The 130,188-nt window shown below is 35.4% G+C and overlaps 11 protein-coding genes and 2 long non-coding RNA genes across 18 annotated transcripts; 5 read left to right on the forward strand and 8 right to left on the reverse strand.

The window, feature by feature from the left end:
* Positions 1–7,968: 7,968 nt before the first annotated feature.
* LOC122274320 (putative inactive cadmium/zinc-transporting ATPase HMA3) lies at positions 7,969–17,692 on the reverse strand. Of its 2 annotated transcripts, XM_043083358.1 has the most exons (10): positions 17,297–17,692; positions 16,829–17,051; positions 15,280–15,537; positions 12,525–12,622; positions 12,137–12,392; positions 11,873–12,010; positions 11,431–11,758; positions 10,831–11,036; positions 10,461–10,657; positions 7,969–9,658 (listed from the first exon to the last, which is right to left on the reverse strand). In XM_043083358.1, exons 2-10 carry the CDS (start codon positions 17,031–17,033, stop codon positions 8,255–8,257), a joined length of 3,090 nt encoding a protein of 1,029 aa, XP_042939292.1. In that variant the 5' UTR covers positions 17,034–17,051; positions 17,297–17,692; the 3' UTR covers positions 7,969–8,254. The 2 variants fall into 2 exon arrangements, with proteins under 2 accessions (XP_042939292.1, XP_042939293.1); XM_043083359.1 differs by lacking the exon at positions 15,280–15,537.
* Positions 17,693–22,022: 4,330 nt separating this feature from the next.
* Positions 22,023–27,059, forward strand: LOC122319328 (protein ALTERED PHOSPHATE STARVATION RESPONSE 1-like). 3 transcript variants are annotated; one of them, XM_043137352.1, is made up of 5 exons: positions 22,023–22,179; positions 23,516–24,753; positions 25,213–25,424; positions 25,536–25,759; positions 26,159–27,059. In XM_043137352.1, exons 2-5 carry the CDS (start codon positions 23,628–23,630, stop codon positions 26,889–26,891), a joined length of 2,295 nt encoding a protein of 764 aa, XP_042993286.1. In that variant the 5' UTR covers positions 22,023–22,179; positions 23,516–23,627; the 3' UTR covers positions 26,892–27,059. The 3 variants fall into 3 exon arrangements, with proteins under 3 accessions (XP_042993286.1, XP_042993288.1, XP_042993287.1); XM_043137354.1 differs by having other exon boundaries at positions 22,061–22,179; positions 23,479–24,753; XM_043137353.1 differs by having other exon boundaries at positions 22,104–22,179; positions 23,356–24,753.
* Positions 27,060–27,601: 542 nt separating this feature from the next.
* LOC122274741 (mitochondrial outer membrane import complex protein METAXIN-like) lies at positions 27,602–36,627 on the reverse strand. Of its 2 annotated transcripts, none has more exons than XM_043083758.1 (6): positions 36,340–36,627; positions 35,318–35,646; positions 35,022–35,098; positions 34,836–34,896; positions 34,376–34,541; positions 27,602–28,110 (listed from the first exon to the last, which is right to left on the reverse strand). In XM_043083758.1, exons 1-6 carry the CDS (start codon positions 36,503–36,505, stop codon positions 27,929–27,931), a joined length of 981 nt encoding a protein of 326 aa, XP_042939692.1. In that variant the 5' UTR covers positions 36,506–36,627; the 3' UTR covers positions 27,602–27,928. The 2 variants fall into 2 exon arrangements, with proteins under 2 accessions (XP_042939692.1, XP_042939693.1); XM_043083759.1 differs by having other exon boundaries at positions 27,922–28,110; positions 34,354–34,541.
* Positions 36,628–37,663: 1,036 nt separating this feature from the next.
* LOC122274740 (pumilio homolog 6, chloroplastic-like) lies at positions 37,664–46,437 on the forward strand. Its single transcript, XM_043083757.1, has 10 exons — positions 37,664–37,964; positions 38,816–39,508; positions 39,773–41,160; positions 41,251–41,392; positions 41,550–41,657; positions 42,324–42,536; positions 42,633–42,743; positions 43,407–43,601; positions 44,262–44,433; positions 46,011–46,437. The coding sequence occupies exons 2-10, from the start codon at positions 38,879–38,881 to the stop codon at positions 46,031–46,033; spliced, it is 2,982 nt and encodes a 993-aa protein (XP_042939691.1). The 5' UTR covers positions 37,664–37,964; positions 38,816–38,878; the 3' UTR covers positions 46,034–46,437.
* A 478-nt stretch (positions 46,438–46,915) lies between these two features.
* LOC122274742 (18S rRNA (guanine-N(7))-methyltransferase RID2) lies at positions 46,916–50,682 on the reverse strand. The gene is made up of 9 exons (XM_043083760.1): positions 50,450–50,682; positions 50,119–50,194; positions 49,564–49,647; positions 49,395–49,450; positions 49,100–49,156; positions 48,951–49,000; positions 48,617–48,769; positions 47,495–47,630; positions 46,916–47,361 (listed from the first exon to the last, which is right to left on the reverse strand). The coding sequence occupies exons 1-9, from the start codon at positions 50,546–50,548 to the stop codon at positions 47,197–47,199; spliced, it is 876 nt and encodes a 291-aa protein (XP_042939694.1). The 5' UTR covers positions 50,549–50,682; the 3' UTR covers positions 46,916–47,196.
* Positions 50,683–57,568: 6,886 nt separating this feature from the next.
* Positions 57,569–58,819, reverse strand: LOC122274228 (60S acidic ribosomal protein P3). Its single transcript, XM_043083246.1, has 2 exons — positions 58,472–58,819; positions 57,569–57,929 (listed from the first exon to the last, which is right to left on the reverse strand). The coding sequence occupies exons 1-2, from the start codon at positions 58,667–58,669 to the stop codon at positions 57,765–57,767; spliced, it is 363 nt and encodes a 120-aa protein (XP_042939180.1). The 5' UTR covers positions 58,670–58,819; the 3' UTR covers positions 57,569–57,764.
* Positions 58,820–60,320: 1,501 nt separating this feature from the next.
* Positions 60,321–66,138, reverse strand: LOC122317873 (2-methoxy-6-polyprenyl-1,4-benzoquinol methylase, mitochondrial). 2 transcript variants are annotated; one of them, XM_043134921.1, is made up of 9 exons: positions 65,969–66,137; positions 65,044–65,136; positions 64,689–64,815; positions 64,531–64,592; positions 64,032–64,190; positions 63,778–63,922; positions 62,449–62,520; positions 61,575–61,683; positions 60,321–60,582 (listed from the first exon to the last, which is right to left on the reverse strand). In XM_043134921.1, exons 2-9 carry the CDS (start codon positions 65,132–65,134, stop codon positions 60,481–60,483), a joined length of 867 nt encoding a protein of 288 aa, XP_042990855.1. In that variant the 5' UTR covers positions 65,135–65,136; positions 65,969–66,137; the 3' UTR covers positions 60,321–60,480. The 2 variants fall into 2 exon arrangements, with proteins under 2 accessions (XP_042990855.1, XP_042990856.1); XM_043134922.1 differs by lacking the exon at positions 65,044–65,136 and having other exon boundaries at positions 65,969–66,138.
* Positions 66,139–67,854: 1,716 nt separating this feature from the next.
* Positions 67,855–69,521, forward strand: LOC122318348 (spermidine hydroxycinnamoyl transferase). The gene has a single exon (XM_043135623.1). The coding sequence runs from the start codon at positions 67,961–67,963 to the stop codon at positions 69,329–69,331; it is 1,371 nt and encodes a 456-aa protein (XP_042991557.1). The 5' UTR covers positions 67,855–67,960; the 3' UTR covers positions 69,332–69,521.
* An 11,825-nt stretch (positions 69,522–81,346) lies between these two features.
* LOC122319312 lies at positions 81,347–84,408 on the reverse strand. The gene is made up of 5 exons (XR_006245055.1): positions 84,248–84,408; positions 84,031–84,151; positions 82,872–83,882; positions 81,999–82,077; positions 81,347–81,614 (listed from the first exon to the last, which is right to left on the reverse strand). It is a non-coding gene; the product is annotated as an uncharacterized LOC122319312 (long non-coding RNA).
* Positions 84,409–86,406: 1,998 nt separating this feature from the next.
* On the forward strand, positions 86,407–89,756 carry LOC122318712 (protein FAR1-RELATED SEQUENCE 5-like). The gene is made up of 7 exons (XM_043136286.1): positions 86,407–86,493; positions 86,558–86,632; positions 86,740–86,868; positions 86,955–89,201; positions 89,318–89,407; positions 89,495–89,572; positions 89,694–89,756. Exons 1-7 carry the CDS (start codon positions 86,407–86,409, stop codon positions 89,754–89,756), a joined length of 2,769 nt encoding a protein of 922 aa, XP_042992220.1.
* A 4,884-nt stretch (positions 89,757–94,640) lies between these two features.
* On the forward strand, positions 94,641–97,746 carry LOC122319340. The gene is made up of 3 exons (XR_006245061.1): positions 94,641–94,839; positions 95,037–95,102; positions 97,660–97,746. It is a non-coding gene; the product is annotated as an uncharacterized LOC122319340 (long non-coding RNA).
* A 2,581-nt stretch (positions 97,747–100,327) lies between these two features.
* Positions 100,328–102,833, reverse strand: LOC122318133 (GDSL esterase/lipase At1g29670-like). The gene is made up of 5 exons (XM_043135304.1): positions 102,433–102,833; positions 101,791–101,927; positions 101,405–101,638; positions 101,003–101,243; positions 100,328–100,868 (listed from the first exon to the last, which is right to left on the reverse strand). Exons 1-5 carry the CDS (start codon positions 102,686–102,688, stop codon positions 100,642–100,644), a joined length of 1,095 nt encoding a protein of 364 aa, XP_042991238.1. The 5' UTR covers positions 102,689–102,833; the 3' UTR covers positions 100,328–100,641.
* A 12,333-nt stretch (positions 102,834–115,166) lies between these two features.
* On the reverse strand, positions 115,167–119,583 carry LOC122318132 (GDSL esterase/lipase At5g45670-like). The gene is made up of 5 exons (XM_043135303.1): positions 119,191–119,583; positions 116,878–117,014; positions 116,125–116,367; positions 115,707–115,947; positions 115,167–115,549 (listed from the first exon to the last, which is right to left on the reverse strand). The coding sequence occupies exons 1-5, from the start codon at positions 119,450–119,452 to the stop codon at positions 115,326–115,328; spliced, it is 1,107 nt and encodes a 368-aa protein (XP_042991237.1). The 5' UTR covers positions 119,453–119,583; the 3' UTR covers positions 115,167–115,325.
* Between the last annotated feature and the right edge of the window lie 10,605 nt (positions 119,584–130,188).

A 130,188-nucleotide genomic window follows, 5' to 3' on the forward strand; every position in this document is an offset into this window, starting at 1 on the left:
TATTATCTGTCTATATATATCGGTCTGAAAAGTAGGATTGGACCTTCAAATAAAACAGTCATGCACTTGGTAAACAATAATAATAATAATAATAACACCAGGAATAAGGCCATATATATCTAATTAGAGCAATATTACATACAGTCGTGAAATTGCAAACGCCGCACAATCGTTTTGAAAAAAAATGGGGTCCACGATTAAAAAGTTAGTTTTTTTTTTTCATGTGGGTCTCATATTAATTCATTTTTTTCAAAGCGACTGCACGTCGCTTGCACAACCACGACTGCAAATATCATTTCTCCTCTAGTTAATTACAAATCTAGCTGAATATGAATTAATAAGGACCCCATTTATATTTATTTTATTTACTAATTAGTGTGTCATGATCATATATATATATATATATATATATGAGTTTCGATCGAGCTAGCTAGTCATGACGTCGCAACTGAAGTACCTCATCCTATCGTAAATTAAATGCAATCGTGCATGCAATGTGGTTGACGAATTTATATATCCGAACCGAAGCTAGCTCTCAATATAATTATTCCAAAAATTAATCAGCCTCTGGCCTGCAGCCAGATAGCCTTCCACAACTTAACCCAAATTAATCTTGATCATGATCCGTTGTGCATGTTCATGCGAGAATAGATTCTAAAAACTTTAGTGGCAATTAAGCAGCAGTGCTTGGATACAAAATGTACGTCAACGGATTCGAATTTCTTTGTTCATGATAAGATTTTGACTCACGTTAAGGCATCTGCAAATACGGGCCGCGCACGCATAAAGTTTTGTTGCCTATCCGGTTCCGTGCATGGCATGCATTCTACATCATCATGTACTTGCTCCATCGTGCTAATTAAAACACTGCAAATCGATACTAATTAAAGGTCTCTTATAAAGAATTAAGCATATATATATATATCATTTTCCTTTTGTCCTGATCATGATCAGCAAATGTATGCAAGTCTAGCGCTAGATCCATATAGTTGGAATATTAAACGCGTTCACGTCGTTTTCGTTTAAATTTACGTGAGGCCAGGCCGGAATGTTGCTCATGCCTTGATGCGAATTTTATTCTTCTTTCCCAAGTTGCATTTGAAGTAGTAGTCGGTCACTCTACATCGATCATCAATATTTACAGAGGGGCTATGACTATTTCATACAAGATTGCATCGTCCGCTCTGCTCTTTTATCTCCAATACGTACAATCTAATTCTATTCATGTACTCATGAATTCGTTAACTCGATCGTCACATTAGAAATTTCTTTCTTTTAGTCTTTTTTTTTTTTTAGAGAGACCAGCACTAAGAGAAAATTCGCCTTTCCAAGCACCAAAAGTATCGCAAAAGACTCCAAAATTGTTGAAAAAATTCTTTTTCAACGATTTTTACTGTACCGCATGTTAGTCGTAATTGTCTACTCACTTATAAATAAAACCAGCGAAAGTCAAAAATCGCTGCAAATATTGAGTTATTTGTAACGATATTTCACGCTGTAAATAGCAAAAAAAATTGCTACTATTACGCTTCCATGTTAGTTGTAAATCGCTGAAAAAAGTTTTGCAGTGTCATAAAATAGTCAGAAATAACATAAATTTCATTGCAAATAGATTATGATTATTTCTAGCCTTCAAAAGTTCACTGCAAATAATATTTTTCCCAACGTTTTGAAATGCTGTTAAAAACAATAAGGAAACGTGCATTTTTTTGGCAGCGTTGAAAAAAAGCTGCAAATAACAATAGTTGCGACTAAAAGTTCCCTTTTTCGGCAACTAAAATAGTATTTTACAAAATTAAAAAAAAAATATATATTAGTGAACCTGTATGGCTGTCATAGCCTAAAACATACAACATCCATATCATACAATGCACAAAAATCTACCATAAAGAGCTAAACAACTTTGTATTAATGTTGTACACAACTTTTGTGGTTAAAAGAAAATTAAATTCACTCCTTGAACATGATGTCTCTTGTATCAAGGAAGACAGCCATTCACATCTTCAAAAAAAGTAAAAGATTTGAACTTATATTAGTCGGATTAAAATTTATGTTAGAAGACAATTTCTTTAATAAGTTGGACTAATATACATGACATAAATATGTACAGATTAGCAGATAAAACCAAACGTCTTGGAAAAAAAAGAAACATTTTCAAGCCCAAGCATAGCTTACATCAAGTACCTAGCTTAGAAAAGAAGTCTATTTCATAAAGAAATGCCATAATCCTGGGAATATAAAACATCAATAAATACAATTATCCTACAACTTGGGGTTGTATGAATCAATATCATTTTACCAATAAGCTCCATCTAGGTCTCGTATTCAAGCATGTGATTGACCATCATGATGTTATATGAATATATAATGTAAATGTTTTGGTATATCATGAACCTGTAATAAGAAAAATTCTTGTGCTTAACTTCATATTTATAAACAGCCCACTGCATTTCATTATTTATAGACAGCCAAATGCTTAAGTGGATGAATAGAGATGAATTTATTCATTCAAACAAAAATATGAAATGGTTTATAGAAAGTAAATTGTGGAGTTTTAAATCTGTATACGAGAAAATGATGTTTTCAAGTAATGTATTTTATAGTGTTACTGGACATCAAAATGGTGGAATCTATATGGGCATTCTATAGTCATTGCTTTGCTTTTAACACCAATTTTTCACAAAAATCACTACTCATTTGATCTTCTTGAGACCACAACCACTAAGTGGTACTTGGTGTGGTAGTCTTTAGCCATGTTATGATAGATTGAAACCTCAGAAAAATCTCTAGATGCACTTTAGGTGATCTCCTCAAGCAGATTGAAGGCAGCAGACAAGGCAAAGGAAAAGAAGGCCAAAAGTAAATGTTTTAATGCAAACTAAAGACTATTTGTACACTATTTTGCAATTTTATTGGGCTAACTTCAAAGGAAAATTTCCATAGGTCTTTTTAAAGGAAAAAATAAACATATCATTGAGTATGTTGAATAATATTGATGTTATACCTTCAAAGTTCTAATATCCCAAGATTTCTGCTCAAATTGGTCTTTATGTTTGCAAACATCTCCATCATAGTTGCATATAATATAAAGATACTCTTATTTGCATCCAGCCACGTTGAACATTCAAAGAAATTGTAGAAATCACACAAGGTTGCCCAATTTTAAACAATGGATGTATATAATGTCACAGGTCCAAAAATTGTTGTTTGAAAAAAGGTTTGTGAATATTGAATAACTAAATAGTATTAGCATGTGCAATAAAAGCCCAAAAAATTTGGTAATAAATAAATAAATAATAACATACCTCATGAAAGAGAACCCTATAAGCATTCAAAAAATGTTACCATGGACGTCCCTTAGTACTGCAATAATCAAAGGCTTCAGCAATATAAAGAGCTACTCTCAAACACATGACCAACTTAGTGGTTTGCTTTTCCCTTGCCAAGGACCCAAAATTTAGATAAACAGAAATTCACCAAGTTCTCAATATGATAGAGGGAAGAAATAACAATTCAAATGCATCCCGCATGCAAAATTCAAGAAAAATAGTATCAACAAAAGAATACAATAACCCATTAACATTGGTTAAGAGGAAGAGAAATGCAATTATTAACTATTCCACCTTATAAAGTAAATCAAATGTCAACTTTCAAGTCAGTGCCAGTTATTCCAAAATAACAGTCATTTGAGGCAGTAGGTGTTTCCAATGTACAAATATTATCATTGAAAGAGAAAGCTTGTGTTGTAAACATAAGAAATTGTTGAGTGCGATATTAAGTGCAATATTATTTCACTGACTTGACTTTCAACAATTTTGTACACTAAGACTTAAAAAGTGACTGTTACACTGTGTCCTTGATATTGCAAGATATATCCTATGAAATAAGTGATCAGGTAAGAATAAATTTTGGGAATTACCTTCTCATAGTAGTTTCTAAATAAATAAAAAAGCTGCTTCCATCTAATATAATCCGTCCCATTGTGATCCTTTAAACCAAGGGTGTACACAATGAGGTGCCTGGTGAGATAATAATATAGCATTACTTGGAGAGACTACTAGCATAGACATGGGGAAGTGGTAACTTAGAATGAAATTTCACTTGGCATATGATTGACCACCATGATATTCAAGAAATATATCTCAACATGTTTTGGGAAAAACCATTTACATCATTATTCCCAGCTAGAGCAACAGAGAAATCAGATTCTAATTGAACTTCGAACTACTGTAGCCTCCAACAACTCCCAAAAGCCAATCCAAGATAATGAAAATCATTTATCTTTTCTTGTAAATTAATACACACTCAAAGCATTAGCATTGAATAATGAACAAACACTATAATCACTACAATAATCACTATAATCTCAACAAGGAAACAAGCAAATCAGGCCAAGGCTAACAATATTATTTATAAGGTTATGGTAGTTTAGGGTTTCCCCCTTATGATTTATAAGGTCTGTTTTGTCTGTTTCGAACTACTTATCTATTGTAAGAAAGCTACCACTTTTGAGGTAGAACTTAAGAGGAATCAGTAGAAAGAAAATAGAGGAGTTGTGTGGTGCTGTTCCTCCCAGTTCCAACTACTTAGAGCTGGTTTTGGTCTGAAATTTTAAGATCATTTGGTATTCCTAATGTTACGTATTGAGGTTGAGTTAAAGAGATGAGATAAGGCAAACTAAGGGGCTAGAACTTAAGAGGAATCAGAGCTAAAGTCATGTCAAAGTTAGTTGTATACTTGTTTCAAAACCCCTCTCATTCAACTATATTCCCAACTACACAAACAATGAACTAGGGTTAACAAAAACTAGAAATAAGCATGATTTATGGGTAGACAGCATAAACATAGGAAGAGATAGTACTTGATAAACCAGAAAATTCTAATGAAATTCTTAGTTGTTTACTTAGTTATTAGCTTGAGTAGAAAGTTAACAAATACACACTAATCTCTACTAGTTTAACACATAAAGATGGAGGTTTAAACATAATTGAAAAGTGATTCAAATAGAGGAAGAAATATTGTTAAAACTATAACAGAACTTTTGTAGAAACTGTCGACATGGAACAAAACAAAGCGAAAAATCATCTCACCTCTTCAAGCAGTAGATAGCATGAATTCTGCATGATATTGATCTCCAAAATCATCTAATCCTTGTGTAATGAACTGGTTCTTATTCTTTCGGACAGAGGAAGAAGATGTTTAATCATTGTATCATGATAATGATCTCCAAAATATATAAGTGTGATTTCAAATGTTCTAATCCTAGATCATACCAGTTATGCTACAAAGGGAGATGCAAACCTAGTTCATAAGTAACATAAAAAAGAAGATGCAAACCCAATTCATATAAGATACTGATATATGAAGTTATGAACCCTAAAACTAAGTAAATTCATGTGCTTTAACAAGGTATTTACGATAAGATACGGGCAAGAGTTCCAATCAATCCAGAAAAAAGGCCATTCAAATATATTTTCCCACCACCATGCACAGCTTGTAACCAAAGCACAATATTAAAATTTAAAGACACCCTAGTAAATAATTTGCATCAAAGAAAAAGAACCATGCAAACCACAAATCAAATTAATTATATAAACCCACTCACTTACAAAAAAACAAATATGTAAGTGTGTCGTAGAGATAGCAATAAAAATAATGGCAAGTAGTGGTAGATATAATTACCCCTTTTTAATAATCTTAGTTTATGTATCCTAAAACTACATTGAAATCTAAAAGTAAAATTACCAAGGTAGTCATCATTGATCCCATAAATATAAGTACTACAACAAGATGCTGACCTTGAGATGCCCTCTTTCATGAAAAAACCATTTGTTAAGTTCAGTAAAAAAAACTACTCATTACTCATGTCTATTAAAACTGCAGCTATATCATTAATCTGAAAATAAATGTTAATAAAGTCCTCATTATCAACATGGCTACACATTAGCTACATAATAGCATCTCCAAAAATAATGGAACTAGAAAGATCTCCACTAATGTAATTCAGAATAGGTTAAGAACCTCATCTGCAGCTAATAAATACATATACTTTTTTTTTATAAGTAACGAAGAGAATGAAATAGGCGTTATCCAAGAACACAAGTAAAAATTTGCTTGAAGTTGACTTGGTTATGACTTATAGAAAAAAAGATCAGCGCTTCCAGTTATGAATTTACTTAGTTTTTGGGTTCATAACTTCACAACTACTATGTTAAATGAGGTATCCATTGAAGTTGACTTGGTTAGAAAAAAAAGATATTTGTGAGTTTACCATCAGCGCTTCCAGTTATGAAAAAATTTGCTGAAGAGACAGCAACATGCGTTACCACATCACGGTGCATATAACTCTGATCTCATACCTGCAAAACCAAGGTTCATGCTTGAGACATTCTCTATAGTATCCACAATTTGTTTTGCCTTTTCTAAGCAATATTGCCTCACAAAAGCATTTGTAATGAACAAAAGGTTTTCGAATTGTAAAGAAAAACAGTAGAGTTCAAATTTTAATGGCCAATTCATGGCAATGGTCCAGAAGAAACACAGATAAAAAGCAGAACCAATGCTCAAAAATGTATGGTGACCAAATCAAAATAAGTAATCCAGAAAATAAAACCTCACCCCAATCACATAGAATAAATCCTAAACCCTAAGCTTATGATTCCAAATCAACAAACCCAAAAACCCTACATGTTAGCCGAGGGGAGGGAAAAAATTTCATTTTTTGTTTAAGAAACTCCTCTATCTGGTAAACAAAAGCAGAGGGTTACTTTGTTCTGAGTTGGCTTACGGCATTGAAGGGGAGGCGGTGGAGCATGGAGGTGGCATTGCAGTCGTGTGGAAGGCTGACTTGCGGTGGTGCTTCGCCGTGGAGGAATGCAGCGCGGGGCTTGTACAAGGCGCTTGAGCGAGATCCGTGCAGGGGAGAGCAGATCAACCGTGAGAGAGAGAGGGAGAGCTCGTGGAGGGGCTGGGGACCTTTGGGGGTTGGCTACGCCAATAGCTGGAGGTGGTGCGGCAGCTGAGGACGCGGTGGCACTGGAAACCCGAGAGAGAAAGAACTTCGAGGGTAAAGAGAGAGGGAGGTCTGCGGGAAAGAGAGAGAAGCTGTGAGAAAGAGGCTTGGTTGGGTTGGTTGGCGACAGTGGAGGTGGATTGTGACGGTGGGTGGACGGCGGCATGCAATGGCAGCTACATTGAGGCGTGAAGAGTAGAAATCGAGGGAGGGAAGCAAAACGGCACTGGGGGGAAGAGAGAGAGGGGAGGGAAAAAGTGAGGTGTTTTGACACCGAGAGATTAAAATTGAGTTTTATGACTAAATTTACATCACTTAAAAAATAATCTTATCATGATTTTTTTTATTATTGTAGCAATTTTTCTGTCACAACAAATAAAATATCGTCGGAAAAAATCAATTCGAATATTGTAGCGAATTGTTATCATTGTAAAAAGTAAACAATCGATCAATTTTGAGCTTTGATACAAAAGCTTTAGTACCAAATCAAAATCGTCGGAAATAAAAGTTTTTTACAGTTATTTCTGTTAGACATAAAATTACAGAAAAAAGACATTTTTCTTGTAGGCAGGCCGATAATAATCAGGCTGGCTGGCTAGATAGCTAACTTGTCTGTGTCGCGAAGAAAATGCTTATATAAGGATAAGATTCCATTGCTTGATTGTGATGCAAGGATACTGTGGGTTTGCACTTTAATATTGCGCTATCTAGCTAGCTAGTGGCCGTGTCTCATCATCATCATGACTGTCATCAGAACTAATTAGGATAGACAAAAACCCGTCTGATATTGATGACCATCGACTTCCAATACATGAATTATTATACCTTTTTTAGCGTAAAATATGACGTAAATAAAAATTTTATATATAATTATTTTTATATATTTTTACGCACTTCATTAATCATATTAGATGTATTATTTTTTTAATATAAAATAATTATTTTAATCAATTATATTAATAAAATACATAAAAAATATATAAAAATAATTATATATAACAAAACTCATAATTAATATTCATAACCAAACTCCTTTCAGCTGCAGGCAGTTGTGCTTTAGTTCCAAGAATATAATTAACTACTACAAATCTATCTATATATATATACATACAAGTTACAACCCATTGTTATTTTTTTATGGAGGTAATTAAACCCATGCATAGTCATATTTACCAAATGCTAATGCTTTTCATCAAAACTCCCTGAAATCTAATTAGCCTAATTCAAAGCTAGCTGCAAGGTTTATTCAGTGATGATTTCTGATAATCCACCACCAAAGTCGGTCCGGCCAATATGTCCATGCCTGCCATGACAACATTCCTTCATGTGGCTCTTGCAACACCCGCCAATTTCTCTATTCTCCAAACTGATACAGGCCTGCATAGCCAATTCCATGCAATCCTTGCTATGGCACGGCTTGCAACAATGCCCACTTATTTCTCTCTTCACCAAAGCTGTATGCACATTCTTCGATTCCACGGTATTGTCATTGCATGGCACAATCTCAACGGTGGTGTGAAGTGGTGCATTGTAATCTTTACCGCTCTTATCCAAGTGATCTAGATCATGATCAACCCCTGGAATTTGGTGCCGATCATCATGGTTATAACTAGACACCACCATCTTTCCTTCTTCATTGGCAGTACTCTGGTTCTCAACATGGTTCTTTCCACAATTTTGTGAGTGGCAATGGTCAACATGATTTGTCACTTTTTGTGATCTTCCTTCTAAAGGCATGACGTGGCTGCACAGTTTAGTCTCATGGAGCCCATCACCTTTCCTTCCCATCGAATTTGAGCATTTATCTTCTGTACATGATCCCAAGTTGTGAGGGCGTGAACTACCTTCGTTGTGCATTTTCTGAGACTCCAAACAATGAATGGCCGTATTATTGCTTCCATGATCGCAGTGCTCTTCCTCGTGAATTAAGTCCTCACTGGTTTGACATCCATCAATATTCTGGCTGTTTAAATCCATGCGCTTCTTATTTCCACATGAATTTGAGTTTAAAGGGCGAGACTGACACTTCGCAGCACACATCTTGGAAGGAAGATTTTGAGGCTGAGAAACCATTTTAGCTTTGGTGTCAGTGCAGCAATGGTCGTTGGTATCTTGTTGATGATGGTCATGATGATGAGAAGAGTTGTCATTACTGGCATTGCCTCCATGTTTGTGGGTATGCTGCGCACGGTAACATTTGCTTGATGTCCCTGATCTGGGTTTCCGGGTACCTCGCAAAAGCAGCATACTATTGAGGATGACTAGCAAACATGTCCCAACGTCAGCAAGAACTGCAGCCCAAATAAGTGGATGGCCAGCGAAGGCCAAAGCAAGGATGGCGGACTTCGTAGCCATTGACAAAAAAATGTTCACAACGACTTTCCTGTGAGCTTGTCTTGCCAATTGGATGGCTTCCGGTATCTTTCTAGTGTCGTTCGACATAAGAATCACTTGCCCAGTTTCAGTTGCTAGAGCTGATCCTGAAATCCCCATTGAGATACCGATATCAGCTGTGGCCAATGCAGGGGCGTCATTAACACCATCTCCAATCATTGCTGTCGGTCCTTCTTCTTTAAGTTCTCTGATTATTCTTGCCTTATCTTCAGGAAGAAGTTCTGCATGAACTATTTCTAGAGGATGATCCAGCTGCTCAAAAAAGCACGGTGCATGCCATTATTTATAGCTCTTTTCCATCAAATTTTCAATAAAAAAAGCCTGATTAGCCTAGGCAGATGGCAAACGCATCTATAAAAGTAGATAACATAAATATTTGATGACCTCCTGAATGGAAAAACCGTACGTTCTGCTTTTCAAAGAATCTAAATTTAGTTTATTTTCATTTCTCACAGCATTTGACGGTGTTTCAATTGGATACCACTGCTAAAATTTGTAGGAAAATTTGAGAGGATCGAAGAGGTTGAAAACCCAAATCGATCGGGGTGCATGCCGTATATTGCACTACTGTAATCGAGGAGAGAATTATGGGATTGTGATTGAGAAGGAAATCTGAGGGTTGTGTTCTGTTTCCTTCAAAATTCTTGAAATCATGCCATTTTAAATCCTAATTTGTCTTAATGGTACCTCACTACGAAATGATATAAAAATTTGATCTTTGTCCCAGGAATAAACTTGCCTTTTGGGATTCCGTAAACCCAGAATGACCCTCTGATCAATTACTGTATTAAAACCTCAACAGTTAGTGCGCCTTTTTTTAACCCCAAGGTATAATTCAATGACCGATGCTCGAATCATAATTAATAGATTAATACATGCAATCAGAAAGCGTGGAGTTGTAGCTTCTCTAAAAACAGTAACCATAAAAAATTTAAAAAGAAAAGGAAAAAAAAACAGTAACAGTAGACCCTCTAAAGCTTAGGCGGATGAAGTATATATGGCAACCGGAGAAAATATATATATGCAGATTTATAATTAGAGCTAGAAAGTGCACCTGTTCTTGTACATGCATGGCTGCTGCAAGCCTGTCTCCTGTAAGCATAGCAGTTTTAATGCCCAATAAATTCAGCTCCCTTATTGTCTCCGACACCCCAGATCGACAAGCATCGGAGAGACAAAAAGTTCCAGCTAGGGTCGCTCCAGAGTATACGTACCCAATCGTCTTTCCTTCGTTCATACCACCTTCTAGGGCTGGAACCAGAAAGTTGAATATCGGAGGATCAGAAATGAAATGAATGTTTGGAGACAGATAACACTATATGTCTTTAAAAAGTGTGCAATTTTTGCTCCAAGCTACGAGACCGTCTAGCTTACACTAGTGTACATGAAACTAAGATGTCCAGGCATATAGTTTTGAAGATCACCTGCTGTTCCACACCCAGCTTTCAGAGCTATTTTTTTGTTTCCAATGTAAATATCATCCCCATCAATTTTTCCATGGATGCCTTCTCCGGGAAAATTTTGAAACTCCACCACATTTTCAGGCAGTGGCTGAATCGCAAGTGACCTTGCATGGTCAACGAGTGCAGCTGCCATTGGATGACTGGACTTGCTCTCAATACTCGAAACCCTTCAGGAAGTTGAAATGGTACCAAATTATGTTAATCTCCCACGAGGTAAACATTTCCATTATAAACTGCAGATGCTCAAAATGAAGAATTTGGGCCCAATGAAAATTGAATCAACACAGTGCATTATGTAACTAGCATTCAAAATTAGGCTTATTTAACTTGTTCAGACATGATCAGTTTGGTATTTTAAAATAGAAAGTATAATTTCCTGGGGTTTCTCTAATAGAAACTTTAGATAGTGCTCCTTATAAATCCGTCGGGCTGCTGCCGCCTTTATATTGAATGGTACAGGAAAATTACTAATTCGACTTATAAAAAATGACATCAAATAGTGCTCTTGAATGTTCTGAAAAAGATAAGAGTGGGGGAGGGAAAGAAAGCAGTCAAAATTACCAGTAAAGCAATGTGTTCAAGCTAATATCATCTCGAAGAGACTGAAAGTCAGTCACCACAAATTCACCTCTTGTTATTGTGCCAGTTTTGTCAAATGCCACTATCTTAATTTTGGCAAGAGTTTCAAGATAGTCACCCCCTTTGATTAGAAGACCAGAGGTTGCAGCCTTGGTAAGCGCGCAGAAAGTTGCAACTGGTGTAGACAGGATAAGTGCGCAAGGACAGGCACTTACGAGAACAACCAATGCTAAATGAAACCAATGGTTACGATCTTTTACTTTTAAGGCAGTCGGTACAACAGAAAAACATGTTGACATGATCAGAACCGCTGCAAAAAAGCATTACCAGTTGGTTTCTATTATAAACATGTTCTCTTCATCAAGTTGTTTCTAATTTCTATAATATGAAGTCGACATATATATGGACAGGAAATTTGCTTAACCTGGGGTATAAAACTTGGCACATCTGTCAATGATTCTCTGAGTTCTGGATTTACTATTCTGTGCCTCTTCTACAAGCTTTGCCATTTTGGCCGCCGCACATTCTTCAGCTAGAGCAGAGGTTTTGACGCTAATATAACCTGAAAAGAACCAAAAAAATTAATGATCATGATAATAATAACAGATAAATATAATCATGCAACAGAAAAAAATATAATCATGCAAGAGATCAGAAAAGGGGTTTTGGGTTGTGGGGGGGTGGGTACCATTTAGATTTATGGTACCAGCCCAAACAGTAGAGTCCTGTTGTTTGGAAACAGGGAATGACTCTCCAGTTAGAGCTTTTTCATCGACTTCGCATTGGCCTTCAACAACAATTCCGTCAATGGGAATAACTTCACCGGCCTTAACCGCGAGAACAGTGTTCAACTTCACCTCATCAGCGTCCACCTCTTCTCCTGTTTCAGCTATGACTGCCTTCTGGGGGGCTATGCTCATCAAGGACGACATTACTGCATTCGCCTGAGTACATACATTCAGGAGATTATAAAAAGAGAGAAGTTGTTTTAGTTTGCTGGAAATCTTATGCAAGTTATTAATTATGATATTAGATTCTAAATAAGGACATGGTGGACAGAGATGGAAAAGGGTGACCTTGTGGCTTGCCCTTGACTCGAGCCATTCTGCGATGGTAAAAAGAAAGACAATAGTGCCGGCTTCCAAATAATCTTCCAGAGCGAGTGTCCCTATCACTGTCCAAAAATAAAACCTTTTGAATTAGATAGCATCTTACAACAACAACAAGAAGAAGAACAGCACCAATTAGAAAAAACTGTAACAGATTATTTATCAAGATTAATCAGGCCAATGCATAATGCATGATTTCGATTTCTGTGCATGATATTCTGTTGACTATGTCTGTTAATTCGACGTTGAAGCCCACATCTTCATCCTTTCAGTTAGTTGTCTCTTCGACAATATCGGACCGGTTCCTTCAAGGCATTATGCATTTAATTAATTTCTTAGTTCTCTTTTGTTTTCTGATCTCCATTACCAAATATATCATATGTTCGGTTCTTCGATCCATCTCCTTCGAGATGTTCCCATACATGCGCCGTACGTCTGATCTGGTGACAAACAACAACCATTGTCTACATGTCTTTTTTTTTTTTTTTTAATCATCCCATGCACTCACTTTTGAAGACTAGTCCCGATGACAGCCAGCAATAACACATGATATATATATATATAGATGTGGTTGACATGGATTAATGTAACTTCTCACAACTCATGAGCTAGCATCATCCTCGCTTTATATATGCAATAATAATATCCACGGTTCGCATCGTTCTTTGTTCACATGCATCATGCATGATAATCATATGTTTGCAGTGCTCAGACTCCATAATGATAAACCCTAATTGATAATTTAGATCATTTATTTTACTGTTGAATATTGGTACTGAGATGTACTCTTGACCTGCAGGCTGTACTACTTTTCTATGTTAAGAGCAAAAAAGACTCGGGGCCCGTTTTGAATGTTTGAATACTTGGAAGAATATCATGAAAAAATTTAAATGAAAATATTAAAAAGTAAAAATAAATTTTTAATATAATTTTTATTTTAAAAATTAAAAAAATAATAGGTTTTTTTTTTTGGTATTTTAACTGTTTGAAAGTTTAAAAATTTATAATAATTAAATAAAAGAATAAAAATTTGAAATTCAGAATATTTTATATTCTGAGAATAAAATATTTAAGAATAATTATATCAATGCGAGAATAGATCTTTCTAGCTAGCTATCTGCAGGCCCTGCTGCCCTTGTCGAAAAAGATATGTTTTGTACAGGTTTCAAATAGACAAACCTTGTACAAGTTCCTTGTTAAAAAGGTAGATCTCACCTTAAAAAAATGTAAAAAGGATTATGCTTTATTAGTGGGATCTATTTTTTTACAAATGTGATGCTACACCCACAGAGTCTCCACCGACACCACTAATATTTTTTGAAAAAATCTAGTTACAAGTATAACTGTATAATAATATGTGTATCAATATAATGTGATTGATCAAAAAATAGATTTTATTAAAAATAATACTAATTTAAATTTTGAACATGAAGGAATCAGTATTAGCACACAGATTATTATGCGATTTTACTTGTATATATCAAAACTCGTATTTTTTTTTTATATTTCTCTTTCAAACATTTTTTTGAACTCTTTAAATACTTCAAAAAAATAAAATAAAAATTACGAAGTCATTGAAAAACATTTTACTTAACCACTAAACAAAAAAAAGATACGAAGAACAAAAAGGTAAAAAAATGAAAAACAAAAAAAAAAAAAAGGTTAATAGTGTGTGGTTTTTGATATTTTATCTATAAAGATATGATTTCTCTTTTTATAAAGGGTTGTATGAAACTTTTATATATGTCAGGGAACAAAAGTGCAAAAACTCTTGGTGTACGTGCAAAGCATAATTAATGCCTCCTTTTATAGATGTCAATGAATCTTTACTTACATGGGCCAAGGGAAAGTGGCGGTACTCCGTGTGGGCTCCAGGTAGAATATTGGCGTTCAAAGTCAAAAACGATAAAGTGTGGTGTAGATAATGAAAAAAAATATAGTTATAAGTATAATTGTATATTAATTTGTGTATTAATGTGATGTAATTGATTAAAAAGTAAATTTTATTAAAAATAATATTAATTTAAATTTTAAATATGAATAAATTAGTATTAGTACATAAATTAATGTACAATTACGATTATATGTAGTAAAATCCTTTAAAAATATCTTTACGACCATTACACATTCATGTATTTTATTTATTTTTAAATATTTTTATTTAATAATTAAAAAAAGTGATTATTAATATATTAATATATATTTGCTAAAAAGTCAAACAAATTAAGTTAATTTGCTAAAAAAATGCATTTAAAAAAGATACGTTAAACATGGTTTATCTACATCCCATTTTATTCTCTTTGATGCAATATTATATCATTTTACAATGAGAATTGTTATCATCATAAAGAAATTTTATAAAAATAAATTTATAAATTAATATTTTATAATTAAATTTATTTTACAATTAAAATAATTTTATAATCTAACGTAACGTGATCAGTTTGTGTATTTGTAAATTTTTGTGCGAGATCTTTGCAACTAAAACATTTTTCTTTTACAATAATATGTACATGATAATTATTAGCATATAATTGTATCAATCACTAGCACATTATTGTATTCACGACTTCTCTTTATTTTCTATTTTATAAAGAAAATAAAATTTCTGAAGATTAATTATGCATGTCCTCAGAAATACACGACAAACATATATAAAGCAGTTAATTAATTAATTATAATATTAAAAGAAAAAAAAAGTCAATAATTATTAGGTACGTACCTGCAATCAAAACAAGAATGTTTATGTCAAGCCTAAGATTGCGGATGGCCACCATCCCTTTCAACACAACTGGAAATAAACCAACAGCCACAGCTCCAACAGCCAGCCATTGGAGTGGATGATAAACATATTTCAATAATGATAACAGAAGCAATGAACCACTGGCCACTGCATATGGACTTGGCCATTTTTTCTTGTAATTCTCCTCCCCATATACCCTCACGTTTGCTTCCATCCTTGCTTGGTTTAGAGCTTTAACTGTCATATATAAATATATATATATATATATATATATATATAAATATATATATATATATATTAATTTGATCACTATTCTTAAAAGTAATGTTGTATATATATATACAGTCTTGGAGTGAGCAATTGCCGTGCAGTCGTTTTGAAAAAGAATAAAATATAAGTTATGTATTTATTCACTTTTTTTTAAAATAATTGCACGGCACTTGCACATTGATCATGAGTGTAATTATCATTTTTCTAAAATAAAATAGCTATATATACTGTAAATAAAAGGGCCTATGATTAATTAGTTCAAAAATTGAAAAGAATTATAGCTAGGGGCTGGTTGATCTAATTCTTTGTATATCGAATTATTTAACGTGGAACATAAAGCGTGCCTTTCACCATATATTTTTATTAATTAATTAATTCACTCTCCAAGGTCATATATTATTTTAAAATTTATCATGAGAACGGAAAGTCTTTGATATTATATATATATATATATATATATATATAAAACAGTACTCACGAAATAATATTGTTAAAAGAATATTATAGAGAAAGATAATTTCTAAATATCCGTCAAAAAGTCATAAAAAAGATAATGTTTATTATATATAATATAATGGCTTTTGTAAAGATTATATATCTTTGATATGGCTAATTTAATTTGTAGTTTAAAATTAAAAAGGATAAGTTAAAGCAGCCCCTTTAGCTTTTTGCATATTAACAAAATTGGAGTATCTTTTCATTCATCAAAGTAAAAAGCATATCAATTAATTCCAAGTGGAGCAAAAACTTTCTTATAATTAAGAAATTAAGTTAATTTTTTAAAATTTAAAAAAAAATCCAAACTAATTAAGAAAACCACATATAGATAGATTGAAGCAAAAGTTATATTAATTGAGCATAAAATTTTAATAAAATCATGACTAAGTCATAACTACATAGATTTGATTTATAAGAAAAATTGAAAGATGCATAAAACATTTTGATATAGAACAAGTTTTTTTATATTAATATAATTTATTAATTAAAAGACTTAATTTATTTGTAAGTCTATTTTTCAATAGAAAAATATAATTACAAGCACAATTATGTACTAATTTGTGCACTAATGTGATATGATTAGTCAAAAGGTAAATTTTATTGAAAACAGTATTAATTTAAATTTTAAGTATGAATAAATCAGTATTGGTACACAGATTAGTACACCACTATACTTATATGTAGCAAAACTCTAACTATAATATTAATAGATTTTGAAAAAATGATAGTTGATACAATAAATTAACTTCAAAACTCTTACCAATTTGAAGCTGGGAAATGAGGAGATTGTCATGAACCACGATGACTGTTCTTGATGGCACGATGACCGATACCTCCATGACACCGTCAAGAGGCTTAAGTATGTTCTCAATTAAAGGCACCTCCGACGAGCAGCACAGACCCAACACGTCAAAGTAGCTTTTCTGCAGCCTTTTCTCTGTCATGTTTTTTTCCCGGGAAGCCATAGTTTTCTCTCCGAAGCTCTGCCAACGTAAAGAAAAGTCTCTTTAAATTGATTAAACTGCTAATTCATTAACAGCATATATCACGTATTTTTTTCCTTCTTTCAGGGTTATGAAAATTCAAATTTGCCATTTCTGCGTGTGTGTGGTGTGTGAGAGAGAGATAGAGAGGTGCAAGTTAGAAAAGAAGCAAAGTACGAAAACAATTAAAGCTGGCAACCAAAATCAACAGGGAAAAGAAAAGGGGAAAACTATCTAAGAGCTACCTGTATATACAAGTTCTAGGAAATACAATCTAAAAGATGACCCAGATCGAGAAGAGCTTTTAGAGAAACAGCTACAAAATATAATGGAGATCAGATCATGCTTCTGGGACTGGGAGTAGTAGTACTAGAACTTAAGCGGGGAGCATCACGAAGAAGAGAGGCTCCAGGTTTTAATTAAGTAGAAGAGAAGGCAGGTTAAGAAAGGAATTTACATGATCATGAAAAGTGGTTGAAAATGGCTTTAAATCGGACCGGAAACCGAAATATACTTTGAAGTTTGAAGTTTGAAGTGTAAAGGTGGATTTTCATGCAGGGGATAGATAGTGGCCGTTGTGGACGAGGCCGGGGCAGAGATAATGGAGTCCATATGATCTGAGACCTTATGGAAATCAGTAAAATGCAGCTTGTTGCTTATTATAGAAAAGGCCGGCCAGCACTTTAGCAGGCATATGTTCCGTTGGTGCTAAAGCGTATGGGAATATTATATTTACATTTACTTTTATCTCCATTAGCATGCATGCATGCATGCACTTACTCTTCTTGTATATCTCTATCTGAGTTCATTATTGTCCACATTTTTTCTCTCTTTTGTACTTTTTTTTCTCAATTCATTGGCTTAATTTCACTCTTTACTTTTCTTTTTATTAATATTATTATTGAACTTTGTGTAATATCAAAATATATATACAACATTTTTTGGTTATACGTTATCCAAAAGAGTTTCAGAAAAGAAAATTAAAAACTTCTATTGATTAAGTTATTAATTAATTAAATCCCACGCATGCATGGTCATGATGATCATGATCTACTAGTTTTTTTAATTCTGAGTTGCGGCCACCACGTAATTATTATTTTACACGAAGTTGCTATTGCACTAGTATTTGATTCTCATGAAATTGGCCACTGTACCGCTCGGGACAGTTCTGGTCGGCATTTTAAAATGCTACATGCGTTTTGTGTCTTTATTGAAACAGTAATAAATATAAGATATCATATAAAATCAAGTCAGTTTGTATATTTATTTTTTTAAGGTATATTTGTGGTTGTAGCCCATCTCTTATATATGTAAATAGTTATAGAATTTTATAGAATTTCTTTCAAAGTTAATTCCTAATTAATATTTTGTATCATTTTATTTTAAATAAATGATATTTACAGTCTTATAAGAATGTTCAAACACTGCATATTCTATTTGAAAAAAGTAGATAAATTTAGGATTGACTCATGACATGAAAAATCTATTTTTTTGTTTTAAAGAGAATGCACGGAACTTGTACACCTTTTTTATTTTTTTTCAAAGAAAGTATGCGAAACTTCCACGTTTTAAAATTGTATCTAAGATTACTTTTTAATTTAAGATCAGCTTGACTCAGATCAAGTTAAAGAAAGTCTGCATATTATATATTGACATGCGTTTGTTTGTAAGTTAATTATAAATTGATCAGATGAATAAATTATAACTAGTAGATATTATCCGTACAAAAAAATATCATCCGTTCATTTAATGTGACACATAAAGTACTGATTTTTCGTTGAGCTAATTAAAGTTTTGTGAAAGTAGCCAATGAATTTACAAATATCTGATTGTATTTTCTTTTGCGAAGGTATTTACATATATATTTGCGAAAAAATATATATATTTGTGAAGGTATTTACATCAGAAATATGTCAATTTTCATAAGGATTTCAATTAAAGCCAACTTAATTTCACCATATATAAGACCCAACCTTGAAGACGACGAGACTGGCCGCCGGGGAGCGCGCAGCATATTATATATTCTGCTCATGTTAGCGGCCGGAGAATATTGACCAAAATTAAGTGTCGCGTAGGGTTTAGGGCTCATAAAATTATATATATATTTATATGTGCTCCATTAATGCCTGAATCATTGCTGCATATATATATATATATATTTTTATGGATGTGTATATATATAGACCATGCAGTAAAACATTCGCATATATATACCATTTTTGGTAATTAAGCGTAGGCTGGCCAGGTTCTCATCAGTACTCATGCATCGGATATGCATATGATCAAAAAGGGAAAATGCCTGAATGACGGTGTGAATTAATTGAGAAGATGCATGTCACCGCTCGATCGAGTGATTATTGATACAATCCAATCAATGTTTAATTGTTATTGTAAGATCATCTCAATTGCGGTCATCGTTGTAGAGCATCAAACTCATGTATTAATGCTACAAAAGAGAAGCATGATCATGAAGCCCTTAATTTGAATGGTGATCTAGTCTTGAAACTGGGCGTGCATGGGCGATGTGATGTTTATGGGTGCATGGGTGGAATTCGTATATATGGTGCTCTTTTAAAGTCACAAAAAAATTAATGTCGATATATAAAGAGCGGTACGTAGAAAAACGTTAGTGGGCTAGTGTCAGCAAGCCACATTAATCTTTGCATGCGCATCATTAATACGTGTAGGAAGGGTGCATGCGAAGATGATCATGCAGTATGCATTATTGCATGCCTTACAACAAGAACACAAATATTTATTTGTAATTGATTATTTGTTACAAAAATAATTCTCAGATACGCATATTGGTCGACTCGACGATGATTGTTGCAAACCAAATATAGATTTGATTGGGGGAGTTGGGGCATGGATTGTGATCGAGAGTAGTGGGAGATATTGGGAAGGGCACCATTTTATTTTATTTTGGTTTTTTGGGGGGAGGGGGGGGGAGGGGTGGCTTTCCTTTCGCTGGAAAGTTTCACGTGCATGTTGTCGTTTTCGTGCAAAGATTGGTAGGAAGTGCTTCTTAAAAGTAGATCGTCTGGGGATTTTTCCCTCTTTTTTTTTTTTTTTAAAGCCGGAAAGGTGCACGCATGCATTGTCGTACTTGTCGACGTGTCGTGCAAGATTGGTAGCTAGCTAGGACTAGGAGTGCTATTTTGAGAACTAATTAATTAATTCATTCTGAAGTTAATGACGTAATCTTCCTCCCTATTTTTAGTCATGAGATGTGTAATTATTGGAAGTGATGACGAGCTAGCCTCTAATTAAATCTTAGAAAAATTTCTTAAGAGGTAAAAATATTTAAAAAAAAATAAATTTATAAATTAATATAATTTAATGTGATATATTTAATTATAAAATTATTTATATTCTAAAATGATCTAATATATCATATAACATTTTTTTACTATCAAAATAAAGATATTTGGCATGCCCCAAGGCTAAAAGTCACTCGAAGCATGCGCAAAGCTGAGATAGAAAGCTAATGTCTACAAATAAATAAATATATAGAAAATGGGCCTTCTGCTTATAGTATTTTCTAATGATTTTCAACCTTCATAATAAATTAAATTATAGATTTTAATTAATATGATATTTGTAGTTATAGAAAATGTAAGTTTTGTGCACTTTATTTGAAAAAAGTAATAAATTTAGGATTCGAATGAAATAATTTTTTTTAATAATAGACCCAATTTCTTTTCAAAAAGAATATGCAGGTCTTGCAAGCTCTATAAATGTATCTAACATTACTCATAAGATAAAATCTTAAACAGAAAATTTAGAATAATACTATACAGTACTATACTTCTATCTTATTTTTATCTCACTATATAATATGTAATATATTTATTATTATTAAATGATAAATAATCATTTAATAAAAAATCATTCAATAATAATAAATACATTTAATTTTCTGGACAGACATTATAATTTCCCCATTAAAGAAATAAAAATCGTTTAATTTATAAATTATGGGGCTCGACAGTCGACCCCGAACATCCTTAGAATAGAGTGGATAAATATCAGCCCACTAAGAATGTTGCCTTTGTCCAAACTTTATGGATCCACAGATGCTCAATCTGATCCAAAGAAATTGAATCACCATCCTCCCCTCTCGGCCCGCAGTTACAGTCTAAAACCACTCGACCCAAATAACTAGCCCACAGTGCTAATAATCTGGCCCAACTTGCCTGTCAAGAAAAGAAACTTTCTTGAATAAGTAGGGTGTAATCGATATTTAAGAATAAATAATGCAGGGGGCATCGTGCCGCTTTAGTGGGGTTCCGTTTCCTTCACTCTTCCTTTACTTTCCGTCTTTCTTTTGCTTTTTAAAAATTCCTTTCTTGATTTTATACCCTTTAAGATTAGAGACCCAATTACCAATATCTCCTTTCCTTTTGAAAAATAAAAAATAAAAATAAATGTTGAATGGGCAAAAAAATCGATCTTACAAGAATTATGAATATTAAGTAAAAGTAATGGATAAGATTGAAAGAATTGATATATTTAATAAAAATAATATTTATAATCGTAGAATATAAAAATATTACATAATTTTTTTAAAAAAGTAAACAAATATACGACTTATATGATAAAAAAATAAATTTTTAAATATGCATTTCATTTTTTTTAAAAAAAATTATGATATTTATCTACTATACGGCTGTGTGTAACACTGATAATACTTAAATATAAAATATTTTATAATAATTTAGCCTAGCATTTATAACGGACTGACTAATGGGTAGTTGGGTAACTGACAAAAACAAACCAACTAAACTGAGCAGAGATTATAACGAGAATATCTGTGAACTCCCAAGGTACGAAATCATCAATCAATTATGGACATCATGGTCATTTGAGTAGAAACGGATAATTGTGTCGGGGTGGCAGTCATGAAATTATGGGGATCATGAAGGGTAAAAACTACGACCAGTCATATTTTATTATATTCTCTGTTCTCCATCCTCTGCTGCCTTTATTTAGCTCTCCAACCTTCCAACTTTAAATTTTGCTCCTAATTTTGACCGTTGCTTTTCTCAACGTCTCTCTCTGTTCTGTCTCTCCGTGTCTCTGTGATCAAAACTCCACCGTCTTATTCCCCGCCCGCAATAATTAGCAGGTATGCTTCTCCACTAAAGTCCATTCACAAGCTTTATGTTTTCCGATTTACTGTACAATTTCCTTAATCATTCCAAAACGTCCTTTTCTTTCGTTGCTTAATTTGTTTGGCTGTTGTATGAAGCTCTTCTTCCTCTTCAATTTCTTCATTTTCCAGCAAGATGATAGTATTTTCCAAATGGATTTTCGTTTTTTAAATATCTCCTCCCCCTTTCTTCTTCTTCTTCTTCTTCGTCTTCGTCTCTTAGTACCTGTTCATACGAGGCCAACTATGGGCAGAGTTGTTTGGTTTTTGACAAGGGTCCAGTTTTTTATGCTAATCGAGTCTAATTTTCATCTTCTTGGAATATTATCGTATATTAATTTCCATTTTGAAACTGGCTTTCTGCTATGGTGTCTTTTATTTTATCTTTAAAGACCATTTTCATCGACAAATTTATTTATTTTAATTACATCAATGCCAAATTTTAATTAAAATTTCCACTATTTTTCAGTTCTGGGTTAGGGCAGTTGCAGAGTTCACATGGTGAACACAGCCCATTAGTGTCCCTTTCTTTTTGTGCATCTATTTTTCTCTCCACTTTAAACCTTTATCTTCTTTTGGTGTGACCTCTTGCCGTTGGGAATTGGTTGTCATCATACTACCCAAAGAACATCTTTTACTTTCTTATACCGATATTATTTTCGCAATCATCTACTTCTTGTTAATCTCCATTAACATTCAGGTTATATATATATTTCTAGGTTTTTTGGGCCTGTTTAATGAGTAACAAAGCCTGTAATTTTGATGATTTTCCATCACCTTTTTTTGTCAATTCAACCGAAAGTCTTTCTGAAAAAAAGAACTTTAAAGAAAAATGTTAACCTAAAGTTTATTTACTTAAACCCGAACATTGCTGAACAAATTTAGTCACCGCTTTGAGCTTTAGCTGGTTGTTTTGCAAATGACTTCTTGGTCAAAAGTTCCGCCATTTCTTTCATTCCTTCGACAAATTAAATTTCTTTCTTTATTTTCTAAAAAGATCTCGTGGCTAGTATATCTGAAAAAAAAAAAAAAAAAAAACTAATTGGGTTCTTGAGTTTGTGGAGAATTCATAGAGAAGGCCCAAAAGAATCTCCTTTCTTCCTTCTATTGTCTAACTTTAGATTGCTCTCAACATATTTCTGACTTGATAAGAAAGAAAAGCATCAAGGCTTTTGAAGTTGTTGGATGTGAAAAATTCTTCAAACTAGCTGCTTTGAGCATGACTCTCATGACATCCTCTCCTCCTGCTTCTGCTTCTGTTTCTTGCCCCCTAAGGTTTTAGAGTTACTAAACTTCCCTTCCCTTCAAACAGCCTGGGAAATCCTTATGAATCCGAAGAGAACTACACAAGGATACCACTTTAATTTCCATTTCAGTTCGAGCCTAAAGAATTCCTGAGTGAAGAGGGAAATCAAAAGTGGGAGATGGGATGTTCCACGTCAAAGCTGGATGATGAAGAGGCAGTTCAGCTTTGTAAAGATCGAAAGAGATTGATCAAAGAGGCTGTTGAGCAGAGAAGTCGATTTGCCTCTGGACACATAGCCTATATTCAGTCCTTAAAAAGAGTTTCAGCTGCTCTTCATGATTATATCGAAGGGGAAGAGCCTCGTGAGTTCTTATTAGATTCATTCATAACCCCACCTGTAAAGAAATCCAGTCCTGGTTTCATCACTATATCATCCAAAACCTTATCATCAACACCAATTCAGTCTCAGCCTAATTCATGTTTGAAAATAAATTACCTAAGACCGGGTGGGGAGCCAGCTGTGTTTGTTGAGGAGAGACCTCAATCACCAGAGACTGTCCGAGTTGAAACTTACTCTCCAATGCACGCCTATGGCATTGATGGCTTTTTTGGGACACAATCCATGAGTTCTTCATTCTTCTCTTATTCCCCTAACAATGGACCCAATATTCCTCCATCTCCACCTCAAACATCCCAATGGGATTTCTTTTGGAATCCTTTTTCATCATTGGACTACTATGGCTACCAGACACGTAGTAATCTTGATCATACAGTCATGTATGATGATATTAGAGGTTTAAGGCAGGTCCGAGAAGAAGAAGGGATTCCAGAATTAGAAGAAGAAACTGAACACGAAGAATCTGATTATAAGGTAAACCTGACCGATGAAAGAACTAAACCTGATATAAATTTCCCAAGAGAAGGAATTGTTGAAGACATCGATGAGGATGAGGATGAGGATGAAGATGAAGATGAAGATGATGAGGAAGAAATAGATGGTGAAACTGAAACTGAGCATCAGGAGGCAGGCTTACAATCGCATTGTGCAAGCATGAATGTATCAAAAGCTCAAACCACGGGAAAAGTTGAAATTAACAATCAAGAAATGGCAATCGGAGATCAAGAAGCCAAGGAAGAAACTCCAGGTTTTACTGTTTATGTGAACCGCAGGCCAACAAGCATGACAGAAGTTGTCAAGGATATTGAAACTCAATTCATGATTGTTTGCAATTCAGCCAATGAGGTTTCGGCATTGTTGGAGGCTAGCAGAGCTCATTATGCATCAACCAACAATGAACTCACACGTATGAAATAGTTACACAAACTATTCTTCTTTGCTCTGCCTGTACTTTGTTGAGGCTCCTGCCTTTTATTCTGCACCTATGCACATTTTTTTTCCATTTGCAATCTGGTTTTTAGAAAGTTATATGTTATTACATTCAATTGATGTGTGCAATTGGACAACAATGAAGTATTGTGGACCTAGTTCCCCTTTGCACCAACCGACTGAAGCTATGGGTTTTGAAGATATATTATTTCTTGTATGCCAATCAACATCAAATAGGTGAATCTCCATTAGATATTAAACTTAATTACTGTTTTGCTTTACAGATATTAGTCTCAATAGCTTTCTTGTATGCCAAATTGACTTGGAGTTGCGGAATCTTCATCCAAGGATATATACTTCTGGTTTTGCTTTATATCTACTTAAATTTTCAGGAAACCAATTTAGGGTATTTACTTTTATTTTGTAATTTTTGCAGCCTTGAAAATGTTGAACCCAGTCGCTTTATTCCGCTCAGCTTCATCTCGTTCGTCCTCATCAAGATTTTTAGTTAATTCTTCGAGTTCTAGAGACGAAGGATATGAAAGCAGTAGTGACTATTCGGAGGAATCTTGCTTGTGTTCAGGTAGTCACCAATCAACATTGGACAGATTATATGCTTGGGAGAAGAAACTCTATGAGGAAGTCAAGGTAATACTTCTAAACTTCCACTCACAAATACTCTAGTTCACCAGGTTAATTATTGGGTTCTTGGAGTAGCAAGGGAATCTGACAGATGGTCTTTGCCATTTTCATGAACAGTCTAGCGAAAAGGTTCGAATTGCTTATGACAAGAAACGTATGCATCTCAGGAACCAAGACATCAGGGGAGACGACCCCACTGCAATTGATAAAACAAGGGTAGCCATCAGAGATCTACATACCCAGATAAAGGTTTCGATACACTCAGTTGAAGCTATTTCAAAGAGAATCGAAGCTCTAAGGGATGAAGAATTGCAGCCTCAACTTCTTGAATTAGCACAAGGGTAATCTCATCGTCGTTTTATTATGTAGCATATGAAATCATTCCCTGCCATGCAAAGCTGCTGTTTACCGTCTATGAGAGATTGATTCCACTAATTGCTCCCCCTGCAGTCACTTTTTAGCAAATACTTTCTTATCATGAATGGAGCGTTCATATTGACATATAATTCTTTTAACAGTTATGATAATGATAAACATTTTCACCCTAAAGAGTCTGATACTTGTGCTTTTTCTTACCCACAGTCAATTTCAATTTTTATTTCTCTTCCCTTTGGATTCATATTGACATTTTTAAAACTTTCATACTAACATTTTACTCAAATATAGATATGGGTATTAAATCTGGCAGGACTTTTTTTCTTTACACTTTTCTGATGGGTGTGTATATCGGTGAATTTCAGGTTGGCAAGGATGTGGAAAGTAATGGCAGAGTGTCATCAATCACAGAAGCGGACATTAGACGAAGCCAAGCTTTTACTAGCAGGAATGCCTTCAAAAATAGATGCGAAAAAGCACTATTACATGTCATTAACTGAGCCTCACAGGCTGGCCCGTTCAGCTGCCAATCTTGAGAAAGAACTTAGGAATTGGCATGTCTGTTTTGAGTCATGGATCACTTCTCAACGATCCTATGTGCATGCCCTAACTGGCTGGCTACTCCGGTGTGTCCGGTCTGAACCTGACAATTCAAAAGCACCTTTCTCTCCTCGCCGGTCCAGCGGAACCCTTCCAATATTTGGACTTTGCATCCAATGGTTGAAAATCTTCACTGACATCCGAGAAACACCAGTGCTTGATGGACTTGACTTTTTTGCAGCTGGGATGGGGTCTCTCTATGCTCAGCAGCAAAGGGAGGATTCTCGTCGTACACCATTTGGATCAAAGAGATATGGTGTTGGGTCATTGGATGAATCCGAAGGGAATATGAAAATGGTGGAGGTTGGTCAGGTTGAAGAAGGAATGACTGCCGAGAAAATGGCTGAAGTTGCAATTAGGGTGCTTTGTGCTGGAATGTCAGTTGCTATGACCTCACTGACAGAATTCTCAATCAATTCTGCTGAGAAATACGAAGAACTCGTTAAGCAATGGGAGAATACCAAGAGGCTACACAGTTCGAGTGGCACCGAAATGTAACATATAATTTTGTTGCGTATTTTGAATAATTGTGTATCGATGTAATATGAGAAATTTAACTTTTTAATTTTGCCGTAAGGTATCATAGAGTGACTAGCATCACATCTCTCCTATTTATTTTCTTGAGAAAATAAAGAAAAATGTTATTCTTTATCTTAAATTTTATCAGTCTGGTCACCATAACTGATGTGCCATTTTGAATGATTTAAATATCACTTACTGAGAAGCACCTAAAAAGAGAAATGTTTGTACAAAAAAGCATTGTAGGCTGTATCATTTTGAAAGTTTTTTTCAATAGATCCACTTCTGCGACATTCAGTCAAATGATCAGATAGAAGTGCAGAAAAACTTTTCATGTTGCACTCATTTTTGTTCTGATAGGTAGAAAAACAAACAAAAGGAGTGCAACATGATACATTCATTTTAAACATGACTTCAAGGGTGCCAAGTTAAACTGGAAAACGACCAATGCCGTAATGTGGGTTTGTAGACCGTGTATTCAATCCTGTATCAGCATTTCTTTCTTGTATGAACAGATGAACGTTATTTGTTTATTGCTTAGAATCTGGAGAGAATTTGAGGCAATCCACGGCAATTATTGTACAAAATTCACTTTATTCGAGCCTCTTATTCTAGTCTCTCTTGGAGAAATATGTCCCAAGTCTCCAAAGCATCCTTTTACCAAGGTTCATTCATTCCCTTCAAAAAAATTAACAAAACCAAAAAGAAAAGCATCCAGGTTCATTGCTTTTTCCGGGAAAGATACAAAAATTTTGACAAATTAGAATACAAAATGTGTGCTACAAAAATCAAATGTGAACCCAGCAACATGAAGAAATCGCACAAGATACAGCTCAATCTAATGGACGTCATATCCGTAGAAATGTATGGCTATTTATTTAAAAATTTTCCATAAAAATTTTTAACAGAAGAAAAATAAGGAAAACTCATCCTTATCCGGTTGCTAGCGTTGGATGGGGATCAAGGGGAAAATACGAAGTATTGAGAATGGAACTAGGTCTACACGGGAATGCTTTTCAGTCATCATAAACATACCCTTCATCTTCATCAATCTCCATTTCCTCATCAGATCTACTTATGAAAGAGAAGAAAAGTAGAACTGCAACGAGCTGTGTTGCCAAAAAATATTTGGCCCTTCTTCTGAAAGTCTTGTCCTCCTCAGTCTTTTGCCTTTTGGGTTTGCTCCTGGGCTTTGAACCTAAAATTAGAACATCATATGTTAAGACGGTTCCAAACCGTTTGTAAAAAGATATTATCAGCTAAGATACCCTTCACCGGAGACAAAAACTTCACAAGACAATACGTGCAAGTGGCATATAAAATTATGTGTGCACATCAGCGATGGAACTTATCAATAGAATTTATGCAAGGCAGAAATACTACTTTAACGAAATTAATCGCTCACATAAAACCAAAACTTTTGGGGGACTAATAGTATAACAATAGCTCATGCAGCTGGATGGACAATCATACTCCAAAAGCAACTACCGTGCCCATTGATATAACAAAAAGAAGAAGAATATTTTCCATAATTGACTGGTGGAACAGAGATGTTGAAGTATCCCTGCAGGTATGGGGACCACCACAACCAGGTAGACATATATCTAGTCATATATTTAGAAACAGCTTCATCCATTCACACAATTAGGTTGAACATGAGTGATGAAATTGTAAACTGAAGTTTTGGGGAGACAAAACCTGAAAAAATGAGCTTTTAATTCCAAATACAATTGTAGTAGAACCCATCCAAATTCTACTCTTATATTTGCTCAGGATGATATATATGTACACTATGTTTATAATAGTGTACAAAATGTTGGGAGCTTTTCTGACACAGAGACGATTCTAAATAAAGGAGGGACGAAATTTAACGTGGTTTGGCAATTGCCTACGTCCACAGCTGCTGTAATTTCACTATGAAAATAATTTTTACAGAAAAACTCTCTACTCACCCACTCTCTTTCTCTCTTCTTTCTCTCCCACACTCTGTCTGCACTTCTCTGCTGCACTCAGTCCGCACACACACAATTGAGCTCTCTCCTATTTATAGGAGAGAGCAGCCTATAATGTTTTTTCGGTGCAGCATTTTACGAAAAGGTTTGAGGCGTCACTTGCTGCAGACACTGTGCGTGTCTGCAAGTGGCGCCTAATATGCTAAGGAAATAAACGGTGCAAGTTTCACTGTTCACTGTTTTTGTCTCCACTCATAACAATCTCCCACTTGGAGACAAATGAGTCTACATATCTTCATAGCAACTATCACAGCAACTTCAAGTCATGCCTTTAAGTACGAAGTCCAACTGAAGCTATACACAGCTTCAGTTTGTCAGCAGTAACTACTTTTGTGAACATGTCTGCTGGGTTCTCTGTTCCTCGAATCTTCTCAAGTATCAGCTGTCCACTATCGAGAAGAGATCGGATAAAATGGTATCGCAACTATATGTGTTTTGTTTTGGAATGAAAGGCTGGATTCTTTGCAAGAAAAATAGCACTCTGACTATCACTGTGCAGAATGCCTTTTTCATTCTTCTTTCCCAATTCTTCCAAGAATGACTACAACCAAACCATTTCCTTCCCTGCTTCAGTTATAGCAACGTATTCCACTTCTGTAGTTGAGAGAACAACAATCTTCTGTAACTTAGAAGCCCACGATACAGCTGTACCACCCAGCGTATACACAAATCCAGTAGTACTTTTTCTGCTGTCAACGTCACCTGCTAAATCAGCATCTACATATCCCTGTAGTTTTAAACCTGCTTTTGTAAAGCATAGTGACGTATCTGAAGAGCCTTGTAGATATCTTAAAATCCACTTGACTGCTTCCCAATGCTGCTTTCCTGGATTACTCATGTACCTGCTCACAGCTCCCACTGCTTGTGCAATATCTGGCCTTGTACAGACCATGGCGTACATAAGACTACCAATAGCAGATGCATAGGGTATTCTGTCCATGCATTCTTGCTCTTCCTCCGTCTTTGGCGATTGATCCTTAATTAGTCGAAAGTGACTAGCTAAGGGTGTGCTCACTGGTTTCGCCTTGTCCATGTTAAACCCTCTGAGCACCTTCTTTACATACTCCTCCTAGGAGAGCTTGAGAGTATCATTAGACCTGTCTTTAATAATTCTCATACCAAGGATTTGTTTTGTAGCACCCAAATCCTTCATCTCAAACCGCTTTGACAACTGCTTCTTCAGTTCATTGATTTCCTCGATGCTTGACCCTGCAACGAGTATATCATCCACATACAACAGTAGGATAATATAAGACTTGTCAAAATTCTTCATATAGCAACAATGGTCAGCCTGCAGTCTTGTAAATCCATTACTGCACATGAAGTTGTCAAACTTTCAGTACCATTGTCGTGGAGCTTGTTTTAGGCCATACAAGCTCTTCTTCAGTTTGCAAACTAGATTCTCTTTTCCCTTCACCGAGAATCCTTGTGGCTGGTGCATATAGATGTCTTCCTCCAAATCACCATGAAGGAATGCAGTCTTCACATCTAACTGCTCAAGATGTAGATTCTCTGCAGCCACAATTGCCAACACTAGCCTGATCGTGGTCAATTTTACAACTGGGGAGAAAATGTCTGTGTAGTCGACACCTTCTTTTTGTTGAAACCCCTTCACGACCATTCTGGCTTTGTAGTGCTTGCTACCATTGTACTCTTCCTTAATTCTGTACACCCATTTATTGTGCAAAGCCTTCTTGCCTTTTGGAAGTTTAGTTAGCTCCCATGTCTGATTTGACATCAGTGACTCCATCTCATTTTGCATGGCTTTCTCCCACTTGATCGAATCTTCAATTCGTATAGTTTCATCATAACTTTCTGGTTCACCACTATCTGTTAGCAAGATGTAGTATAGAGATGGTGAGAACCGCTGTGGTGGCCTAATTGTTCTTGAAGATCTTCGAATAACAGTGAGTGGTGTACGTTGTTCGATCTGTGTATCATAATTTTCTTGATCCTCGTTCTGATCAGTGTTGACTCGAGTAACATCAAAATCAACAACCTCAAGTTTCTTTGACTGTTCCTCAGATTCAGCTTGTGACTTAGCTTTGTACAGAATCTGCTCATTAAATATCACATTTCTACTTCTGATGATTTTGCGATTTTTATCATCCCAAAATCAATAGCCAAATTCTTCATCACCATAACCGATGAAAAAATATTTTCTTGATTTGGCTTCTAACTTGTTACGATTAGTAGAATCTATGTGAACATATGATAAACAGCCAAAAACTTTCAGATGGGAAAGATTTACCTTCTTTCTGCTCCAGACTTCCTCTGGCAGATCGAACTTTAAGGGAACTGAAGGTCCCCTATTAATCAAATAGGCTGCAGTGTTAATTGCATCAGCCCAAAAACATTCAGGCAATCCTGAATTCAGCCTCATGCTTCTGGCACGTTCGTTGAGAGTTCTGTTCATGCGTTCAGCTACGCCATTCTGCTGCGGTGTCCCGGGAATAGTCTTCTGAAATCTAATCCCATTTGCAGCACAGAATTCTTTGAACCCTCCGTCGATGTACTCTCCTCCATTGTCTGACCTCATACATTTTAACTTCAAGCCTGTTTCATTTTCAACCATGGCTCTCCACTTCTTGAAAGTATCAAATGTGTCAGATTTATTTTTCAAAAAATAAACCCATACTTTCCTGCTTGGGTCATCAATAAAGGAAACATAGTACCGCGATCCTCCAAGAGAAGCGACTGGGGATGGCCCCCACAAATCTGTGTGCACCAACTCCAACTTTGTAGATTTTGGAGTTCTACCATTTTTCAGGAAACTAACCTTTTTCTGTTTCCCAAAAATGCAACCTTCACACATGTCGAAATCAGTTGATTCCAACTTTGGTAACTTCCCCTTGGATAATAGTACTTTCATTCCTTTCTCACTCATGTGACCAAGCCTTTGATGCCATAGGTTGGCATTTGCATCCGCAATTGCAATAGTATCTCTAATGCTTGAAGTCATGTATAAAGTACCTGTTTTTGTGCCTCGAGCTACTACCATAGCTCCTTTTGTTATCTTCCACATGCCACCGGTAAATAGTACTGAATGCCCATCAGCATCAAGTTGTCCTACAGAAATCAGGTTCCTCATGAGCTTGGGAACATGTCGCACCTTCTATAGCAATCATGCACTTCCATTGGGCAGATTGATTGGTACATCTCTCATACCTTCGATTTCCAACGCTTCACCATCTGCTAAGTACACATTCCCGAAATCACCAGTGACATAATTCTGCATGATTTCTCGGTGTGCTGTAGTGTGGAACGAGGCTCCTGAATCTAACACCCAAGATTCAATTTGGTTTTCGATTGAAAGGAGTAAGGCATCTCGGAACTCTTCTGTTGTGGCATTAACAGAGTCATGCTCATTCTTCTTCTTTGCTTCCTTGCAATTATTTTTGAAGTGGTCAATCTTGCCACAATTCCAGCACTGTACTTGTTTTCCGGATCTAGATTTACTTCTGCCTCTTCGGGACTTCGATCTGCCCCGATTTGAACTTCTACTAGCTCCTCTACCTCTCGTCTCGAGGTTTAAGGCAGAACTGGAAGTTGATGCTTCTCCTGTATCTCTTCTGCGAACTTCCTCGCTAAGAATATGGTCTCGGATATCTTGATACTTCATCTTTGTTTTGCCATAAGAATTGCTAACAGCTGTTCTCATGGCCTCCCAGCTTTTTGGCAATTGAGCTAGAGCAATCAGTGCACGTACTTCATCATCAAATTCAATCCCCACTGAAGCTAATTGATTGATGATGGTGTTGAACTCATTCAGATGCTGAATAACTGGAGTTCCTTCTGCCATTCTCAAGTAGAATAGCTTGTACATCAAATGCACTTTGTTATTGGCTGATGGCTGCTCGTACATGTCCGATAGAGCTTTCATCAAATCCGCCGTGGTCTTCTCCTTTCCCACATTGTGTGCAACTGATCTTGAAAGTGTTAGTCGAATGACTCCCAACACTTGTCTATCAAGGAAACTTCAATCTTCATTGCCCATGTCATCTAGCTTTCTTCCTAGGAGTGGAAGATGTAGTTTCTTTCCATAGAGATAATCCTCTATCTGCATTCTCCAGTAGGCAAAGTCTGTACCGTCAAATTTCTCGATACCAACACCTTTAGCTTCTTCTCCAACCATAACTTTACAAATGAGTTCAAATTCAAACAAACAAAGATCACCGTTGCGTCCAAAACACTCGAATTTGCTGGAAACGGGTCCGGAATGATCCAAATAGTTTGTCAGCACTATTTGATCGTCGCGATGGAACTCCAACTGGCGTGATCTAGCCCAAAATGATCTGCAACACGGACGGTTCTGATCTGCTGGTGCGTGAGATACATGCGCTGCATAGTGCGCGTGGGCGGCGCGCGGGAGCGTGTATTACACGCGCTAGCACTGTGTGCGCGTGGGAGAGAGTGAGGCGCGTGTGCAACACGCGCCGAACCTCTATAGGGCGCGTGGGCGCGTGTCCTTCACGCGTCTTCAACCTCTGGAGTGCTTGAGGGCGCGTGTCCTTCACGCGTCTTCAACCTCCGGCGCGCATGGGGGAGCGTGGGTTGCAGCAGATGCACGCGCCGATCTTCTAGGGGCGCGTGCAGGCTCGTCCAACCTCCGTTTTTGATTCCGTTTGCGGCAACGGATTCGTCTCGACGCGAGGAATACCGTGGAGTTGTCAAAAATTGATTTTGAACAACTTGAATTTTCGGACAGCACGAACCTGTCTCTGATACCAGTTGTTGGGAGCTTTTCTGACATAGAGACGATTCTAAATAAAGGAGGGACGAAATTTAACGTGGTTCGGCAATTGCCTACGTCCACAGCTGCTATAATTTCACTATGAAAATAATTTTTACAGAAAAACTCTCTGCTCACCCACTCTCTTTCTCTCTTCTTTCTCTTCCACACTCTGTCTGCACTTCTCTGCTACACTCAGTCCGCACACACACAATTGAGCTCTCTCCTATTTATAGGAGAGAGCAGCCTATAATGTTTTTTCGGTGTAGCATTTTACGGAAAGGTTTGAGGCGTCACTTGCTGCAGACACTGTGCGTGTCTACAAGTGGCGCCTAATATGCTAAGGAAATAAACGGTGCAAGTTTCACTGTTCACTATTTTTGTCTCCACTCATAACACAAAATGTACTGGTGAAATGATCATACGGAAGAGTCTTCTGTGAGAGTGAACGAACTGGCAGGATTGAATCCATTGCACTAAATAAACAAAAAATGTGCCAAAAAGAAAAAGAAGTAAAATAAAAGGTGAAAGTTGAACATTATTTATAACAGTAAACCCCAACCATTATTTTATTTGAGTCATCTGCGAACCAATATCAACATAATATACTACAAATTTAGAGAAGTCAGGATATTTTAAAGGTAATCAGCCAATCAAAGAAAAATCAATTAAAACATTTTAAATGAAAAAAACAAACCTAGAAGTGAAAAGCATCTTACTCCAGTTTGGAGGACCCCTTCTTGAAGATGATGTTGGTGGGTCTGTCTGAAAGGACGGGACTGAAGAAGATGAAGAACCAGCCTCTATCAACTCTAACTCGAGCTTTTCAGCATACTTTACAAGATTACCATGCTCTAAGAGTTTGGTCCGCAGCACTGATGTTTCCTGATAGCACATAATTGCAGGAAACAAGCTTAATTTTTTTTTTCCCTTGACAAGAAGACTGGAAAATATTTTTCTTAATAAATAAGACTGGTGGAGAGAGATTGTTCATAATTTTTAACCAATTCCTATCAGCATACTTCAGTTGTTGCCAAAAAAGATCCAATCTAGTGTTTCACATTAAACTTTGATAAATGCTTATCTTGGGAAGTTTATGAGAGTTAAAAGACCTTCATTCATGCTAAGTTCAGATCCTAGAAGTGTCACAACAACATTACAATCTGTAAGATGACTCACGGGTAATGCTTTAAGAGTCAAAAGTGCATGCGCAAGAAAAATTGCATCCACGCTAGATGGCCTGCATGAAAGGAATAACAGCAGCATATTATAGTTAATTGCACTTGATAAAGAAGAAACAATCTCAAAAGCTCTACACTTGTTAAACGAAATGAATATCAGAGACTGGTTATCAACAAGAGCCACCTGTTCTCAAAAAAAAAGTTCTGCTCGCCTAACCTAGTTGACAGAGCTCCATACACAATATTTGCTCTCTTGTAAATCTGCCCTCCAGCAGGACATAATTTCAAACAAAGAAAAATATTATTGATGAAATAAGCTAAGAGAAAGCAGAAAAAAAAAAAAAAAAAAAAAACCACCAACATTTAGTTTGGGACCTTTACAACAAGTGCAGATATAATTTCCAAAACATTTGTGCGTGTGTGAGTGAGAAAGAGAACATATCGAATCTGACACAAGGAAGAAGTATGAGAATATGGGACCTCTTCTTCCTTTTGCTCGTCATTGTCCTTAGTTATTCCAAGGCACTGCTTAACAGAGTGGACTTGCTTCAAGAACAGAACCTTTCCTATCAGCCATGGAAGATCATTATAATAGATCTTCTCAGCAGAAGTCCCATCCACCCAAAGTTCATACATAAGTGCATCTTCAAGCCAAGAACTAACCATTGCTTTTGTTGATATCCATTCTGGTAATGAGCAGAACTCGGAGTCCAAATCAACAATACCATCCTTTTTTAAACTTTCAATCACCCCACCATTCTCATTATTATAGGCCACATAATCACCAGACTCAATGTAAGGAATTTGATCTAACAAAGAAAACAACGAACAGTGTTGTGATGAGTATGCTTATTTAATTAAATATGAACACGAGGAAAAAAGTTTGACCCACATAGATTGTAACAGTTCACATATGCCTGGAAAAATACATGCACAAAACGTTTATATGCATGAACAGTAAATTTCAAGTATATCCAAGATTCCATAAAGACAGACCGAGAAGTCATGCAATATCAACCAAATGAATATATAATCGACCAATTAGCGGGCAAAAGGATAGCAATCATGAATTGCATTTCCAGCTCAAACATGGACCAAATCAATACAACTTGCAGAAGAACAGTGCTATTTTAATTACAAATCAACATCTTTTTAACAAGTAAACTTTCAAATCAACATAAAGCACCCCCCCCCCCCCAAAAAAAAAAAAAAACCAATACCCACCCCAACCTTTTAATTTCAAAATTTTTAAAAAACCATTATAAGCCAGCCAGAAAGCAACTACGGAACCCAGAAATACACACTGTGATTTAATTTATTACAAAATAATGGAGTTCTACAGGAAAGGGGAAATTAATGATACTTAATCTCCGTGGGGCTGAAACGAAGTGGCAAAAACTCTCATTTAACTCCAATTTCCAGAGAAGGAAAGAGAGAAACATATGCATACGTGCAGCGAGAGAAAGAGATTTATTTATTTTTTTTTAGGGGGGGGATTTTACCAGAGTCGGGGTAGGTACAGTTGAAATCCAAAAGGAAGGGGAGCTGAGCAAATTTGAGGTAGATGTAAACAGGTAGGCATGAAGGGCATGCGGTGGGGAGACCAAAACCGGGCTTCCTTGCAACCAGAGTGTATTCGTCTCTCTCGCTATTCACTCCCTCCTCCATAATTATTCAATTTATTCCGAAAATCAAACCAAGAACCTGCAACTGTCGGAAGGAAGGGGAGTTGCAACTGTCCAGGAGGTTTTGCAAGGGTTTTGGCATTGGGGGTGGGTCAAAGCAGCATGGGTTTGGGTCAGGGAAGGAAGGCTTTTGAGTTTTGCTCGGCCAATTTGAATCTGGGCCTCTGTCTGTCTTTGTGGGCCTCGTTTATCATCTTGGGCTGCTTTGGAATGGATTCCTCCTAACACAATCCATAAATTTAGAGATGGACACGTTGTTATTATTATTATTATTATTATTATATAATGTATTATTTTTTTATCTCGAACTTAATCATTTTTAATCATAATAGTTGATGATTTATATATTATGTAATTTTTGTAAGTAATTATTATTTTTAAATAAGAAGGGTTGCTTACTATATTCATAAAAAAATTTCATAAAAATAAACTCACAAACTGACATAATTTCATATGATACATTAGATCTATTTTACAATAAAATATTTTTATAATCTAACATATTACATCGAGTACGTGGATTTGTAAATTTATTTTTATGATATTTTTTGTGACTAAAGAATTTTTCTTTTTAACTTATTTAAAATGTGCCATTTAAGTCAAAATAATTAAAAATAATTACATTCGAATAAAAAAGTGATTTTTATCAATCTTCAAGATTAAAATAGTTGATTCTAACCTAATTTTGAAGGAATATCACATCTGAAAGAAAATTGGTGAGCTAATCAAACTTAAACGAAATTAGAGGTCAGAATGTCTAAATATTTATTGAAAAAAGCTGAAAAAATATTGAGAGGTCAGAAAATCATATAACCATGTTTTCTATTTCCCAAAATTAAAACAAAACACATTTATTTTCTTGGGACCAACAACCAAGCTTCTTGACATCAATGTTATTTTATTTTTGACAAAGGAAGAGAGAGTTGGAACGTTAAAGACTGGACCTGATGTTACCTTAGCTCAAACGACCTTTTGACTTATTGGCATTGATGTTGGATAGATGCATGAACAGCTAATTCATTTATATGCTTTTAACATGATATGAACAAAAATGAAAAAATGGTGCTTTTCACACGTGTCATTGATACCGTCTCATTATGCATCTCAATGCTAGATTCATGCGTATACCTTTTGCCACTTTCCTAGATTTTGTTTTGTCCCTCTCCTGCCTGATGCCCGTAAAAGATCAACAACAACTCCCCAACAGCCAAAAGTCGCAAAACCCAAACATAACTGGGACATAGCAAACTCATATCTGGAATTAGCCCTTCTTCTCTTTCTCCTTTTAGCAAGCTTCAACCTTCTTCCCAAATATACCCCTGTTGGGCCAAATATATATTTTCAGAGCAACCCTTATCTCTGTCTGTCTCTGTCTCTCTCTCTATAGAAAGAATCTAGGGTTTACAGTGCGAAACAGTGAATCTTGCCCCATCGGTTTCTTGGTTAGAGAATCTTCACCATTTGCTCATATCTGTTTTGTCAAATAGTGTAGTTGGGGTTTCAAAGTTGCAACCTTTCTTCTCTGTCTGTTCTGCAACTATATCTTGGAGGGTTTTTGCCATTTTTTGTGTATATGCTCGCTTGAATCTTAGTGGGTTTCCCCCAGTGTTTGCATATGCTTGAATTGGTCTGTTGAAATTTACGTTTAGGTTGGAATGCTTGTTTTGAGGGGGGCTGCTCTCGATTATGAGTGTGTGTCTGCGTGTGCGTCTGTGTGAGACTCTGGGTGTCTATGGATTTAATTAAGTCTTTTCTCTTACCCTCTGTTTGGGTTTTTGAGGAAGCTGAGATAAATAGAGGAAGTTTTGAATTTTATGTTATTCGTTGTTTGGGATTACCGGAATAATGAGGAAGTCGTATTGCCTAGACCGAGTTAAGTGTTTGTTTTGCACGAATTTTTCTTGGATTCTTCTAGCAACCAACCAGAAGGCTGAAGTTCATATATTCACCAGTAGAGAGTTATAACTTATGAATTTAGCAGTGTGCACATAAGAAAGTTCTGCGGATATTGGGATGGAGAACATGTTGTTTTATTGGTCCCGACCTTTTTCAATAAACGCCCTCCTGATATTAGATGAGTTTATTGGATGCAACTATATTATTATTTCTCAATTGAGGTCTGCCGAAGTATGCTTTGTTGTAGTTTTTTAAGCTATAAATCCACATATTGTTCCTTTGAACGCATTGCACCTATTTGCGATGTAATTGAAGCATATAATATATGTGTTTTCTCACGTAATTATGCTTGATTTGTTCTCCTCATTTGTTTTGCAATCAATGGTGGGCTTTTCAGGAGACCATGTGAGAGTTCCTGATACTAGTAGGAAAGAAAGGAGCATATCAATCTTCCTGTAGTATGGCAACGGAAAGTCCGATCAGAATTTCAGAAACTAGCGGGAAATGGCCCTCCCATCAGGAGGCTGCAACCTTTGCGGCGTCATCTGCTAGCATGGCAGCAGAGGAGTTGGGGTTGCTTCTGAAGGGCCATAGGTTTCATGGCAGGGGTAGGGATGTGGTCCCGAATCGAAGTGGAAGTGCTCCGCCAAGCATGGAAGGTTCATTTTTGTCCATTAATAACCTTTTTTCCCAGCAGACTTTTAACTCGAATGCAAGCTTGGCAAGTCTAAACAGTGCTATTCAGAACCATGACTCTAATGACTCTAAAGAAGAACTGCGTGCTGATCTAGCTTATTTGGCTAACCTAAACCCTAGGCTTCCCCCTCCACTCATCTCATCAGAGAATCACGGCACCATGCGCCACATCGGTTTTGGCAACAACTGGCCATTGACTTCTGTTGATGATAGTGGCAATGGTTCTCTGCATATGTCTCACGGAACCCTTTCTACCCAATATGAAGAGTGTGAAGATGATCAGTCACCCCAAAAGCCTTCTGATGATTGGGTAGATGAGACAAGTGAGTTTTGGTCTGTGCAGGAGTTGGGTTCATTGGCAAGTCGACACAGAAATGTAGTGGATTTAATACAGGTAAATCTTTGGTATTTAATATATCATTCCCGGAAATTGGACCAATTCTAACCGGCTGTCTCCCCCTCCCCCCACACAGACACACACGCACACACGCACACGCACTCTTCGATGAATTACACATCTACCGCACTGAAAACGTTGATTTTTCTTCTCGTGGGTGCAAGTCTCTGAGTTGTTTGGAAGTTATGAGAATCTGCTTTAAGTCTTGTCCCATCAAGATTGCATCATTTTTAATGTGTAATCATTGCCTCAAAATTGCAGGAAGATTTTCCCCGTACTCCATCTCCTGTATATAGTCAGCCTAATTTGTTAAACCATGGAGTGGTAGAGGAAGCTGTTGAGCGCAATGTTGATTCCAGTTCCCTTAATGATTCTATTATCAATACATCAAAAGGCGTCACATCTACTCTTGTTGCCGACGATAGAAGGGCACCATCAAGTTCTGATCATTTGGATGGCACTGTTCCAAGTTCAGCATCTCCTGATCATTCAGGAATTGGCGATGTAAATGATTTTGACATCACTAGTATTGAATCTGAAATAAAGGATCTTAATATATCTAACCTTCCAATTCCAGAAAGTCGAAAGAATCAACAACAATGGCAATATAGCAGCCAGAATAGTTTGTCGCAACACCAGGTACATGAACAACAAAGCAATTTATCTCAATTTCCGAAGGGTAAGTCTCAGGCGATATCTCAAGGTCAAAACTGCACATACATTGGTATGAATCAGTTTCTCCAAAATCCCAGCAAGTTTACGGCAGAGGTACAACCAGTACTACGGTCATCTGGGTTCACTCCTCCACTGTATGCAACTGCAGCAGCCTACATGACTTCAGCAAATCCTTTCTACACTAATTTGCAGGCCCCAGGCTTATATTCCCCTCAATATGTAGGTGGATATCCTTTGAGTCCCTCAGTTGTTCCTCCATATGTTGCTGGGTACCCTCCTCATGGCGCTGTTCCTCTTGTTGTTGATGGAACTGCTGGTCCAAGCTATACTGCTCAAACTTCTGGGGTTTCAGCTGGGGGAAACATGGCACATGGAGCTGACATGCAAAATTTAAGTAAGTTCTATGGACAGTTTGGTTTTCCACTACAACCTTCTTTTGGTGATCCTATGTATATGCAATACCATCAACAGCCTTATGGTGAGGCATATAGTGGTATTTCTGGGCAGTTTGATCCGTTGGTATCTAGAGGTAGTGTTGATCTTGGGAGCCGTGTTAGGGCTCTTGATTTGCAGAAGGGATCCAACATTGCTAGTTATTTAGATGATCACAAATTCCATCAGATAAATGGAGGCCTGAGTAATTTAAACCCAAGAAGAGGGGGGATGATGAGTTCTAATTATTATGGAAGCCAACCAAACATGGGTTTTCTGATGCAGTACCCGAACTCGCCCCTTGCTAGTCCAGTTTTACCCGGATCGCCAGTTGGTGGAATTGGTGTTCCTGGGGGCAGAAATGAAATGAGATTTACTCCAGGTTCCAGTAGAAATGCTGGCATATATCCCGCATGGCAAGGTCCAAGAGGCTTCGAGAGTTTTGATGACCCTAAAATATATAATTTTCTTGAAGAGTTGAAATCAGGCAAAGGTCGCAGATTTGAGCTGTCTGATATCGTAGGACATATTGTTGAATTCAGGCAAGTTTCACTTTGTTCAATTTTCTTTTCATATGTGATACTTCATTTCTTTGCACTGTAATGTAAGTCATCATGGATTTCTTACTCCAGTGCTGATCAACATGGGAGTCGATTTATTCAGCAGAAGTTGGAAAATTGTAGTGTTGAAGATAAGGCGTCTGTATTTAAAGAAGTTCTCCCACATGCTTCCAAACTAATGACTGATGTTTTTGGTAACTATGTTATTCAGAAGGTAAGTTTCTGATATGCTCCTATAAAAATAAAAATAAAATAAATAACTAAAAAATAAAGTTTCTGATATGCAAAAAAATTTCTGTAAAATTATTTCTAGTACGCCTATTCCCTTAATGTTTTTATTTCCAGTTTACTTGTTCTTTTGTGTGCTTCAGTTTTTTGAGTATGGAAGCCCTGATCAGAGGAAGGAACTTGCAAATCAACTTACAGGCAAGGTATTACCTTTAAGTCTGCAGATGTACGGCTGTCGTGTAATTCAAAAGGTATGTCTGTGCGTATATTCACTTATGTTACCCTGCAGCATCATTATGGATCCGTGCTTATTCTTTTTTGATAAGTAAATCCGTGCTTATTCATGTGCTGTTTCCATACACTTTAATACCCTTTATTGCTGTAAAAATAATCTTCGGTAAGCAGAGTCAGCTCTTACTTCATTGAGTGGTGGTGTTGTGTGTGTAAGCAAAGTTGGGAAAGCATTGGCTATCTCACGCTTCATAGTGAGGTGCCTCAGGATTTATGGGTTTTGATATTCAGCACCCTTGGGATTGTGTAGGCCATGCCCCAACAGGTGGTGGAGTCCTTCCAGAGTCGTAGAAATATGGAAGTTTGGAGGACGGTTTCTTTGTGATTAATTTGGTATTTTTGGCATGTATGTAATGCCCACACATTTGAAGACCTTGAGAGGATGGTGACAGAGTTAAAAGCCTTAATATTTAACACCCTTATATTTGGATGGCGGCACAAAACTGCTCCCAGTTTTCTAGCCTTCTAGATTCCTAGGATTTTTCCCATATTTCTTCTCATCACTAGTTGGCTGCATAGTTTTGTACCTTTCCTGTGTACTTTGGTCGTGTCCTTTTATGCTTTGAATAAGATTACATTATTTATTAAAAAAAAAAAGAAACTAATTTGATTCTATACCGCTCTAGGCACTTGAAGTTATTGAGCTTGAACAGAAAGCACAGCTTGTTCGAGAGCTGGATGGACACGTTATAAGATGTGTTCGTGACCAAAATGGGAATCACGTGATACAAAAGTGCATTGAGAGCATTCCAACAGAGAAAATCGGGTTTATCATATCTGCTTTTGGGGGCCAAGTTGCGGCACTTTCTATGCATCCTTATGGTTGCCGTGTCATACAGGTAATGTTAAACTTGAATGGTGGAAGCACTTCCTCGGTCCTTTCCTTTGGCTCTCTGCATGACACTAAGAAGCTGTTTCATGATGATTTGTTGTAGAGAGTTCTAGAGCATTGTACTGATGACCTGCAATGTCAGTTTATTGTGGATGAGATCTTGGAGTCTATTTGTACTCTTGCTCAGGACCAGTATGGAAATTATGTAACCCAGGTTAGCTTATTTTGTTAGTGCCGTGACACTTGTAAGTTTCTTCTCTGCCTTTTTATATCCCTCCTTGACACTTGTAAGCTGCCTTTTATGGCTTTATATACTTGCTGGGGATTAATCTAGTTCTTGGGGGCAATTTTGTGCTGATGTAATTAGTTGGTGTTAATCTTTCATAGAGTGACACAAAGGGGTGGTATTTTTCTATATAGTCAAAGAATGTCATTCATGGTTTTTGGGAGTTTTAAAGATTACGAGTTCTTGGTCTTTAAAAAATGACTTACTCCATTTATTGATATATTCCTTTCAGCCGGGAAGCTCTTTGCATAGAAATAGTAAGGAAAATCATGTGGTCATTAAACATTAGCCAAAAAAGAAGTAAAAGGGAAAAGAACCCATTGGTGTTTGGTCCTTGTCACTTTCAAAGAATCAATGTGATTTTAGATGTGGTAGCTTTTAGATGCTTTTTTGCTGATGTATGTGATTTTATATTTGTTTGTGTTATTTGTCTTTATGGAATGTATTTTACATTTTGAACTGTGTACCCAAAGTTCTTTTCCTCCATTTCTTCTGGTGTATTCGTGTCAATCGTTGGATGGTAATGCAATGCTTTTGTTAATTTTTTTCAGCATGTATTTACTTATCAAAAAAATATATATATATTTTCAGCATGTATTGGAGAGGGGAAAGCCTCATGAAAGAAGTCAAATTATGACCAAGCTCTCAGGGCATATTCTTCAACTGAGCCAGCATAAATTTGCTTCAAATGTCATTGAAAAATGTTTGGAGTATGGTGGCCCCACTGAACGAGAACTGTTAATTGGAGAAATCTTTGGGCATGATGAAGGAACTGATAATTTATTGGTAAGTCAAGCTAGATTTTGTATTTTTATTGGGCTTATATACGTTAATATATGGGTGTGTTTTACTATCTGGAAAATACGATATAAATTGAAATGAATTTAGTCATGGAAGTGATAATTTGTTGTATCCTTTAGCTTAAAAATTTTATGTTTGAGCTTTTTTTTTCAACTCTTGTATACATCCTGTATACTCGGGCTTTGCCTGATCTTTTATTCTCATTAATAAAATTTCTTACTTATAAAAAAAACTTTGTGCTTTTTTAATCATTTGTAGTTGTGTTCTTTGGCTTAAAATGAGAGTCCTCTAGGACCAATCATGTTTTAGGTCAGTATTTAGTTTACTGTACGTCTATTGAGGTTTATATACATGTTCATTTATAAATACTGGGCCTGTGCATGACGATAGTTCTGCCTCTCCTTCTCATTACCTTGGAAGTTTTGTTGCATAATCAGCAATAAGGCTTTCCAAGGTGTTATTAGGAGAGTTGTCGAACGGCTCTGGATGTGATGTGGTTTACATGAATTATCAAGTCAAATTTGAGTTTGAATTGCTTTGCAGTAGGACAATTTGTTTTCTTCTCTCTCTCTCTCTCTCTCTCTCTCTCTCTCTCTCTCTCTCTCTCTCTCTCTCTCCTGCTTGCTTATATTTGATTTTTTGTAGACAATGATGAAGGACCAATTTGCAAATTACGTGGTTCAGAAGATTCTTGAAATATGTTCTGATAACCAGCGGGCCATATTGCTTAGTCATGTAAGAGTTCATGCTCAGGCTTTGAAGAAATACACTTATGGGAAACACATTGTTGCTCGATTTGAACAGCAATTCGGAGAAGGTATGTACACATAGGGATAAAATAAACAAGAATGCACTTCTTTTGTCGTGGTGGGAGAGTGTTTTAATAATCCATCCCTTATGTTTTTGTTAACCCACTAGTCAAAAAACTTGTCCACCTTTCAGTTGTATTTTCTTAGTTGTCATTTACACCCTGTCAACTCTGCTCCCCCTCATAATTCTTTAGTGCCATTTTCTTGAACATGATATTCTTTTGCTAACTGCTTTCAACTTTGGATATGAAAAATTTCTGAAACATTTGAGGCACAGGAATAACTATCAGAAAAGGCTACAGAGATTATAGATGCGGTGGTAGATTAGTATGTTTATGCACTGCAATGAAATTTAATATGAGTGAAATAGGGGTTTTGAGTGCAGTGCGGAAGCTGTTTTGCTCTGAATAAATGTGTAGTTTTATGAAGATACAAGACACACTTTATAAGAACCAAAAGGATTGGAAACTTGATAGGAAACCAGGAAGGATTCACGCATTAAAAAAAGGAAATCAGGAAGGATTCTCTTTAGTCTTTTCTCGTGTCCTTGTCATGGGGAATTATGCTTCTTTGAATAGATGTGGCACTTCCCAATGAATTAATACAAAGACTTATTTAAGTAGCAAAATTGTGTTGGGAGTGTGGAAGAACTTGTATCCATATTGATTGAGTGATTCGATGGCCAAGAAGTGCCTAAAAGCACTCAGCAAGAAGTTTATCTAATATATTTTCTTTAATTAGCAAGGCTAGTAGCGCTTATAAAAAAGATTTGTAAGATGAGTTTTATTGATGATCAATAAAGGAGTAGTGAGATAACTGAAGCACGATATAGGTGTACAGCAGATATGCCGCGTGGCGGGTGAGTGGGGGTGGGGGGGTGGGTTGTTCATATGATGAACTTTGTTGATGCAATTAAGTTCAATGAGCAAAAACAAATACAAGGAATGCAAAAGAGAAATGGTCCTGACCTGAAGAGACTTATTGGAAAGAGAGAAAAATACGACTTTCATACATTTTTAGTTTTTTGTTGATTTCCTTTTAATTGATCTTAAGGTAAGATGGTAATTTGAATTGAGTCTTTAGGATTTGGCTGATTTTGTGGGCAGTTTTACCAAGACACTGTGCTTTAATGTGGTTGCGGTGTCTCGAACCCCACTAATTTAAGTATAGTAGTTGATTAACTTTGGGCCTAGAAATTATGTTCAGAAGTTTACTTGAAGATTGCTTGTATGTATGACTCTGGTTATGCAGGTTTTGGATGGAATAAAGTTTCAAAATTGACATCTTTATTTTCTTTTTCTTATTTATCCTTCTTATTCAATCTTGAGCCCCATGGCTGGCGTAATTGCCATTTCTAGACACAAATCAAATCTGCAAGGCCTTCTTAGCTTATGAGGGTACTATAACTTTCATAGGTCATGTTTGCAGGTTCTTCTGTATTCTTCTTGTATACTTGGGTTATGCCTCATGAATTTTTTAATGAAATCTTTGATTACTTATTAAGAAAACATAAGTCCTCCAAGCGCTAGATTTCTATCTCAAAGGAGCTTCATCTCAAATTGTTTTTGTTCCTTTCCTCATGCAGAAAATCCTATATCTGAATCCTGATGCCAAAACTGGGGGAATCAGCCAGGGCTCTTGCCTGTGCTGCTATGGCATGTATTTCTCGCTTCAGTGGAAAGAAAGGAAAGGGCCTTCCAATGGTCTCATTTATGCAATTCGGTAGGCTTCCACCTAAGGAAGCTTCAACCGGTTTAATTATTACTGAAACAGGTCGATGTTGTAAAGTGACTGAATATATGTACATGTTAAAAGGTGTGTTTTATATCTTTACTGTAGGGTGATTGGTTTAGATTACAATGCAAGGGTAATTATTTGGAAGGAAATCCTTCCTGGGCTGTAAAAAATATTTACCGGTTTTTCCATGTAGTGTGTGGTTTTCAAAAGAAACTTGTTTGTGTGGTCTTGAACTTTACATTTGCAGCTATAGAAAAGTGGCAACCCAGGTGTAATCTTGTAGTCTTTCATGGTTGCTGCCTCTTAAATCCTGGGTGGAATGCAATTAAGGTCATCTTTTGGGTATGAAGCGTATTTGGTTTTCTTCTCACATTAGATGAGAATTATGTTTGAGCAACTGCATCTAGCTAAATAGAGGAGATCAAGTCTTGTGTTAATCCTGCTGCAAAGTCGTCATTATCATTTCTGAATCTCAGTTTATTTTAACTTTTGCTGAGGGTCGGATTTGTTAGATCTTTGTTCATTGTTATTTCTTACGGATGTTTTAGCAATAGTGGCTTATTCAAATGGCTAATTGCTCAGCTTCTTCCCTCAACCCTGTACTCACCTCAGCATTGTTCCAAATAAACTTCGAAATCTTGTCTATACTGAATTGTTTGGATTCTACAAAATAATAACACATGCATGATGGAGGCAAATACATTTTTATTTTCTAAGTATAAACATGCTGAGGAATCAAATACTCAAAAAGGATTTTAACAAACCACAGAAAACATTTCATTTTCCCTTGGATGAACAAAAATGTCAAAACCATTTTCTCCGGATCCTCATATAGCAGGGACAGATTATAACTGTCATGTTTAACATCACATTTCATGCTAGTATATATAAGGCAACTAAAGGATTCCTTGCAATGGACCCCTAGATGCCCCTGATGAGAACAAATGCCACGGTAAACACAATATCTAAACACGACTACGAAAGCACTAAAGTGAACACCCTTTTAACACACAATATGGGCCTGGTGTAACTGATCAGAAGCGAGGCTTTCGTTTTCGGGCTGTGTATTTTGTATCCAGAGGTACCTCATCTCCTCTTCTCCTCTTTTGTTCTTTCTTCCTCAGTATCCATTCTCTCCCTTTCCCTTTCCTGGTTAATTTTTGTTTTTTCCTGGGTCTGTGTCTGTCTGAGATACAGACCTACATGACAAAAATAAATAGATTGCATGTGTATTAAAAAATTATCAGCACAAACAAAAATAAAATGAAAAAATTAGTCACGTTGGGGTATCTACAGGGAGGGAGGGTGAGAGAAATTCAGACAAAAACTCACTGTCTGTTCTGCTTCATCATCACTGCTCTCATCCTCAGAGCAACTCTCCCCATCTTCACCTTTTCCCTTCGGAACAGATGTGCTTATAGATGGTGGACCGCAAGTGAGGACAAGGTATTCTTTTCTTCTCTTAGTACTGTTATAAAGATCCATGCTCAAGTCAGGGAACCATAGAAGATTCCAGGAGGAAAATGCAATTAGGCTGAACATGAGATGTTTTATTTCAAAATTTCAAGTAAAATTTAGCACCTGAACATTCATACCCCAAATGAATGCTAGTCATAGTATAATATATTCTCAGAAAATCCACTAAAGCAAATTTCAGCTAGTCATTCAATTTTACACCCACCTCTATTAGGAAACAATATGTTACTGGTTAAGAAAAAAAGGGGTTCGTGAAAAGCTACGCACAGGGTATTATGTGAGAATATGAGTTTGTAAAATGCTATAATCTTTGCAGTCGACAATAATACATGGAGAACACATACCAAAGTTTAAAAATGTGGCAAACACCTGTCACGTGACATAACCAATAAGTTAATTTGCTATCTTTTGATATACCATACACTTGGAGTTGGTTCGATAAAATGGAACAGAACAAACTTGTTGATTATAATTTCTTTAGGCTATATACGTGTGTGTGCGCACGCGCATGTATACAGAAACCTCATTGAGCTTCATGATATTCTCTTCATTTCTTTTCTCGGCCAGGGCAGGTCATGTTTTAACAAGAAAGGTGTCCAGCGAAACATAAAATAAATTATCCAGTTCATTAGGATTTCTAGGAGAAAACAAGATTACACTGGTAAACTTGATAGAAACTTCCACAGCAAGACTGCTGAGATGTTTGCATACACATTACTTATTACTTCAAAAAAAATGAGGAATACCTAAATCTAAAGCAGAGAGTGAGAGTAGATACTTTGTGTCATGAGTCTGTTTGCATGCAACTTAGCATAATGGATAACTTTATGACAAGAATAGATGAGCATAACAAGGGAATTAAAAAATAAAACCTTGAACTTGTGTCTGCTCCAAATGCTTTTATCATGAACAGCAACCATTTTCACGTACAAGAAGACTAGTTTATTATAAGATCAACCAAACAGATCATTTGCATACCTGTGTGGAAAATCCACAACCATACCACCAGCAAATCCAGCACGCATTGCAAAACTCAAAATCAATTCACGCTGGGCTAGATTTTCAGGATATAATTGAAACACTGCTCTGGCCCCCCTGGCTAAGCATCTGTATAATGATCCAAAGAAAGCCCTAACAAAAGATTGAGCCGAACATATCAATACTGCAGTAAAAGAAGCATAACAGCATGAATCATGCTCATCTCTGAGGTAGAGCAAGAAAAGAAAAACCAAAAGATAAATACATGCATATTTCGTTGTAATTACAGCACACCATTTTACCACAACAGTGCTATATAAGAATGGGAACATACTTCAATCTTAGTCGTGGATCGTGAGAGGTCCTGTCAGCATTGCATAACCACTGCATTGCCAACTCAAAACACGGAAACAATGAGCAAAATACTTCAGGTGGATTTATAAATTACATTTTTTCTTTTCACAACCAAAACAGAAGGGAAACCTGAACAGCAGAGATACTGATGGCCCCATCAATTACCCCAGGACGAAGTCCCAGGCCCTGCAAAACCATTGAAAACACATACCATGATAAATTTCAGTTGAGTTAAACCAATTGCTCATGAAGTTCAGGCCAAAAGTTTCCTACATTTTCCTTATTACATAAAATCACTTTTTAAAATTCAGGTATTGGGAAAAAAAAATCTAAAGTTAACTGAATCAACAAATGTGCTAATTGAACCATGTCGCTACCCCAGCATTAACTGATAAGAATGGAAATCTCAAACTTCGGTGAATACCTGTCCCATGTCACCAAGTAGAAGGTCACCCTCTACCTCCCGCTCCAATGCAACATCTAAATTCAAGAAAAAAATTAAAATAAATAGAAAAGAAAATGGAATGAAGAACAGAGAGAGAGAGAGAGAGAGAGAGTGTTTCCAATTTAGATCAAAATCAAATTTTGCATACCAAGCATCGACTGTGAAATATCTAAACCAAACCATTGGTGTCCATTCTCAGAGAGAGTCTCCCCACTAAGTCCTGATCCGCAACCTACAGAAAACAACAAAAGTCAAAGCTAGCTTCCTCATGTTTAATTAGTCTCTTCTTGAATTTTAAATACAATATGGTAAGGCTCAAAAGCCATCTGCAACTTTCATGAAATCAAACAATATCATAATTTTATAATTTGAAAGCTCAACTTCCAAACTCCTAACATATAATCCAAGAAGGCCTTTTCTTTTCAATATTTATATTTAGGTGAAACAGACTAAGACAAGAGCCATTATTCTTCACTATTTGATAGGTGAGGAAAACGAAATATCCAAACATTCAAATGCCTGAACCTAATGAAACAGTCTAATCACTTGATTCGCATTCTTTTCGAAGTACCACCAAAACAAATGAACACGACTTTCAGTACCCATTTTTTCCCAATTTAAGCAGTCTATCATTAACCCTGAAAACCACTTGTATTTAAAACACATACTTGTACGGACAGAGATAGAGAAAGAGAGAGTTTACCAATGTCAAGGAGCAATCTGGGCAGTCCATCATCAGGCAAAGCAAGAAGCTCCAATGCTCTCTCTGACAACTTAGCCTTTTTATCATCACCAGCAACAACGTCATTATAGATATTCAAAAAAAAAAAATCTCCCAACTTTCCAATGCAAAAAAACACTCGCACCCTCCATTTGATTACAAAGAAAAGCATAGAATAAAGAGAAAAAAAAAATATCCCTAAGTCCCAGAAATTATCTCAAGTGATTTCGGTGCCAGGAAAACAAGAATTTCCACTCTTCATCACAATTTTTTCTAGGGAATCAAACACAGAGTGGGATGGGGAATGTGGTACCTGAATTTCCATTATGCGAGAAGAGGAGGTGTACTTCCGAGCCTCAACATCGTCATAGAATATCTCAGGGGGCGCTTGAACCTCAGGCCTCGACGACATGACCACCGAGAGAAGTTGTAAGCCGAAGATTAAACCCTAAATAGTGAGCAGAAGAGCTTGCACTTGCAGGTTAGGATTAAACTGGAACGCTAAAGAAACCCTTGCGGACTAAAACCCTACCAGGCTCCAATGAGGTCATGTCGGGTCGGGCTAAGTGAACGTCCAGTTTTTGACATGTGAGGTGCCGTACTTGGCTCCAGGAGGGGTCGGGCTTGGCCGAACCGGATCAAATCCGAAATCGATTTTTTTTGTTTTGTTTTATCTCATTCATTTATTAAAAAAGGCAGCTAATTAGGTTCATTTGGAATGAAAACAAATATTGTCATTATTTTTATATATTTTATTAATTTAATTTATTGAATTTTTATTTTATATTAAAAAAATATAAAACAGTTAATCACATTAATAAAATACATAAAAAATATATAAAAGTGATTATACATAAAATTTTTATTTATTATATTCTAAATTGTACCATGATTTAAGTTAGATATATATTACCCTTAGACGCACAATCACAATTAGATAAAATTTAAAAAAATAAAAAATAAAAAAGTAAAAAGAAAGAAAGAAGAAGTAAAAGAAGACATTTAAATTCTTGATGACGGTTAGATCAAAACATGGTTAAGTAAAAATAACCATTAGATAAAACTCCTTTTACATAAAAAAGGAACTCTTAGAAAAAAAAAATTGTTTGTTACATAAAAATATGTTAAGATAAAATACTAAATATTATTTTTGGGATTTCAAAATTATGACAGTTGGATATGTTAAATAAGAAAATAAATAAAATATTAAAAACATTATTTTAATATTTAGCCAAACTTATGGGTAACGTATAAGAAGTACGTCAACATAAAATAACTAAAATGGCTTTTGTAGCTAAGTTTTAATTAAAACCTTAAAAGAAACTAATGAGGTTTAGTTAAAGATTTTTGTGATTAAATAAAGAGATTTCTTCTTTAACTCAAGATTAACTATGTGCTAGTTTTTATTAGGGGTGTTCAACCGGGTTTCGGACCGGGTATCCGGGTATACCCAGCCCGAAACCCGGGTTCAATATCCGGACCGGGTTCCAGCCCAATTAGATCCGGGTTATGACCCGATCTGAAACCCGAATTAATCCGGGTTTTTACAAACCGGAAATCCGGGTTTCGGATCAAAACCGGATTTTTTTTTTTTTAATAACTGAAATCACTGTTATTAATTTTTTTATGTTGAAAAAATGTTTATAAAAAATCCAATATTTATTGCAATTTTTTCAAGAACTATTGTTGAAATGCAATAAGTTTTTGTTATATAAAAGGTTATATTTTTTATATCATTGTCTATGATGATAAAAATATCAACCAATTATAATTACCACATACATATCAGCTATAAAACAACTAATTAACCTAAAAAAAATTAAAAAAAAAATCCACTACAAAATACAGTGTTTGAACTGATTTGCCTAGACCATCCTGGCACAAAACATCCTCAAATCTGATACAGATGTAAGGAGCCTAAACAAATGTTCCGCTGTAAAAACTGCAAACTCCAAGAACCCTCAAACTTGTGCTGTATAAGTTGCTATATTTGGTGTTGATTTAATTTCCACACCACATAGCAACTTCAAAGTGATTGGCCTGAAAGTGATCTTGCAAAAAACAAAATAGAATGAAAAAGCAATTAACATTCTCATCAAAACATTATAGATCTAACCCATAATTTCATAGAAACATGGTTAAGCGTATAGATTTATTCTCTATTTTTTGTGTCTAGACACGTTTGAATAGAATACCTATGTGGGCTGTAGGCATCTTAGGATTTATGGTTGAGACTTGCATTTTCTAACCTCATGAGTTACACAACTTTGAGATGTCTTAATACAAGTAGATAAGTTCTTTTAATCAAATAAATCTTCAAACTTATCTTAAGAACATAAACGGAGACCACTGGGTAGCTCAAACATGAAGTACTTGGTTGATATTCCAAAGACCAACGGATATAAGTGAAGACTATTGAGCAAACAGTGAATAAACAATTTGTTATTTTCTGTACGATTTGTAAAGGCCATATTGGGGTAAAACCACCATTTTTCATTTCATATGTTCATATGCACAAAAACCTCCCATGATGCATCCAAAAAGGTATTGGGTCCAAGACCAATAAGCAAATTAGAACCCACACTGAAGATCTGTGCATCAAAAATACCATTTATTCTTTATAAAGCATATGCAACCAGAAAATACTCAATTGTAATGGCTTTAACTCGTTCTGTTGATCAATACTCAACTCTTGTTAATAATATAAATGTCTCACCAACTATGTGCTGCATGCCATACAATATGAGCAGAAAATAAAAATATATATTTTAAATTAACTGCACAAAAATTTGTTTATTCATGCTAGAGTTGGACAACACTATCTCCTTTCGATTGCCAATTGTTAACTGCATACCCTACCGTCATGCCCATTTTAAGATACATCAGGAGCAAGAGGTGGTGGAGGAAATCATAGGAAATTATATACAAGAAACATTCTCAGTCAACAGCATTCGGCCCAAAGCATCTCTTTGTTACAGGGTTCCATACCCATTGCACAAGAAACTTTCTTCCCTTCACTCCATTCACATTATAGCCAGATCCCCAAAAATCCCTATAAACTTTACCAACATATCCACCACCCCCACCAGTCCCGTAAACACCCATAATGCCACATGTCCCCTGCCTCCTTTCTTCAACAGGTCAAATATTAAAAAGCCAAGATACCAAGGATTTTTATTTTTCTTTCTTACTGTTCTTGGAAAAGACAAAATAACTGACTTTCAATTTTTGAGTTAAAGACAAACAAGATGATAAACATCTGAATAGCAATGGGTTTTGCAGTATAGACTATAGAACTCATAATTATTCAAAGGACTGAACATAAAATATACGACTTTTGATAAAGAAAAAAACTTGTCTTGAAATTTTGAAACAAACAGAAAAATAGAACGAGTCTGCACGATTTGCGCTCTAAATGGAGGTATGATGTAAATGAAAACACTTGACCTGGCTGAGAGTAAAATAAAGGCAGAGACAATAAAGAAGGGGCAAAAACAAACCCATCTTTGACCATCTATGCTTCTTTCGGGAAAAAACAAACCTAGTCTTTAGATCTAAACCCATCACCCACGGGCGCTCTAGCATTTTGCAGCTAACAGAATACACAAACATTCTCATAAAAAAAAAAAAAAAAACCCCAAAATCAACAAATAGAGAACACAACAGAGGGAAGAAAGGAAACATACCCAAACAAAAACCTTGGATCCGAAAGCACTTGTACCGTTCGGCAAGCCGCGCGATCAAATTTGGGTTCCGGACAAGACAAAAGCGCTAGCACTTGAAGAGAGAGAGAGAGAGAGAGAGAGAGAGAGAGAGAGAGAGAGAGAGAGAGAGAGAGAGAGAGAGAGGAAACTGGGGGAGGGAGAAGAAGGAGGTCGCAGACTCGCATGGCAGAGCAGAGACAGAGAGAGAGGGGGGGGGGGGAAATCTGAATTCGGGGAGGGGGGCGCGGCTAATTAGGGTTTCGTTCGTTAGTTTATAATACCCGGGTACCGGGTTTTAAACCCATATCCGGAATTAAAATCCGGTACCCGGACCGGATTAATCCGGTTTTTTAAATTCGGATGCCGGCCCGGATTTGACCCGGGCCAAAAACCGGAACCGTATACCGGATTCCGGGCCGGGCTGGATTTTATTCGGCCCGGTTGAACAGCCCTAGTTTTTATTTCAGTTGAAGAAAAAGAGCATTGAGATGAATTGCTCAACCATTCTCCAGTTATTCATTGTTCATGTGGTGTTTTGAAATCTTGGTTTAATTGGCCTGGTGGAGTTGCCAAAATCTCTCGTCTTATTTTATATAATTATTATAATTTTTTTTAAAAGTTCATTTAAGATATAATAAATAATTTAATTTTTTTAAATATTATTTTTAGTTTTAGATGAAAATTTAAAATATTATTTTTTAATATTATTATTGTTTTAAGATTTGAAAAAATTGAATTGAGGTTTGAAAAAATTAAATTGTTTATTATATTTTATATGAAATTTTGAAAAGGTTATAATGTTGGGTTGTTGTTGATAAAGTTAAATGTTGGGTTATAATGTTGGGTTGTTGTTGATAAAGTTAATGTTGGATTATTATTATCATGAACTTTACTACTCAGCATCTTCACACACTATACTTATTTTTATGATTTTATTTTTTTTAAATTAATTAAGTTATTCTACTCATCATCCATAAACTACATATTTGATAAGAGAAAAAAAATTAAAAATTAAAAAATTATATATAGTGTGTAGTGTGTGGTGATGATGAGTAAAATTTTTCTTATAAAAAATGCTAGGGACAACGGCCCCTACATTCCTGCTGTGAAATCGACTAACCTGGCAGGTTGCCACGTCAATAGTTAATATTAATAAAATTAAAAATTAAAAATAAAAAATAAAAGAAAACAATAAAGAAGAAGAAAAGAGGAAGGGGGGAAACATCCTTTAAGAGGGAAAATCAAAACAAAAACTAAAGAGCTGGGCAACTCAAACATAAGAAAAATAAAGAGCTGGGCGAATTGAGAGTTGGAATAAATTTGCTAAAAACTCTCTAAAACCAAAATGATAAAAACTCCGAATAAAATTCTCAAACTCACACCAAACTCCGAACCCTGCTGGTCCTTTTACAAAATTGAAAAGCATGAGGCTTCATTCGCGTGCAAGTAAAAATGTCTCTAAGGCAAGGTAACTTTTCTTTTCCTTGTTTTCCGGTTTTATTGCTTTCTTTTGCTTTTTTAGTACAGTAAGCAATGTTTTGAATACCGTACCAGTCATGACACTGAAATGAAATATTTCGATACCGATACCGCTTAGGGATAGTCGATATATGAATAAATTATATATATATAAATATATATACATATAAATTATATTCTAAAATAATTGTCTATATATGAATAAATTATACACGAATATATACATATAAAAATTATAAATAATTTAGTCTGAATTGGGGGTAAAAAATGAACTTATAGTTTGAAGAAATGAAAAAGAAAAAAAAAATGCCGAAATTTAGACCAATACGAAATAGGTAAAATACCTATACTGGACTAGTGGTCGGTACAGCATATACCGCCGATACAATACAGTATTTAAAACACTAACCGCAAGTCCAACACTGTAATTCCATTATTCCCTTTTTCTTTTGTTTCTTCTCCAAACTGTCTTCATTTTGTACCTTCCGCAGCTGGCATGCGTGAGTTTTTATTCATTTTCCGTGTTGCACGTCAACCTTCCAAGTCTTGCATCCAGCCGAAAGTCCCTGCATTTAATTTTCTGTATCAAGAATGAATGGTCCCCTGCGCTGTCGCTTCTTTTCATTTTTTTTTTAATGTTCAAAACTGAAATCAAGCCCCGCATCTTCTTCTTCTTCTTCTTCTTCTTTTTGTATATTTATTATTATTATTATTTTGGTTCCCTCCAGCGTGCATTTGGCTTCCATCTCTTTTATTTTCCTTCCCTTTCGCATGAGTGCGTTTCTTGCTAGGTTCTTTATTTTTCTTCTGCGTGAGTTGCCCAACTCTTTATTCATTCCTTGTCTTCCAGCCGAAAGTGCTTTGTCTTCGTGTATTCCAGCTCTCTGTTTTTTGTTTTGATTTCCCCTCTTTCTGCTAGGATGTTTCCCTTTTTTTTTTAATTAATATTAGCTGCTGACGTGTCAGTCGTTTCCGCAATGGGGACTTGCCCACATTTTTGTTTTCCAAATTATTACCCGAGCTGCTAGCTGCACTTTTTGGGTTTGCTTTTGCACCTATCTCTGCTTCTAAGGCTACTTTCCCTTGTCACCTCCATCTTCTCATATTGATTCCTTCCTTCTTTATTCCTCTAATGGATTTAGCTTTTGCAGTTCTTGTTGAGACTACTCATGTTGTTCTTCCTTGCCCATTTTCACTTTCTGTGATTGATTCTCACTCGTGGCTACTTGGGCTTCATCTATATAGGTTTTTTATTTTTATTTTTTAAATCTATCTTAGATGTCAGGTTTCTCAACAATCTTTCGAGGCCTCTTTTTCTAGGAGTTTGAGGTTGTGCTAATTGCTTGTTGGAGTCGACAATGATGATAAAAGGAAATGGAGAGGCATGGTAGCTAGGGTTTGAGATTTGGAAAGCTGTTAAAACTTAAAACGTGTTAGTCGAATCAAAACCAACATTTAGTGGGTTCAATGCAAGTTAGTTCAAATTGTTTGTCGGGTCGGGTCGAGTCGAGTAGAACTGACCAAACCGGGCCAACAACTTTTCTACATAGACCTAATGAAAATGCAGAAGAGAAGGCCACTATCTGGAATCATGGGCAAACAGTGGTCTAAACATCCCCGTCTCGACAACCCACCATCAGAAGTGGAGAACCTAGCCCTTTGCCTCCTCGTGTTGGGTCAAGGTGGATTGACTACAGCTACAACCACCATCAACCAACCACATCCCTTGCCATCATCACCAGCTTTCCCTTACAAGATCCCTAATAGCCCTTAATTTTTAATTCACACTTAAAGGCAAACACATCTATCTACATGATGCACTTCAGGTATAAACCTTCTCCTGGAAAATAAGTTTCCATTTTTAAAAATTGAAAAGGAACACAATTGCTCTTATGACTACGGATATGTTTTGGGTATGCACTAAATCAAATCGCCAACATTCTTCAAAGAAAAAGTCTAGTTGCAAGTACACTTGCGCACTAATATATGCACCAATTTATTGTGATTAATCAAAAAATAAACTTTATTAAAAACAGTACTAATTTAACTTTCAAGTATGAAAAAATCAGTATTGGTATGCAGATTAATTCGCAATTTTGCTTGTATGTAGCAAAACTCTTCCCAAAAGGCATGTGAAAACCCATCATGTCATCATCAAATCGCCAACATTCCCCAAAAGGCATGTGAAAGCCCATCATGTCATCAGCAAAAGAAAACAAGTGATTTTGAACCTTTTCAATCAGAGAAACTTAAAAGGAAACAGACAATTATATTTCCCAACAAAGAAATCTCAGCACAAAATTTTATCATGTCACTAGATAGGATACCCCCACGCTCTAACATAATCCAATTAACAAAGGTTTAAAACTATTAATAAGGAACAAGGACCCAACAAAGAAGATGGAAGTAAAACCAGGACATAGTAGATAGTTATCGTGAATTTCACTAATCAAAGAGTGATAATCCCAAGTCATCATCACTCTCTTCTTCCTTCTCTTCTTTCTTCTCTTCCTTCTCTGCTTCAGCGGCCGGAGCTGCACCTCCAGATGCTGCAGCAACTGCTCCGCCACCTCCAATGAAAGCACCACCGGAAGCACCACCAATAATCACCTGTTCCAAAAATATTTAGATCTTACCCGGAACAAAGTAATATACTTCAATGTCAAAAGGCCGTGGGGAGAAATAAAACTTCGTATTGGTTCTGTAACTACTAATGTGACCTAGAACTCCACATTTAAGAGCCAAACATGGCATTTCCAAATTCAACCAAGACAAGTGAATCCATGCTTATAGAATATTGACAATCAAAATGACAAGGGTCTTGACCAGCAACTTTGTGTTTCTCATCACAGATACATTTGCAACACAAATCCAATCTCACACTTTTTTAACCCATCATATAGTTCTAAATATAATTTAAAACTTAGTATATCGCACAATATCTCACCCCTTAAATAATATGACAATCATCTAAGAAACAGGATTTTAACGAAAGGCAATCCTAAGGAAAAATAAGGCAAACAAGATCGCACCTTTACGTAAGAAACTAGTACGCCAATGGAACCTCAAGACGTTTAGAAATACCATCCAATCTACCAATATAATAACCCACAAGCAACAACCAGAGGAGAGAGAGAGAGGGAGGGAGAGACCTGGAATACGGCGGAGGTAGGGGTAACGAGGGAGAAGGAGGACTGGACCCCACCAGAAGAGTCAGCGCAGAGAGCAGTCTGGACGAGCTTCCTCTGGAGGTCGAAGGTGGAGGGAGCCGAGGCCTCGAGCTCCCCAGAGAGAGATTTACCGGTCCACTCATCGCCGGAGCTCCTGCACACGAACGTGAAAACTCCCATTCCGAACAGAAAAATCCAACAAAATCCCAAACTGGAGAGACCGACAGATGAGGAGGAGGAGTGCGACGGCTTCTTTAGAGAGGGTTGAGTTCTGTGTATGGGGTAGCTATATATCTTGCAGAAGGATAACCCTAGTAGGATTTTGACGAAGGCCGCTGCTCAAAATGACTTTTGTGTCCCTTTTTATCTAAGGCAGCTCGACGCTTCGGTGCCCCTATGGGCCGGGCCGGGCTAGTGCTAAAACCTTTTTACATGGGCGTGGTGTCAGGAGAGAAATCGTGATTTCAATCATCTTTCTACACTCTTTATTCCATGGCAAGTAGCTAATAGATAAAGTGCTTTCTCCGTATAAGAGAAGTGTTACGAAGAGAACAACAAAAATAAATATATAAATTTACAAAACTTCTTATAATATGTTAGATGTATAATAAAATCATATTTATAATCTAACTTATCAATTACCATATGAAATCATATTAGTTTATAAATTTATTTTTATAATATTTTTTTATGACTAAAGTATTTATTTACATTTAAATTCTAGACTACATGTTTTATTACCATTCTTGCCATCTTAGTTTGTTAACTTTTTTTAGAGTTTTAATTAGAATTTTATGCTCCATTTGAATGCTAGGTGTATCTCATATGATATTAGTTTATATATGAATAGTATTGAGTTAAGATGCTTATATATGTTTCATGAGTCTCATTGAAATGTGTAAATGTGTTTGGATATATGAAGTAAGTCAGATATATTTAAATTTTTTTATAAAAATTTAAAAAAATAGTGAGTTTCATTAATAATTAGTTTGTTATTGAAGTGATGGAACACTAATAAAAGTTCATATCAATGAACAGTATTAAGTTAAGATAAAAATAGTAAGATTACTTCAGATGAAATCAATTGTACGTTTGGATAAAAAGTATATCCATCCATACGAAATTATCTCTGACAATTTGAGATCACTTTATTACCCAAACAAACTCTTAAAATTTCAAGTCAAAGAGGTAAGACACGTAAGATTAAATCTATGATATTTATTGATTATTTAATATTAATCAAAAAAATTCATTGGAGTAATTATAAATATTGTGAATCTCACTCTAAATCAGTAGAAACTCTAAAAAATTCGAATCAAGTTTCTTTTATCCCTCGTTAGTCGTATACCATTTACATCTAAATTCAAAGAGTTACAAATCAAAAAGGAAAAAGAAAAAATCTAGCTTGTATATAACCTGTTGCTCATTAACGGCAAGTTTGATATGCAAGATACAACTCTTAAATTGAAGAACAATAACTATTCCCGATAAAATTGAAATAAGTTTTCCCAAAAACAAAAAAAAAAAAAACTTCTATTATACAGTAATCCATTTTACATGAAGCTTTGCATTTTTAAGGGATTTTTTTTTCCCCTTTTCTGGTTTTATAAAATAAAATAATAATAACTAATTCTCTATTTATTATTTTTTCAAAGACTTAAAAACTGTAGACTATATTCCAATCTTACTTTCATTCTATTATATCGATGCGGCATGATCTACAACATATGAGCAATGACACATTAATACAGGAAAATAAGGTGCCGTTTGGATAGTGACTCAGTGAGTTGAGATGAGACGCGGCCGTAAAAGTTGGATGATAGTGTGACCATTTTCGATAATCCATCTGTCCCTTTTTTATTTCATAAATTAACAAACTTTATGCAAGATTTCAATTAGCATAACGCACAAAACTTTAAATGCCAAACATTTTGCAAGGCATACAGCATGTATGGGTCAATGAAATATATGAAATCAGAGGGATAATACAGTCAAAGCTTCAACCCTGAATGGATGGAAACCACTCCTCCTACAAGATTTTCGTACTCAACTTTCTGAAATCCTGCATCAGCAATCATTGAAGCAAATGTCTCCTGCATCCCTCAACAACAAAAAATCAGTTCTATTGTACAAGAATTACAGCGTCACGCATCCAACTGGAAAAATCTGTAAGTCTTCTCAGTTCTCAAGTTATAAACTTTTGCCAATTAAGCCCCGAGTATGGTGTATGGGCTCTACTAATACAAAACAATTTCGTTTAAAAGAACTTAAAATTATGTTTCTTGAGGGCCCTTGGCAACATGGGTTTTCCCTAATGACAGATACGATTCTCATAATTATACCCTGTTTTCCACGCAAGTTCAAACAAAAATTATGTAAATCCATTGCTAGTGTCATATAAAATTTGTCTGTTCACAGATAAAGCATAGATTGAATAACATTAACAAGCCGGGTTACGAAAGCATGCAATTGGTCTAAGAAAGTCCTAAAGTAATCATCAAGCTGCATACAGCTCCCCAAATGTCATCCAAATTACATTGGAGGATCAAGATTTCTTCATCTATTACATAGAGTGGAAGCTTTCTTTAATGAAAAAGGTGCGTATTTCACTTTCTAATAATGGCAAGGAGTCAAGTGGGTATAAAGGAATATGGATTTAGATGCAGCAGGAATGAATGACACGTAAAGACAGACAACATAAACTAAAACCAGAAGTTCTAAGAGACCTGCATCAATTTAAATGTAATTAACATGACTTCAAAGAATGTTCTATAATTTCCACACTTGTTGTCTTCGTGATATTGAAGTACTCTTCTTTTCTTGGAGGATATAAAAAAGTTCATACCAATGCAAGCAACCACTTTATTCATTTAGTTCTGAATCCTCTTTGATTTTTATGCGTGGTATTAGTGACATGCAAATGCACATAGATGTGACTTTGTTTAGGCTTATAGTTGCTATGTAGCACCAGGCATTGCATTAATGCAATTTTCCATCAGACAGCATATTTGTCTTGGTACCACTAAACTTCAATCAAACTCCATTGGATGCTGAAATGTACTTGAGAAGACAGAAGAAAAATAACCTGAGGGGGAAAACGGCGAATACTCTCAACTAAGTATTGATATGAATCGCGATCACCTGCAACAAGCTCTCCTATGGCTGGAATGATGGAGAATGAATAATAATCATAGCTGCAAGAGAAAACAAGCAGCACCAAATTAAGGCTAACGTATAAAATAGCAAAGGAAAATGTATGAGAGAGAGAGAGAGAGAGAGAGAGAGAGAGAGAGAGAGAGAGAGAGAGAGAGAGAGAGAGAGAGAGAGAGAGAGAGAGAGAGAGAGATTCTAGTATAGCCTGTCCAATCCATCATCTAAAAACAGTACATGCAGTAATGGCACAAATACTTTGATCTTCATATGGAATAAATATAATGTTCTCCAATGTGAACATCTACATATGAATACATTGTGCGCGATATATCTGGAAACTGCAGATGCAGGAATGAGACAAATAAATTGTTCTTCATGCGGAAGGAGCAAAATTCAAGAAAAATTCCCAAGGATCCAGGATTGTCAAATAAGTAGAGAATAATGGTGATTTAAAGCTGGTCAATATTTCGTGAGAGCATGATAATGCTCAGGGAAAATTTGTTACCGATCCACAGAATTTAAGATGGAGACTGATGTAGCAGACCACAAGACAATTACGACATAACTTTTTTTTTTGATAAGTAGACAATTACAACATAATTACGACATAACTTTGCACAATAAAGATGATTACAAATAACTTTCCTCAAAATTAAAGGGTGTGGTACTAATGATACTGATGAGAATTGAGAAAGAAGTGACGTAACGTTGTTAACAGCTACAAATTATATTTTTCTTTTTATAAGTACTGCAAATACAGTTTTTCAGACATAGCTTTTGTCCAAAGTAGACGTACAGATACTCACAATTCCTTAAAAATGGGAACTTCCACATGGCTCAGTTCAAGGCAAAGGAATCTTCCTCCTCGTTTTAGCACCCTGATAAACAAAGTCATATAAGCCAGCATGATAGATAAGTATCCAAAGAACAAAATTCCTTCAAAGCAAACGTAAGGTACTAAATACTTTCTTCTGTACTTCATGTAGTTTCTTTACAGATAAGCACTACATGAATCAAGTCTGGGATGAAAGGGGTGGCAAAACCCTCAGGAGCGGAAGAATTGTATTTTGAAAAATAAATTCTTCTCCAATATAATATTTTTTAAAGCTGCCATTTCAGCTTTGAAAACCGCACAACTTGGATTTTCATATGCTTCCACCACCTGATTCAAAATTCACTTGAATCCTTCCAACCCAGTCCATTTTTTACCCTGTTGCACTCTCCATTTCAATGCTCAATAATCTTGTATGATTGAACTTACATCCTTTAATACATGGAAAAATATTTACAGTGGTAGATAGTTACATAAAAAGTCACATTTTTCAAATGGACGACTGCATTAGATGATATCTTAACAGTGGATAATCCTATTAAATGGAAATTTATTTCTCTAAATTGGTGTTGCACGTATAAAGATACCAATGAATCTGTGGGTCACTTGTTGCTCAATGTCAGAAGAGTTATGGTCCTTTACTAATACGAATGAATCTGTGGATCACTTGTTGCTCCATGTCAGAAGAGTTATGGTCCTTTACCTTTTTTGTTTTTGTGTTCAATATGGAATACCAAAGAAGGTGGTAGATGTGCAGTCTAGCTGGCAAGGGTTGCTACTGGTTGAGTAAGCATAAAAAGAGGTTCACTTGGAAGCTACTAAATTATTTAGTCTTAAATGTGCTTACTTGCTTTCTTTGTATCTATGGCCTGTCACCATTTCTTTTGTTTATTTTGTAGATTTCATAAAATCAGAGTGGAATTCTTTAGGGGACAGTCTTGTATACACAATATGAACTCGAGTTTCTTCTCATTTAACAAAAAATATTTTTAGAGCAAAAAGACTAAGGAATTTAAAATAAAAATAAAAATAAAAATAAAAATAATAATAACAATAATAATAATAATCTAATGAAGAATCTAAAAATATTCCTTCTCATTTAACATGTTTCAAATTCAAGAATCTAATTGATCCCTTTGAGATAATTTAGGTCATGATGAAGGCAAAACATGAAAACACCATCCACCTGCAGGGGATCATAACCAATTCAACAAGACTCTTAACCTGCTTGACATGAAAGTATTTTGTGCTGCATCCACACTATGAAAGGAGAAAAGAAAACCATAACAAGGTGTGAGCTTACCTATAGGCTTCAGCAAGAACTTTCTCTATATGTGTAACATTTCTAATCCCAAATGCAATTGTGTAACCATCCATTGAATTATCTTCAAAAGTTAAGGCTTCTGCGTCGCCCTCCACCCATATCAGGGATTTTTCTTCCCCAAAACCTAAAAATGTCAGTAAAACATGTTTAAATAATAGCAAGACCCTGATATGATCCTCCAGTGAGAACATATAAGTCCTCTAATGTCAGTCTAATAACTCTTTTTATTTTACCTCTCTCCAAGGCCCGCTTTTTACCAACATTTAGCATGTTAGGGTTGATGTCACATACAAATATCCGAGTTTCTTCATGCAAATTATCTTCAAGAACATCTTGCATTGCTCTATGTTTGACACTGTTTATGATTTCCAGGATCCGGAAAGCTACATCCCCTGCAAGAATTTTAACTTGAGATGAGGATTGCAGTATGGTACACTATATCATTTTCATACTAGATAAGGATTTTCATGTGGAAGAAATTTTCATGTTAAAAATTTCCTACATGAAAATAAATAACATTTCTCTTCATTTTAATAATTTTTTTTTACCTCTCTGTCTACCTCCTTCCATCCCCGCCCCCCCTCCCCCTCTCTCTCTATCTCTCTCTCAACATTTCCCTCCTGCTCTTTACATGTTGACTAATTTAATACCACACCTAGAGTATTCTCAAGTTTTTCCAGCCAACAAACATCAATATATTTAAGACACAATCATTATCGGTGGTATGCCAACCTGTCCCACCAGCCACATCCAGATGCTTCATTCCAGGAAATGGATTCAGTTTGGAAACCAGCCTGACAAGTTGGCAAGACAGTATGCAACATTGTGAAGGCAATAGCAATACGTTTCAAATAAAAAATAAAATAACATTCCGCGAACAAGAAACTTACCTATCCTTCCATAATCTGTGTAATCCAGCACTCATCAAGTCATTCATGAGATCATAGTTTGAAGCAACATTGCTGAAGACATTACCAACCATGCGACTTTTTTCTTCTTCATGTACTTCTTTAAATCCTGAAATGAGAACGTAATAAATGATTGCTCAAAATAATTCAAAAGAGCATTATATATATGTATTAGCATTGCAAGTAGCTATTAAAGAATCACGACAAAATATTCACTTTCCTAGAGGGAAAAGTGAATAAGGGATGAATAGGTTTTCTGAGTAGAACAAATATGGAGAGAGAGAGAGAGAGAGAGAGAGAGAGAGAGAGAGAGAGAGAGAGAGAGAGTAGGACAAACCAAAACTGGTGGCATGCGAATGCAGTAGAGAAGAAGAGAACATGGGCAACAGTTTGCTTCTGAACTTTCTAGTCACCATTCTCAAGGCCATGACTAAAATAAATAATTAAAAAAGGAGGGTCAGATTGAAGTCGGGGTGTACATTCAGATGATAATTCATAACGGACCTTTTCACTCGGAGAGATGATAATGTCGGTTTGCATTATGTAAAGCAAAGAACACAATCTAGCGACAAGTTGGACAGAAGTACACATATATGTCAAAACGAAGGCAATTGTTCCCATAAAATGAATTTATTGGAAACAGATGGCGTTTCAAAATTTTGTTTGGGTACTGCCAAACACATTATGTTTAGACGTGCGTTTAACCACAAAACACTTGGCATCTGTATTCTACGAAGTCAGAATTCAAGGACTCAGAATCCACAAATTTATATATTCATTTTGGATCGCACCAGTCAAAACAAAGCACAGACTCAAGATGACAAATTTAACGAAACGCAATCTCTCACAGACAATTCATCAAACACTTCGCGGGAAATATCAAATACCATAATCCATTGATCCATTCGTAACAAGTGGGTCTTTAATTTTATAAGATATATATCCATATCTGAGGTAATTATCATGTTCTGCAACGACTCTAAAACATCTTGTGGGACAAGTGGGTATTTGCGTTTATGAGATAACATTTCCATATGGAAGCATGATATCGAAAAGACAATATCATCTCGTATACTCATATCTGAACACGATACTGAAAGACAATATTATCTTGTGTACTCATAGCTGAGCAAGATACTGAAAGAATTCGAGCGTTTGAAAGGAAAAAAAATCGACGTCCAAAGCATGAAAAAACAAAACCTAAAAAGAATAGGCAGAAAAAAGTTATGTTTTTCATTGAAATCAGACAGTATTAAGCGTACCGGAGACAGAGGCTGACAATTGTTGTTTCACGTTTCAACTTTCAAACGGTTCTGGAAGTGGAAACCAAAGAACCAACCCGGCCAACGTCAAGCGAGTTCGGAGTTCCCGTATTGGTTTTTAATTACTGCCCACAAACCTAGAAGCCTAGAGCTGTGTATAAAATGTAATTAAATTGGAAAATTTGTATTCAACTTCCTCTAAATTAAGCATTCACTTTAGAATAGTCAAATTGCATGCTCCAAGTAGTCCGTTTGTTTTTACGATTTATCTCAATTTATCTCATCTTATTTAATTATTATAATTTTTTTAAAATTTTCATATAAAATAAAATAAATAATTCAATTTTTTCAAAACTTAAAATAAAAATATATATTTTAATAATATTTTATTCAATTTTTAACTTTAATTTTAACTCATCTCATTTCATCTGTGAAAACAAACGAGGTAGGTGCATTCAAGTAGATCTTCTTCCCTTTTATAGAAATAAAATATTACTATTTACTATTTTTTAATTCATTTTTTAATTAATTAATATAATTATGCTATATCATTAAAAATAAATTTTAAATTATAAAAGTATCATTCATTTTATAAAGAATTATAAAATAATTATAAAAAATTATAAATTTGCCATTTTCCAAATATTATTTCTTCATCTTATTTTTATATATTTTTGCAATGATCATATCTTTTAAATCTTACGGTTATATTTTGTAATGATTTTTTTAATGTTATATTTTTATTTTCGTTTCTGATGGTCTTAGTTTTCATTGGTCTTTTTTTCTTTTTTCTTTTTTATTTAAACTACTAATTTTCTTATACTAACTTTTCTAGTGTTCATATTTTTCCCAAACTGGCGGTCATATATATTTTTTTAGCTATATTTTTTTTAAACTAATTTCTCTAATGGTCATATTTTTAAATGTAACGGTCATATGCCTATTTAATTTTGTAATACTAAAATATGCATTTTTACCATTTTGTAATATGTATATTTAAGTTTTTTAAAAAAAAACCCTAGAATATTGATAATTTGTCCATGAATATTGTGGGCTGGAGCTCTAATAAATTGCATACCTCGCAACTCGATTGTTTGCCAAATTAAAACAAACTTCCAATACTCACGATTTCACGTCATATAAATAAATATATATATATATATTTAATTTATTAGTAATATATTGATTCTGACAATAATACCATATGTAAGTTTATGATTTTTTTTTGGTAAAAAAGTAGATCCAATTTAAAAAGAAAATATTTTTTGCCACTTTTTTTACAGTGAAGTCCAATTTTTTTTATTATATAAAAAAAATAAATATCACATGGGGACTTATCATGATCTATTTATAATTGAGCAATTCTACGTACAGTTGTGGAATTGTAAATGCCGTGCAATCGCTTTGAAAAAGAGTAGGGTCTACGATTAAAAAGTTAATTTTTTTTTCATGTAGGTCCCATATTAATTCATTTTTTTCAAAACGACTACATGCTGCTTGCACAATTACAACTGCAAATATCATATCTTTTTATAATTTGTACAGATCATTACTCATGTATTAATATTAGAAAAATAAATGAGTTATAAAATGATTATGTAAAAATAATTTTACAAACTTATATAATTTGGCGTGGTTTGTCAGATTATAAAATTATTTTTATTATAAAATAAATCTAACAGATTAGATGAAACTGTGTCAGTTTGTGAAACTATTTTATATAATTGTTTTGTGGATTTAGCATTACTCATTGTCCTCTGTACGTTGATAGTGCTAAAATTAGGAACAACCGCACTCATGAAATACTCGTTTTCACGAACAGCATACACCATTTGCGGGAAATGAATGAAACGTTGTGTATATATATTTGGCTTTAAATTAAAAACTAACTATATATGTGTGTGTGTATCCCCAACTTTATTTCAATTTTTATCGATATCATAATTTACAATATTCCAAGTAGTACTACTGATCATCCTCAAAAAGGAAATAATGGAACTAACTGTAAACTTCAAGGATTGCCACACAGTGAAACCAGCGGAGCCAACAAGGAATGGACCCCTGCCCTTATCAGAATTGGATCAAATTGGCACCATAACTCATGTTCCCACAATCTATTTCTACCGCCCACCTCTATACTGGCTTTCACCACCCGACGCCATTGCCAATACTCTCAGAGACTCTTTGAGAAAGGCATTAGTGCCTTTCTATCCTCTCGCAGGCCGTTTGCGCTGGATAGGTTGTGGCCGTCTCGAGCTTGACTGCAATGCCAAAGGGGTTTCATTATATGTAGCCGAATCTGAAGCCAAACTAGATGATATTGGCTACTCATCTCCCTCTCCTCGATATCAGTACCTTATCCCATCTGTAGACTATGGCTCAGTTCCAATCCATGATCTGCCATTGTTGTTGGTTCAACTCACTAAATTCAAGTGTGGGGGCATTAGCCTCGGCCTAAGGATATCACATGCTGTTGTTGACGGAACAAGCGCCCTGTACTTCATTTCCGAGTGGGCTAGACTTGCCAGGGGCGAGCCATTAGGTGCAGAACCATTTCTTGATCGAAAAGTAGCGTTCCGAGCTGGGGATCCCCCGATCGCTACTCCAATATGCGTCGACCATGAATGTAGTCGTTCAGTACCGCTCTTGCTCGGGAAATCAGATGATGTAGAGGAGCGAAAGAAGAAAACCGCGTTGGCCATGCTAAAGCTTTCCAAAACGCAAGTTGAAAAGCTCAAGAACATGGGAAATCAGGATCGAGTAATAGGTAGTACTGATGCTCCCGGCCGTGCTTACACCCGATACGAGACCGTGGCAGGACACATATGGCGATGTGCATGCAAAGCACGTCGACACAAAGACGAACAGCCTACGGCATTAGGTATTTGTGTCGATTCACGGAGCCGCATGCATCCACCATTGCCACGAGAGTATTTTGGAAATGTAACGCTGGATATTCCAGCTACGAGTCATGCGGGGGAGTTGATGTCCAAACCATTAGGCTACGCTTCGAGCAGGATAAGAGCAGCGATTGAGAGAGTGACGGATACGTACGTGAAGTCGACTCTGGAATTTCTAAAGAATGAACCGGACTTGACGCGGTTCCAAGACATTCGTGCCGAAGAGGCGCCTTTCTATGGGAACCCAAATATCGGGGTCGTGAACTGGATGACGCTGCCGATCTACGGGCTTGATTTTGGGTGGGGGAAGGAAATTTACATGGGGCCGGGAACGCATGATTTAGACGGGAACTCGCTCGTCCTCCACAGCCCTGATGGAGATGGATCTTTGATTGTGGCGTTGTGCCTGCAAAAGGCTCATATGAATGCTTTTACGAAGCATTTCTACGAAGATATCGTATAAATGTTATAGAATTGAAAATAACACACACACACACATATATATATATATGCTTCTGAAATAAATTATAAGCTATGTAGGATCGATCGATCGAAGTGCTGAAATACGTACAGCTTAATTTCAGACTGAAAGTAATAATTAATTAAAGAGATCTATCAGCAAGTAGAAAAATAAAATAATTGATTAGAATATCTGACGCGCGTTGCATGCATGCATGGGATCAATTTTATATATAGGAAGAAATCAAGTTGCTTTGCCAATTATATATTATATCCATTTTCCCCGATATATTTTATATATATTATCTTCCTCTCTAATTAATTCCGATTGGAGACTGATCAGCAGTAGTAGTACTACTGCATGCTATATATACATGCTTTTATATCTATGTCGGCTGGCCTCCCAACAAAAAGTTCTAGGTTCCGCCCTTGTTTAACGCTGTGAGATTCATATAATGTATTTATTTCTTACCTAATTCATGTTGAAAGTGTACATATTCAAAAGGATAAGCTAGCATCGGTCGGGGACTGAGCTGATCTGTATGCCCGTGCTCTTGCGGCAGTAGTCTGTAGACGCATATATATGAAGATTCAGAAGGATATAATTGTATTTCATCCCAAAATGCATGCGCATAATCGCTGGCCTGTTGTCACAATAATTTCCGAAAGGTATGAATGTTAAAAAAAAAAAACTGTAATGAATAAAAAAGATCTATAGGATCTTTTACCTCCGGTCATTTGTGCTTGATAACTGGAAAATTTCAAATCTACAAAAGAGACTAGAGATTTTGTAGGAAAGAGACTTCTAGTCTTTTGCCTTAGAACTTTATGGGTGGTTCTAATGGAAAACGCAAGCCCCTTTATATAAGTAAGACTAGAGACCCTTATTTATTATTCCTACAACCTTTAGGCTACCATCATTATTTCATCCATAAAAAAATAGCGCGCAAGGGTCACCACTTTATTTATGAAGGGTAATTACTTATGCTTGATAGATGAAATGTATCATCTTAGATGAAGTGAACCACTTTAGGGAAAACAAAGGTTTTTGTTGCCCAGATGACTAACACAAGAGGGGGGGTGAATTGAGTTGTATTTAAAAAATAACAATTATAAATCAAATATATAATATAAAATATAAACAAAATATGAAATAACAATAAATATAAAGAGTAAGGGTAAGAGAGAAGCAAACTCAGTATGTTAACGAGGTTCGGCCCCACTGCCTATGTCCTCGCCTCAAACTACCCCTTGAGGATTCCCAAATTCACTATTCAACCTCCTTCAGGTGGAGATAGAAACCTATTACACCTTTGAACAACACCGCTACAAAGGATCTGTGTAGAACACCCTCTATACTTGCAATCACCTTACACGTGGTGATTCAACTATTCTCCGTGTAGAATACTTTCTACACGCACAAGGGTTATACACACCCTTTTTCTGATACAAAAGCTGATAGTGGGTAGGTTATCAGAAAACACTCCTCAATGAGTGAAATAAGAACAATACAGCGCAAACTATATCTCTCAAAATGAATAAGGATTAAGGCTCAATGTTTAGAGAAGAGAGAATGAAAGCTTTGAATGAATGTTGTATGCTCTTGGTGTTGTGAATGTGAAGCTCTCAAATAATCTATTTATAGGCATATGAGACTTCATATTCAAATTTAAAAAGATTCACATGTCAAAGACAACATCATTCATTTTTTCAAAAAATTCAAATAAAAGGTTCTTCTTTTTCAATTGTCAAAGACAACATCATTCACTTTTTCAAAAAAATCAAACCTAATCTTTTACTTTTGGCATATGACAAAATGAACACACTTTCATTTTCAAAAAATTCAAACCTAATCTTTTACTTTTTGCATATGACAAAAGGAGCACATTTTCCTTTTCAAAAAATTCAAACCTAATCTTTTACTTTTTGTATAAGTCTAAAAAAGCATCAATCACTTTTGAAAATATTCAAATAAAACATGCACATGTGAAAGATGACAATCAATCATTTTTAATATTTTCAAAGTTCAACCCTTTAATCAAGGCATGCACATGCAAAAGATGACAATCAATCATCTTTCAAAATTTTCAAATTTAATTTTCAAAAATATTCATGCACATGTGAAAAATGTATTTTAATGCTTTATGATAAAATATTAATTTTGAGCATTAATCATAATTTTGAATTTTAAGAGATTTACAACATTACTCTATAACTTTAATGTGAACTTGTTTCCTTCTTGCTCATGCTTGGTTCTTTGATGTGCTTGATTCCATTGTGTGAACAACTTGAGTTTGAAACTCCTTTATTCTTTGAATTCATTTGTTATCATCAAAATCCATATGTAGATTTATAATCACATAAAACTTGAAACCTTGAGTTCAACAGTTTTCTAGGAAAATCAAAAGTCTAACATTCTCCCACTTGGTTCACTTAATAGGTAAAACCGAAATGGCCAAAATAATGCCCTTAATTCTGTTAAGATATCCTATATACGAACCATGGTGGTATTGCTCTTTATAGTGAACATTTCCCTTTCATGTGTCACAATACATAGTATCCCTTAAAAATACTTTATGAACAACTATTAAAATTCATTCGGGTCCAACTTAATCACCCAATGGATATGACGAATTTGTTACTTTATGCGCAAAACTAAAACTGAATTCAATTTTATTCTTTGTGAAATATATAGTAACATGAGAGATTACACTTTAGTTAGGCCCATATGATCTACATGACCCTGAAACTATTTTATCGGTAAACCTTCGGTCATTGGATCAGCTAACATCAAATCTGTATTGGTGTGCTCAATATACACCACATTATATTTGATGCTCTCTCTCAAACTTAAATACTTTATGTCGATATGCTTGCTTCTGCTTCCACTCTTATTGTTCTTTGAGAAGAACACTGCAGCGGTATTATCACAAAGAATCTTTACTGGTTTTTGAATGGAATCGACAATTTTAAGACCAAAAATAAAATTCTTCAACCATATGGCTTGTGTCGTTGTTTCATAGCACGCAACAAATTCTGCCTCCATAGTAGACATAACAACTATAGATTGCTTCGTACTCTTCCAAGATATAGCTCCTTCAACAAGAAGAAACATATATCTAAAAGTAGACTTTCTGGTGTCTACACAACCGGCAAAATCTGAATCTGAATAGCTAACCACTTGCAAATTTCCTGTATGCCTGTAGGTTAGCATGTAATTATTGGTTCCTTGCAAATACCGCATCACCTTCTTTGCAGCTATCCAATGTTGAAGTCCTGGGTTACTTTGATAGCGACCCAATAATCCAACTGCTAGAAATATGTTTGGACAGGTACAAACTTAAACATACATCAAGCTACCCACTGCAGATGCATAAGGTACACTTTTCATCTGCTCTTGTTCCAATGCATTTTCAGGTAATTGTCTTTTATGAAATTTATCACCTTTGATTATGGGAGCTACAGAGGCTTTATAATCTTTCATACCAAATCTCTATAAAACTTTTTCAATGTGTGCCTTTCGAGACAGTCTTAAGACTCTTTGTTTCCTATCTCTGTGAATCTCTATGCCAATAACATAAGAGACTTCACCCATATACTTCATTTCAAAGTTTTGGGAGAGAAATTGTTTAGTCTCATGTAACAATCCCAAATCACTGCTTGTAAGAAGAATTCGTCTACATATAGGACTAAGAAAATGTATTTGCTCCCACTGACTTTAAAGTATATACATTGATCAACAAGATTCTCGATAAAACCATATGAGATAATAATCTTGTGAAACTTTAAATACCATTGACAGGAAGCTTGTTTTAGTCCATAAAGAGACTTCTTTAATTTACATACTTTCTGACTGTCGTTACTGAAACCCTCAGGTTGTTTTATGTATACCACTTCATCAAGATCCCCATTAAGAAAAGTCGTTTTCACATCCATTTGATGTAACTCTAAATTAAAATGAGCTACTAAAGCCATGATTATCCTCAACGAATCCTTCTTAGAGACCGGAGAGAAGGTTTCATGATAATCAATGCCTTCCTTCTGAGTGAATCATTTAGTGACAAGTCTAGCCTTATATCATTCGACATTACCAGAAAAATCTCGTTTGGTTTTTAAAAACCTATTTGCAGCCAACTGTTGCCGCCCCTTCTGGTAATTCGATGAGATCCCAGACTTAATTCTTATAAATGAATTCTAACTCATTTTTCATGGTATCCAACTAAATTGTAGATTTATCTCCACTCATGGCTTGTGAAAACGTAATTGGGTCTTCCGGAAGTCCAATGTCAAAATCAGACTCAGTTAGGTATACAATGTAATCATCTGAAATAGCAGGCCTATGTATTCTTGAGGATCTTCTCAAAGCCATCACTTCATCACTTGGAGATGACTCAATTGGCTCAGACTGTAAATGCGGAATAACTTCAGATTGAATCTCATTTACGGGAACATGCTGTACTTGAATTGGTGTCATTACATGATCTTGCAATCTATTTTACCTTAAGACAACCATTCTTTCTCCAAAAGAAGACAAAGTAACATGTTCAGGTGTTTCCTCAAAAGTGACCTCTTGAGGATTCACACTCCCACTAGGTTCAACATCCTCAAAAAATTTTATATTTTTAAATTCAATAATTCGAGGGCTATTATTGGGACAATAAAATCTATATCCTTTGGAGTTATTTGAATACCCAATAAAGAAACCGCTAGTTGTCCTTGGATCTAACTTCTTTATGTTAGAATTATAAATCCTAACTTCAGCAGGAAAACCCTATGTGTATATGATTTAAACTAGGTTTCCACCCTTTCCACAACTCGAAAGGTGTCTTAAAGACAGATTTGGATAGAACCCTATTCAATATATACACTGCAATTTTAAGAGCTTCACTCCACAAGAAAAGTTGCATATTAGATTTACTAATCATGATCCTTACCATATCCATTACCGTACGATTCCTTCTTTCTGCAACACCATTTTGTGATGGTGTACCAGGCATTGAATATTGGGTGACAATACATTCTTCCTAAAGGAAATTTGCAAATGGACCCTTAATTTGTCCATGTTCTGTGTACCTACCATAATATTCCCCTCCTCTATCAGATCTTATGATCTTAATTTTCTTTTCACTTTGATTCTCTACTCCTGCTTTATAAGCTTTGAAAACATCTAGTGCTTGAGCCTTCTCATTCAGAAGATAAAGATACATATACCTAGAATAGTCGTCAATAAATGAGATAAAATATCTCTGACCATTCAGTCAAGGGGTAGAAAATGGTCCACATATATTTGTGTGTATAATCTCAATAACACTTGAGCTCCTTCTTGAACCTTTAGAATTATTGATGGTCTGCTTACCCTTTATGCAGTCCACACAATTCTTGAAGTCAGTAAAATCAAGATCCTGTAGGACTCATTCTTTTACTAATCGTCTCATCCTCTCTATAGAGATGTGTCACAATCTCTTATGCCATAGTAGAGAAGATTTTTCATTCAAAAGGTTTCTCTTAATGCCAACTGAATGCAGAGAGAGATAATTCTCTTCAAAATCGGGATGAATATATAATTTAAAAAGGTTATCAACTAAAGTTCCAGAACCAACAAGAATTTTATTCTTAAAAATAGTCATAACATTTTCAAAAAGGAAATTGTATCCTTTGATAACAAGTTTGGAAATAGAAATTAAATTTCTACAAAATTCTGGAATATAAAAAACATTATTTAAATCCAAAACATGTCCCGATTTGAGAATCACTCTAAAAATTCCAACTGCAACAACTTGTGAACGCCCTTTATTTTTGGTAAAAACCCAAAGTTCACTTGTTGTTGGTTTCCTTCTGGTGAGAAAACCCTGCAATGTATTCACAATATGAATTGAAAAACCAGGGTCAATCCACCATAAATTTTTAGGAGCATCAATGAAAAAAGATTCATGACACACAAGAGATATAGAGCTACCTTTCTTTTCAAGCCACTCTTTATACTTGATGCAACTTTTCTTTACATGTCCCTCTTTCTTGCAAAAGAAGCAGGTCACCTTTTTGCCATTAGATCTATTGGATTTTGATGGCACATTATGCTTCCTTTTCTTTTGAGGTTCACTTTGGCCCTTCTCGGTCTTAACTTTATCATTCATGACCATATTTGCACTTTCAGGTCGATCATGCTTCATCCTTTCCTCTTTTTGCACATACATGGTCAAAAGATCCATAACTGACAAGTTTTCCTTATGTGTATTATAAGAGATCTTGAAAGGTCCATACTTAGATGACAGTGAGTCAAGAATAAAATGGACCAAGAATGGCTCAGATATCTCTATCTTTAAGCCTTTAAGTTGACAATGTCTCTCATTTCTGTAATGTATGCACGCATACCCTTAGAACTGTCGAAGGCTTTAGTAGTGAATTGTCTGATAAGAGTGCTAGCTAAAACCTTATCAGAGCGAACAAACTGTTCCTCAATTGCCTGCATTAATTTCTTAATTGTAGCGCAATCACCAATAGAACCTCTAATGCTCTTACTCATGCGAGACTTTATGAGCATTAGACTTAGGCGATTAGATCGCTCCCACCATTGGCGATTTTCAATAACTTCCTGTGCATCCGTATTCGTGGCAGCAGGTAGTTGCTCCACACGGAGTGCATAGTCAAGATCCATATACCCTAAGGTAAATTGAACCGAATCTTTCCAGTCAGAAAAATTAGTGCTATCAAGCATTGGAATAAAATAAACACCATCAGCTAAGGATTATGGTACAATAGCTGCAAAACCAAGAAAAACTTTAATGCTATGAATTCAAATAAATTTTAACCTTCCTGTGGGAAAAAGTTACATAACAGCATAAATTTACTCATCTTTATTTATAAGATAAATTATTCCAAATATTAACAAATAAAACTATCAACACCAGTAGGCAGAAGATAAATTTAACTGTTAATACCGAAAATCATTTTCTTATACTAATTAAATCACAAAAATTAAAGATTTTCCTATAGGGATAAATCCTTAAAACCTATGATTTAATTTCAATGAGATTCTAATTTCTTTTATATGTATTCTTTTAAATAATAAGTATGCTGTGACATTACCTTCATTATTAAAAGAAATACAACTGGACATCTCTTTAAAAAAAAACTGTAAATTAGCCCAAAGGCCCAACAATATGAATTGAACTTAAAATTGAGCCCACAAAAGTTTGAAATCATGACCTAGCTTTTCTCTCACGACATAGATTATGACAAAATTTATTGATCATGCAAAGAAAAAAAACTAGATTTCAAAAACCCATTATATGAACAAAATGAAATATTAATAATTCAAACACAAAGCTAAAAGGCAACCGCTCTAATACCAAATAGAGACTAGAGATTTTGTAGGGAATGAACTTCTAGCCTTTTGCCTTAGAACTTTATGGGTGGTTCTAATGGAAAATACAAGCCCCTTTATATAGACAAGACTAGGGACCCTCATTTATTACTCATATGACCTTTAGGCTACCCTCATTATTTCATCCATAAAAAAATAGCAAGGGTCACCACTTTATTTATGAAGGGCAATTATCTATACTTGATAGATGAAATGTATCATTTTAGATGAAATGAACCACTTTAGGGAAGACAAAGATTTTCTAGGAAAACCAAAAGTCTAACAATGAATTCTTCCAAGACCCCCGACGGCCACCACTTCACAGCAGGAAGCGTTCTTAACTGTAGAAGGATCTCAATCCAGCTAATGATCAATATTATATGTAGAATCCCAAAAAGATAAAAATCCACAGCAATCAAAGCACGTGGAGTTGACACAGAAATTATATCTAGCTGAACTTGATCAGGCCGGTCCCAAATGGGAGAAAAATAGATACATAAATTATATCGGCCGACAACGTGTATATATATATATAGTGTCTAGACTCACTTTATATATTTATGTCTTTCCGGCCTCTCGAAGAGATTATTATTTTCCGATCAAATGTAACATATATACCTAGAGAGGAGAGTTAGGTAGCGAGATTCCAGGAGTGTTTAATGTTTATGAGGATAAAAGTAGCATGATCGCATGATCGTTGATTTTGTCGGCACATCAGCCGGAGCTATTGACGATACATATACTTTCACTCCGCGCGTATGTACATGATCCTAACAGAGCCAGTCTGAAAACGGCCACTTTCCTTGCTCCATGCTTGTGCGAAGTCTAGCTTCAATAAGAATCAAAAGGGGTCTGTATTGCTAATTTTTTCCATATCACGTGTATATATGTATATATATTAAGGGTCATTAGAGACGGGGAAGCCGTGGCCTCCTCAGTCTTAAAATATGAAAAATCAAGAAATGAGATTTTCAATTTTAAGGTGTGCAAATTATATGCACACTCCCTTTAAACTATTATAAGAGGTGAATCTACGCAAATACAGTAAGAAAAACTTAATTTTCCTTAGATTGGAGGAATATTAGTTTTTTTTTTCTCCCTCAAATCATCTGTTTTATATGTTCATCTTCACATTTTAGGAAATATATCGTTTTAAGTATTATAAGTGATTCTAATTCTAATTTTAACCAAATCTTTTTATAGGAATATTTTTACTGGAATATTGTTTAGTACTTATTTAATTATCGTACAATAGTTTAGATTTTTTCCTTTTGGAAAGATTTTCATAATTTTGAATTTCGAAACAATTTAAGCTCGGCTTGTAAGCTTTGTGAAAAAATTTTGAATTTTATCATTAATCACTATTTTTCAGAAAAATTTCTCTGTTTTACGTATTTTCTCAATCACAATCTCTAATTTAGATTAAGTAGGAAAAATTCTAATTCTTCCTGGTGTCAATATTCTAGAGTCTTTTAGACAAATATTCTTAATCCAAAAAAATTGTAGAGCCATGCATGCCACACTGACTCATCATATAATTGACCAAAACAAAAAAAAGAAAAAGATAGGCCTTGTTTGGTGATTACGCCCAAAGAATAACGCGGTAGTTGTAGCACAGCTTTGGGGTGTCGATTCCACATGGAGACAAATTAAAAGAATAGTAAGAGGAACAAAGAAACTAAAGAAAAAATATTAAATAAGTAATAGAGAATAAAGATTAATTTTAAATATAAATTCAAGTGAAGCAAAGTGATTAACAGAAAAAGTACTCAAATTTGACAAACAGTAGAGCGTCGGGAATCCTTTGCAGAAATATGGTATTTTAATTATTCTTAATTCACTGAATAACTCAATTAGGAACTCAATTCCCGCAATTCCCAATCGGAAGGTATAGATTTATAAACCAGACTTAAATCAAATGTAACCCTTTGAAAAAATATTCACAACTTTTAAAAAACGTGAATTACTACCCCTATTAATAAAATCCAATGACGACAATATACTCAGGAAGTGATATTGCAGCAAAAAACTAAATCAATATAGATAAATAATTGATCCAAACATAATCAAAGAACTAATCCATTCAATAGAAAAAGCATGACTGAATCCATAAACACAATAAATTCTATGATTATTTGGAGAAGAAAACATCAACGATAAATTGAGAATGATAAAACAAAAGAGTTTTAGCAATTGAAAATCAAATACATGAATTAACAATAAATTAGAAATACCATCTAATGTGCAAGTTCATCCCTAACCCTACTTGAGAATTTAGTTACCCATAAATATAATGGACAACAAAAATCTCCAGAGAAAACTGAAGCGAACGGTGGCTATGGAAGTGATTTTCTCCTCTCTTCAGATCTGCCTCTTGTGCCTCTTCCTCCCCTCCATTTCGTGCTAATGATATGCTTATATAGGGTAAGAAAGAAACCCTAATGTCCTCTTGATTTCCGCATAAAAAAATCGCCTAAATTTTAGGACTTATCTTGGCAACCACGTACAACCTTCAGGAGTTCAAATTTGGAAATCCTTATTAGAGACAAAGTTATAGCCCTTTAAGATAGATTTCTAATGAATTAAGAATCGTATCAATCCGATATGTAACTAAAAAGATACAGTCAAAAGACTAAAGTATGTCCAGACTGTCTCCTAGCGAATTTCGGACTTGGACTTCTTGTGATTTCATTTTGTATTTTTTTCTTTTTCTTTTCTTCCAAATTGCTCTCAAACCCCATGAATGCCCTCCTCTGAATTTGACTGGGCTTGACTTGCTCTTTTATAAACTCTGAAATTAGACATAAAAAAACTGCTTAGGAGTATCCCAACGTAAATAGAAATTCAATTTAAGAATACACATTAATTCCTATGATTTCTATTTACATTTTAGCATTTTAGTCCAATAATAGGGTATATAGAATGCACTTTCGCACACTCATCATTTGGACTGATATTGAAGGTACTGTTCCCTTACATTTCTAAAATATTTGAGAACATTTATGGAGAGATAACCATAGGAATATTAATTTTTGGTGCTTTTTGTCAAGATAGGCCTGCTGTGATATTCAATTCACGCCCACTCATTTATTCAAATCATTATCGTGAAATTATCACTTATTCTAAAAGTTTGAACTCATAAAAAGAGGTAGATTTTCTTATTTATTTTATATCTTAACACTTTCCTTCACGTGTGGGTTAGAGACTCTCCCTCAATAGATGATCCAACACGTATAATATTTAATTAAATAAGGTAGAGTATAGAGTCAGGATTCAAACTTAGAACCTCTGCTTTGATACCATGTGAAATCACGATTTGTCTGCCTTGATTGGTTACCAAAACATCTCATCTCATCTCATTTCAATTCATCATTACAACTTTTTTAAATTCTCATACAAAATATAATAAACAATTTAACTTTTTCAAATCTCAATACAAAAGTAATATTAAAAAATTATATTATAACAATATTTTATTCATTACTATTTAAAACATCTAATCTCATTTCATTTTATCTGTGTAACTAAAGGGGGCATTAAACTCATAGGAAGATGTAGATTTTATTATTTATTTTATATTTTAACAATTATAAATTGTTGTTGCTCTTAGCGATTGGGTTTATATAAAGAGTTGCCTATATTATAAGCTTTATATATACAGACTTCTGTGTTCATTGCTCAATATTGGCATGCCCTTAATTATAGTCCTTGGAAACTTCAATATTATTAATGTTTTTGGGGCGGGGGCATGCATGCACAATCTCGATCTAGATCGAACTATGCAATTGATCATTATTTATGGGCATGCAGTAGTGGTATTAGTACAACTTTCTAAAAAATGATCCAGGCATGCATGCAGAAAAACAGCCTTTTTCAGCATTTGATTTTGTCGCAAAAAGTAATCAAAATCGCTGCAAATGAGTTTTTCCATCGGTTTTGACATCGACGCCCGTTGGATGCCAAATAAGTGTTGCTTTTGCTTTTTATCAATGATTTGCAAGAAACGTTGGAAATAAAACTATTTTCGGCGATAAAATATCGCCGCAAATGACCCATAAATTCGACAGAAACAGTCTTCTAAACCATGGAATTAAAACTTTTTCGGCATAATCTGTAGCAGCAAATAAGTTTTTGCAGCAATTTTGTAAGGTATTACCTACGATTGTTTCCACTGCAAATAGTGTTGCAAATTTTTTTTAAAAAAAATACCAGCAATTAAGAATCGCCGGAAATACCCCATTCAAAAAATAAATAAATAAAAGCATTAAACAGGATACATGAAACATTTATATTATAGAATTAACTCTAACATAAAATCAAATAGAAGGCAGAAGGCACATCAAAAATGACTTTTACATTTTTGAAAACCAAAATTTACTTACACAAGAAAAAAGCAAGAACCTATTTATATAAATCTCACCCCTTAGAGTCAAGAACCTATTTATATAAATCTCACCCCCTAGAGTGCATCTTTCCTTTTAAAAACAGTTATAACCATATAATGCAAGCTTTAAAGAACCAGTAATCCATTACACCCAAGCATATTATAGACTTCCTATGTTCATGAGATCATTCATAAATTTTTATTTGTGGTCCATATGCATGCATTTGACCTACAAAAAAACAAAATATTACTTGAAAACTGAAGTATATATGACTCTAGGTATCAACTCATAAGAAATAAGTAACAATCTTGTCAACCAAATACAATTGCATCATAAACACTTATATTTACTGAGAAGAAAGAAAAGAGAAGGAAATGACAATAACACAAAGGAAATGAACAACAATAACCATTTCCATATCCAGAGGAAGTTTATGAGAATGTAAATATTAGGACTTTGTAAGCCTTGGCAAAATATCACTTTACATATCCAGAGGAAGTTTATGAAATATCTCTAGAGTGGTACTCCCCCTTTGTTTTCTGCATAAACCAAGCCATTGAATCTGAGAAAAACCATTTTGTAGAAATCAATGTCAAACCCCGGAATTATTATGATATTGTAAACTTTAGAACGTAGTTTAAGATGTCATTAACTTGCAAAAACAAAAAATCTAAGTTCAAATGCATCATGCAGTTCAGTTCATGAACTTTATCCAGGACCCACCCACTTTATATATTTTCTATATACCAAATTTCTCTACATTTTCACTAACAACCCTAGGGTGGATTATGAACAAGGAAATGATTGATTATGAGATATTCTTATTCATGAGAATGTAGCCAAACTGACAGTAAAATAAAACATGCAAATAAAGGAATGTAGGCTGTTGAGAATTTGAGCTTAAGCCAAATAAAACAAAGTACCTTCTCCAATATACTCAATTATAAAATCGCCTTTATTGAATTTTTCTGCAGCCACTGCTCCCCAACCACAAAATTCTATCTGATAAGGAAGATAAACATTTATTAGTACCGCAACTTAGAAAACAAAACTTTTTCCAGTCATGAGTATCTTCAATAGGTCTTTGCCATTATTTGAGAGCTTAATATTATAAATGTATATGATGCTAATGCATGCCTAGATATGCTTAGTGTCTAAGAAAGACTGTGAAGATCTTCACTGTACATATATGTTCAGCTTTTGCACATATATAAACAATCTTCATTGTAAAACTATGAAGATCTGAAGGTAACCGTTATAAATTCTATTTTTTGTGAAAATATCCCAAAAGTAACAACTACAAATGGATTTCAAAGTTTTCTCACATAGATAAACTGTAGTACGAGGTAAATGGTATACATTTTTCTTCTCAGAGCCTTGTTTGCTAGTAGAATACCAAATTTTCATGTAAAGAAAGAAAACCAAGGAAAGTGTAGGAATAAGGTAGTGCATTCTGTATATCCATGAAAATATTCCTTGATAAGAGTAGATAGTTACCCCATAGTAATGACTAGGGGTTGCACCATTGTACTTATTAATAAAATCTTCTTACTTATAGAATAAATAAAGGGGAACTCAGTAACAGAATGTGTTTAGAGAAGTTCTTTTTAGTGACTAACAGAGTGTCTTAAGGCTATTGGAAATTGGACCAGTTTATCATGTTTTCATGAGATTCTATGTCTTCTCCCTCTAATTCTAAAATGACTGTAAAGAAGTTTTGAGAAAATATGTAAATCAATAGAGTACAAAACTAAGTTACAAACAGAACAAAGGACAAAGGTTAAACCACACTATACCTTCCACATCAGGTTCTTTGGATGAGTAACTGATGGTTAGCAAAATGAGGAGTACTTGATCTCTGATGTAGCCAAATTCATGTAAGGAGCTGATGAAGTCATGACATACTATAATAACAAACCATTACTCTGAACCATGAGAATGAAAGTTACAACTTAAAACATATAGTGTGGAATAAAAAATGGAAGAAAATGAAAAAGAGGAGAATGTAGAACTTAAGCAATTCTTAAAGTTATCAATATCTGCACCCAACAACCTTACCCAAGTCTCTAGCATATCAAGAGCCCAGCTAGTACTTTATTCGTAAGAATGTATGCTATAAGCCAGAGATGAATGTTTACTTCATGTTATAAAAAATAAAAATGACGCATTGAACTCTTTTGCATTACAAAAGCAGGATGTGCGTCTTCCACTTCAACAAAATCACAGGAAACTGATGTGAAACATGGATATAGGTGAAGCGAATGAATAATTAGATCATTAGGAACACATAGAAACTAAAAACAAAAAAAAGCTAAAAGGCTAAATATATTTGATGACAGAAGAAACTGAATTTTACTTCATAATTGGAGAAGGTGCAGGGTAGATGAAGCAGCTCATGTTGAAAACAATTCAAACCTTAAGAACTGTAGATGCCAAAAGAAATCATACAAAACAGCTTCAGGCAATGAAACCATACAAAATTGGCACAGTAACGAAATCGACAATGTTTCAATCAAAACATTGAATTTTATTTGTAAAGCATTATTCAATTGTGAAGTTGCTGTTGTAAATCAAAGAAAGAAACAAGTATACTTTGTGGGTACTTGCACTATGCCTTTTGCAATTCCTAATAAATTCTTTGATTACTTTTTTTTTTTTTAAACGAAGAAGAAGATGATAGAAAGAAAGAAACTATCTCAAATCATTAAAAAAACAAAAAAGGAGCAGATCCTAACTTAAATTACCTCAAAGATGGCACTTAGCTCTGAATCCTCAACATTACTATAATATTTTGAACAAATAATTTTCTAAAATAACACAATTAAAGAAGCCTCAAGTTGCTTTACATGGAAATAGTACCTCTGTTTCCCATTCTACCACAAAAATCTAAACCCTACCAAGAAAAGAAAAGTTCAATTTTAGAAAGAAAAAAACAAAAGAAACTCGAAAATATACCTCAATTGTGTTCAAGGTGACATTAAGAAGAGTGGGAAGCGCTCGGCTTCCAACATACACATCCCCTTCCACCGATAAATGCTTATACCAAACTTCAATTCTAGGAATCTCAATCCCAACCCTGCCAGAAGTCCAAGCCAAACCCACCAAATTAGACCTTGATTAAACATTAAACCAAACAAATGAAAAATAAAAAAAAAATAGAGAGAGTTCGAACCTGTCAGTCCTGTCCCTGAGTCCCCTAAGGTTACGCCGCCGGGGGAGGGGGGGGGAAGGTGGGGGGACTAGTTCTGGGTGAGGTCGCACCAGAGAGGGACTGGCTTTGGGTGAGCTCGCGCGGGGGGGAGTGGACTGCAGTCGCAGGAAGAGAGAGAGAGAGAGAGACCAGACAAAAATCAGGGGGGGAAAGAGTAGTTCTACGTGCAGGCCACTTGCGGACGGATTTGCGCACTAATGATGACGTGGCAGACGAAAAAAAAAAATTTTTGGACGATCGCAGGAAAGCTTCTTCCGCACGCTAGTTCAGACATTTTCCCTCCCAGGTCATCTTGAAGCTGCTCCGAGCGACCCTGAGCTGAGCTCCCCGAGCGAGCAGCCTCATCTCCTCCGCGCGACGATCTCATCCGCACCAGCGAGTCCGCGCGAGCACCACCTCCTTCGCGCGACCACCTACACTGTGGAACCACCTCCTTCGCATGACCATCTCCACTGCAGAACCACCTCCTTCGTGCGATCACCTCCACTGCACAACCAGCTCCGCGCGACCACCTCCACTGCAGAACCAGCTCTTCTGCGCGACCAACTCTGCGCGAGCACCTCCAGTGCACAACCATCTCTTTTGCGCGACGACGTAAACTACACAACGAGCTCCTCTGCGCGACCACTTCCTAGAAAGGTATAAACTCTTTTATTTAACTGCATTTAGTTCCTGGTTGTTGTAATAATGAAGGATTTGGCTTTGCCTTTTGAAAACAGAGTTACATGGAGTATCAAAACTGAGTTATATGGAGTACAAATGGACATGGTGAAACAAACTTTTATTATTATTATTTTTAAATAAGGCAAATATTGTTTAGACTTTAGCTTATGGTAAGATATTATACAAAAAAAACCATCGCTTTTTTAATTTATTATCTTCCCAAGTTCATGCATGTCAATGGTCGGTTGTAGCTGAAGCTGAAGCTGAATTCTTAACCCGAGAAAAGATCTAGCCTCACGGACCCCATAATGCTTTGGTTTATGGAATGGTTTACTATATGTTTGGTTTAATGTTATGGAAAACTCTTGCTATTGTTAAGAGAATGAGAACAAAATACTTTGAATATTATATGAATGCTTAAATGAGAACTTAAGTATATTCTCCATCAAAGGAAGGTGAGTAGGGTGTGAATAGAAAGGAATCTGACTTTGGGGGCAATGGCTAACAATGTGGGCAACTCTTATGTCTTAAATCCAAATCATGTGCTTGCACCATCCAATAGGAACAATTTAGTCATAAATGATTGCTAGTTGTTGCTAACTAAGTTAGAATCTATTTATGAGATCGATGGTGGATTAATTTTTTGTATTCTTAATTGAAATTATAACTTCTATTACTTCAATTTAGCTAATACTTTCATAATTTATATGTATTAACTATAATGCTAGCAAGCCATATATCTATGAAGCTTAGTGCTGATCATATATATGACGTGGCATCACTACGTGGGGTCGCGTGGTTTATTAATGCTTTTATAAATATAATTTGATGGGGACATCTAAATTTGAAATTTTCTCTGAATATAAATTTTTTTTTGACACATTTATGTTTTGAAGTATTTTGGTTTTTTTTATGCTCATGATTTTTTAATAATAACTCATGTAGCACTACGCGGGTGGTGGTGGCATGTCACAATGGTCATTTTAGTAGTTAGTTTAAGAAGGTCCGTTAGCATGAGTTGTATATATGTGTATATATAAACCTATAAGAGTTTGAATGGAAAAATTTAATTGGCATTTGTAATAAATTATCTATGACATTTTAATCATATCACAAATGCAAGGACGACCCGGTGTCTATCCAAAAGCATCAGAAGGCGTGTTCAAACAAGCCATTCCGTAGTAATAGAGATGCTTCAAGTCCATGTTGCTTAGTTGATGGGCATTTGGGGGAAATGTAGTTTTTCAGGTTTAATGTGTATTTGCAAATATATTTAGTTGAATGTTGGTGTAATATATTGTGTATTTGAAACTACAAATATTAATATATTTTCTGCAACTCTTAATATTATATTATTATTTTGCTACATATACGAAGTGCATGCTTGAGGTACCAGATTTATGTTTTTGGGTATATAGGCATGTCGTTTTTTTTTAATCTTCTAATGCTTTGTTTAGATGGAGAAAGGGAATGATCATGCATGTCCTATAACACGTTCTACAGCAGATTCAACAACAAATCCATCCACAAATCCTCCCTCCCAGGTACTCATTGAGCATGTTTAAAATTCATGAAAGTGACTTCATCATGACTGGTTTTGTTCCACAGATGATAGCAATACCATTATGTCCACTGGGATCGACGGCTCCAACTGGAAATCCATCAACCAATCGACCAACCCAGGTGAAATCTCCATTAAACCAAGATCAGATGAATTTATGTTATAATTCATAAATTGAGCATCAAATCTGATGAAAAATATTAATACATATTTTTTCCATAATCCCTAGGTGATACCAATACCATGTTACCCCGATTTTTCAAACTATATGCATGGTTGTCATCCACCAATGCCAAATGCGTGGTTACCCCCATTTCTCGAGCGTCCTGAAGCCAGTGCATCTTCACAAACTAGTCAGGTGATAAATTCATTCGAGCAGATTTTGCACTTATATTTAACCCTGTATGAAATTGATTTATTTCATTTAGTGGGTGTAAACTGCAGGGAATTCCGCAGCCCCCATTTATCTCGAATCTTAACCCTTCGATCGGGTTACACTCTGCAAGTTCAAGCCATGTTGATGAAACCCAAGATCCCACACCTGAGTCTACTGGAAAAAGTATGGATACTGTTGATGGGAGGAGTGATGATCAGTCTGGGGCACATGATATGCTGCCCCAGATTGAGGGGGCCGATATTGTTGAGGAGCCGAAATTGGGGATGGTGTTTAAATCTGAAGAGGACTTACTGTCTTATTATAAAAGATATGGGCAACAATGCGGTTTTGGGATAATGACTCAGAGGAGCCATAGGTTTGAGGATGGGAGCCTTAGATATGTCACATTGGGTTGTGCTCGGGGTGGGAAGGCACGTAACCGTACATCAAATGTTGCCAGGCCACGTCCGACATCAAAGACAGACTGTAAGGCAAGAATAAATGTGACGTTAGAAAGAGGTGTGTTCAAGGTGAACAGTGTAGATAATTCCCATAATCACGGATTAAGTCCAAAAAAGTCGAGATTTTTTCGCTGTAATAGAGAAGTGAGCGAGTCCGTTAAGAGAGTGTTAGACATAAATGATCAAGCTGGGATAAGAATGGACAAGAGTTTTGCCTCTCTTATGCAAGAAGCGGGTGGGTTTGAGAACTTGCCATTCAATGAAAAGGACTGTCGTAATTATATTGACAAGGCACGCCACCTTCGACTTGGGAAAGGTGGTGCTGGAGCCCTCCGTGAGTATTTTGCGCGGATGCAATACAAAAATGACGGATTCTTTTCACTAATGGATATGGATGATGACGGACGGTTGAGGAATGTATTATGGGCGGATGCACGAAGTAGGGCAGCCTACAAATATTTTGGTGATGTTGTGACCTTCGACACCACCTATTTGACAAACAGATATGGGATGCCGTTTGCACCGTTTGTTGGTGTAAACCACCATGGCCAGTCGATTTTGTTGGGCGCAGGATTAATTTCTAGTGAGGACACAGAAACTTTTACATGGTTATTTCAAACTTGGTGTAATTGTATGGACGGTGAAGCTCCCAAGGCTATTATCACGGACCAAGATAGAGCCATGAAAAATGCAATAAGCTTTGTCTTTCCGAATAGTCGACACAGATTCTACCTATGGCACATTTTGAAAAAGTTGCCTGAGAAGCTAGGTTCACATGGTGCATTCAAAACTGGATTGAAAACTGGGTTGTTAAATTGTGTGTATGACTCTCACACAGTTGAGGAGTTTGAGGGGTCTTGGGAAGTGTTAATTCAGAAGTACAACTTGCAGGATAATGCTTGGTTGAAGAGTTTATACGCTGAGCGTACATATTGGGCACCGGTATTCATGAAAGATGTTTTCTGGGCGGGAATGAGTACAACCCAACGAAGAGAGAGTATGAACGCTTTTTTCGACGGGTATGTTCATGCTAAGACAAACTTAAAAGAGTTTGTCGATCAGTTCGATAATGCATTGAGGAAGAAGATTGAGAATGAAAGTGCGGCGGACTTCCAGTCATTCAATGTTACAATTCCCGTCGTCTCTCCCTCTCCACTTGAGAAGACTTTTCAAGACATATACACTTGCAATAAATTTAGAGAAGTTCATAAAGAAGTAATAGGGATGCTTGCAACTCTTCCAACTCTACACCGGAAGGATGGTGTAATTGCAACATACAATGTAGAAGATGAAGTGAATGTTGATGATTTCATCAAGGAGGTTACCCACACGGTCTACTTTAATGAGGCTGAATGTGAGGTGAAATGTTCATGTGCCTTGTTTGAGATGAGAGGGGTATTGTGTAGGCATGTATTGGGCATTATGAGACTTAACAAAGTTCGATCGGTGCCAGAAAAGTACATACTAGATCGATGGCGGAAAGACATAAAGAGAACTTACACTCTTATACGAAGTAGTTATGATGGGGTTGATGAGAGACCTGAAGTTAGCAGATATTCACGTATCATAAAGAAATGCAACGAAGTAGCCACAAATGCATCTTCATGTGATGAGCACACGGAGGACATGCTAGCTAAGTTAGATGCAATGAACTTAGGCTACTGCACGAACAAGCCGCCATCAAAGGTGAATGTTACGGGGGCCGTGGAAACTAAAACTGCCACGTCTAAATATGTACTGAGTCCCCATGTAGTGAGAGGAAAAGGCAGACCGCCATCTCTCAGGAAAAAATCCATGATTGAACATTTGAAACCCACGACGAAGAAGGCTACTCAGAAAGGAAAACGTAAACAGGTTAACTCAATTAACCATTCTCAATTTTCACTAACAAATGTTGAACTTTATGTGGGTTTTACTTTTAAGCGTTCTTTATGACTTAAAACTTACACTCTTATTTTTCTCCTTTGTAGCCGCATGGAATAGAAGGCGAAATTGTGGGAACTAGAAGGAATTTATTTGGTTCAACAGATGTTGGGACACAACAAAGTGTCACATTTCAGGTTACACTTGGGTTTTTAATGCTAGGAAAGTACGTCAAGCATATTAAACTTTAGTTCTTACTAATATTTTGCATTTTGTATTATTAGCCTTCTCAGAACGCTACCGAAGTGTTGAACTTTAGTGCCACCGAGTTAGACTTTGCGGTGAATGAGACTCAAGAAAGTGTAAGATGATTTAGTTTAATTGTTGTCATCTCAAACTAAATGTTACATCCGGTGTAAATAGGTAAACTTTTTCTGGGGGATGTTCGTTTGAATATTAACTGTTATATTATACGTGTGACAGATGCAACTTCGATTGGATACTAGTCAGCCGGATAGCTTGCTTGGGACACAACCGTGGCAATAGGTCACTTTACGTATTATTTTGTATCTCGAATGCTTAAGCACATTATTTAAGTGGGATTGGGAAAAAATATTTAACATTGACGCATGGCAATTTTGCATTTACTTTTGCACATTGAATGTTTAATCATGATGCTCAAGATATCTACTTGTGGAAAAAATACACTTGCTGGTTTGGTGGAGTATGAATTGGTTCATATATATATGCCTTAGCATGTGAAGGAAGTGTTATGCATATGGATTTTCAGCTAGCTTGTGGGAAAAAAGAATTTGAACTTATACTGTATTATTTTGCACTGAATTTTGCACATACAAATTTTAACCGATATATATATATATATATATATGTTTTTTGGGCACATGATACTTTGATGTCATATTCAGCTAAAACTGAACCTAATTTATGATATTGATTGAGCACATTCAATGATTGGGTGCTTTGCTTTCCAGTTTGAGAATGATGATGATTTCAGTTTATTTTGTAGAAAGCCATGAAGATTAAGGGGAAGAATGATGGGGAGTCGACCAGCTCAACTTAAACCACCAATATGCACTATGGTATTCAATAGATTACCATGGAGATAGGCTGAGGCAAATCCAACTTTTGAGTAAATGATTTTGGACGATGGGTGGATATATTATTTTTGTAATCATTGACATGTCCTAAATTTTTGGACTTTAGTTTATGCAATTAGGAAATTGATGGGTGGAGAAGTTGTAATTATGTTTTGATGTGTGTATTGAAGCTGTTGTAATTATTTTTTGGTGTAAAGAACCTGTTGTAATTATTTATCATAGGGTGGACTCTTATTGTAAATTATTCGTTGATATATATCTAGCTTATTAGAGGAAGAGGTTCATGTAATTGATGGATACTGCCCATTCTATCCCATGTGAATGACAAATAGTTTCCTGCATTGTACCTGGATTTACTGCAATTTTGTTGGGGTCCTGAAGCCATTCACAGGTTATTGCTATCACTTGAGCAGTTTTGGTCACTTCAGGTGCAACAACCAATTTTTAAAAGATCACCCATATGTTATACGGCTTCAAGAGGTGACCTTAGTAAATTGAAAGATTGCTTCAAGTGGAATTCACATCACACCCAAAAGACTTGGAGCCGAGATGGACATGTTTGTGTATTGACTTATGGACTTATAACATTAATTTCTTTCTCGGGTGTAAGGAAAGTAATAGAATTTCCATTTTTCTGTCACATTCAGTATATGCTATTTCTGGACTAGGTTTTGGACGGTTTTTGCATATACAATTTCCAGATTTAGCATATCCAACAACACAGCACAATTTCCAGATTTACTCCTACCAACACAGCACATTCAGATGTTTTCAGACCTATCCATCATTATACACATACTCAAAATTTCCAGATTTGGTTTAAACTAGGCATATCTGTCCAGATTTATTCATGATCAATTTCCATATACAAATTGCAACACTTTTACAAAAGTGTTGTCCCAAAACTACTCAAAATAGTCAACATATATCTACATTTATACAACATACAGTTCAAGCACAAATAAGGCAAAGTCCCAAACTACTCTAAACCAAATCTGAACTACTGTTCAGACTTGTACAAAAAATATCCAAATTTCTACTTTCATAGCCAGACCTGTCCAGAACCCTAAACTTCAATTTCCACATACAAATTACAACACTTATTCAAAAGTGTTGTACCAAAAGTTCCAAAATACTGAACCTCTTCCACAGATTTATACAAAACACAGTTCATGCACAGATGTCACAACGTCCCAAAGTACTCTAAACCAAATATGAACAAGGAAGTCCATATTTGGTTTATTGAGTTTCCAGGTAAGTTAGGCTACTCAATGCGATCGTATCAAGTACAAATAAAGTAAAATAGAAACTGCCCAATATATACGAATATGTGTGCGTTGACGCCGGACTTCCACCTCCCTCTTGACAATTTCGCCATCTCTTAGGCGAACCTCTTCCATCCAACGTTGAACCTCTTCCATCATTTTTTGAACCTCTTCCTCTCTTATTCGAACCTCTTCCTCTCTTCTTCGAAACAGTTGCAATAATTTCCGAACCTCTTCATGTGTTTTCTGCAACTCTTCATGTGTTTTCTGGAGCTCTTCCTTCTTCATACAAATCTCAATTTCTACTTTCATAAGGTCATTCTCTATTTCCTTACCACTATCTGCCCATATGAAAAAGTTGCAATGTGGTAATCCCTGTATAAACAAACAAACAATTGAGAATGTTATCAAAACATGTAGTCAATCTGAAATTGGTAATGGAAAAGTATACAATAATCGATTTTTGTACCTTCGTATTGTACTTTGAACACCCAAAGAAGGATCGGCCCGGATTTCTTGGCGTGTTCGACCATCTAAGTGAAGCAGGTGACCCACAATTGCAAATTGGGTTGTTTCTCAAAGTATGATATGAAATAGAAGATGAAGAAACTGACAATGATACCTTATCTCCCTCAGATAACTTGTTCCCAATCAACGATGCAGTATGCTGTTGCTAAAAAAAAATAGTGTTTTTCATTCATTGTTTTCTGTTGGGGTTTAGAAAATTTTTTTCTTTTAGAAGAGAATTTACTCAAAAAAAGGTGAGATGGTTGAACACCCAAAAAAGGTTAGCTGAGTTTAATCCAGCCGAAGGGGAGCTGAGTTTAATCCTTAAAAATCAAGTGCAAAAGGAGTTAGTCTATGTGTGCCCCAAGTTGAAGTGAAGTGTAAAGGTGTGTTCAATGCTTTAGCAAAAGTTGGATACCATCTACTATGATGGTATCCACATCCAAGTGCACACATACTTTGCAAAAGTATCTTGTAAAAATGAAAACTTCACTTCACTTCACATACTGCTATATGCAGAAAGTATGGAACTCTGAACATAAATAAACTAGTTCATCTACTATGATGGTGTACACATCCCAGGGCGCACATACTTTACACAAGTAACTTGTAAAGTCGAGATTTGTTTCTATAATTCTAAACAAATCAAGAAATAATGCTATATACGTTTAGGAAGTGCAAATCTCTAACATCAAAGACATTATAAAAGTAAACTTGATTATAAAAAAGTTACAAAAAAATCACTATTGTTTTAAAGGAATGTATGAGACATACACATTCTAAAACTACACAGATTATTTCTAAAAATTCAAGAAGTGGCAGTCTAACCTACAATATTTTCAAACAGAAAATGTAATTGAAATGAAGAACGAAGATATTGGTGGGCGTATAGATTATTCATGAGGGAACATATTAAAAAGATTGAAGGGCCAAACTCATGGGACCATCTATCATTGAACTTTATAACATAACCGTATGGCCTCAAGCCTTGGATACAGATCTTTATCACGTATTCCCAATCCTACTCACCCACCTGACAATGATTTTAAAGCTTAGTTTATAGTGAATGATTCTCATCATATTGTTCTTATTACAATATGATCTATCTATATATTATATTATTTATATACACAAACACATTCATTTTACAAGATATGTATATGTATATGTATATGTATATGTATATATATTTCATAATAGTACAAGATATTTTATATGTAAAAAGATAAAACAACCACAAATGGAAAATACCCAAATGGATTCAGAAAAAACAGAGCAACTCGAACTGGATATTGGAAATCAGACTTACTTTTTCTTGCCTTCAATTCACAGGACTAAAAACAAATCCTAACAAATCCAAAAAAATCCAAATCCATGGGTATCCTTAAAACCAGGCTTCTAACAATTCCTCAAATCGAAAAAAAAAAATTAAAAATAAGTTGCCTATTACAATGCAACACCATGTACAGATCGATATTATCTACTAAAAATGATGTTAGTTTTCTCACAGCAAATCTAAAACATATATTGGAACAGATTAGGGGCTTCTAACAAGGAACACACAGCAAACCCAAAAAGAAAAAAACCGTAGGCCGAGTACAACAGCATGTACAGATAATGAAAATTTACAACTAATCATGTTAATTTTCTCACAGCAAACCTAAATAAGATCTTCCAACAGATTAGGGGCTTCTAACAAGGAAAAAACAGAAAACCCAAAAAAATAAAACCCTAGGCCAAGTCCAACAGCATGTACAGATCGATAAAATGTATACAAATCATGTTAATTTTCTCACAACATTCCTAAATAATATCTTCGAACAAATTAGGGGCTTTTAACAACGAAAACACAGAAAACCCCAAAAAAAAAAAACCCTAGGCCAAGTCCAACAGAAAACCCTAGGCCAAATACAGATCGATTAAGCAAAACATCAATATATAACCAATGTTAACGATCGAATAACCAAAAGCGAGAGAGAGAGAGAGAGAGAGAGAGAGAGAGAGAGAGAGAGAGAGACCTATTATGATATATATTTTCCCGAACTGCACAGATCTACCGCAGGGAAATCCGGCTTACCGCAGCAACATCTGAAGACCTTCAGAGATGAGAGGGGTTTTGAGATGGGGAGGATTTTCTCCCTTTGCTCACACGGGGATGAGAGGTGAGAGGTGAGAGGAGAAGTTTGTCAAACCGGGGATGAGAGGTGAAAGGTGAGAGGTGCAGAACGGGGATGAGAGCTGAGAGCCACTACAAGAAATCGGGGATATTCCGGCGATTTCATAATCGCCGCGAAAAATATCGTTGGCAAAAGTATGTTTTCCCGGTGAGTTAAAAATCCCCGCGATTATTATGATCTAATAAAACCATTCAGTAGCCGGGAGTTTATAATAACTATTGCAACGATTATGAAATCGCTGCTATAGTTCAATATACTTTTCCCATCGCCTAAACTACGTCACTTCACCTGTATCTTTGGGCGCCAAGTCTTAATTTTCATCCTCGTCCCGCGTCCTCCCCCACCCCCCCCCCCACCCCCACCAAAACCCACCCCCCGATTCCCTACGGCCTGCTCCTTCTTTCTCCACGCCTCTATACGTTCTGTCCTTCTCCAAAAGACCACCGACGCCATATGCTTACCTATTTCAGCCGAAGGAAATCTCCAGCGATTTAGCCACACCACCCCCACTCCATTTCCCTCCCACGGAAGTTGAACCAGACTCCATCCTCGGCAGCTTCAGGTTCGATTCTGAGTTTCTCTCTCTCTCTCTCTCTCTCTCTCTCTCTCTCTCTCTCTCTCTCTCTCTCTCTCTCTCTCTCTCTCTCTCTCTCTCTCTCTCTCTCTCTCTCTCTCTCTCTCTCTCTCTCACTCGTGAAAACCCTCTGACTTCGAATCCTAGGGCATTCAGTTATTTCCCCTTCTCTATCTCCACCGCAGATTGATTGTGGGTTTGGTGCTGCACGGCTTGTGGGAGTTGTTGGAGTTCTGAGTTGCCGACCAGTGGTAAGCACCTTCTCCTTCTCTGCTTCTCACGGACACACCCACGTTCACTTCAAGTTATAAATCAGATGCCCCATCCTTTTCGTTCCCGGTATTAGACAAATCATATAAGCTTCCTAATTGAACTCCATTCTGAAACCTTCAATTGCAGTTCAATTTCTGATGCAAATGGAGCCCGACCTGCCAAATAATATATAACTGGCTTTAATGATTTTAAATTTAGCAAATCTGGGCTAAGTAATTGTATTTAGTTATCTGATTAGGCTCACTATGGAAAATTAATTAATCCATAGTGATAAAGAGGAGGTGGGATTTGGGGCTCATGAGGTTGGCCCTACTGATAATCTCTTTAATCTCAAGCCACTAATAGCTTTGGTTGTTTGCATGAATATTAATCGTTTGTGCATGATGCAGTAGTGAGTGCAAAGGAAAGATGCAGTTAGAACTAATGGATTAGTTGGCTGTTACTTGTCTTACCTTTTTATCCTATGCACGTCTGATAAGATTAATAATACTTTAGGCTACATGTAAAAAGGTTGAACAGTGAGTTCTCACTTTTGAAAAGAAGAACTCACTTTTATTATATTACAATCTTTTAGTTAGGTATAACTAGTTAGTGTGAAAATAACATTCATGTCTTTTGCCTATCATTCGATTATTTATTTATATCATTAGTACGTTTGACATTCAAGAATAATTTTAATTTATAACAGGTTGAACAATGATTTCCACTTTGAAAAGGATCAAGAAATGCTGTTAAGAGATCAAGTCTTAGGTCTAGAAAGAGATTTTATAAAAGTGAATATATAAACTGGCATGATAACTTAATGTGAAACGTTACATCATCTATTTTATAATAAAAAGTGTTGGTCTATAATCTGACGCCTCACATCAAACGACGTCATGTCGTTATTCCCAAGTTTATTACTGCAAGATCTCTTTATAGATCAAACATTTCTCGTTAAGTTATCATCTTTTAGCTGGGTAATTGTTTGATCTTGATAGTATAGAGATATGAGTATTTAAGAATAGAGATACCTTGCCAGTTGCCAAGATTACCTTTTTTTTTTCTTTTTTTTTTTTCTGATTTAATTTCTTTTCATGCCTGTTAATTTATAATGATATTAGGGCATGTGGGGACTCAAACTTAAAGCAGAATTAAGTCCAATGAATGAGTTAAAGGCAAGAAAAACAAAGCCAGTATATGGTAAATGTTGAATATGCAGATCACTTAAAACTCCCATGCAGTGAGAAGCTGCGACATTCATGTTCAAATAATATTACTAAAGACTACATAAGTTAGTGCATCCCATTAGAATATTAGAAGAGCTTCCAGCCATCGATATTTTTACAAATTTTTAGTGCATTGCTCTGTTTTTTTAACAATAAGGTTCATGCCTTCAGATGTTCTATATGTGTTTAACATCTATTCTATATTTCAAATTACTAAAAATTATAAAGAAAATATAAAAGAAAGAGCCTTTGAGACTGCTTGAACTACAAACTTCATCTGTTATGTGGTTCTGTTTTAGTGCAGTGACATTTTAGTGCACATGACAGTTGTGGTTCTGTTTTGTGCATCAAAGTTGTGGTTCTTTTCTGTGCATCTGTGTTGTGCATCTGTTTTGTGCATATGAGTTGTGGTTTTGGGTTGGTTTGTCAATTATTTTGGTATTGTTTAAAATACACTACTACCATGCCATGGAATTGTGGTTCTGAGTTGTGGTTCCGGTGCATAATAGTAGCTTTGGTAATGAAATTTGTACAAAAGTTATTTAGTAGGAAAGTAGGATTTCACAAACATTTACCTGATCATGCAGCAGGTTTAACCAATCAATCCACTTGGTGTTCTAATAAAAAATAGAAGTATGAATCTGTCAAGATTGGAAAACCTTTTGTGCTATTTTCACCTAATTATACTCGACCTTTCCACTTGCTGTGCCACCTCATTTTCACATGTGACCTGTGTCAAGCTACCAACTCCCTTAGTTTATCCTAATTTTTTTTTACAGCATAAGGTTCTTACAGGTTTGTTAATGATGGTCTGTTCTTATTCTGTCTCATGAGATGTGATTGTTATGATGTTTTTATTTATTTTTAATAAATAAGTCACTGTTATAATGTATCCTTAGTTTATAACAGTTTTTTTATAAACATCACTGTTATGATGTTTAAGAGCATGAGAATATTGCTCCAACTCTGAGTGCATCAGATTTGTTTTATTTTTGTTTTTGTAAAACTACCCATTTCATGTGTTGAGTGTGTATTAAGGCTACACACTCTGCTCAACTGCATGCTACCCAATAGTTCAGTTGAGATCAAGAATGTGAGTGAGATTGAACCATCCTTGAAGAGACAACTTCTTATATCAACTGTCTTGATGACTGTTGGTATTGCCGTGGTCAATTTCTTTGCTTTGCCATCGGAATTTACTCTTTATGATTTTGGGGCTGAGAAGGCTGTAAAGAATTGGTAGGCTTCCCCCCTTCGTCTGTCCTTTGGCAAATTCTTATTGTTTCGCAAGAGGTTTCGATTGATTTATTAAAATAAATTGATTCAGGCACATTGTCTTCTGTGTTGCCATTGGCTTGTGGGCTGGACTTGCTATTGGGTACACTACAGTATATTATACCAGCAATGATTACAGGTGAGTGATCATTTTCAGATTTACAGTTTAGTGCTTATTTTCTTTTGGTCTTCTGCACTGCTGCAGAGCTGCTTATAATATTAACATTAATACCTATCCATGTAGTGATAATTGGATCTTTTTCTGTAGCTCTGCTGCTGAAACGTGGCATTCCAACTTTTATATTGCATGACCATTTCAGATTTGGATCCTGTCAAATATATCACAAATTTTGAGTCAAATATTCCCAATTTTCTTTAGACATAATGAAATTATCACTGCAGTCCATAGAATCTGTAATTGGCTGTAGGTTCACCCATAGTGGCAAGGAATCATCATGAAATGTCAAAATTGTTTTAAGTTTCTAAGGAAGCTTTCTATTAGAAAATAATTTTATGACAAGTTGGTAACTCTGTGATCCCTACATCACTTTGTGACCTGTTCCTTCTATTTAAATCTGTAAAAGAGATCACTAACCATCTAATGAGTTTAAATGACCTCGTCCAATCTGAGGGATTTTACCACCATGCACTTTCCTTGGGTGTGTTGCACAAAACATGAATGCTTCTACATGAATATTTGTATGTATCGTACCAACAACTTACAAATGTGATGCTTATTACCATGTTCAAATATTGCAGTCCGGTGCGGGATGTGGAATTGCAGAAATGGCTGGTATGAGCCATAAGATACGGGAAATTCACAGATGCTTTAGATGCTGCCGGAAATACTACTGCTGCTATTAGCAAGGTATTTTCTTTCCAGGTTCTATACTTTCTGATTAAATTGGAGCAGCATGTTATAACTATAGCATTAGCACAATGCTAAAGGTGTTGGTATACGTGGTTAGTTATTGAACTCATTTTGGAGTCATTGCTGTCCTTCTAAAGAAAAAAAGTACACATGCTGGTACCACTTTTAAAGCTAGACAGTTTAAAGCTAGACAGTTTAAATCCCTACAATAGGGTAGTGATTGCACCAGCTTCAGATTAAAGCTAGACAGTTTCCCATAGAACCCTATTTCAAGCAAGGGATTTGATGAGTAAGTTCCTTACCATCCAATCCATTTTGTATTAATGAAAGCTTGTTTACATCTGTGCAAATTTACAGACTCTATTTTGTGGTAGCTAGTACTTGGAAAGTGTGACTGGTGTCAATTGATATTAATCATGATATTTTTTTTTGGGTAGATTTCTTGTTATATTGGTAAAACAGTAGATAACAATTGATGTGGGAGGCAAGTTGGTGCAAACTGGTATCACAGATGGTTAAAGTGGGAAAAGGTCAGTGTTTTCCTTTCCTTTAGGATGGATATCAGGTGAGGTTGAATATAGATCTAGGATAATGATCTATATTCATGAATATAGATTTTGATGAATTTACAAGATATAATAAGTTGATTTAATTATATGATAAGGATGTTGTGTGTTTTAGGCTATGACAACCATATAGGTTCAACTGTATTATAATTTTTTTTTTATTTATTAAATACTATTTGCGGCGATTAAAAGTCGCCGGAAAAAGCCATTTTCTCGCGGGGAATAGGCTGATAAAACTGCAAAGGGTGTTTAATGGCGGCGATTAAAAAATCGCTGGTAAATCATTTGGCAGCGATTTTTGAATCGCTGGCAAATAAATTTAATAACCGAAAGACATTTGCCAGCGAATAAAAAATCGCTGCCAAAGGATTTCCCAGCGATTTTTTATTCGCTGGCAAAGGAATTTAAAGCTCAGAAGTCATTTGCCAGCGATTCAAAAATCGCTGGGAAAGGATTTAGTAGCGATTTTCTAATCGCTGGCAAATGACTTTATGTTTTTAAATTCCTTTGCCAGCGATTCAAAAATCGCTGGCAAAGAATTTGGCAGCGATTTTGTAATCGCTGGCAAAGGATTTGGCAGCGATTTTGTAATCGCTGGCAAATGACTTTCTGTTTTTAAATTTCTTTACCGGCGATTCAAAACTCGCTGGGAAATCCGTTAGTTTTAGCGGCGATTTTTTGGTTTCCGCCGCAGTATATCGGAAATGGCTGAATAGTACCGGCGAATATTCAGCGATTTTGTAATCGCCGGTATATGTATTTGGCGGGGATTTTTCCACTTTTCCCGGCGATTATAAATCGCCGGGAAAAGTGCAATCTGTTGTAGTGAGCTGAGAGGTGAGAGGAGAAGTGAAAAACGAAAAAGGTGGGAAAAGTGAATATCGAAAGGAGTGCAGCCGGTTTGTCAAATTCATCTTCCCGCTTAGAATAAAACTCACCGTTTCATTAATGTCCACGTCAGCCTGGTGCGCGAATCCGTCCGCAAGTGGCTTGCAACAAGAGTTTTCCAGGGGGAAAAGGGGGATATGAACTTTAAAATTAATTGCGGCAACTAAATTTCACCGGAAAATATTTTTTTCACCGCAAAAGGTCGTTTTTCCACAAGGGGTGCTAATGCATCGGCCACCCACGTCGCAGAAATTAGTTCTACAATTACAGCAGATTTTCCCGTCACAAAAAGTAAACAATCGCCCCAAAAGACCAGCTAGTCTATTGCTGCGAATTTTTCTGTCGTAAAAAGTTAAAAAAAAAAAAATGCAAGAAATCACTTTCAAAACTCGGTGTAAAGAAGCTGCAGCAATGACTAAATCGTTGCAATTAAAGGGTTTTTACAGCGATTTTATTTCCAACAGACCTGAAATCGCCGCAAAACGCCTGAACTCTTGTAGCGACGTACGTAGCCGAACTAATATTTTCATGATCTGTGGTACTGTACTTAGGCTCTTAGCTATCAATTTAGAACAAACTTTATTTATTATATATAGATCAAACGTACCCATCGGCAATTTAAGCATTATTCATGGTTACTACATCAATATATAATTATTAATTTATTTTCACCAGAGAATATTTTCTCATCACATATTAGTTAATTTGATTAGATCTGGGCGAGGCGTTGAATATCAAATGGATAAGAATCAGTTCGAAGCAGAGCTCTGTATGCTCTTGCCGCAGTAGCCGAAAATGCGATTTCAGTTGGATGCACTTCATCCCAGAAAGCATATTGGATCCTGTTGCCGCATGTCTCTGCAAAAGGTATGCATTGCGGCGCTGTGAACAGCTCCGACACTTGACAGCAAGCTGCATTTGAAACTGTAATGGAACCTACAGACATGCACACATGCAGGATTCATATTTCAATCCATCTCAGGCATCTCATATACGTACATAAAAGTGTGTGTATATATATAGAGAGAGAGAGAGAGAGAGATTATGTTGAGGTAATAATATTATCGTACCTGAAATGCTGTCTAACGAAATCCCAGTACTGTTTATGAAGATAAAAGTAGCATTGGTTAGATTGTTGTTGAGGTCGGACACCAGTGATTTAAGCCCACTGTCGAAAAGTGAGACACCCTCATTGATTTTGTCGACACGTCCAGAAATGTTCGCTCCGTATCTTTTCACTGCATATGGAAAACAACCGAGTAGACCCAGTCCATAAACGACTATTTTCCTTGCTCCACGCTGGTGCAAAGTCTAACACATCAACATATATATACAACATCAGCCTGATCATGATCATGGTGATCAGATTTAAAAATGAGCCACACGTCAGTTTTAAAATTATATAATCTCTTTCTAAACCAAGCATGCATTTTTTTAATCGTGTATATATACATATACACACACACACTAACCCTTAATTGCTGAGAGAGTTTCTGAAGGAGAATTTCAGCGAATTGAGAAGGGGTACTAGTAGGATAGAACTTGTGCGCGTGGTAGTAGTTAATGTAGTCATTAGTGCCGATTGCAACCGAGTATATGCATTTGTTTAGGAGTTGAGTGGCGTTCTTATTTCCCAACGCATTGATAATGCGCGATACTGTTTTCTGGTGATTTATCAACTGCTCATCCACGGGTATCAGATCACCCTGCAAATTATAATTGATCGATGAACCAATTAATTACATATATATATATAGAAGAATATAGCAATACTCTATATATATATATATAGCAACCAGACATTTATATTTATGCATATGCATGCAATATGCCACTTTTTGTGCACCTAATTAATTACCAGTGTTTTTCCAGTTTCAGTCAGAATTCCCGCTCCGCCAGATGCATAATTGACACCCTTAAGTATTTTCCCCACCGATCCGTCAGCAGCATTTGCGTAGGGTGGGATGGAATCCACAGGAAAACCCAGTTTTTCCGCTGTAATTAAAAAAATGTTCAAAAGCATGATGTGTGTGCGTGTATATAGATAGAACTCTGTATATATTGACAGTGCTACTACGACATTGGGAGTCCACCGAAACGTCTACCGAGAAGGCAAATGTTTTTTTATTTTTTCTGTTTTGTTTTCAAATATTTTTTTTAAATTTAATAAAAAATTTAAAAAATAAATAAAAATTAGAAATTCATTAAAAAAAATATTTACTTAACTATGGGAAATGTTGTGAACGTACGTACACAGATCGATATTGGTGGTCCGATTTCTTATTTCTTATTTTTACTTAATAGTTAAGTACATATTTTTAATGAATTTCTAATTTTTATTTATTTTTTAAATTTTTTATTAAATTTTAAAAAATATTTGAAAAAAAGAAAAAAAGAAAAAAAACATTTGCCTTCTCGGTAGACGTTTAATTCGGTGGACTCCGGCCTCTTGTGGGAGTAGCATTGTCCTTCTACTTAGGTGGAAAAAGAAAATGCATACCAGTGAAATCCGCCAGATTACGACCGTTGGTAAACCTCCCCGTCGTCCCATTGGGGAAATCAATCCCATATGGTTGATAATTAGCTTTTGCCACCGTTGCACGGTTATTATTGTTCCCGTTATCGGAAAACGAGTCCCCAAATATGAAGAAACAGGGTACTTGGGGCTCCCCATTAGCAAAATGTTGCTGCAGGAAACTTGACACCAGCAAGATCCAAGCTAGCAGCTTCCCTAGTATTACAAGCCAATATGCCATTAATGACGACGATCGAAATTAAACAACTAAGGAGATGATGATCAGATCACTTGGGAATTATGAAACATGTGTAGTACGTATAAGTAGTGGTTGTGAGAAAGGAAATCAGAAGTTGAAAGTGGTTAAATACTCGAAACTCTGTACAAAATTACCGTACAAGGTCGGCCGGGGAGAACTATATATTTATGGCCAGATTTCTGGGCACGATCGATGATCTAAAATGGGAGTACATGCTCTTGAATAAAGAATAGATTAGCTAGCCCCATGCATGCATTGTTAAGATCGAACCGCGACAAATTTTGACTTGCCCGCAGAGAATTAGGAACAAGTTGGTTAATTATTTTGGCTCCTATACAATGGAGTAACGATCGAGTACTGAGTAATACAAATATTTCAGAATCCTCTAGTTGTACGTATACAGCCGTTCGATTATTAATTAATTCAGTACTTGGAAATGAATATGAAAAGAAAATCATGCATAAAGGTTACCTACATTTTATGAGAAACTCCCAGTATACCTATCTGCAGCAGAAAGTTGTAAATTGCCACAAATAAGAGAAATTGCAGTCGAAATTCCATATTTTTTCAAGTTTGCTACCAGTTTTACTCAGATGCTAGAATTTAAGTTGTGGCCCTAAAACGTGGCCGCAAAGTATGACATATCTTTCGTCAAGATACCGTCGTTCACAAGCCCATCTGGAATTTTTATTGACCAGCAATTTAATTCTCTTAAAAAATAAAAAAATTGGCCGCTAATTAATTAGACCGCACACCATGCAATAGTTATTGAGGAAAATATTTTATTATAAAAGAATTACAAAAAATAAACCAATAAAATTATAATAATGTGATTTGATATGGTATATCAGATTATAAAATTATTTTTATTATAAAATAAATCTAACGAATTATATTAAATTATGTTAATTTATAAATTTAATTTATATAATCTTTTTATATCTGTAATAGTTCTTATTTATTTATCAGTATCTAACTAATTCAATCCAGCCAATGAATTAAAGGGTTTGGATTACTTTTATATTTTATGCATACATAAATTGTATCGATTGTACTTGAATTTTTGTTGATTTAAAAAAAACCCAACAACTTTTTTCCTATCTATTAAATTCTTTCCAGCCGATTTCCTTCATTTATTGCATCGATCGAATGGTACCATTTTTTCCACACCACCTCAATGTCCAAATATAACCTAAATAGCATAACTTTCTATGTATATTGTTTGATGCACAAGCGTATGTACAAAGTTTACACCAGCGTTAATATGTTCAACACGTGAAATGCCGGACGGAAATTATATATGAAAAAATATAGTTGCAAGTATAGTTGTCTAATGTGATGTGATTTGTCAAAAAGTAGATTTTATTAAAAACAGTATTAATTTAAATTTTAAGTATGAATAAATCAGTATTGATACACAGATTAGTATGTAACTGTGTTTGTATATAGCAAAACTCATTATATATATTGTCAAAGACATGGTATGTGTACTTGGTTTGTCTTGCATTTGTCTTAGCTCTGGTTTGGTTTTATAAATTTTTTAAATAATTATCATTTTATTTCAACATCTAAATATTATTTAAACACAGATATTTTTTAATTTCGAATTTTTAAATTTTTTATTTAATTATTATAACTTTTCCAAACTTAAAAAAAATACAAAAAATAATTTATTTTTTTTAAATTCTAAAATAAAAATAATTTTAAAAAATTATATTATAACACTCTTTTAACTTTATAATTTTTGTATTCAATTTTTTCTCTCTTTTTCGAAAATTCCAAAAAAATATTTATTTAATTTATTTTATTACTATTCATAAATTATCTCATTATTATTCACAAATTTCTCATCTCATATAATCTCGTATGTATAAATAAACGAGACCTTAATTACCATATCCCCCAATACATGTATAGGGAAAGAATTGCCCCCATGCATTAATTTAAGGTCATGTTTGATCATTAAAGTGCATTGAGATTAATTCAGTTCTGTCTAATTTTAAGTTGAATCTAACATCTAAACACATAATTTTAAATTATTTAACTTATCTCAATTCAAAATATTCTTACACGTGAGATCCATAATATTTTTTAACTCAACATATCTTTACATGTAGAACCATACCTTTTTTCAATTTTATATAAACAAATCTAAACATATCTAACTCATTTTAAGTGAATTCCACAAAAATCAAACGCAGCCTAATTTTATAATTCTAGCTTTGATCATTGTACTGTTCCCTTGCATTTCTAAAATGTTTGAGAAAATTTGTGGAGATCATTGCAATACCACGTTCCCGGCAACCAAATAGATTATCATCACTTTTTCTTTTCCTTGGTCAAAATGGTATATGCTTTCTACGAAGCCAGCCGTTCAAAGGTCAGAGACGAACAATGATAAGATAAATTTAAGATTAATAGTAAAGATGATACTAATTAGTAAAAGACTCAAACTAACTTACAAATTAGGTTTAATATTTGGAGATAATCTAACAGGATGTAACCGGTTTGGTCTAATCTGATTTTGGACAAAATTTTAGACCAAACCAATATATATCGGTTTTATATTTTCAAAAATCGATTACGCATTGGTTACCCCCTAAACCATTACATCCGGTTCTGATTCGACTTTTCGATTTTAATATATTAAGTATATTAGTATTACTAATATATTTATAAAAAGAAATATATTGATAATTTATTAAGTAATAAAATATATATATTTTATATTTAAAACATATGATCAAATAAATATTTATGTTTAAGCTTAAAATATTATGTTATAAATTATAATATATTATTTCATACATAATTATATATATTATATATAATATTAAAATTTAATAAAATATATTTATATAATATGTGAACGGGGCTGGTTTTTCGATTTATTTTTACCAACAAGACATCCCAAAAATCATGCACAAATTAATAATTGACTCTTTTTTTCGAATAAATTGCTGCCCATTCTTTGAAAGCACTAAGATTTTCGTCTTCTTCGATTCAAATATCTTCAACTTTTTTCCCATTCAAACTTTAAAAGAAAACTGAGAAGCACAAAACTGAGATTTTGGGTCTCTTCCTCCCCACCAACCATTTACAATGTCTAGAATAGCATAATTAATAAGATATTAACAAACGCGAAAGAATGAGGGCAACCGATTTCAAAGAACCATAAACTCATAAAATTAAGAAAATAATCAAACCCATTACAGGTAACAATGGTCATCGATCGAAGCTGAATCAACTCAGAAATCATTTCACTTCGACAACTCCGAAACCCACCCTCCATTAGGGGTGGACACATAGCGGCTGAACCAGCAATTTTCTTGAGGGGAGCCAAATTTTCTAACATGGGACACATTAAAATTCAAAACTCATAAAAACATATATATATATATATATATAATTAGATCTTGATAATTTGCAATTTACAAGTAGAAATAAAATTCTAAAAATACAACATTTTAATGTATGTTTTAAATTTTTTACGATAATGTTTCGTGAAATAATATTTATCCATTATTATTTTTATAATGAAATATTTAGAATTTATTTACTTCATATAAACTATCAAGTGATCTTTGATAATGTCATCTTTCATTCTAGTATATAAGTTAGTTTATTAAATTTTATATAAACTCTATATATTTTCGTATCACATTAGACATATAATACTATATATTGGAGATAGAAGTCTATCAATTAGACTATAAACCATGCAATAGTTTATTTAGGAAAATATTTTATTGCAAATGAATTATATAAAAATAAACTCAAATATAATTTGACGTGGTACGTCATATTATAAAATTACTTTTATTATAAACTAGATATAACGAATTTTATGAAATTATATCTATTTGTGAATTTACTTTTTATAATCCATATATGTTTGTAGCAGTTTTCATTTATTTATGGGTCTCTAGCTACTTCAATTCAACCAATGAATAAAAGGGTTTGGATCACTTTTTTGTTTTATGCATACATAAACTGTATCGATTGTACTTGAATTTTTGTTTTATTAAAAAAACAAAAAACAAATTTCTTCCTAGCTATTAAATTCGTGCTTGCCGATTACAAATTCTGAAGTTGCAGTCCTTAATTTATTGCATCGATCTTCCACACAAAATTCATGCACGTACAACGGAGTCGAAAGCCCACCTCCTATGTCTGACTAGAATTGGAGGTGATTTATCACTAGCTGCGTCCCCTCTCTGTTCTCTCTCGAAGGCAGAGTAGGGGTTTCTTGCCCTACCCCAGTGTAGGTTTCAAATCGGCCGTTTTCAGTGCCGATCAGCCGATAGAAGTGGTAGAGGGGGGTCCATAGGGATGGACGAGGAGATCCGAGCCAGATATGAGAGATTGTCTCTAACTGCAGCTGAGTCTGCAGAGGTTGTTGTTGAGGAGGACCGAATCGAAGAAGTGAGGGCTCGGGGGGAGAAATGCCTGGTAGTGAGGTTACTGACCGAGAGACACTACAATCGGGAAGCATTCAAGCAGACCATGCGACGAATCTGGCGTCCGAACAGAAGCATCCAGTTCCGAGACCTCAATCCGAATCTGCTGCTAGTGGAGTTCGACGACCCGCGAGATAAGGTACGTGTTCTTACCGATGGCCCTTGGAATTTTGACAAACAACTAGTTTTGACTAAGGAATTTGAGGGGCATTTACAAGTCCATGAAATTTCCCTAACCGAAGCACTTTTCTGGGTCCGGATTCATGACCTACCGTTAATAGCATGTAATGAATATGTGGGTAAGTTGATTGGGGCATCTCTGGGCAGAGTTGTTGAAGTAGATGTGGACTATGACGATTTAGCGTGGGGTGAATTTATGAGGGTAAGGGTAGCATTGGATGTAACAAAACCACTGGTGAGGCGTAAAAGGGTTTCTATAGGTACAGTGAAGGATTGTTGGGTGAGTTTCACCTATGAGAGACTACCGGATTTTTGTTATCAATGTGGGAGGATGGGGCATTCTCAGAGGGACTGTGAGGGGCGGAAGAATCGGGATAGTGTAGATGAAATCCCACCCTATGGACAATGGTTGAGGGCAGCGGCACCAACAGGATGGGCAGGTAACTCCCGAACCCCTAAACCCAAAACCCATGGCCCAGAACCGTCACCGGGCCCTCCGGATAGTGGGGCGACCCAGTCGGAGGGTATAAGGGAGGAACCAAAGGGAGGGAGAGGAAAGGAAATGGTTGAGAAGAACCAGCTTTTCAATGTACCAATCCAAACCGAGTTGACGGGTGGGCAAAGGCCCGACTTAGCAAAAGGGGAAAACCTGATCAAAAGAGTTGATATCGAGGTAGCAGGTAGTTTGGGGGTGGAGGAGGATGCGGGGTCTGATCTTCAACCTGTTATAATCCTAGACCATGACTCAACTAGGCACCCTGCTCTATGTCCAGTAATGGAACAGGTCAAGCGTAAGAAGAAGTTTAAAGAAAGGAAGCGGGCAAAGCCCCCCGTGGCAGAAACAGAGAGTACAGGGTTGGGAACAAGGAAAAGGGTAGCCTCCCCTATCGAGCAGGACGATCTGAGGGCTGCGAAAAAGTTTTCCACCGACTTACCGGAGGATGTGATTGGCAAGGGTGCTGTTATTGGTATGGCGGAGGCTGCGAGACAGCCCCGCCAAACCAAATGAAGCTAATCAGTTGGAACCCACGGGGGCTCCGAACCCTTCTTGATTTAATCAAGAAGGAAGCTCCCGATGTAGTCTTCTTACAAGAGACGAAAATGAACTCATGTACGATGGGGGGATATAGAGCCAGGTTAGCTCCTTTCGACTGTTTTGTTATTGACAGCCTGGGTCGAAGTGGCGGATTGGCTTTGCTATGGAATAAAGATGTGAACTTAAGAGTGCTTAGCTATTCGGATAATCATATTCACGCCCTAATTACGGATAGCACGGATAGTCAAACAAGCTGGTTTCTGACAGGGTTTTACGGTCACCCGGATGCTACTAAACGAAATCAGACCTGGGAATTGATTCGAACAATAGCCCAAACAGTCGATAAGCCTTGGATGGTGTATGGTGATTTTAATGAAATTCTCGACTATAATGAGAAGAGAGGTGGCCGAATGAGACCACATAGTCAGCTGGAAGCATTTAGAAGTGTACTTACCGATTGCCATTTGTTGGATTTGGGATTCTGGGGGCCAGCGTTTACCTGGTGTAATAGAAGAGAGGGTGAGGGCAGAATCTGCGAAAGACTGGATAGGTGCCTAGCAACCTGGGGCAGCTTGGCCATGTGGAATAAGGAAAATTTTGGCCTGGTTCATAGGCGGCTTAAGGAATCTCAAGAAAAACTGAAGTTATTACAATCTATGGATCCAACTTGGGAGAAAATGGAAGAGCACAATTATGCTAGACAGGAGGTGCAACAGTGGCTAGAAAGAGAGGAACTCATGTGGAAACAAAGGTCAAGAATCCAATGGTTGGGCAGTGGAGATCAAAATACCAAATATTTCCACCAAAAAGCTTCCAATCGAAAGAGAAGGAATTTTATACAAAAGCTGAAAGATGAAGGGGGCTGTTGGAGAGAAGGAATCCAAAGGGATATGCTAATAAGAAGCTATTTTAACTCCCTTTTCACTGCTTCAGCCGAGAGGGGAGATATGGATATTTTAGATGGCATTGAGACTAGAGTCATGGCTGATATGAATGCTGCCATGAACAGAACCTATGAAGCAGAAGAGGTATGTACAGCATTGAGACAAATGCATCCCAACAAAGCGCCTGGACCGGATGGAATGCCACCGATCTTTTTCCAGAAATATTGGCATATTGTTGGTGGTAAAGTCACTGCAGTGGTGCTGGAAGTACTCAACACAGGTCATTTTCCCTCTGATCTCAACAAAACTCACCTTATTTTAATACCGAAAAATGGTTCCCCTACTTTAGTTTCTGACTTTCGCCCCATTAGTTTGTGTAATGTCATATATAAACTAATAGCGAAAGTTATTACCAATAGAATGAAAGCCATACTGCCATCTATCATTTCGGATACACAAACTGCTTTTGTACCTGGACGCCTCATTACTGATAATATTTTAGTAGCGTACGAGCTGGTCCATTATCTTAAACAAAAGAGGGGGGGAAGGAAGGGTTTTATGTCCTTGAAATTGGACATGTCCAAGGCCTACGACAGGGTAGAGTGGGATTTTCTTGAGTGTATCCTGTCAAAAATAGGTTTTAGCAGTGGAGTGGTGGGTCTTATCATGAAGTGTGTCACCTCAGTCTCCTTCTCCATTTTAGTGAATGGAGTTCCCACAGAAACCATCTACCCCACCCGTGGACTTAGACAAGGGGACCCACTGTCCCCTTACCTTTTTCTCATTTGTATCGAGGCTTTAGTCTGTTTACTAAAAAAAGCTGAGGCGGACAATTCTGTAAAGGGTGTTAGGATTTGTAGGGGGCACCAGTTTTGAACCATATGCTCTTTGCGGATGATTCTATAGTGTTCTGTGAGGCCAGCACCACTACTTCAGCTAACATCCAGCAACTTTTGAGGAGATATGAACAAGCATCGGGCCAAATGATTAATAAGCAGAAAATAGCCATGATTTTCAGCTCTAATGTGCCTAACCACTTGAGACAATCCATCATGGCCATGTGGGGGGGAAGCACAACTCAACAATATGAGAAATACTTGGGACTACCCCCCATAGTTGGTAAGGCAAAAACAATTGCATTTGGGGAGATAAAGAGTCGTGTTTGGAGGAGATTACAGAGCTGGAAAGAAAAACTCCTGTCTCAAGGGGGACGGGAAATTCTAGTGAAAGCTGTAGCTTGCTCTATTCCATCCTTTGCCATGAGCTGTTTCAAGCTCCCGGGCAGCTTGTGCGGAGATCTAGAAAAGATGATGGCAAGGTTCTGGTGGGGACAAAGAGATGATGGGCGAAGAATTCATTGGGTTGCATGGAACAAGCTGTGTGTGTCAAAAATGAGAGGCGGAATGGGCTTTAGAGACCTGAAAGGGTTCAATATGGCCCTCTTAGCAAAACAGGCCTGGAGGGTGCTGAAACAGGAAGATTCACTGGTCTATAAACTGCTGAAAGCTAGGTACTTCCCAAACTCTTCGTTTTTTGATGCTCAAAGGGGTTTGAACCCTTCGTTCACATGGAGAGGCATCTGGGAAGCTAGGACCTTATTGAAGGAGGGCTGCCAATGGAGAATCGGTAACGGGGCTGGTATTCGCATATGGCAAGACATTTGGGTACCGGGTCACGGGTCTTTAATTATGGAGGACCAGGGTACAGTAAGTAGAGATATTTCAGCAAGGGTGGACTCTCTAATTGATGTTGATTCAGGTTGGTGGAGTGTCTCGAGGGTTAGAGCTCTCTTTATTCCAAGCTTAGCCTCAGATGTTCTGAAAATTCTCTTAAGCCCGGGCGTACATGAAGATACACTGGTGTGGAGGCATGAAAAAAATGGGGTTTATAGTGTTAAGAGTGGGTACAGGTTTCTCACAGCCCAACACAATCTTGGGGGAGCCGAATGCTCCAACACAAGAGAAAAGCATAAATTATGGAAGGCAATTTGGCATATGAAGGCCCCTAACAAAGTTAAAGTTTTTGCATGGAGAGTTATTCAAGAGTGCCTCCCCTCCAAGCAAAACTTGCTGAAAAGGAAAATCACTGAGAATGCAAACTGCCCTTTCTGTAACTTCCCAATTGAGGACTGCACCCATGCTCTAATAAAATGTCTGGATACTAGAAAAGTGTGGCAGCGTTTGATGCCAAATATTTACGAACTAAATGCTGCTAGTACTATTCTGGATGTTGCTCTACAAATGCTGCACAGAGGGGATGAGGGTCTACTAAGTCGATTCTTTCTGATTGCATGGTCACTATGGCATAGGAGAAACAAATGGGCTATTGAGAAGGTAATGCTGGACCCCTTCCAGGTTGCTAATAATGCCATTAATACATTCAAGCCATGCCTTCAAGCTAGGGTGGAACCGAGCTACACAATGCACAAAACAGGTTGCTGGCAGGTACCCCCTCATGGCTTTTATAAACTAAATGTTGATGCTGCACTATTTTTTGATCTGAAGAAGGCTGGAGTAGGTGGAGTTCTTAGAGATGAAAGGGGCGAGATGGTATTAGCAATGAGCAAGGCGGAACACGAACTGCATGACCCAGAATCTGTGGAGCTAGTTGCGATACTAAGAGGCCTTCAATTCATCCTACAGCTGGGTATAAGGAAGATTGTACTGGAAAGCGATAGCCTGTTGATGGTTGAAGCGTTGAAGGCCAATCAAGACTCACTTTCATTGCAAGGCAACATGCTGAAGGAAGTTAAGAATATGATGAACTGTTTTGAAGAGAAGAAGGTGCAGCACATTCGCAGAAGTGGAAATCAGGTGGCCCACACTCTAGCTAAACATGCATGGTATATCTCGGATGTAGAACTTTGGATGGGATCAGTTCCTGCTTTTTTGTCTCAGGTTTATTGGCTTGATAGCCAGAGTGTAAGAGTTGAAAATACTCTATGATCTTTACGGCTTGTTATCAAAAAAAAAAAAATTCATGCACGTACATGAGGGAAAGATTTGCCCCCATGCATTAATTTAAATGTTAAAATTCCGGCCAGCTCTGAGTCGTCTCTGCCTCGACCTCTAATTTCATATCACCCAATAGGAAAATTGAGAAAGCTAGCGATGCTAATTACGACCTGGATATTAGGAGCTAGGAACATGCGACGAGTTGAGGACGATTAGCTTTTAAGAAGATGTAGTAAATAATTGTAAATATCTTTTCTCAAAAAGTATATAGGAGGAGCAAAGAAATACAAAGTCTTAGTTTCTAATAACGAGGAAAAAAAAAGTGAAGGAAGAATAGAAATTTAAAAGAAAAGAAAAAAATGGAGGAGGAAGAAGACGCATAAGAAGGGGGGACTATCTATGGCAATTATACTTTGGGCCATTATAATGACTCTCTGCTCTCAACATTCTATTGGCCATTATACTTTGAATTGATTTTTATTTAAATTTTTTTTTTCCTTTAAACCATTGTAAAAATAGGTTTGCTACGTATAGATTTAAGATATGCAAGTTCTGAATATTTCCAAGACATGGTATGTATAGTTAGTTTGTCTCACATTTGTCTTAGGTCTAGTTTGGTTATACAAACTTTTTAAACGATCTTATTTCATTTTAATATCCAAACATCATTCAAATATAAATATTTTTCAATTTCTAATTTTCAAGTTTTTAAATATTTCATCTAATTGATACAACTTTTTCAAACTTAAAAAAATACAAAAAGCAATTCAATTTTTTCAAATTCTGAAATAAAAATAATATGGAAAATTATATCCTAACACTCTTTTAATTTTATGATTTTTCTGTTCACTTTTTTCTCTCTTATTTTTCAAAACTCTAAAGAATCTTATTACAAGTTATTTTATTACTATTTATTAATTATCTCATTACTATTATCAAATTTCTCATCTCATATAATCTCATATTTATAATCAAACAAGACCTTAATTACCATATATATACCCCTAGACATGCACATACAAGGAAAGAATTGCCCCATGCATTAATTTAAATGTTATCATTCCGGCCAGCTTTGAGTCTCTAACTCGACTCTAATTTCATATCACCCAATGGGAAAATGGAAAATACTAAATGAATTTAAGAAAAACTTATAAAAAATTTATTTCTCCTCATGTCAGTTATTGATATGTTGAAAATCATGAAATTTAAAGTTGACCCCTCGCCTAACAAAGTCTAGTCTCCAGACTTGCCACGAAGTTGGGTCTTTAGACCCGCTGGGGTAAGGCCCAAGCTTCTGAGACTAGCCAACCCCACATCCAATAAAGTCGGGTCTCTAGATTCACTAAGTCCCTCAACTCGTAATGATATACGGGATAGGGCCAAGTCTTCGACATTAGCCGACCCCTCGCCCAATAAAGCCGAGTCCTCAGACTCTCAATGAAATCGGGTCCCTAGACTCGCCACGAAATCGGGTCCCTAAACCTGCTGTAGGGTAAATCCAAGTCTTCAAGACTCGCCGACCTCCCGTTCAATAAAACCAAGTCCCTAGACTACCTAGTCTCCCACCTCGTCTGAGCTTCATGCTTGCGATCAAGCCAGCCTCCCACCGCGACCAAGCTCCACGCTCGCAGGTTACGAAACCGAGTCCCTAGACTCACCAACCTCCCGCTTGCCTCGCCAAGATTGGCATGCATTCATGCTCTATGCGGTCGAGCCAGCCTTCTATCGCATCCAAGCTTCGTACTCACACCTTACGCAGTCGCATGCACCTCCCACCTCAATTCATCCTCGAAGGCATCTATTGCTCAACACAAATGTAATATTGTTTTCTCGTTGACGATTTTTGTTGCATGTTTTATCTTAAAGATTCTCAAAATCTTTTGTTAGAATGAGTTGCTTTTAAGAATCACAGGGTAATGTGAGAGGGGAAAATCTTAGGGTCCAAAGAGCAAGTCCAGCCCATCTAATTGGATGCTAGAGGACAAAAGGGAACAAGGTGCCAGGGAGGCATGGGGGGCTAGAAGGCAGGGTAGGAGGTGTCAAGAGATCATTTAAAAGGAAAAAGCTCTCTCTCTCTCTCTCTCTCTCTCTCTCTCTCTCTCTCTCTCTCTCTCTCTCTCTCTCTCTCTCTCTCTCTCTCTCTCTCTCTCTCTCTCTCTCTCCTTATTCTTCTTCAGTTTTCCTCTTCAAAACCACCTTCAACCTTTGGAAAGAGGACTCCAGAGTAGGCGTTCTTCTCCAGTAAATGTATCTGTAGCTTTCCTTGTATAGTAAAAGATGAGTGGCCATGAGAGACTGTAAACGAGAATGTTATAGTAAATTTCTCCTCCTCAAATGCTCGTGGATATAGGCACATGCTGAACCACGTAAATATGTGTGTTCATCTCTTTATTTTCTATGCTCTAATTCCCCTCTCACTACAATGAATGTACGCACTGACACCGTATGTGTCGACACCGGATCATTGCTGAGGGTACCAGACAACACCGTTCGAGACCCGAATCACCTTAGTGGGTCGGGAATGATTAATCTTTCTCCTCTTCCGACCTATTGCGTGATTTTTACAGCGTCAACACTAACAAATATTATTAATGTTTTTGGGGCGTGGGCATGCATGCACAATCTTAATATTCTAGATCGAACTGTGCAATTGATTATGGAAAAATTTAGTTGCAAGCATAACTGCACATTAATATGTACATCAATCTAATATGATTAGTCAAAATGTAGATTTATTAAAAATAGTACTAATTTAAATTTTAAATATAAAATAATCAATATTAATATATAAATTAGTATGTAATTTTACTTTTACGTAATAAAACTCATAAATTATTATTTATCGGCATGCAGTAGGCCGGAGTACTAGTACTACAACTTTCTGAAAAATGATCCGGTATCATGTACGTAGCCGAACTAATATCTTCATGATCTGTAGTACTGTACTTAGCTATTAATTTAGAACAAACTTTATTGATTATATATAGAAGATCAAACGTACCCATCAGCAATTTAAGCATTATTAATGGTTACTACATCAATACATATATAATTATTAATTTATTTTCACCAGAATATTTTTTCTTCCCATATTAGTTAATTTAATTAGAGCTGGGCGAGGCGTTGAATATCAAATGGATAAGAATCAGTTCGAAGCAGAGCTCTGTATGCTCTTGCCGCTGTAGTTGAATATGCGGTTTCAGATGGATGCGCTTCATCCCAGAAAGCATATTGGGTCCGGTTGCTGCATGTCTTTCCAGAAAGTATGCATTGCGGCGCCGAGGCCTCCGACACTTGACAACAAGCTGCATTTGAAATTGTAATAGAACCTACAGATCACATGCACACATGCAGGATTCAAATTTCAATCTATCTCAGTCATCTCATACATATATATGTATATATGCATGCAGTGCTAGGTAACCTCCAAAAGATCAAGAAGATAAAAGTAAGTACGTAGGTGCTGAGGTAATATTATTATTGTACCTGGTGAGCTGGTTAACGAAATTCCAGTACTGTTTATGAAGATAAAAGTAGCATTGGTTAGATTGTTATTGAGGTCCGACACCAGTGATTTAAGCCCATTATCGAAAAGCATGACCGCCTCGTTGATTTTGTCGACACATCCGGAAACGTTAGCTCCGTACAATCTCACTTCATATGGAATACAACCCAGCAGACCCAGTCCGTAAACGACTACTTTCCTTGCTTTAAGCATGTGCAAACTCTAACACATCAACGTATATATAAAATTAAGATCAGACTCAAGACTCATCCGGATCAAATTTATATAAATATTTACAAATATTACATTCACACAAAGATCTTATAAAAATTTATAATTTTATGATATCTCTTTGTAAATCAAGCATTTTTTTAATCGTGTATATATATATATACTAACCCTTAATTGCTGAGAGAGTTTTCGAAGGAGAATTTCAGCGTAGTGAGAAGGGGTATATATGCGACTAGTACGGTAGAACTGCGGCAAGAAGTAGTTATTGATGTAGTCATTACTGCCGATTGCAACCGAGTATATGCATTTGTTTAGGAGTTGAGTGGCGTTCTTATTTCCCAACTTGTTGATAATGCGCGACACCGTGTTTTGGTGATTTATCAATTGTTTATCCATGGGTATCCGATCACCCTGCAAATGATATATAAACCAATTAACGACGTACATATATATATATATATATATAATATATGTTATAAACTTCAACAACATACGTTTTTAAATTTATTTTTTTGATGCGTTTTTTTAATATATTAGCTATATATATCGTACACTTGTTCATACAATATTGTTTATGCAGTATTACTGTGCATAAACAGTAATATATTTTATATATAAATAAAAAAAAAGAAATATAATTCTAGCCACAAAAAGATTACATAAAAGTAATCATATTAATTGATGTGCCATAACGTAGTTCGTCAGATTTTAAATTTATTTTTATTATAAAATAGATCTAACAGATCAGATGAAACTACATCAATTTATAAGATTATTTTTGTGCGATTTATTTATAGATGCAGTAGTATTCAATAAAAAATATTGCAAATAGAGATTATATTTATGCGTACGTACGTAGTTGACTGTGGATCATGCATGCATGCCACCTGTTGTACGTCTAACGAATTAATTTATACTTACCCGTGTTCTTCCAGATTCATACAGAATTCCCGCTGCACCAGATGCATAATTCACACCCTTAAGAACTTTCTCCACCGATCCGACGCTCGCATTAGCATAGGGTGGGATGGAATCCTCAAGAAAACCTAGTTGTTCCGCTGCAATGAAAAAAAGTGTTCAAAGCATGATGTGTGTGTGTATAATATATGTATAAACTAATCTACACGCGCATGAACTATATATATACACACATATATGAGTCCCGATACGAACACGAAAGATCCCACAAACTGGCATAGCACTATACTTGTTAATGTTTTTCTTTTGAAAAAATATAGTTACAAGCATAATTATGCACTAATCTGTACATCAATATGATGTGATTGGTCAAAAAGTATATTTTATTAAAAATAGTGTTAATTTAAATTTTAAATATGAATAAATCAGTATTGGTACACAGATTAGTGCGTAACTGTGCTTGTATATAGCAAAACTCTTTTCTTTTTTGACCTGAAAGTTGTCTCGTTCCTTTTCCACTTTCTTGGTCTCCCAAAAGCATGACGTGTATATATATGTGTGTTTGTGTATAGAGAGGATTTTTGGAATTTCAAGATATGTAACTTACTCGGACTCTCTGTAAATATGATTAATAATATGAATTAATGATCTATATGAAAAAATTAATTTTTTAATAATAAATTTCATTCTGTTTTAAAAAAAGTGTGTGAATTTTCACAATATTCTAAAATAATATATAGGTAATTGGTGTGTGTATATTAATATATAAACTAATAGCTTAAAAAAATATATATATAAACTAATATAGACGTTCGTGAATTATATATACGCAGTACCAATTCAACCTTCCAATTATGTTACGGCGCCCGTACCCGGCCCAACACGATAACTAGAGGGTAACTGTTAAAGCAAAGTCTTCGTTCAAGTTTGTAATTTATAATAAGCTGTTTGTAGCCGGCCCGCGCCGCCACCCTGCATCTGGTTGGGCAAGTTTGGTGCCATTTTTTTTAGAGTTTTGTTATATATAAGTATAGTCACACACTAATCTGTATACCAATACTTATTTATTCATACTTAAAATTTAAATTAATATTATTTTTAATAAAATCTACTTTTTAACCAATCACATCACATTGATACATAAATTAATACACAATTATACTTGTAATTATATTTTTCTTTTTTTTAGGGCAGGACTACAGTTACCGTTGGAGCTACTCTTAGTTTTAAGGTGTATTTCTATTTTTAAATTTTTATATATATTTTTTTAATCTTTTTAAATTTTTTTTTTTAAATTCACAATATTATTAAAAAGTACTTACTTAATCATTAAAAAAAAAAAAACCAACGGTAGCTCCCGCTAGGAGCTACCAACGGTGGCCCAAGTATTTTTTTTTTTTAAGATTTTTGTTACGTATAATCATTTTTGTATATTTTTTATATATTCTATTGATGTAATTGATCAAAATAATTATTTTATATTAAAAAAATAATGCAACTAATCACATTAATAAAATATATTAAAAAATACGCAAAATTGATTACAAATATATATCTATATATATATATATATATATTTTTTAAAATTACCACGTAACCAATATTAATTAATGATCTTGCTTAATCCGGTTAGGTAGATATTCAGGTTAATGAATTTCCCAATATTCGACTTCGCAAATCTAGCCAGAATTCGATTAATACAGCTATTTCAAAACCATTTCCCAATTTTACAATGAAATATCTTAATACGTTTTTTTTTTTAAAATTTAAACAAATCAATTTTCTAGCTTGATCATATTGATAGATTAATATTTTCATTACAAGAAAATTACTTATTTGCGACCAGTTAATTCTAATGAAATGACTATTTTTAATTAAAATTAATTGTAAATAATCTTTTAGTTGTAATAAATTAATCACAAAAGCCTATTTTTTTAGTGAATTTCTTGGTTCACAAACCAAATAGTACTTCAACTATATATTGGACTAAGAAAAAAGATGGAAGAATTATTGATCATATATATATATATATATATACACATATATATACTTAAACTTGCAATCAATGCGTAAAAGAAAATGTTGGTTAACCAAATTACTTTAAAATTTAGAAATGCATAGTAATATAGATAAAATTTCTTTTTTAATAATATTACTATAATTATGCTGTGCATGATTCCAGGTTCCGGAGTAGAAACGAACAATTTGTTCAGAAGAACCAGGCGAAATAACTTGTTTCATGCATATATATATATATACACATATATATGTATAAACTTGTGTAAAACTCAAGATCAGGAAGTGCATAGATCATACCAATGAAATCCAGCAGATTACGACCGTTGGTAAACCTCCCAGTCGCCCCTTTGGGGAAATCAATCCCATATGGTTGATAATTGGATTTTGCCGTCGTCGCAAGGTTGTTATTATTACCATTATCGGAAACCGAGTCCCCAAATATGAAGAAACAAGGTACTTGGGGCTCACCATTAGCAAAATGATGTTGTTGCTGCAGGAAACTTGACAGAAGCAAGATCAAAGCAAGCAGCTTCCCTAGTATTACAAGCCAATATGCCATTAATGACAACGATCGAAATTAAACAACTAAGGAGATGATCAGATCACTTGGGAAGTAAGTAACATGACTAGTACGTATAAGTACTAGTTCTGAGAAAGGAAATCAGAAGACTTGAAACTCTGTACAAAACTTTACAACGCCGGGGAGAACTATTTATAGCCAGATTTCTAGTCACAAGGATCTAATTGGACAAAAATTTTATGTGTTGTTATTTTTACGTATTTTTTGTACACTTCATTAATATGATTAGCTCCGTCACTTTTTTTAATATAAAGTAACTGATTTGAATATCAATAGAATACGTAAAAATGACTTAATGTACAAAACTCCTAATTTAATGGGAGTAAATTAATACTTTTGAATAAAGAAAATTAGATTATAGGCCCCATGAATGCATGCATTTTTATGGTCCGCCACAAATCTTGACTTGAATGCGGAGAAATTAAATAGGAATTAATAATTAAGGTACTATATAATAATTATTTTTCTTTACATATATACATGTATGTTTGTGTGTGTGTCTAGAAAGTCATGTACAACCCAAAAAAATGGTACGTTGAGTTAACATGATCAAGTACTCATCTTCAACTCGATCGGCCTAGCTATATTAATCAATTAGATTGCAAACCACTTTATTTAATTAGCGATCTCTAGCTAGCTTCTTCGATTCAGCCAAAGAATATATAAAAGGGTTGGGATCATTACTTTTATATATGTTTTATGCTTAATTACATTCTTGTATATGTCGATTACGTACGTACTAATTAAAGTTAACTAATTAAAGTCGTTCGTTAATTAATTTATTGTATCGATCGATCGAATACCATTTTTTCATAGAAAATTAATGGCTACGTACAATTCATTTATATTATGAAATGGAAACCTATAACTCTCAACCTCTAGTGCGTAAGAGAGAAGGAAATGCATGCCGTTTGCGAAAAAATTAAGCATGATAAGTTGATAACCCTCTACGTCTGATGCATGTACAAGCAATAATATTATACGTAGAAAGTTTACACCTAGCTAGCTAGCGTAACTGCTATGTTCAACATGTCAAACGGAATGTGCGACTAACCGATACAAAGAAATTATTAAAATAAAAAATTGGTGTAATACAAACCCAAGAATCATGGCCAAAATCTGAAGATCCAGGCCAGTAATGAATGTTGTCAAAGACACTGTATATGTGTACTTGGTTTGTGATCTCCCAATTTTCTTTGTAACGAGTCCTTGAGTATTACAGCTGAAAAAAATATATATATATAAATAATTTTACAAATTAACGTAATTTTACATAGTCCTTCATATATATTTTATAATAAGCCTAATGTTACTATGTTGCTCGGGTGGTACCGTTCAAGTGTACCTCTCGGCAAATTTTTTTCTTTTTTTTAAACTTGATGATTAAGGCAAATGATTTTAAGTGTATTAGTGTATTTTTTTATTTTTTTAAAATATTTAAATATATTAAAAATATGAAAAAATAAATAAACTAGGTGACACACCCAGCAGTAAGAGCAAGGCGGTATTAGTATGTTGAGTTGAGATGAAAGTTTAAAATATTATTTTTTAATATTATTATTATTTTGAGATTTGAAAAAATTGAATTGTTTATTATATTTGTATTGGAAGTTGAAAAAATTGTAATGATTAAATGAGTTGAGTTGAGTTAGCTAACCAAACACAATCTAATGTTATTCCAACTTTTGGTTCCACCTCAACCTTTCATACCCTTCATGTTGTGCCTCCGGCCTATTCAAAAATCACACAAGACCATTTTAAAGTGGTTCAGCAAATTGCTTACGTCCACTAGAGCCTCTTTTATAGAATTTGTACGAGATTTACAAAACACTCTACAAAATTCTATTTCTCTCTCACGTCCCTCTTTCTCTCTTCACCCACTGCTTTCTTTGCATTTGAGCTCTCTCCTATTTATAAAAGAGAGCAGCCCACCATTTGCAGTATTTCATGACTTTGTATTAGAGCATGTGGGTGGTTGCAGACAATACGGTGGGTGGTGGTGGGTGAGCATGGAGTTAGTGGCTGCAAACCCAAACTCATTTCACACTTGGGGGTTTATTCAACAATCACCCCCTCCACCCAAGTGTGTCATATCAGGATGCTTACAAACTGATTCATTCTTCAAATGAATACACCTCATTCTTTGACATGAGAGACTTCCGTTGTTGAATGCGCTCCAATGCACCGAGGGTGCTCAGCAGTGTTCAATACTGATCAAGTCCAAACAGTGTTGGAACTTGATCCCTATGACGACCTTCGTCAACATATCTGCTGGATTATCTTCAGTGCCAATCTTCTGAAATTTGATGTCATCTTCTTCTAATATTTCACGTACAAAGTGAAATCGGACATCTATATGTTTTGTTCAAGAGTGATATACTTGATTCTTGGCCAAATGAATTGCACTCTGACTGTCATAGTAAACGGTAACCTCTTGCTGCTCAAAGCCCAAATCTGTTACCAATCCCTGTAACCAAATAGCTTCTTTCACGGCTTCTGTTACAGCCATGTATTCAGTCTCAGTTGATGATAGTGCAATTGTTGACTGCAAAGTTGATCGCCAACTAACTGGTCCTCCAGCCATAGTGAACACATAACCAGTTGTCGATCGGCGTTTGTCAAGATCACCTGCATAGTCTGAGTCAACATATCCAGTTACTAGACTATCTTCACTCTTCTCGAATTTCAAACCAACATCTACGGTCCCAGCAATAAACCGTAGAATCCACTTAGCCGCATGCCAATGAACCTTTCCAGGATTATGCATATAGCGACTCACTAAACTAATGGCCTGGGAGATATCAGGTCGTGTACACACCATGGCATACATTAAGCTTCCAACAACACTTGCATATGGGATATTCCTCATGTAGTCCAGCTCTTCATCGGTTTTAGGAGACTGCAATGCATTGAGCTTGAAATATGGGGCCATAGGAGTACTCACCGGCTTCGTCTTCGAGTCGATGTTGAATCATTACAGTATTCTCTTCAGATACTGCTTCTGAGTAAGGTGAACTTTACCTTTCACCCTATCTCTGTTGATCTCCATCCCCAGTATTCTTCGTGCTTCTCTCCTAGATCTTTCATTTCAAACTCATTACTTAACTGAGTTTTTAAGCGATTTATCTCCCCCTTGCTTTTACATGCAATTAACATATCATCTACATATAAAAGCAAATAAATGAAAGATCCATTTGTAAGTTTTTTGAAATATACACAATGATCGTATTGGTAACGAGTGTATTTCAGATTCAACATAAAGCGGTCGAAACGCTTGTACCATTGCCAAGGTGACTGCTTCAAGCCATAGAGAGACGTCTTCAGACTGCATACCCAATTTTCTTTGCCAGCTTCTTTGAATCCTTCTGGTTGAGACAGATAAATCTCCTCTTCCAGATCACCTGTAAGAAAGCTGTCTTTACATCAAGCTGTGCTAACTCAAGATCATATTGTGCAACCAAATCTAGCAATATCCGAATGGATGAATGCTTCACGATAGGAGAGAATACCTCACTGTAGTCAATTCCCTCTGTCTGAGCGTAGCCCTTGGCTACCAACCTAGCTTTGTATCGCACTCCATTTTTAGCAGCTTGATCATCTTTCTGATTAAATATCCACTTACAACCAATTGTCTTCTTTCCTTTTGGAAACGGCACAAGCTCCCAAGTCTGGTTCTGGTGAAGAGACTGCATCTCTTAATTCATCGCCTTTGTCCATTCAACTTGTTCACTGGACTGTACGGCTTCTCTGTAAGTGGTTGGGATCTCACCCCCTTCAGCTGGTAATGCATATGTCACATAGTCTGCATAACGTGTCGGTACACGTTTCTCTCGTCTCGGTCTGTTGGTTGCTATTGACTCGGGTTGACTTGGAGGTACTGTGACTGGATTATCAACCTCATCTTGTCCATGCTTTCCCAACTTCTTTGAAATAAACTTCACACTCTATGAATCATCTGATGTTTCGCCATCACTGCTACCTTCACTGGAATCTTTTACTTATGTGACTTAAGCATCTCAGATTCGTTGAATGTAACATCTCTACTGATAATTACTTTTTTGGACTCTACACACCAGAGTCTATACCCTTTTACACCCGTACTAAAGCCCAAGAATTTTGCTTTCTTGGCTCTAGGATCAAGCTTACTTTCTTTAGCATGATAGTAAGCAGGATATCCGAAAATGTGTAAAAGGTCATAATCAGTAGCATGTTTACCTCTCCACATTTCAATGGGTGTCTTTCCGTCATTGGCAGCTGCTGGTAGTCGATTAATGAGGTGGCAGGCATATGTCACAGCTTCAACCCAAAATTTCTTACTGAATCCAGCATTCAGCAACATACATCTCACTTTCTCTAATAAAGTACGATTCATTCGTTCTGCCACACCGTTCTGCTGCGGTGTACCTCGTACCGTGAAGTGTCTGACAATTCCCTCTCTCCGGCATACTTCCATGAAGGGGTCTGAAGTGTACTCACCTCCATTATCAGATCTGAGCCGCTTGATTTTCCTGCCGGTCTGAGTCTCAACCATTTTCTTCCAATCAAGAAAGATTTTCAGCACTTCATCTTTATTCTTCATCGTATACACCCATACACGACGAGAATAATCATCAACAAAAGTTACAAACCAATGTTTACCTCCCAAAGATGTATTTTGGGTAGGTCCCCAAACATCAGAGTGTACATAGTCAAGAATTCCCTGTGTATTGTGTACTGCGGTTCCAAACTTGATCCGCCTCTGCTTCCCCAATACACAGTGCTCACAGAAAGACAGTTTACCTGTCTTGGCACCTTTGAGTAAGCCTTGCTTCACCAATGTTTGCAAAAATTTTTCTCCTACGTGTCCCATATGCATATGCCAAAGACTAGTGGTGTCGTCATCAGTCTCATCTAGCTTCTCACAGCCTGTGGAAGTTCTTCCATCAACAGTACTTCCTTGCAAGAAGTACAAGTTTCCTCGCCTCTAGCCCTTCATTGCCACCTGAACTCCCATTAGTACTTTGAGAGTTCCGTCTTCAATAGCGATTTTGAATCCCTTTGAATCCAGAGATCCCAATGAGATGAGATTCTTCCGCAAGTCCGGAACATACCGAACTTCTGTCAGAGTCTTGACGTTGCCATCGTGCAGCTTTAACCGAATGCTACCTATTCCTTGAGTCTTATAGGCACTATCATTGCCCATAAGTACTGCTCCACCATCAATTTTTATGAAGTCAGTAAACCAGTCCCGATTAGGACACATATGATAGGTACATCCGGAATCCATAATCCATTCATCGGAATGACAAATGGATGACTAACTTGCCAAGGCAAAATCTGACTCGTCATCTCTGTCCATGACATTGGCTGTGGTGGGTTGATTCTGCTGTTGTCCCTTCCGGTTTAGACAATCCTTCCTCCAGTGTCCTTTGTCGTGACAAAAGGAACACTCGTCTCTGGCGAATTTTCTGCCGACTGATGAACCACGTGATGTAGCCCGGGTTTTCAAATGAAAACCTTTCCTACTTCCGGGATACCTTGACTGTGGTCTCCCCCTTGCTATTAGCGCTTCACTTGATGTATCTTGTTGTACCTGTTTATCTTTTCTCCGGTACTCATTGCTAATTAAAGAGCTAGATATATCTTCAAAACTAATCTTTTCATTCCCATACAATAGAGTAGTAATTAAATGCTCATATGTATCAGGCAAGGAATTTAACAGTAGTAAAGCCTCATCTTCATATTCGATTTTAACATCCAAGTTCATCTTCATGTATACCAACCAATATAGGAAATGGGAGAAATTAAGCTAGCTAGCTAGCGATCGATGCTAATTACGGCCTGGACATTAGAGCAATTTTATTGTCTTAGTCAAATGTAAATATAAATTAAAATTTAACTAATAATTTCTTAAATTGGTCTATATTGAAAGAGACAAAAGGTAAATATATTGCTTGCTAACTATAGTAACTCTATATATTTGTATGGTTATTGTTCATCATCTATTAAGGCTCGGTTTGGATGGAGAGGTGCTCTTAATCCATCTCATCACATCTCAATATTATAATTTTCAATTCATAAATTGTCACACAAAATATAATAAATAATTAATTTTTTTTTAAATTTTAAAACAATAATAATATTAAAACATAATATTTTATTTAACTTTCATTTCAACTCATATGATCTTAACTCACTATCCAAACCTAACTTAAATAATTTATATTAATTATTTCTCTCATTTTGTTGCTACATATAAAAGTTGCACTACTAATTATTATATATATATATAGGTGCTTGTGTTCATACAATTTACAATGAATTTGAATTGCAATTAAAATATGAGGACAAAAAACTAGATAAAAAATTATAATAAAAATATTAAATAATTTTAATAATATTGTATTATTATTTTGACTAATATGTAGATAATTTGTGAGAATCTCTCTAGAATAAAATAGATAAAAATTAAAATACTTGATTTTAGCTTTGTCTTTACCTAAACCAACAAAAATGCTCTTGGGATCGAGGAACATGCCAGGACGATTTTTAATAGGAAAAAGAAAATTAGTTTATACAAAATTAAAGAATATGGAGCAGTCTTATCGTTCGATCTTAATTTTATCATCTTTATACAAATGAAAGAGTACTGCTTTCCAATTAGTGATTTTTATGTCAATTAATTAAGTCAAAAGCCACTTAATATATCATGTAATATATTATCATGAGGAGTACTGTACGTTGTTCAACTCATTAATAAATCCTTTAAGATTTTCATTGAAGCTGCATGGAGTGATACGTACTAGTACTGACCGGTGGGTTTATGACAGTTGGAGGTGTAAATTACTTCAACAAATTAAGGTGGTTCCCGTTAATTTCAACAAAGTAGCGTGGAAACTGGAAATAGTAGCTAGGTATATATATATATATATATATGAGTTTTGTTATCTATAAATATAGTTGCGTATTAATTTATGTATTAATATTGATTTATTCATACTTAAAATTTAAATTAATACTGTTTTCAATAAAATTTACTTTTTAATTAATCACATCATATTAGTGTACAGATTAATATATAATTATGCTTATAATTATATTTTTCCTGTATATATAGCCTGCCCATATAGTATATACCCATGGTGAAAAAAAAGGGCCAGGTAAAAGAAAGAGAAGTTTTTGCCATGATCATCGTTTCGTCATTGCTAACGTAGATAATGGATAGATTTACAGTCGATGTCATTGGCTACGTTGAGTAAACTCTCGAGACATGCATGCTTCAAGAATAGGAGTGCAATATGCGATATGATTCACAAATTTAATATAAATATTAGGATAGGAAATTAATGGATTTGAATTTAATATTAACAAATTCGGATTAAAATGAATTGACTTGTTAATATATACACAGATTATAAACTGGTCTATAATGGTTTAACTCACTTAGTTACTGAAATCCAATCCGTTTAGATTTTATTTCAAAATTATAATTTTATATTTGTTGAGTTGTAAATTGATATTTCTCAATATATTTATGTTTTTCTTGTTGGAGTTGTAATTCTAGACCCATACTCATATTTATTATTGTAAAATTTGTAATAATATTAGTTTTATTATATGTTAAAATTAAAAAAAAAAATTGACAGTTTTGGTTAGTAGGTAGTCTTATTTTTTTTTTAAATATTGTGATTACTAATAAATATAAATTTTAAATTTTATATAAAAGTATATTAATTAGGTCAAATGGGTTATATATGAGCGTTAGTTCAACATATTTACATGAAACAAGTTTAAATGAGCCTTATAAGTCATGTTTACATATTTCTAATTAATTATTAAATGACTCAAAATATGTAACATAACACGATCCGATATCTAAATAAGTCGAGTTATAATTTAAAAGTTTGACACATTTAACTTAATAGATCAAATTTGAGTTAACTTATATAATAGGATATTTATGACTTGACATGATAAGAATACGACTTAAATACACAAATTGCCACCTACTCAAGAATCAAGGCATGCATAAGATCCATGTGTATCATGTCTTGACATGGTAAGAGCTGGGCAGCACAGAAGCCCGACCATTATAATAATATATTTGACAAATCACATCAAAATATATCAATTAATAAGTTTATTTTTATATAATCCATTTAATTAAATTATTTCTCGATTTTGTCTTAATTGCCGTAGCCCCTAAGAAACGTTGGGAAAGAATCTGCCCCCTTCAATCTTCATGTATAATTTAATTAAATTATTTCTCGATATTGTCTTAATTGCCGTGGCCCCTAAGAAACGTAGGGAAAGAATCTGCCCCCAGCTTCAATCTTCATATATACCACCGAATATAGGAAAAGGGAGACATTAAGCTAGCTAGCTGGCGATCGATGCTAATTACGGCCTGGATATTAGAGCAATTTCATTGTCTTAGTCAAATGTAAATATAAATTAAAATTTAACTAATAGTTTCTTAAAATGGTCTATATTGAAAGAGACAAAAAGGTAAATATATTGCTTGCTAGTTATAGTAACTCTATATATTTGTATGGTTATTGTTGATCATCTATTAAGGCTCGTTTGGACTGAGAGATGCTCTTAATTCATCTCATCACATCTCACTATTACAACTTTCAATTCATAAATTTTCATACAAAATATAATAAATAATTAAATTTTTTTAAATTTTAAAATAATAATAATATTAAAAAATAATATTTTATTCAACTTTTGTTTCAACTCATATGGTCTTAACTCACTATCTAAACCTAACTTAAATTAATATTTATATTAATTTCTCTCATTTTGTTGCTACATATAACAGTTGCACTACTAATTATTTTATATATATATATATAGGTGCTTGTGTTCATACAATTTACAATGAATTTGAATTGCAATTAAAGTATAAGAAAAAAATTAGATAAAATATTATAATAAAAAATATTAAATAATTTTAATAATATTATATTATTATTTTGATTAATAGATGAATAATTCAATATAGAAATCTCTCTTGAATAAAATAGGTAAAAATTAAAATACGTGATATTAGCTTTAACTTTGCCTAAACTAACAAATTAAAATGCTCTTAGGAGCTGGAACATGCAAGCTAGGACGATTTTTAATCGGGAAAAAAAATTAGTTTATACAAAATTAATTAAAGAATATGGAGCAGTCTTATTGTTCGATCTTAATTTTATCATCTTTATACAAATTAAAGAGTAATGCTTTCTAATTAGTGATTTTTCTGTCAATTAATTAAGTCAAAAGCCACTTAATATATGTATTAATATATTATCATGAGGACTGTACGTATATACGTAGAACAACTCCGTAATAAATCCTTTTAAGATTTTCATTGAAGCTGCATGGAAGGATACGTAAGAGTACCATGGTGGCCGGGTTTATGACAGTTGGAGGTGTAAATTAATTACTTCAATAAATTAAGGTGGTTCCCGTTTATAACTTCAACAAAGTAGCGTGGAAACTGGAAAGAGTAGCTAGGTAGATATATAGCCTGCCCATATAGTATATACCCATGGTGAAAAAAAAGGGTCAGGTACAAGAAAGAGAAGTTTTTGCCATGATCATCGTTTCGTCATTTCTAACGTAGATAATGGATAGATCGATTTAATTTACAGTCGATGTCATTGGCTACGTTGAGTAAACTCTCGAGACATGCATGCGTCAAGAGTAGGAGTGCAATATGTGATATGATTCACAAATTTAATATAAATATTACAGGAAATTAATGGATTTGAATTTAATATTAACATATTTGGATCAAAATGAATTGACCTGTTAATATATGCATAGATTATAAACTGGTCGATAATGGTTTAACTCACTTAGTTACTGAAAATCAATCTGTTTAGATTTTATTTTAAAATTATAATTTTATATTTGTTGAGTTGTAAATTGGTATTTCTCAATATATTTATATTTTTCTTGTTGGGATTGTAATTCTAGACCCATGCTCATATTTGTTATTGTAAAGTTTGTAATAATATTGGTTTTATTATATGTTAAAAGTAAAAAAAATTGATATTTTTGGTTAGTAAGTAGTCTTATTTTTTTAAAAAATATTGTGGTTACTAATAAATATAAATTTTAACTTTTATAGAAAATTATGTTAATTAGGTCAAATAGGTTATATATGAGCATTAGTTCAACATATTTACATGAAACAAGTTTAAATGAGTCTTATATGTAGTGTTGATATATTTATAATTAATTATTAAATGGTTCTAAATATGTAACATGACAAGATCCGATATCTAAATAAGTCGAGTTATAATTTAAAAATTTGACACATTTAACTTAATAGATCAAATTTGAGTTAACTTATATAATCGAATGTTTATGACTTGACGTGATACTAATACAACTTAAATACCTAAATTGCCACCTACTCAAGAATCAAGGCATGCATAAGATCTATGTGTCTCACAAATGCCATACATTAATGAGTGGGAAAAGTAGAGAATGGGTACGACAAATATTGGAAAATAGTGAAATAAGCGTTCTGATTTTTATTAATGAAATTAAAAAACGGAGGAAGAAAAAGGGAAGGGATCGACATCATGCCAAATCCCGTGTAAAAGAGGGCAAAAATTAAGATTCCAATGGTCTTGCATTAATCTGATCTATTGGTTCAAGGGATATTGCATCAAATATATTAATGCGATAATTAGTGGTAAAAGGGTAGTTAACAGGTTTGAATTTAATCT

The sequence above is a fragment of the Carya illinoinensis genome, chromosome 8 (assembly GCF_018687715.1).
Source record: "Carya illinoinensis cultivar Pawnee chromosome 8, C.illinoinensisPawnee_v1, whole genome shotgun sequence".
Classification (NCBI taxonomy): Eukaryota; Viridiplantae; Streptophyta; class Magnoliopsida; order Fagales; family Juglandaceae; genus Carya; species Carya illinoinensis.

Coding starts and splice junctions, on each gene's coding strand:
- LOC122274320 (XM_043083358.1), bottom strand. CDS start 17,033: ATGGCTTCCCGGGAAAAAAACATGACAGAGAAAAGGCTGCAGAAAAGC. Junction 12,011..12,136: donor TGGTACCATAAATCTAAATG/GTACCCACCCCC, acceptor GGTTCTTTTCAG/GTTATATTAGCGTCAAAACC. Junction 11,759..11,872: donor TGCCAAGTTTTATACCCCAG/GTTAAGCAAATT, acceptor GCTTTTTTGCAG/CGGTTCTGATCATGTCAACA.
- LOC122319328 (XM_043137352.1), top strand. CDS start 23,628: ATGGGATGTTCCACGTCAAAGCTGGATGATGAAGAGGCAGTTCAGCTT. Junction 24,754..25,212: donor AACCAACAATGAACTCACAC/GTATGAAATAGT, acceptor TAATTTTTGCAG/CCTTGAAAATGTTGAACCCA. Junction 25,425..25,535: donor AACTCTATGAGGAAGTCAAG/GTAATACTTCTA, acceptor TTTCATGAACAG/TCTAGCGAAAAGGTTCGAAT.
- LOC122274741 (XM_043083758.1), bottom strand. CDS start 36,505: ATGGAGGAGGGAGTGAATAGCGAGAGAGACGAATACACTCTGGTTGCA. Junction 35,647..36,339: donor CTGTACCTACCCCGACTCTG/GTAAAATCCCCC, acceptor TTTCTTTGTTAG/ATCAAATTCCTTACATTGAG. Junction 34,542..34,835: donor TGACTCTTAAAGCATTACCC/GTGAGTCATCTT, acceptor ATGTGCTATCAG/GAAACATCAGTGCTGCGGAC.
- LOC122274740 (XM_043083757.1), top strand. CDS start 38,879: ATGGCAACGGAAAGTCCGATCAGAATTTCAGAAACTAGCGGGAAATGG. Junction 39,509..39,772: donor ATGTAGTGGATTTAATACAG/GTAAATCTTTGG, acceptor TCAAAATTGCAG/GAAGATTTTCCCCGTACTCC. Junction 42,537..42,632: donor ATGGTTGCCGTGTCATACAG/GTAATGTTAAAC, acceptor GATTTGTTGTAG/AGAGTTCTAGAGCATTGTAC.
- LOC122274742 (XM_043083760.1), bottom strand. CDS start 50,548: ATGTCGTCGAGGCCTGAGGTTCAAGCGCCCCCTGAGATATTCTATGAC. Junction 49,157..49,394: donor TACTTGGTGACATGGGACAG/GTATTCACCGAA, acceptor ATGGTTTTGCAG/GGCCTGGGACTTCGTCCTGG. Junction 47,631..48,616: donor GTTGTGGATTTTCCACACAG/GTATGCAAATGA, acceptor TCTTTATAACAG/TACTAAGAGAAGAAAAGAAT.
- LOC122274228 (XM_043083246.1), bottom strand. CDS start 58,669: ATGGGAGTTTTCACGTTCGTGTGCAGGAGCTCCGGCGATGAGTGGACC. Junction 57,930..58,471: donor CTACCTCCGCCGTATTCCAG/GTCTCTCCCTCC, acceptor TTTTTGGAACAG/GTGATTATTGGTGGTGCTTC.
- LOC122317873 (XM_043134921.1), bottom strand. CDS start 65,134: ATGGCCTTGAGAATGGTGACTAGAAAGTTCAGAAGCAAACTGTTGCCC. Junction 63,923..64,031: donor AAAGCGGGCCTTGGAGAGAG/GTAAAATAAAAA, acceptor TGACATTTTTAG/GTTTTGGGGAAGAAAAATCC. Junction 62,521..63,777: donor GTTCTTGCTGAAGCCTATAG/GTAAGCTCACAC, acceptor TTTGTTTATCAG/GGTGCTAAAACGAGGAGGAA.
- LOC122318348 (XM_043135623.1), top strand. CDS start 67,961: ATGGAACTAACTGTAAACTTCAAGGATTGCCACACAGTGAAACCAGCG.
- LOC122318712 (XM_043136286.1), top strand. CDS start 86,407: ATGGAGAAAGGGAATGATCATGCATGTCCTATAACACGTTCTACAGCA. Junction 86,633..86,739: donor CAACCAATCGACCAACCCAG/GTGAAATCTCCA, acceptor CATAATCCCTAG/GTGATACCAATACCATGTTA. Junction 86,869..86,954: donor CATCTTCACAAACTAGTCAG/GTGATAAATTCA, acceptor TGTAAACTGCAG/GGAATTCCGCAGCCCCCATT.
- LOC122318133 (XM_043135304.1), bottom strand. CDS start 102,688: ATGGCATATTGGCTTGTAATACTAGGGAAGCTGCTAGCTTGGATCTTG. Junction 101,244..101,404: donor AACTCTCTCAGCAATTAAGG/GTTAGTGTGTGT, acceptor TTGATGTGTTAG/ACTTTGCACCAGCGTGGAGC. Junction 100,869..101,002: donor TTCGTTAGACAGCATTTCAG/GTACGATAATAT, acceptor GCATGTCTGTAG/GTTCCATTACAGTTTCAAAT.
- LOC122318132 (XM_043135303.1), bottom strand. CDS start 119,452: ATGGCATATTGGCTTGTAATACTAGGGAAGCTGCTTGCTTTGATCTTG. Junction 117,015..119,190: donor TAATCTGCTGGATTTCATTG/GTATGATCTATG, acceptor TTTTCATTGCAG/CGGAACAACTAGGTTTTCTT. Junction 115,948..116,124: donor AACTCTCTCAGCAATTAAGG/GTTAGTATATAT, acceptor TTGATGTGTTAG/AGTTTGCACATGCTTAAAGC.